The following is a 144179-nucleotide window of genomic DNA, read 5'->3' on the forward strand; positions in this document are numbered from 1 at the left end:
TGTTAAGAAAAAAATTCTTAAATAGATCACAGGCAGATAGATGGGGTGGTGGGTGGGGAGGGGTACCCCCAAATGAGTTTTGGGTAAATAATAAAATTTAAGGGAGAAATTGCCCAGCCCAGAGGCCAGAGAGATAGAATGGTTGATAAGAGCTTGCCTTGCATGTGTTCACTCCTGGCATCCCATTTGGTTCCCCAGTGAGTGATTCACAAGTGGAGTCAGGAATAACCCCTGAGTACTGCTGGGTGTGGTCCCAATGAAGTAGGCAGATAGACAGGCCCCTTGGCAATGAAACCTAGGTCAAGGAAATATCTGGGAAGGAAAGTTCTAAGGTTGACCCACCTTGTGGATACAGAAAACAAGACCTAATAAGACCTCCATGTGTAAAGAAAGAAATTTTCCCCACCACCCTCAACATTTACAAAACATTACAGAAAACAAGACCTTTTAAGACCTTTAGCAGCTGACCCTGAGGAGACTGGACCCCTTCCCATGAAGGAATTTCCTAGAACAGTGTTGGGCCTCTTCCTTAATCTGATTAACTTTAGTGATTCAGCCCAGAGAAGATGCAGCAGGAAGCAGGACCAAAGGTCAAAAGGAGCTTCAAAGGCCACACCCAATTCTACCCACCTAGCAAAATCCCTGACAAGGGACTATTACCTAGGTAGAAGCTCCATCACGTGGGGGGCAGGTCGGAGGAACCCTATAAAAGTCACCTTGAACAAAGGAAGCATGCACATATGCTGCGGAGCCCATTTGCGGCTTTGCACCCACGTGGGCCAGCACATGTCTCGCCCAAGCACGCATGATGCCCGATATCTCCTCTCTTGAGATGTGTACTTTCATGCTTTCATGTCTAATGTTGGGATGTATGTAGGGCCTCTCACTGCCCTTGGAGAAGCCCACATTCTCCCTTGAGTCTCTCTCTCTCTCTCTCTCTCTCTCTCTCTCTCTCTCTCTCTCCCCCCCCCCCCCCCACTTACACACACACACACCTTCAAAAATCCTCCAAATAAAACCTATTTTACTTCACTGCTTGTCTTTTTCTGAAATTCTTTTCTGTGAGGCAAGACAAGAACCCCGAAAACCCTGGGTAAGGCCTGGGACTGGCCTCTCCTTTTCTGCAAAGAACAAATCCTTGCTCCAGCCTGAGTCTGTGGCTCCCAGAGAAATCGGATGGTGGAGATCAACTCCAGTGCCTGGCAGACCAAACGGATTTCAGTTGTGGCCTAATGGCCACCTGGTGGGGCTAGTGGGGCTCAGGCCCGTGCCATACAGGGGCTCATCGCAGACTTTACCAGTCCTAGTCTTCCCTGCTGTCTCCGGTAGCAGAAGCAGTTGGGAGAAAGTGACGGTCTTTCCTCCCTGATTCATGTGACCTACCAGTGGGGTCCACCACAGACATCACCAAGTCAAAAAATAAAAACAACAGCAAAAGAAAAAGAAATTGCTCAGCTCTAAAGTAGCCCAATGGCATTAAAAACACATTCCATTGAGATGCAAATCCTGAACTCTTTGGAGATGGAAAAACTGAGGCACCAAGAAAAGGGTGGAAGTGTGGAACCCTGAAAAGGGGAGAAACTATAAGAGACTCTAAACAGCTTTGTAAAATTGGTAGAGGACCCTCAGGAATCCAAGGCTTTCTCTGTGACAACGCCCAGATTAATTTTTCTATGTACAGAGAACTCCAGGTCAAGACAATTTGGAGAAACTGTGCATAAGCTCGCAAAAGCTTCCCTTCCCCCCGCAGTCTCCACCCCCGCACTCCATCCCCCACCTCCCTGCCCCCCAGTCACCTTTGAAGAAGCCAGAGTTCTTTCTTGAACTCTCTTTCTCTCTTCTCACATTTTCTAAACGTTTTTCAACAAAAAAGATTTTGTTTCATTACTTCACCACCTCCTGAAATGTTTTTTTCTGTGAGGGAAGGGCAACTGACCTGGAATGCAGAGCAACTCCTGACTGAAGCCTGAGTCCATGACTCCCTGAGAACTCTGATGGAGGAGACCACTTCCCACAACATGCAGAACCAGTGGGCTGTAGGCACAGCTTGTTGGCTGCCTCACGGGTGGGATGTGATTGTCCACGCCCTGCAGGTGCTCAGAGCAGACTTTACCAGTCCTCACCCATGCCAGGTGTTTCCCAAGGTGGCCAAGACAGGTCAGTGGAGAGGAGGAAGCACTGTTTTCTCAAGGCTACCTTCTCCCCACTTTATTGAGTCAACCTGCAACCACACTATCAGCCCAAACTACAAAAGATCAAGTTGATTTTTAGAGTGCATTAAAATTTTAAAGATACTTTTCCAGATACATTAATATAATATACACAAGAAAATAAGAAATTTAAATTTATACAAAATATACAATGGGGAAATGGTACCTGTAACAGATAGTGTTAAAAGAATGAATAATCATATGCAGAATAATTCAACTGTAGGATTGGGATGTGGCTCAAGAGGTAGAGTCCTGTGTTCTTTGAATGTGCAAGGTGACTGGGATAAAAGGGAGACAGCACTATGGTGGGCATATTTACTCTTTTTTAAACAATGAAAAAAAATAAAGCAGAAATAATAGCATCATGAGGTTAAATCTGAGGGAAAACAGGAAAGAAAAAAATATTTGCAACTAACATACTAAAAAAATTTGAAATAGAATTTGAAACGGGTAAAATACTACCACGAATAAGAAACAGTCAATCTTATATAAAGTTTGTCAAAATATAAAGTGAGTCATTTAAGAATTGATATAAGAATCAATACAAATGCTAGAAAATTTATAATAAAATTAATCTCAGTGGTTATATATTCTCAAATGTTAAAATATTTCCTATCCATTGCATGAGACAAAATAATAAAATTTGATAAGATTATATGCTCCAAATGGTATTAAATGACTATTCTTCATCAAGAATGTCATAATTATATCATTTGGAGGGAGCAATTTGATATATTCCATTAGAATTAAAAATTTACTTGATTTACCAACTCAAGTTATTGATATATCTATCAGAAAAATATTTATATATGTCTAATAAGACACATGGATTTTTGTTTGCCCAAGAAAAGTTGTGGTTTATTATGTTTTTACCTAAGTTCTCATTTATACTTAATAAGAGAGATGATCAGGAGTGATGATAGTTTCAACAGTTAAGAAAAATGATATCAGAATGGAGAGAATGTTCAATAGGCTGAGTCTATTCTATGCATGCAGGACCTACACCTGCAGGCGATACATTATCTCCAGGAGTCACTCAGAGCACAGAGCCAAAAGTAGATCACCAGCAGTGTGAGTATGGCACAAAAATAGAGAAGCAAAAATTAAAATAAAGGATTGAGATACTATTAAGCTTTTTTTTTTTAAAAAAAAGAGATGTGTAATGATTCAAGCAGTATATTACCACATATTTTATTTTATTTCATTTCATTTTTTAAACTTTCTTCCCCTTTTCCTTTCCTTCCCCTCCTTTCCCATCACAAATTTTAAAAGCCTTTAATGCATTCTGCCTCCTGACTGTTAAAAAGATATATAGTGTCTAGAAATTGATCTAAAAGGATTTGTATTAAATGTATTTGATTAAAATAGTATAGGATGCACAAAGGGTAATACTGAATTGATGAGTTAGAGAATGACCTTAATATTAAAAATTTTTTGTTTGATTGGGGGCCACAACCTGTGGTGCAAAGGAGTTACTCCTGGTTCTGTGCTCAAGGATCTCTCCTGGGAAGGTTCAGGGGTTTATATGTGGTGCTGGGGAATCAAACCCAGGTTGGCCACATACAATCAAATGCTGTACTATATCTTCAGTCTTAACATTAAAACTCAGGTTTTGTCTTGGGGAAAAAACATTCTATCACTTGTACAGCTATCACACATTAGGTTCTATCTTCTCATGTTGGAGGATTTTCCTTTTTCATTCTTTTCCTTAATGGTTCAGTTGACTTTCCTGAGGCTTTCATTTACATATACTATTTAGCTTTAGCTGCCACTTCTGTTTTTTTACATCTCACAATGTCTTATTTCTAATTAGCAACCTGATAGTGTCATGGTGGTATCCCTCCTATAAACATCTGCTTTTCTACCTTGGTCAGAGAAACCACTTCACCATCTGGCTTCAGACAATCCTACTATTTAGCCCAGGTGTCTTAGCCTTTCAGAATATTGTGATTTTGTTTTCATATATGTCATTTGATTTTCACATTAAAAAAATACATTTTGCAAGTAGAATTTCTTTCTTTTGTATCATTATCACACACATATATGTATATATAAACTATATGCTATTTATTATGTATCCCTGTAAGTATATATTATTTACATGTATATATCATAGTCCAATTCAGACTTTGTTCTTCTCTTCCCTGTATCTCTATTTCCTTCAACCACTTTTCTTCAACAGGCCCTAGGATAGATTATCTACGTTTACTATCACATTATGGCATATTCTCTATTATAGTCACTGTCATTCTCAATTATTAATAATTATTTCTACCTTATCATCTGTGTTCTTTGAGAGATAGTTCTTTATTGATGGCTTTAATTCAGTTCCTTGCTTGTATTAAATCTCAAATAAGTATGCTTAATAAATCTTTTACAGTTCTATTTTGCCCTTATGCATCTCAATTACTCTAAATTTTCTCCCTGATTTGATTCCTTTTTTCAAAAATGCCCATTTCATTTTCTTTTTCAATACTATCACTTTTGTTTAAATCTTTCCATTTGCCCTCCACCCCCCTGCATACTTCACATATACTTCTCAAATATACCATTTATTTCTTCTGTGGAGTTCTTTTTCACAATATATTCTAGGATCACATTTCTCCTATTTCTGTGCATTTTGGTTAAAAGTATCCCCTAGATCTTTGAGTGTCTAAATTTGCAGCCAAGCAAATATAGTTTTCTGATGTATGACATACACTTCACTCTGCCTTCCTTCTCACTAAAAACAAGTGGAATAATGGATATATTTGATAGAAAGTAATAAAGAAAGATGTTTGAAACAGGTGCCTCTTGACAAAAAAAGACCAATCTGTGAGGATTTTGTGGGGGATATTTAAGCCACCACATGGAAATTTTGCTATTTGATGTGTCTCCTCTTCCCAGAATATTGAAAACTTTCTCATCATATCTAAATAGCATACAAGAAATTCATATATCTTGTGTTATTTGCATAAATTGCACACGAGAAATACTCATATTTGTAATTGATACCCATGTCCACTAATAACAGATATATCTGAATATACTTACACACATGCAATATAAACATTATCTACATTGATAAATAAAAACACAGAAGACACTTATAAAAGGGCTTATATTTGTGGCCAGAAATGTTTTTGGGATGGATACATGACAAATTAACAAATACTCAAGTAGATATAATAATGTACAGATGCTCATTTCTAAGACAAAAATACTTATGAATATCCATAGATATATGAGCATGTTCTCATGTAGAACATATTTGAAACAAAGGCACCTCTATGCATACAAAAGTTTTTTATCTTCTAGACATTTATCTCCACAAATTGTGAATGGCTAATGCTCTTAATCTATCTTTTGTCAGCTCCAGCTAGGGCTAGTACAGGCAAATTAAAAGATGCAGATATTTTTCCTAAATATACAGACACAAAGAAAAGGAATTTTTATCCCTTCCTATGAACACACATTCCTCAGATGTTCACAAACAACTGTGTTTAAAATACACCATACATACAGAGTAAATATGATGCAGATCATGAACACTAATTTTATAACTATCTCTCACGTGACTCAATTTGGCCATTCTTTTATCAAACATTCCTTTTTATTGAACTGGAATTTTGCTTTCTGAAGTTCTAAATATATGATTCAAAACTGTAGGTAGGGGCCTTATTACCAAAAGACTTGTATAAACATTAAATGATATTTTCTAGGAGAGAAAAAAGTGCTATTTATTAGTAAATTAGTTCTCTTCCATATGAAAGACAAATAAGTAAAATTACCAAAATATGGAACATAAAACATTTGGTTACAGGGAACTTCGCTGCTGGGGTAATGGAAGGGTGTGAGCAACTCTAGAGATAGAACAGACTATTAAGAACAAATATGCTCGTTTTACTTTTGCATGCAGACCTACCTACTTCTGGGTATTAGAATGCTTGCTACAATTTTCCCTAATACTTTTGCCGACAGACTTAGTCTTGGATATTAGAATTGTTGTCACAATACTCCTACTACTTCTCAGACCTGATGAGTATGGGTCAGATAGAGTCTATGACTACAGATAAGTGCTGCAGTATTAGCACAGTTTTATGAAGTGGCCAAATAAAAGGATTTGTGCTTAAGCTCCCTAGCCATTGGACCATAACCAACCAACCTGCATGGAAAGATATGATTAAGAGAAGACTTATCTCCATGAAGATGGTTGAGCTTTTAAATCCTGAAAGTCTCCCAGTTGCTTCTGCATTAACTTTGACTATATTATACTATATTTGGTGTTGAATACTAAGCAATTTGCATCCCATAGTCAGCTTTCCAACAACACCAAAACATTAAGAGATAAAGATATGATTGAAAAATTGTGCACATATGGCACATAAAATATAAGCATGATAAGATTGTATTTTATGTAAGGAAAAATAATGTAATAAAAAGGATTAGTTAAGTTATAATAATTACAATTTGTTAATAGACTCTGCTATTATTTTCAAATACAAGTTAGAAATACAAGGCAAAGATGCATTCTTTTCTCTATATTAGGGCTCATTTTCACACTAGTATTTACTGTGGACACCTATGACACTTAGCTTTGCCTTGATGAATCTGGTGAAAGGACCCCAATAAATTATCATGGAACAATAAAATAAAAAAAAAAACAAGCTCCTACAGAGGAAGTAAAAATATAACCTCTCGGGGGCTGGAGTGATAGCACAGCGGGTAGGGCGTTTGCCTTGCACGCGGCCGACCCGGGTTCGATTCCCAGCATCCCATATGGTCCCCTGAGCACCGCCAGGGGTAATTCCTGAGTGCAGAGCCAGGAGTGACCCTTGTGCATCGCCAGGTGTGACCCAAAAAGCAAAAAAAAAAAAAAAAAAAAATATAACCTCTCAGTTTTTAAGGTTCTGACTAACATCAAGTGGTTTGGGCCTTTGGTAAGCTTAGATATCACTAGCTTTAAGAATCTCCATATAATATTTGGTCAAAAAAATTCTAAGTGTATACCTACTTCTAAGTTATGATATTAAATATTTTTTACATTATCTCAAGTTTGTTATCATTTTAGCCAGTTTTAAATGCAGCATACTGATTCATAATCCATTAGCATTCTCACAAATTTCCATCTCAATAAGCAATTTTTATTAGAATTAAGTATGACAGTGTAAGCTATTTGAAGACAAAGGATAATTTCTAAATTTTTTATTGATTTGCATATGTATATATATATATTTCCTCCCTTATTGGACATTACTTACTTCCTTCTAAAAGGACAATGTGCTTCTCTGATAACTTCTTTTCTATCCCAATATTGTAGACGACCCCACTTTTAGAAAATTGATGAAACTTTCTGAAAATAATCAAATGCTTTACCAACTACCTCCTTCTGTCCTTCTATGGTCAAAAAAAAAAAAAAGCAACTGTTGGGTTAGGCCATAGTTCACAGGACTGAAGCACATATTTTGGATGCAGAAGACCTAGATTTGATTCCTGGGACCACATGGTCCTTGGACACTGTCAGTAGTGAACTCTGAGTACTGTGCAGGGTATAAATAGCCCCTAAATACTGACAGATTTGTCCCAAATCTAAAACAAGAAAACAAACAAGCAACTGTCACAACTATTTCTCTTTTTCTTGCTTCATCTCCCTGCTTACTAGCCTCACCACATTTATTTAACAGTCTTACCCCAAGTTTCATTGTTTTTCCCACAGTGGATTCTTCTTTCTTGCAGTTTACTCACCACACTTGGTCTTCCCAACGACCCACATATAGCTTGGTGATCTAGTAGACTGCTTCATCTGCATTCTTTATGTTACCCTTCCTGTGCCACATGTAGAGGGAGTGGGTGGGGTGGGGGATATAGGATAAGCAAGCACAGGTGTCCCAGTCTCTTGTTCCCAGAGCCCCATGGGAGTGTCAATGAGAATGCTCGTGGTTAGTTAAGAGTCTATTATTTTGCCCAGAGGAAGCACCCAAACGACCTTTGAACCACAGCAGGAATGAGGACTCTATCCTTAGAATCCAGTCCAGTTGCTATAGCACATGAATCAGTACCCATTGCATCACATAGCTGTCCTGGGCTCAAAGATCAGATAGGCCCCAAAGCCCAATCTTGTCCAGACCTGTCTCCTCATTGACCCTTAGAACAACATCCTCCCAATTTTTTTCAGATAATGAGCCCAAGAGAATGCCCCTGCTCAGTCCCCAGGGACATCTTGTTTTGTTGCTTGTCTTTGTTTTGACTAATTGTCATTAGCTCAGTGGAGTACCACATGGTGTTAATTGCTCTAAGGTCACAGGCTCCATTTCTGTAGAGATCACTTAGTCACTTTGCTTTACATTCTTTTACTAAGACTAAAACAACTCAAAGGTAGAGAAGATCTCTTATCCTTCTTTGGTTTAAAATCCATCCCTGCGCGCTCTCTCCTTCTCTCTCTCTCTCTCTCTCTCTCTCTCTCTCTCTCTCTCTTCCTATTTCACACATGCATGCCTGAGTACACACACACACATACACACACACACAAACACACTGCTGTGTATAAAATCAACTCTTTTTGAAGTACACATTAGATTTACTGGACCCCTATATTGTCATTCTCTCTCTCTCTCTCTCTCTCTCTCTCTTCCTATTTCACACATGCATGCCTGAGTACACACACACACACACACACACACACACACACAAACACACTGCTGTGTATAAAATCAACTCTTTTTGAAGTACACATTAGATTTACTGGACCCCTGTATTGTCATTCTCTCTCTCTCTCTCTCTCTCTCTCTCTCTCTCTCTCTCTCTCTCTCTCTCTCTCTCTCTCTCTTTCTCTCTCTCTCTCTCTCTGTCTCCTCTGTATCTCACATGTTCTCATTCTTTGTGCCATTCTTGTCCTTTACAGTTTTCCTATTTTCTAATGGATCAGGTATCATCATACATCCCTATGGCAGCTTGTGTTCTTTTTTTTTCCCATACCTTTGATGAATCAGCTCAAATTTTCACAAACAACCTGGGTACTCATTGTATGCCAGCCCACCAGTGTTTCCTCCCTCCCTGAGACCTTTCATAGATGCTTTTGTTTCTGTAATCCGTGCACCTGACCTGGGTAATTAGATCCCAGCTTGGTTTATCCTGGCTCATCCCTGTCACTTCTACTCATTTTCAGGAGAAGATATATTAATCCTTCATCCCCAGCATATGGTGAAACTTGTCCTGGACTCAGGTTATTACATCATTCTTCTCATTTCCTTTCACATAATTTCAAGAGGGGTGATTTGTTAGACCTGGACATTGCCCTCAAACTCATCAACCAAAGTTACCTGTGATGAATGTTGCTAAGGTCATTCATTGACTTCTCTTTTACCAAGTCTCAGAAGCATGAAAACTCTGTCTAGTTTCCATGTCAGTTTTCCTATTTGGTCCAAAGTAGCAATTCCTAGTCTTTTATTATCATGAGATTCAGAGAACCTTGATGTTCAGGATAGTTACTAATACTATTATAAATGAATCTAGTTTAATAGGCTGCAGGGAGGTACAGAATTAATCAACCCTGGATCCTCCATTGCTCAAGTCAACAATGTGTGTCTTTGATAATTTGCTGCAGGGACCAACAGTATGATACTGTGTTCTTCAGATTTAAACCATCTAGGTAAAATTATTTGGCTGCCACTTTCTTATAAGACTATGGAAAAACTACTTCACATCTAGGAGACTACTTTTCCTCATGTGGAAACTCTACAAGAAGTTTGGATGTGATATTAGTAAAATATCTAGAACAGTGCCTATTATTTACTCATCAGTCTTACACCTCTGTTTTCTCCCTCTTTGATGTCTAAAATGGTTTGCACATAACAATTAATTTTTGATCTATGTATATTATTCTAGGCTACAGAAGTAAGACTGTACTACTTATTACTTCTTTTATGGATCTTATATTCTAGTAGCATATATACCACCAGAGAGAAAGTGGCTTAATAGTATAGAAAGTTTGGTGTTTCTTTTCTATAGGTGATATATTACCTGACAGTTAAATGTTGAGAATAAAGGAGCTATGTGATCATAGGGAAGAAGTATGTCCAGGTCTATAACTCAGGCGGAGAAGCAAGACTAGGTTTAGCATTAGTGAGAAATGACAAGATGGCCCATACTTGGGGTTGAAAGAAGGAGAAAGGAAAGATAGAAGTGATCAGACACTTTCCCATCAGATCAGACGTGGCTAGGTTTTATTTTGAGTCCAGGAGAGACTCTATGATGTTTTAATGCAGAGAACTACTAGGGTATGATTTGAAATATTAAAAAGATTCTTTTTAGAATAAGGATAGATTTAAAAAAATGGAAGCATAAAGATCATTTAAGAGAAACTTCCAAAGCATTTGAAAGCAGAGAGAAAAATCACTCAGTATATGTGTATAAAACTATGTTTCTACATTTCTGTGTCAAACTAAATGCACTAAAAATAATTATAGTTATTCTATTCGGAAATAAATTACAAAATTATCTTTATATCCCCTAACCCATCACTGAATATTTTTCTGGGTTATATTAAGTTTCTGTAATGCTGCTTATTCTTTTGCTCTATTATTTGGAACTTCATTGACCTTGCCGTCTTCTTTTTTAAAAATGTGTTTGGTCATGTCACTTTCTCAAACAGAAATTTCTCATTGTTTTGTCTCTGCCTCTTGAATAAATTAAAAATATTTTGTTTGTTTCTTGTGGGGGCCATACTTGGTGGTACTTGGACTTACTCTTGGCTATGCACTTAGGGATCAATCCTGACAGGCTCAGAGGATAATATGGTGTACCAGGACTTGAACCTGTACAGTTGTGTGCAAAGTATTGCCTGTTGTACTATTTCTCAAACCCCTAAATTTCAAACTCTTAAGGCATTCAAAGTCCCTAATATCCCACGCCCCAAAAGTTTTACTCTTACAACTACCTTTCCATCATCTTAATAATCATCTACAGGGTCTACTTTATTATCTTTTGTTTGTTTTTGAGGCCATACCCAGAGATTCTCAAGGGTTACTCTGGGCTCTACATTCAGGAATTATTCCTGGGAGTGCTTGGGAGACCATAGGTGATGCTGAATACAGAACCCATGTTGGCGAGTGCCTAACTTGCTGCAGTGACTCTAAAAATATCTTGAACCTTTACACCCACAAGACTTCATGTTTCCTTCTCTCTTTGCCTTAAATATTCTCTTTAATAGCTCCTCAGTATAAGACCTGAATGATTCTATAGTATCCTATTCTAATTTAAATTTAACTTCTTAATTTTGTTTTCTCAGTCCTCCTTGCCCTACACTAGTCAATGATTCCCTTAATTTTAAAAGCCAGAATTTGGTCTGACTGTCCCACATAATCCATAGTAAATTTAGCCTTTTTGTTGCCACTGCTTAGATTTTATTTCATATATCTCATGGTGATTTTTTTGTTCTTATTTTAAAAAATTACAAAATTTACCATCTTAGCCATATTTAAGATTGTATTTTGTTAATGCTAAGTATATTCAAAATGTGTTGAGACAAAACTCCAAAGTCTTTCATCTTGCAAATCTGACACTCTGGACACAAGAAACAAAATTTTCTCTTTTTTCTCTCCTCAAAACCTTTGCTAAGCATCATTTCATTTCATATTTCCATGGCTCCAAATGCTTTAGATATATCTTAAAAGTGAAATACCTTGGTATTGAAAGCCATCACTAATATTTTTGATAGTTAATAGCAACTGCATTTTACTAAAGCTCATTTATTAGCAATGCAATAAATGATTCTCCTCACAATAAAAAAATCAGCAAATTGTTTCTTGTCTACTGTCCAGATAATGTTGAAATTAATATTTGAACATAAGTCACTAATTCAAGGAAAATTCATGGTCAGTCCAGAGATAATTCAAACATTGTTTCCTCATTAAAAGTTTTCATCCTTTTATGAACAGTAATTACTTTGATCAAAATGCTTTAATACAACATATGCATATTTAAAATAAAAATTTCAAAGAATAACTGGATAAAGGTATCATTTTTCAGCTAATATGTGAGAAACTCTAGAAAACAGAACTTACTTGAGGGACTGGAGAGTTAGTACAAAAGTTAAAGCACTTGCCTTGCATGTGGTCAACCCAGGTTTGATTCCCACCATGGTATGTGATTCCTGAAAGATCCAGGAGATAGCTCTTAGCAAGGCCAGGTGTGGCCTCCTTTCTTTCCTAAATAACAACAACAACAAAAAAACAACTACATTTCAATAGGACTTGCTTTACACAAATGAAATGAGTAGATTCTGAATATCTTGTTTAAACAAACTAAATTTCCACAAATAAACATACAATATAGATTCAAAAGGCATAAAGCTATACAATATACATAGTGGAGTAAATATTAAAGAAAATAGAAAGTCATAGAAAATATTTTTATTTTGAATTGCTTAATACAATGGAAGACTAGAGGTACTTAGGACTAAAAGTTTATCCACATTATCATGATGTTTACTACTAATTTTATATTATAAAATGTAAACCTGATATGTAATTCAGCACAAAATTCACTGATAGACATTAATGCATTCCTAAATTTTTCATACATTTTAATTACAATTATGCAAATCAGAACAACAAGTATAATTGAGTGAACAATACATAGAGAATATAAAACAACAATATTTACTTTTTCAGAAAGCATATTCCTTTGACTACAGATTATGCCATTTTCTGAAACAATATATAGCTCAGTAATAAGATTTTGGCAGGGTCATTATATATTTTCAGTTGAGAAGGCAGGAGAAATGTTAATATCATGCATTTTAAAGTGTCCCAGATCTGTATTACAAAGCAGTTAATAAGGAAGAATGTTTTAGGAAGAGAGAACACTTTCATAAATTCTAAAAATTATCTTGATATTATGAAAACAAGTTAAAGAGTGATATAGTACACTATATTGACTTAGAAATTATTGCAAATGCATTTTTAGGTTTCCATTATTGTTATTTTTCATGAGACCTTTATGGAAATTAAATTTGTGTGGAAATGAAGTATTTAATTAAATGTAACCAGGCATTAGTTTAATTCAAATCTGATATCTACCAATAGTATTACAGCAATACTTTCTAAATAATTTGACAAGAAATAAGGGAAACCTTATTTCTTACTCACTGCTAAGATAATGGAACAGGATAAGACAAGAATAGGCAAAGCCATTTTTTGATAAAGGAATACAAAACTGGAAAATATAAAAAAATACACATAAGATAAATGTCTGGGATTATACACTAGTATTAGATTTAGAAAGAAAGCAACATTCGGGTGGAGAGATAGTACAGTAGGTAAGGTGCTTACCTTTATGTTGCCAATCTGGGTTCAAACCCTGGAATCCATATGGTACCTTGAGCTCACCATGATTGATCCTTGAGCTCAGAGTCATGAGTATCCCAGTTGTGCTCCCCATGGCAAAACAAACAAACAAACAAATAAATAAATAAATAAATAAATAAATAAATAAATGCAATTAGAAATAGTCAAGAGGTCAAATTTCAGGACTTACTATACACTGGAGCGATAGCACAGAGGGTAGGGTGCTTGCCTTGCACGCAGCCGACCTAGGTTCTATTCCTCCGCCCCTCTCGGAGAGCCTGTCAAGCTACTGAGAGTATCTTGCCTGCACAGTAGAGCCTGGCAAGCTACCAGTGGCATATTCAATATGCCCAAAACAGTAACAACAAGTCTCACAATGGAGGTGTTACTACTGCCCGCTTGAGCAAATTGATGAACAATGGGGCAACAGTGATACAGGGTGAACAGTGATACTATCACTGTCACTGTCATCCCTTTGCTCATCGATTTGTTCGAGCAGGCACCAGTAATGATTCTCATTGTGAGATTTATTGTTACTGTTTTTGGCATATCCAATATGCCTTGAGTAGCTTGCCAGGCTCTGCCATGTGGGCAGGATACTCTCGATAGCTTGCCGGGCTCTCTGAGAGGGGCAGAGGAATCGAACATGGATTGGCCGCATGAAAGGTCAATGCCTTACAGCTGTGCTACCGCTTCAGCCCAGTGATACTATACACTGGATGAATTATACTTTGCTATTGCTTGCGACTAGGTGAATTGTCTTGCCAATTGAGATATAAAAGTTAAAGAAACATCAAGTTTCATTACCTGGGAAGCAAATAGTTGCTTTTTATTAAATAGTCACTGTCACTATTGTCCTGTTGTTCATCAATTTGCTCAAGCAGGCACCGGTAACGTCTCCATTGTGAGACTTGTTTGTTACAGTTCTTTTGCATGTTGAATACGCCACGGGTAGCTTACCAGGCACTCTGGGTGGGTGAGATACTCTTGGTAGCTTGCCGGGCTCTCTGAGAGGGGTGAAGGAATTGAACCCAGGTTGGCCGCATTCAAGGCAAATGCCCTACTGCTGTGCTATGGCTCCAGCCCTTTAATAAATAGATTTGCTGATTTTGGTAAATGCATATGATATGGAAATGATGACCATTATCCCAAGGACACATGTAACTCTGAAAATCAACAGAAGAATTGTAGGATAACATAGTTCTAGGTAGTTTAGGTTTATTGGGTTACTCCCATTACAGTGCTCCTATTCCTCTTTGTTTATTTGTAGCTTCTTTCTTGGTGTTCTGTTGACTTGTAAACAATGTTTTTCTCTTGTCCTTGAGTCCTTTGCATAGTTTATTCAGAGCAAGTCCTTTTTGTATGGTCACAGGAAGACTTAACAAATGTTATGCTTTTGTAACCTGGGAGTCATTTGACTCTACATGACATTTTCCTCCAGGGCATCTGTTCTCTTGCCTAAGCCTCAGCTGCCCTTACTTCCTAGCACCCCCAAAGCACGGTCCCAACGTGGGACAAGAAGGACCCAGGGCAAGTGGTGAGTTGTGTGCTACCCTGGCATCGAGATGGGCCTGGCCAAAGTGCCTAATGCTTAACTATAAGTTAAGAGCTTGATCATGGACAAATGCTGTCATGATCCAAACAGTGATAACTAGATTTGGACCCTGCTAGGGTGAGGAATGATTAATCTGGCCTGAGTGCTGTGGTCTGAGCCTGTGGCAAGATGTTGCCAGGAAAGCTGCCTTGCAAGCCTCAGTGTATCCCTTGCTATGTCCATACAAAAATAACTAGTATTAAGATGTTAATAAGTTCCTGGACTAAGGAAAAGAAAAAAAAAAACCTTAAGAGTGAGGAAGGGCTTTGGAGTGCCCTGCCCTCAGGAAGGGCTTTCTTATGTTGATTTTGCTACCTGGCTGGGTGTAACCTAGGGGCAAGGGCGAGAGAGGAGGAGACAGAGAAGCCAGAAAAAGCAGGAGTAGATCCAGAGAGAGGCCGGAGCTGGGAGTGCAGGAGATGAGAAAGATTGAAGATTGAATAAACGGTAACTAATCAGCAACCAGCTTGGTCCTCGTTCTTCCTTAGCCTGTCTTTGACCACCGGCCATCCCGATCCAGTCCACACACTGCGGTTCCAGAGCACCGAACGCGGGTGGTGAGACAGAGCCGCCCGGAGAGCCCGCGAGTGCACTCGCCCCTCAGCGAGCTTTAGTTTATTACAAAGAATAAATGTAAGAGATACAAATTTGGAAGGAATATGCTTATTTGTAAATTATGTATAACTGCATGATCTAAAAGAGACAGCTGAGTATTGCAGAACATTCATTGTCTCTTGATTGATTTGTGCATTGTTTAAAGTCTTCCTAAGAGACCTCATGTTTTTCTTATTTATTTATTTATTTATTTATTTTTTTATTTATTGCTTTTTGGGTCACACCCAGCGATGCTCAGGGGTCACTCCTGGCTCTGCACTCAGGAATTACCCCTGGCAGTGCTCAGGGGGCCATATGGCATGCTGGGAATCGAACCCGGGTTGGCCGCATGCAAGGCAAACGCCCTATCCGCTGTGCTATCATTCCAGCCCCCAAGACCTCATGTTTTTCTTTATGCACAGGGCAGTTACATTTATTAGGGTGTTATTGAAGACTGAAAAAAAACATGATATATCAGGAAAAAGTAATTAATTGGGGAAACATTATTAATGGGAAACTTATGTAATCACTTTTCCTTCATACGTTTTTTGCTTGCTAACTTTGTTACATTTTAGAGAAAACTAAAAACAGCAATTACTTCTTTGGGATATGAAAAGAATGAGGTGAATAAGACTGCTCTTAGATTGTGATTCAGAACACCATAGTCTAGAGTTCCCCAGCAATTCATTACACACACACACACACACACACACACACACACACACACACACACACACACACACACACACACACACACGCCCTTGGCACATATTTTCCTAATGGTCTCCTCAAAATATTATCTCATGTCTTCAACTTGAGAATCTAGGGAGTGATATTACAGTTCTTGAGAGACCTCCTCATTCTTGGAATCCTTGGGGGAGAGCATAAGCTTTTACTCTGTAAAAATCCCTGGGGTATGGTATGAGAAGGAGTTTGGGATATGTTCAGGAAATAAAAACCTTATCTAGCAGTGGCAATGATTTTACCAAACGAATGTCAGACTTCTTAAGAAAGGCAGAGTGGATAAAAAAACTGATAATAGCATGTAAACAATCATTTTGGATTTTACTTACAGGAAGTCAAAAGAAAAAAAAGCATGTGTGTATCTGAGCTTCTTATATCCCTTTTTAATGTCAGGATGATTTTTTTTCTGAAGTACTTATTGAGAAAATGTTAAAATACAGAAAATTCAGTTACAACTTGAGAGGTTAGAGGCATTATTTGTCTATTATTTAAGTTACTATTTTAGAAGTATGTAAGCCTTCCCAAGATTTATTAAAGTAGTGTGTACAAGAAAAGTTTTTTAAAAATTCTTTTACCTCTAAACACTTTGTTCAGGTTCACAACACATTGCTGGATTGATCTTAGGTTCTGAGTATCATGAAATTTCAGGGGTTTACTTTAATACCTATCTGTGTTGTCCTCTTAGCACCCACCTCTAGACTTCTAGCACCATCATCCTATCTAAAAGGCACTTAAACTGCATTCCAATTGGTCCTTCCCATTTCCCTCTAGTTACCCTCATAGTTTTCACATGTCTAAGAGTATTGAAATTTAATGGAGATTTTTTTCTTCTTTTTGTCAATTTGATTTTGTTGTTCATATTTCACATATGAGTAGAACCATCCAGTAACTGTCTTACACTTGCTTATTTATTTCAACATAGAAAAATAACCTCAAATCATCATTTATTAATGTTTAACTATTTATTAATCTTCATCCAAGCACCATGATTTATAAAGTTATTCATACTCAGGTTTTAGGCATACATGTTTCAGCACTGGAGCAATAGCACAGTGGGTAGGGCTTTCTTGCATGCGGCTGATCCAGGTTTGATTCCTCTGCCCTCTCAGAGAGCCAAGCTCCCCGTGGCATCTCGCCTGCACAGCAGACCTGGCAAGCTCCCCATGGCATCTTCGATATGCCAAAAACAGTAACAACAAGTCTCACAATGGAGACGTTACTGGTGCCTGCTCGAGCAAATCAATGAGTAATGGGGTGACAGTGACAGTGACAGTGATGTTTCAGCACCAATTTCACCACCAGGTACTCTTCCCTCCACTAGGGTTCCTTACCTACCCACCATCTGCAAACTGCTACTTTAAAAAAAAAAAAACCTGCTACCTTGACAGGCACTTTTTGGGTTGTTATTGTTTGGTTTGGGGCCCACACCCAGCAATGCTTAGGGTTTACTCTTGGCTCTGCTCTGGGGGATTACTTCTGGCAGGTTCTCAGGGTCATATGGGATCCCAGGGATCAAACCTGGTAGTCTGTGTGCAAGACAAGTGCATTTCCCCCTGTACTATCGCTTGGCCCAAATAAGTACATTTTTAAATTTGATTGCTGAAGTTAATTTTTTTTTTCCTTTCAGAGCTGACAGGTTGCCTATGAGGGCTTTAAAACTTCATTTGCACTGTTCTCAATTTCTTTCAGTCTTTTTTCATCATTCTCTAGATTCTTAAGGACTTTTCTAACAGTGTACTAACTTCCTCTTATTTTTTACCCTCTGTCTTGCCAAGTGCCACTGTCCCATGATGCAGATGTCTGTTGCAGGGACCCAAACTGTGTTTCCTAAGAATAAGAATGGTTTGTGTTTTATATTTTTACCTACAAGTCTTGCCTTTCCTTAAGTTTTGCCAGGCAATTTTAGCCCCTTTCAATTTCTGAAAATGCTTCTTAATCGGCATTATATATATGATTCCATTTCCCTAGGCTGTTTGTTCTGCTCTAAAATTTGTGGAAGCTCTGCCTTCTTATCAGCTCCATCTTCAGTTCCTCACCCTACAAGACAGGTTCAGATGAAGGAGAAAATAGAAGTAGGAAGTGTAACAGTAGACATAAAATCTGAAGAGATTTAAAAGCAAGAGATTATTAAGTGTTCTATTCACTTGAGTAAAGCAAACTAAAGTAGCAGGTTGAGGCAAAAATATTTTATTTGTTCATGTGAAGATATCTTTAATAATATCATTGCTTTCCTTTGGCAATGGAGACAACGGAGATAACATTGAGAATACAGAAACTAGAAAAGGAATTGCACAGTGAGGATGTGGAATATGTGTAGAAAGAATATGCCAGTAAAGAAATAAGATTCTAAGAAGCATTTGACTCAAATGTCATTGAATTATATTTTTGGTCTAGCAACATCATAATCTCACTAGTGAATCAGATAATATTGGCATTCAAAGGGAACTTTAAACTAATTGTCTCTGTTATCACAGTATTTGAACATTTAATATATTTCATCCTTTATTTAGATTGATAGTTTTAAAAAGTTTGACTGAAAGTGTATAAGAAAACTGAATATAACAGTACATATTATATTTGTATTTTATATTTTATTCAATAATAATTATATACAGACACCACTCGATTATTTAATATGTATGATAGCACATTGAGAAAAATGAACAACTTGAAGGATGAGTTATGATTAATATAATAAAAGTCATATCATTTTCTCCTTGTAGATAGATTATATAATCATTAATGACAAGCATAATCAGTGACATGTTTGTAATTAATATTTTCAAAATATTTTCAAAACAACAATTTTCAAACAATTTTTTTTTGGGGGTCACACCCGGCGATGCACAGGGGTTACTCCTGGCTCTTCACTCAGGAATTACCCCTGGTGGTGCTCAGCGGACCATATGGAATGCTGGGATTAGAACCCGGGTCGGCTGCGTGCAAGGCAAACGCCCTACCCACTGTGCTATCGCTCCAGCCCCAATTTTCAAACGATTTTTTCTTACTTTATGGGGAGTCATGGGATACACTAGCTGTACTGAGGGCACAGTGGCCACTGAGGCTCTTCACTCAGGGGTCACTCCTGGCAGAGCTATTTCATAAGCTATTTCAGAGATCAAATCCAAGTTAGCCATCAGCAAGACAAGAACCTTACCCAGTGTGATATCTCTCCAACACTCAATTTCTGTTGAAAATACAATCTTCGTATCAATTGTAAACACTAGGTTAATTTAGTTTTCCCTGCGCCAATTGGACATCTGAAGGTTTCAACAGTGTTGCTAACTTCCTTAATACTCATCAATGTTTTTCTTCGAATCACTGGTTCTTTATTTCTCTCTGGATTCTGCTTGCAAGTCTACAAAACCCCGAGATACTGGTCAAGTCTCGGTTCATAAACTTTAAATGCAACATATCAAAATTTGAAACTGTTCTGTAATTTATAAGCTTTTAAAAAGTTATGTAAGTGTTCTAATTTCTTTTCCCTCACATGTAAAATGTTTCTAACTATTCTCAAACTTTATTAGGAAAATTTATTTAGATTCCATATATATATATCTCCATATATTGGCAACTATTATTAGGAGCATCCATAAAAATTTAAATTACACAAAAATTTTTATTTGACTTGCAATTATATATATCTTCTAATGTACATATCTATATATCTACCTATTATTTTTCTTTTTCTAAAGAGCTATATATATTATAAAATTGAATAGAAAGTTAATGTATCTTCAGGGTCAATCATCTTGACTGATATTTGATTATTGTTAAATGCATATGTTTATTGAGTGAATAAATATTCCTCAAACAAATTTGTTGTGTGATCATTAAGAAAATGCTTAAAGCAGATATTAACATCAATATGAAATTATAATGCAGTGGACAGACTCATCACACTCTAGGTACTTCTTTTGTTGATAAATGTTTTCACTTGTTCTCATAAAAATTTTAGTTCTCCTACTACCAAATAATCAAGTAATGTTTACTGCATCCTTTAGTATTCAGAACAATGGACTTCAGTCATACTCGATACAAAGAGTAATGAAGAATATTTCTTAGTATGCTAAGCATGTGGCAGAAAAATTAAGAACCTGCAAAGTTATTTCTCTTAAAAGAAAGTTAAGCATAAAAACTTCACAATTTATTTATGGATACTTTTGCTCAATAAAGACCACAATAAAGAGACAAATGTGATTAAATCTGTCATAATTTGCATTGCTCTATTTTATGAAAAAATATCTGAAATACTCAGGCTTTCAATAGTGCTATAGGGCATTTTGAAGGAATCTGGGTATAATTATCATTTAGTTGAAAAAGAAGATATAACTCAGTATGTGAATAAGAATTTACAATAATTATATGAATAAGGAGGGAATAATTGTCATCACTGGTGCCCACATATAATTTTTTTTTTTTTTTTGCTTTTTGGGTCACACTGAGCAATGCACAGGGGTTACTCCTGGCTCATGCACTCAGGAATTACTCCTGGCGGTGCTTGGGGGACCATGTGGGATGCTGGGAATCGAACTCGGGTCGGCCGCATGTAAGGCAAATGCCCTATCCACTGTGTAATCGCTCCAGCGCCACATATAATTTCAGATATTAACTCAACTGCATTTTGTATGACAAAACATATATCAAAATGCACGCATTAGAAAATGGAGTAAGTCTAGAACAAGACTATATATATAGTTAATCTTTACCCTTGCTGTACTTACATTTTATCAGCTGTATATAATTTGACTTCTTTGTAACTGCTAAATGTGTAAAGGTAACACACATTTGGTTCCATTTCCCTAGGCTCCATTTTTTCTCCTCTGGAAGACATAGATAATCCGCCTGCGGATTTGCTTGGTTTTCACACTATAGACAATGGGGTTCAGTACAGGGGGAAGTAGCAGATAGACATTGCCCATTAGCGTATGTACCACTGGTGGTAAATGCTCTCCAAATCTATGGACCATGGTAATACCAATGAGGGGAACATAGAAGAGAAGAACAGCACAGATGTGAGAGAGACATGTATTGAGAGCTTTGAGCCTTTCATCCCTGGAGGCAATTCCCAGCACTGTGTTCAGGATGAGAACATAAGAAAAAAGAATCATGAGGGCGTCCAGTCCCAAGGTGAGGATGACTGCGATGAGACCATAGAGGCTGTTGACTCGGGTACTGGCACAAGCTAGTCGCATGGCATCTTGGTGGAGACAGTATGAATGAGACAAAACATTGGATCGGCAGAAGGGCAGCCTCTTTATAAGAAAAGGCACGGGGAAGACCACAGAGAATGCCCGAGTGAGGATAACTATTCCAATCTTGCCAATGACACCATGGGTGAGGATAGAAGCATAGCGCAGAGGGTCTCTGATGGCCACAAATCTGTCGAAGGCCATAGCCACTAAGACTCCTGATTCCAGTATTCCAAACCCATGAATGAAAAACATCTGTGTGATGCATGCATCAAAGGAAATCTCAGGGATATTGAACCAGAAGATGCTCAGCATGGAGGGCAGAGTGGACATTGAGAGACTAATATCAGTCAGAGCCAAGATAGAGAGAAAATAGTACATGGGCTCATGGAGGCTCTGATCTATCTTGATGACAGCTAGGATAGTGCCATTCCCCAAGAGAGTTAGAGTGTAGAGAAGTCCCAGGGGAAAAGCCATCCATGGGTTTTTCTCTGGCATTCCTATGATTCCTGTCAAAATGAAACTATGGTGGTTGACATGCGATGCATTAGAATTCATTTTGTTCCCACCTTCTGATGAGCTTGGTCTCTTCAGTTTAATTCACACCTTCTAAATTGAAAACACATATTTAAATGATACAATGTATATATATATATATATGTGTGTGTATATATATATATATACATACACATATACACACATACAGTATATATGTATGTGTGTGTGTGTGTGTGTGTGTGTGTGATTGCAGATGGGAGAATCACGACAAAACAGAATCTAAGATAATTTTTTAAGAAATTGTAACTACACCTAGAATTACTCAGTCCTTAGTCTGATTTTGTGCTCAGGCAGCACTTTTTGTTGGTCTTGGGGGACTATATTGGGTACTGGGTATAGAGAGTGGGGAGAGTGGGTAGGTAATATGCAAGGCAAATGTTCTATCTACTATACTGGGTCTATAGTTTCATGGATTTGATTTCTTTATCAGAAAGATTGGAATAAGACACATTACTTAGTGTTTGAAGTGAAGTTTGTGTCTTTTTATTTATTTTTCATTTTTTAAAAACATAATTTTTTATATTTTTCAATGAATCATCATGAGATACAGTTACAGACTTAACAAACTTTCATGATTATTTTTCAGTCATACAATGATCGAGTACCCATCCCTCCACTAGTGCTCATTCTATACCACCAGCATTCCCAGTATCTCTCCCACCCCTCCCTTCAATCCCTTCCCCCGCCCCTGCCTCTGTAGCAGGCACATTCCATTTGACTCTCTCTCTCTCTCTCTCTCTCTCTCTCTCTCTCTCTCTCTCTCTCTCTCTCTCCTTGTGGGTGTTATAGCTTGCAATGCATGTAGTAAGTGGCTATCATGTTTGGTCTATAGTGTACTTTCAGCACGCATCTACCATCCCGGGTGAGCCCTCCAAACATCATTCACTTATGGTCCCTTCTCTCTCCTAGTTGTCTTTTCCCCCAGCATGTGAGGCCAGCTTCCAAGCCATGGTGCTATCCTCCTGGCCCTTATCTCTATTGTCCTTGGGTGTTAGTCTACCATTCTGTTACATTATTTTCTACAAATGAGTGCAGTCATTCTATGTCTGTCCCCCTCTCTGTGACTCATTTCACTTAGCATGATACTCTCCATGATTATCCACTTATATGCAAACTTCATGATTTCATCTTTTCTAATAGCTGCATAGTATTCCATTATGTAGATGTACCAAAGTTTCTTTAATCAGTCATCTGCTCTCGGGAACTAAGTCTTTTTCCAGATTCTGGCTATTGTAAATAGTACTGCAATAAACATATAAGTGCCGATGTCTTTTCTACTGTATTTTTGAGTCTTTTTTTATATCTCTCAAAATATTTAGAACAAACAAGTGGTATCTAGTGTCTCAATAAAATAGTGCATTTTGTAAACAATAATAAAAAACCTGTAAAACTCATAATATCATTACTATATACACACTAATACAAACCATATCTGACATAAAACCACATCCTCTCAAAATGTGTGTGAACATATTCATGTTATATTTGAGTATATTAATATACACATATTTGTATATATTTCCAAATACCTACAATTTATATGACTTTATAATCACCTACATGTCTTATACGTAGATAACACTGCTCAAATTGTTTTCCAGTCATTTCCACATATATGTGTATATATATATATTCATTTTTCTCCTATAATTTCATTTGAAAATACAACAAGCAAAAAACTAAAGTTCACTGTTCAGAAACAACCTCAAATGACAATAGCTTCTCACAGGATTTTTATTTTGAAAAATGTTTGGTCAGTCATAAATTAAGGATATTTTAATTTTGTTTTTGGGTCACACTTGGAAGAGTTTAGGGCTGATTCCTGGCTACTTGCTCGGAGACCATATGTGGTATCTCGGGATCAAACTCTGATGTGGAAAGCAAACACCCTATCCTCTGCACTATCTCTCTGTCCCTGAATTATTCTTACAGCTTCATCTTTTATCATGCCATATTTTTTTTGCAATTTTCACCTTGTCTCCAAAACACACAAAATAATAAATCCCTTTCTGTTTTTATATAGCCAGTACATACTATTATCAAATTTCTTTCAGACTTTCTAACTGAGATCTCTCCACTCACTAGTTTACTCTTACAATAATATAGTCAGAATAAACTTGAAAAATATGACATATTATCTATCCAACAAGCAAAAGTCCTTTAAGAAATTATTTTAGAGCAAAATATCAATTTCTTATTTAGCTTTACTCTTGATCTCTCTAGCACTATTCACATCATTTACTCCACTATTTAATAACTACAATTCAGCCACATTTACAGTTTTGAGTGTCTGTTCCTCTTAAAATATATCTTGATGTAGGGATTTTCACATATGTTCTTCCCTCTTTCTGATGCCTTTCAACAAAGATCTTTGCCACTTTAAAATTAGACTTGCTCTTCAATGTTCTCCCTTGAATATATAACTTACTTGTTTATCTCAAAGTCTCTGCTCAGTCCAATGTGGAGAAGCCACCTTGTCTCCTGAACACATGCTTTCTCTCTTTCTCTCCCCTCACATCTAAGTAGTCTTCAATAAATACTAATTTGCTTCACCAAAAATAAAGTCTGTAATGCTTCTGAAGTAAAACTACACATGTCCACAATATTTAACACTCATTGTTACGCTGTTTTCACATCCTGTTTCTTAGTATTGCTAAAGAAATATCTCATAAGTGTTTATTTAATGTATATTTTCCCTACTAGAAGATAAACTTTAGAGAAAACATATGATTATCCTATCATCTGACATATTAGCTTTCTCATCTGCGCCAGATGAAAAAATTAAGACAAACACAGTCATAAGTGTGGATAATTGAAAGACATTATTCTTTTCATAAGTCTTGAGTCTTGTACACTTTCAAACGTCTCCCTGATGTAACGTATTGGTTGAAATTTGATAAGTAAGAGAACAATACTTTTCTCAGAGAACACAGAAATAAATTTAAATCAGTAATGCTGGAGAGATAATCCTGGTGTCTTTGTTCTCATCTAGGAATTGGTGTGAAATTAGGATTTTTAAAAAAACCTCAAGAATTGTTTTTTCCCCCAGAGTCCAAGCAAGAAAACTTGGAGGCAGGAAGTATGGCCAAATGCACAAGACCAGGTCCACTTCTCTGACCATTCTTTCTACTGTCCCTGCACTGATACCAGGGTTTTTCTGTTTAAGACACAACAAAAGAACAAGAAGTTTTCTGTAGATTTTGATGCATCAAATAGGGAAGAATTCTTGAAAGAAGTTTAGTCTACTAAATCAGAATACTCAGATATAAGATTTGATTTAACCTTCTTGCTGCACTTTGAAGAAGCAGATTTTTTTTAAACTTTACATGGTCATGCAGAGCCCTTCATCTCATAGATTAAATATTTCTTCTCAGCAATTCTTTTATTTTTTTAATTTAGGCACCATGGTTTACAAGGTTATTCATAGTTGAGTTTAATTCTGATGACTTCCATTTGGGAATAATCAGTTCATTTTTTCATGTTAGATTTTTTTTTACTAAACACACACACAAAACTATATTCTCAGATTGAATTACAAGGATGTGTTGAGGCACTTCATAGAACTTTATCTTTCTCTCAATGCATGTGACTCTCCTTGTTGTTATCTGGATATGTTGTGTTTATTTCATATTCTTTTTTCTGCCATTCTCTCTCCATTCTTCTTAAAATTTTAGTCCCCTTTCTCTAGCTCCCAATTAAATCCTCATTTACTCTTTCCTGTAATCTTCATTTTATTCCCCTATAGATGTTAGGCCCTTCTCCATAGAGTGTGCCCTTTTTTCCCTTATTTTTCTTTTTCTCTTTTACCTGCTTACCTCCTGTCCAGTTTTATTATCTTTTTTTATTAAATAGAATTTTTTAAATTCAGTTCCCTTGTCTCTTATTTTTTTTTGTTACCTCATGAATCTTTTCTTATTTTTCCTTAGTAATTTCACCCCCTGCAGTTCCAGAGCACTTAATGAAATTATGTATATGTTAAGCAAAAAAAATCCTACACAGAACTTTATGGAAGACATGTAAAAAAAAATGGTTAACATTCATCAGTTACCTTCATCCACTTCTGTGCTTCAGTTTAGAATTGCTTTGTCTTCTATTCTTGAGAATAACAAGCAGAGCATTTATGAATACTTTTCCAAATCCCAGGTGGTGTCTGGAGTCCTTATGTTTCCACAAATATTTCATAACTCCTCTGGAATATTCCCTTCACTCTGTGTGTGTGTGTGTGTGTGTGTGTGTGTGTGTGTGTGTGTGTGTGTGTGCGTGCGTGTATATCAGTTAGAAAGGACTACTAGCAAAAACTTTTGTCGTTTTAGTTTATAATTGTCTTTTCAATAACTTTAAATCAAGCTATTTCAGCCTGGATTTACAGCTAAGCTGTACAGAACCATATGTTGTTGATATGTGATGCATTAGAATTCATGGTTTTTACCATTGAATGGAATTGGTTCCTCCCTCTTAGTTCACAGTTCCTACATTGAAAATATTTATTTGAGTAAATATTTACTAAATATTTAGTAAATATTTGAGTAAATATTTAAAAAATATTTACTTAGATGAGACAATAAATGTTTTTACAACTATATAAGTGTGACCACCAATGGGAGAATTATGTCAAAACATAATTTAATAGGTTTTGTATTTTTTACTTCCTAGATAATCACCTGAGATAACTGCCCTTCTCTTGGTTTTAATTTGCTTATTTAGAAATGGAAATAAGACACAGCAGTTAATATATGGAGAGTGAAATTTTATCTCTTCTTCTTTAATGTATCTGACAATTTATAAAATGAGAAACAGTAACCCTCAGTGTCTCAAAAAGCATATTACATTTTGTAAATAAAAAACAAACCTTATCAAACTCATTAATACATCCATATAGACACATACAAACTATTTATGCCACAAACTCACATTTTTATAAATGTGTGAATATGAATATATGTATGTATATATTGATATATTCAAATACAGATATTCCTATATATTTTTATAAATCCTTACATATTGATTTTACTTTATTTGTGATGTTCTCCTTGCGGAGAGCCTGACAAGTTACCGAGAGTATCCCACCCACAAGGCAGAGCCTGGCAAGCTACTCGTGGCATACTCGATATGCCTAAAACAGTAATAATAACGTTCTTCTTCATTCCCCTGACCCTAAAAGAGCCCCCAATACACCATCAGGGTACACTAGCACGTGACAAGGACAAATGGAGATGTTACTGGCACCCGCTCAAGCAAATCTGTGAACAATGTGATGACAGTGTGATGTTCTACATGCCCACATTCGTGGATAACACTACTTACATGTTTATTTTCATTTTAATTTACTTTAAATAATCTATACATTTTGTATAACTTAATTTTATAGTGGCAAAACCCAAAAACTAAAAGCCACTGACCCAGAAACAACCCCTTATAGGAGAAGAGCTATACACAGGATATTTATTTTGAAAGTTTCCTAGTACACCAGAAGCTAGGAAATATTTTTGTTTGCTTTTGCACAACTCGAGGTGCAGAGGCTTTACTCTTGGATCTGTGCTCAGTTACAACTTCTGGAGGTGTTGAGCAACCACATACAGTGTCTTGAAACTGATGGGGCTGACTGTGCACACGGCAAATACCCTCCTCTCTATTACTACCTCCAGCTCCAAAATTATTCTTACAACATCTTTAATCAAGCCACTTAAAAAAAATCTTTTTGAGTCACATCTGCCAATGCATAGGGGTTACTCCTGGCTTTGCACTCAGGAATTACTCCTGGTGGTGCTCAGTGGACCATATGGGATGCTGGGAATAGAAACTCGGTCAGCGGTGTGTAAGGCAAACACCCTACCCACTGTGCTATTGCCCGAGCCCTAAATAAAGCCACTTTTACAAATGTACAATTTGTCTCCAAAACACATGGAATAATTACACCTTTTATTTATTTATTACTTTGTATCCAGCTATGTAATCCTTTTTAGAACTAGTTTTTCCTTTCTTCTTCTTGAGATTTGCAAGTAGAACATTTATGAAGACTTCTCCAAAGGCCCGCTAGTGCCTGTACCCCTTTTGGCCCTACGACTATTTTACAACTTCTCTGGATAATCCCTGTGACGTCTGTGTTTGAAGGGGGGGAGGAGGGAGAATTTTATAGCATCGCCTGATTTTATTGGGAAATTTGAACCTACCTTTCATCTATAATTTTTTTTTCTTCTGCTATAATTATCTGAAGTTTTTCATCATTTTGATTTGTTTTATGTCTCTGTTCAGTTTGAATAAAGAAGAAACTGCTTCCTTCCCAACATAGTCTCTGGATAGATTGTACACATTATTTGTGTAAAAACACCAAATAAGTTTAGTATTCCAGCCACATTGGTCCAACTCTTTCAACTCCAAAGTTGCTCTCAGTTTCAATAATGAAAATGATTGTGATTTACCCTGAACTGGGTTTGGAGGTACTAATATTATAGATGGAGAAGATTGCATGAAATTTCTGTCAGAAGAAAACAGGACAAAATTCTTTTCTGTAATGATGTTCTTGAAATAAAATAAGCAAAAAAGAAAAAAGTAAATGAAAAATTTTAAAAGTGCACTAAAAATAAATAATTTAGGCTTTTTATGCTATGATATCTAAAAATACACAGTTTAAATGTTTTGAGGCTTTCTAAGATAGCCAAGACATAGACAGCCCAAAATGTTCTACTACAGATGGATGTTAGGGTATATATGCATAATGGAAAAGTATGCAGCTCCAAGAAAAAAGCAAAATCATGAATCCATATCATGGTATGATATGGATTAAGCTAGAGGATATGATGCTGAGTAGTCAGATGTCAGTATGAAGTCAGAAGGAAAGACAGATACAAAATAATCTAAGATATGAAAGATTATATAGGGGACTAAAGATATACAGCAAGGGAACAACAGAGGGTCAAAGGCAATACATGAGAGAACTGATCCACAAAATTGAATTTGTATATGGGGCAATGAAAGAGAAAAGCATTGGGGGCCTTAGCGGATGAAGGTGAGTACACTGGTGATGGGTGTAGTGTTGGAATTATGCACGTGGGAAACTATTACTAACAATGATTTAAAGCGCAGCACTTTAATTAATAAAAGAAGTTTACAATGAAGTTTCACAAGATCTGAAAAAAGTTTAAATTCTGAGATTTTCAAAGAGGAAGGAAATCCTGAACCATAACAATCGTCATTGGATATAGCCACTGTCACTGTCACTGTATCACTGTATTACTGTCATTCTGTTGGTCATCTATTTGCTCGAGCCGGCACCAGTAACGTCTCCATTGTGAGACTTGTTACTGTTTTTGGCACATTGAATATGCCATGGGTAGCTTGCCAGGTTCTGCCATGCAGGTGGGATACTCTCGGTAGCTCGCCAGACTCTCCAAGAGGACGGAGGAATCGAACCTGTGTCAGCTGTGTGCAAGGCAAACACCCTACCTGCTGTGCTAACGCTCCATCTGATCAAATAAAAGGTTTCATATATGTTGATTTTAGCAGATGAATAATAATTCAGAGACATATTCTAAATGTGTTAAAAAAAGTTTCATAAATTAAAAATATGATTATAGTGACTTAGCAAATGGGGAAACTCATTAAGAAATATAAATTATGATAAATAACCCAAATTACAATAAACAAAAGTTAAAAATATCACTGCCACTGCCACTGTCATCCCATTGCTCATCAATTTGTTCAAGTGGGCACCGGGAATGTCTCCATTGTGAAACTTATTGTCACTGTGTTTGGCATATTCAATACATCACGGGTAGCTTGCCAGGCTCTGCTGTGAGGGTGCAATACTCTCAGTAGCTTGTCAGGCTCTCTGAGAAGGGCAGAGGAATCGTACACGGTTAGCCCCATGGAAGGCAAATGACCTACCACTATGCTGTCGATCCAGAGAAATAAATCACTATTTAGACTTATAGCACATTTAAGATAAAAGAAAAATGAATCTGTGAACTTGAAGAAGGATAAATAATATTATGTCAAATTCAAATATTAGAGAAATATAAATAGTAGAGAGGAAATATGTAGTCTCAAGTGTGTGAAACATCCACATAGTAGTATATGTGTAATCATATTTCCAGCAGTAAAGCATAAATTAACAAAAATTTAATGTTATATGATGTTAAGTGTATGATGTTAAAAACAAAAAAATAGAAAGTACATACTGATTTTGTAAAAGAAATAATGTTGGAAAGAATCCTCGAGAGGATCACTCAACAGGTTAAAACTCATGTTTTCCAGGCACCATAAGATTGACCCCTGAGCCTGGAAAAGCACCTGAAAACCACTAAGTATGAACTCAAATCCCCAACAATAAAAAACTCTCATTAGAGTGAGGGTGGTGGGGGGGTAGGGTGGGGGTGGGGGCTGGGGATTAGCACCATTAGATTTGTGTTGGTGTATTTCTCTTGCACATAAAGCTCCATTCAAATAGGACTGAAATCAGTTTGCATTTGGGTGGGTGTAATCCTAGGTCTGCATTAAAGAAAGCCAAGTCCTCAGAGATCCAAGGAAGCCCAATGTTCTCAGAAGCCTGATTTGACATAGCTTTTGAACCTAAGGGAACTCTAGAAGACTGATGTTTACATCTCTGGAGATTCATAACAGAGAGCATTCTGGGCTGGAGAGTTGCTGGTTTAAATCTCTGCCTGTGCCTCTAGTTGAAGCATCAGATGGGACTCACTTCTCCTAGATTCGGCTTCAGGTAAGTTGGGGAATACCCCTGAATTGGTATGGTGCTTTCTCTGTAGATTTGTCACAGAATAGAAGGAATAATAGTATGGGCAATTCATAGAAAAAAAATCAATTGGTAAAGATTACGTGAAGGAAGTCAGGTGTGTTGAATTCATTTTTATTTGCTCTAGAATTTGAATATGATGGGAGAAGTTGCCCTTCTGACAAAAAATTAATCCTCTGCTACAGGATTAAATATAACTTTAAAACACAGTGATTAGAACAACTGAATTTAAGTTTAAACTTTTCTGATTCTTGTGTTACTTTTACATACAATGGTAACAATCAAAGATCTTTTTCTATCTTAAGGTGATAAAGAAAATATTTTCCCTTGATTTTTTTCTAAATTCTTTTTCTTGTTGGCTGGGGATGGGGGGTGGATAGTGACACTTAGCGATGCTCAGGGTTACTCCCGGCTCTGTACTCAGGAATCGCTGAGTCTATAGTCTATTTTCGGCATGCAGCTTTCAACTGAGTGGATCCTCCCAACATTCTCTACTAGGTGTTCCTTTCTCTATCTCAGCTGCCTTTTCCCCCAGCATGTGAGGCCAGTTTCCAATCTGTGGGGCAGACCTCTTGGTTCTTATCTCTACTACTCTTGGGTGTTGGTCTCCCGTTCTGCTACAATAGCCAAAATCAGGAAAAAACCGGAGTGACCAAAAGCAAATGACTGGTTAAAGAAACTTTGGTACATCTACACAAATGGAATACTATGCAGCTGTTAGAAAAGATGAAGTCATGAAATTTGCATGTAAGTGGATCAACATGGAAAGTATCATGCTGAGTGAAATGAGTCAGAAAGAAAGAGACAGACGTAGAAAGATCGCATTCATCTGTGAAATACAAAGTTGTCTTCCATTTTCAAGAGCCATTTAATAAGTAATTTTGAGAATACACTACTAAAGATAACTAGGAAACTAATCTTCAGTATAAACTCAAAAATTTCCAGACTTCTACTCAATTAAGTGATACCAAAATTTATGTGATGTTTAGAATAATTAGATAGATACTTCGTTCATTTCTACCTGAAGAAATATCTCTATGACAACAAAAAGGAATAAGGTAAGAGTTTTAAAATGATTAAACAATATTTTTTCTCCTCCATTCCATACTATGTAAGTTAAAAAAAAAACTGACTTCCAGGATATCTAACTCACAACAGTTCAAGATCAGAAGCAGACTATATGTACATATATACATTAGTACATTTCTATTTATGAATGGTACTATATCATGTTTATGCTTGCTGACATTGCCATTAAGATTTATTACTGCTTTCAGTGTTTATTACTCATGCATATGTGCAATGTCATAACCTTCCTATAACTCCTTCATGGTTTTTATTGTTTTTTTGGATCCATATCTCCCATTTTTATGCCTGAATCTGTATTCAACGATCATTATTGGCCAGCTTGGGAAATTATATATGACATCAGGCATAGAACCTGGGTTGATAGTGTGAAAAGCAAACACCTTACCCACCATACTATTACTCCATATCACTCTTTCATGTTTTAAAATACTTTATAGTTGCATTATATTGGTAGAGGATTATATTTCTTTCTCTCCAAGATGTTTCAGAGTATAACACTCATATCATATATATATATATATGATATAACAATAATTGGTAATAGCATTATTGCCATATAGTTGCCACATGTGATAGGACTATCCATTTCTGTATCAGAAGTAGACATGAGTTTTTAAAGCTAACTTTTTTTTATTAGTTTATTTTTAATTAGAGAGTCATCGTGAGGGTACAGTTACAGATCCATACATCTTTGTGCTCATGTTTCCCCCATACAAAGTTCGATAACCCATCCCTTCACCAGTGCCCATTCTCCACCACCAGTAAACCCAACATCCCTCCCCCCCTCCCCAGTCCCGTCTCCCCCCACCCCACCCTGCCACTATGGCAGGGTATTCCCTTTTATTCTCTCTCTCTGATTAGGTGTTGTGGTTTGCAATAAAGGTGTTCAGTGGCCATTGTGTTCAGTCTCTAGTCTGTATTTGGCCCACATCACCCTTCCCCCACATGACCTCCAACCACATTTTACTTGGTGGTCCCTTCCCTGAGTTACCCAGAATGAGAGACCAGCCTCCAAGCCATGGAGACAACCTCCTGGTACTTATTTCTACTATTCTTGGGTGTTAGTCATATAGTCTATTATTCTATATTCCACAGATGAGTGCAATCTTTCTATGTCTGTCTCTCTCTTTCTGACTCATTTCACTTAGCATGATACTTTCCATGTTGATCCACTTATATGCAAACGTCATGACCTCATTTTTTTCTAACAGCTGCATAGTATTCCATTGTATAGATGTACCAGAGTTTCTTCAACCAGTCATCTGTTCTAGTGCACTCAGGTTTTTTCCAGATTCTGGCTATTGTAAACAGTGCTGCGGTGAACATATCAGTGCATATGTCACTTCGACTATACTTTTTGGCGTTTCTGGGATATATTCCCAGCAGTGGTATTGCTGGGTCAAATGGGAGCTCAACCTCTAGTTTTTTGAGAATCGTCCACACTGTTTTCCAAAAGGGCTGAACTAGCCGGCATTCCCACCAGCAGTGTAGAAGGGTCCCTTTCTCCCCACATCCTCTCCAACAGCGGTTTCTTTTGTTCTTTTGGATGTGTGCTAGTCTCTGTGGTGTGAGGTGGTATCTCATGGTTGTTTTGATCTGCATCTCTCTGACGATTAGTGATGTAGAGCATTTTTTCATGTGCCTTTTGGCCATTCGTATCTCTTCCTTGGGAAAGTTTCTGTTCATTTCTTCGCCCCATTTTTTGATGGGGTTGGATGTTTTCTTCTTATAGAGTTCAACCAGTGCTTTATATACCATTGATATTAACCTCTTATCTGATGGGTATTGTGTAAATATCCTTTCCCATTCTGTAGATAGTCTTTGTATTCTGGTCACTGTATCTTTTGCGGTGCAGAAGCTTTTTAGTGTAATGTAGTCCCATTTGTTGATCTCTGTTTTTACTAGATTGTTTAGTTCCGTGTCATCTTTGAAGATACCTTTATCTTCAATATGGTAGAGGGTTTTGCCGACCTTGTCTTCAATGTACCTTATGGTTTGTGGTCTGATGTTGAGGTCTTTAATCCATTTTGATCTGACTTTTGTGCATGGTGTCAGGTCCAGTTCTAAGCCCAGTTTTTTGCATGTGGTTGTCCAGTTGTGCCAGCACCATTGTGCCCCAGAAAATCAAATATCTTGGAATCAGCTTAACTAAAGGAGTTAAGGACCTATACAAAGAAAACTATAAAACTCTACTCCATGAAATAAAAGAGGACATGAGGAAATGGAAACATATCCCCTGCTCATGGATAGGGAGAATAAACATTGTCAAAATGGCAATACTCCCAAAAGCATTATACAGATTTAACGCGATCCCTATAGGGATACCCATGGCATTCTTCAAAGAAGCGGAGCAAGCAATCCTGAAATTTATATGGAACAATAAACGCCCACGGATAGCTAAAACAATTCTTGGGAAAAAGATGATGGGAGGCATCACCGTCCCTAACCTTAAACTCTACTACAAAGCGGTAACAATTAAAACAGCATGGTACTGGAACAAAGGCAGAGCTGCAGACCAATGGAACAGGGTGGAATATCCCCACACACACCCTCAAATATATGATCATCTAATCTTTGATAAAGGAGCAAGAGATGTGAAGTGTAGCAAGGAAAGCCTCTTTAACATATGGTGTTAAAGTGAACTTTAAGCGAAGCACCCTGGACCTATCACTAGTGAAGGATGTGCATCCTAAAAAAATAACATTTGAATCATTCCCTCTGTGATTGTCATCTCAATATTTATTACCACTGGTTTTAATAGAAATGTTCTAACTTAATTTTTTTTCTGTTTTTATCTAGTTAAACCTGCATTCCATTCTGTCACTAATATGTGAGAAGCTCTAGAAAACAGAACTTACTTGAGGGACTGGAGAGTTAGCACAAAAGTTAAAGCACTTGCCTTTCATGTGGTCAACTGTATAAAAATAAAAAGAAAAGGCAAGGGCGAGCGAGGCAGGTGAAGGAAGGAAGAAGGCCAAACTGGTTGCTCGATTGGTTTATTTCATGTCATCTCCATTCTCCTCTGATTCTCCTCCTGCTTCTTTCTCCCCCTTCCTACTTCATTCTCTCTCTCTCTCTGCCTCTCTCCCGGCTCTCGGTCTCTCTCTCAATCTGTGGATCTGGCCCCCGTGGATCTGGCGCCCATGGATCTGGCTCCGGTGGATCTGGCGCCGTGGATCTGGCCCCCAACCCACTCTTACAGCCTAGTTAAATCTCCCCAGCATGAGGGGGTTGGTCATACACATGGGTGTGGTCAGCAATAGGGTAAGGTTCTTTTCCCTCAGGGGATGCTTCTCCTAGGACTAAATTCTCTTACAGCAGGAGGATCCACCCAAGGGCAGAGTCCCATGAATGTGTTTCTCTTCTCCTCAGCCAGCAAACATATAAGAATTCATAATATTAATTATTTTGTATGGACACAATAAGAGATGCATTAAAGCTTATAGAATTGCTCTCCTGGGGCCATCTCAATCTCAGACTACAGTGCTCAGGCCAGATCAGTCTTTCCTATCCCTGGCAGGGTCCCAGTCTCATAATTACTATTGGATCATGACAGCATTTGTCTATGATCAAGCTCTTAACTTATAGTTAAGAATTAGGCACTTTGGCCAGGCCCATCTCGATGCCAGGGTAGCACATAACTCACCGCTTGCCCTGGATCCTTCCCGTCCCACGTCGGGGACCCTACTTTGGGGTGCTAGGAACTGAGGGCAACTGAGGCTTAAGTGGAGAAAGCAGATGCCCAGGAGGGAATATCGAGGCCAATTAAGTCTTAAGTTATAAAAACATAATATTGTCTTCTTGTGTCTATACAAAAAAGACATAGCTTTAAAGTAAATTATTCAAAAGGCATAAAGAGGAGAGAAAGGCAATGTTATAATATTCAGTGTCCTAGGAAGTTCTGACCTTACCAATTAACAGAGTTTGATTAAGGGAAGAGCAGATAAACTGGTAGAATTGGTTACAGATAAACAAAGGAATGGGAGTGACTTGGAGCACTTTGATGGGTGTGACTGATAAACCTAAGCTCCTAGTGGCAAGGGGGAAAGGACAAACCAATGATATCCAACAGTCAACCCAGGTTTGATTCCCACCATGGTATGTGATTCCTGAAAGATCCAGGAGATACCTCTTAGCAAGGCCAGGTGTGGCCTCCTTTCTTTCCTAAATAAAAACAAAAACAACAAAACTACATTTCAATAGGACTTGCTTTACACAAATAAAATGAGTAGATTCTGAATATCTTGTTTAAACAAACTAAATTTCCACAAATAAACATACAATATAGTTTCGAAAGGCATAAAGCTATAGAATATACATAGTGAGGTAAATATTAAAGAAAATAGAAAGTCATAGAAAATATTTTTATTTTGAATTGCTTAATACAATGGAAGACTAGAGGTACTTAGGACTAAAAGTTTATCCACATTATCATGATGTTTACTACTAATTTTATATTATAAAATGTAAACCTGATATGTAATTCAGCACAAAATTCACTGATAGACATTAATGCATTCCTAAATTTTTCATACATTTTAATTACAATTATGCAAATCAGAACAAGTATAATTGATTGAACAATACGTAGAGAATATAAAATAACAATATTTACTTTTTCAGAAGGCATACTCCTTTTGACTACAGATTATGCCATTTTCTGAAACAATATATAGCTTAGTAATAAGATTTTGGCAGGGTCATTATATATTTTCCGTTGAGAAGGCAGGAGAAATGTTAATATCATGCATTTTAAAGTGTCCCAGATCTGTATTACAAAGCAGTTAATAAGAAAGAATGTTTTAGGAAGAGAGAACACTTTCATAAATTCTAAAAATTATCTTGATATTATGAAAACAAGTTAAAGAGTGATAAAGTACACTATGTTGACTTAGAAATTATTGCAAATGCATTTTTAGGTTTCCATTATTGTTATTTTTCATGAGACCTTTATGGAAATTAAATTTGTGTGGAAATGAAGTATTTAATTAAATGTAACCAGGCATTAGTTTAATTCAAATCTGATATTTACCAATAGTATTACAGCAATACTTTCTAAATAATTTGACAAGAAATAAGAGAAACCTTGTTTCTTACTCACTGCTAAGATAATGGAACAGGATAAAACAAGAATAGGCAAAGCCATTTTTTGATAAAGGAATACAAAACTGGAAAATATAAAAAAAAATACACATAAGACAAATGTCTGGGATTATACACTAGTATTAGATTTAGAAAGAAAGTAACATTTGGGTGGAGAGATAGTACAGTAGGTAGGGTGCTTACCTTTATGTTGCCAATCTGGGTTCAAACCCTGGAAACCCATATGGTACCTTGAGCTCACCATGATTGATCCTTGAGCTCAGAGTCATGAGTATCCCAGTTGCGCTCCCCATGGCAAAATAAATAAATAAATGCAATTAGAAATAGTCAAGAGGTCAAATTTCAGGACTTACTATACACTGGAGCGATAGCACAGAGGGTAGGGTGCTTGCCTTGCACGCAGCCGACCTGGGTTCTATTCCTCTGCCCCTCTCGGAGAGACTGTCAAGCTACTGAGAGTATCTTGCCTGCACAGTAGAGCCTGGCAAGCTACCAGTGGCATATTCAATATGCCAAAAACAGTAACAACAAGTCTCACAATGGAGGTGTTACCGGTGCCCGCTCGAGCAAATTGATGACCAATGGGGCAACAGTGATACCGTGTGAACAGTGATACTATCACTGTCACTGCCATCCCTTTGCTCATCGATTTGTTCGAGGAGGCACCAGTAATGTTTCTCATTGTGAGATTTATTGTTACTGTTTTTGGCATATCCAATACGCCACGGGTAGCTTGCCAGGCTCTACGGTGTGGGCGGGATACTCGCGGTAGCTTGCCGGGCTCTCTGAGAGGGGCGGAGGAATCGAACACGGATTGGCTGCATGAAAGGCGAATGTCTTATAACTGTGCTACTGCTCCAGCCCCGTGATACTATACTCTGGATGAATTATACTTTCTTATTGCTTGCGATTAGGTGAATTGTCTTGCCAATTGAGATATAAAAGTTAACGAAATATCAAGTTTCAGTACCTGGGAAGCAAATAGTTGCTTTTTATTAAATAGTCACTGTCACTGTTGTCCTGTTGTTCATCAATTTGCTCGAGTGGGCACCAGTAACGTCTCCACTGTGAGACTTGTTTGTTACGTTTTTTTTGGCATGTGGAATATGCCACGGGTTGCTTACCAGGCTCGCTGGGTGGGTGAGATTCTCTTGGTAGCTTGCCGGGCTCTCCGAGAGGGGTGGAGGAATCAAACCCAGGTTGGCAGCGTTCAAGGCAAATGCCCTACCCCTGTGCTATTGCTCCAGCCCTTTAATAAATAGATTTGCTGGTTTTGGTAAGTGCATATGATATGGAAATGATGACCATTATCCCAAGGACACACATGTAACTCTGAGAATCAACAGAAGAATAAATGTAAGAGATACAAATTTGGAAGGAATATGCTTATTTGTAAGTTATGTATTATACATGATGTACACTTGGTCTTCTAGTGTGCAGGTAGACTGAAAAAAAAACAGGTAGTCAAGTAGGAAATGGAGTCAAAGACAATAAGAATGGTGCAGAATTGAACTTCAGAAGGGGCAATTCACAAACCTTTAGAAGGAAAGGATAAGTGTGGACATATTTCAAGAAGTAACTGAAAGGAGGGGATTTGGATAAGATGCTATCAAACTATCATAATTTTAAGAGTATTGTGGAGAGGTTTTTCTTTAGAACTTGATGGGAGAAAGATTTAGTAAAGTAGGTTTGGATATGTGAACGTGTGAAAAAAAATTTAAAAGAATGGTATTAATACCTAAACACAAAATTTTAAACAATTAACTAAAGGCAGATTTGTTAAATTTGAAAGACCATAAATCTGTTCTATTTTATAAATAATATTTTTATTTAATGATGTAAGATTAAAAATGGGATATATAATTTGTTTAATCTTGCATTTTTACTAGTAGATTGGAAGATTTTAAAAAAAAGAACATATGTCTGATGTAAAGGATCAATTTGTTAAATAAATTTTAAAAAGTTAGCCAAGAAATTAAAATAAGATATTAGTTATCCAATTGTTCAAAATTCTTATTTGTTAAAATAGAAGAAAAATGAGCATGACTAAGTTGCTGGATGGCACATTTATTATGAGTTAGGGGATAAAGAAATTAAGATATTGTAATAGCAATTTTTCATCTCAATTATTTCAAACAATATTAAATGATAATGTGTTTATGTAGGGATATTTTTGGTAAGGAATCCTGATTTGAGAAGCCATGTATTGGAAGCGTAATATGTATTAATATTAAATTACTCTAATTCTTGAGAGTCTCTTGCCTGCACGCCTGGCTATCTTCCCCGGGGCCCCTCTGAGGGGATGGGCTCCAGCTTCCCTCCCACCCTGAGCAGAGCTCCAGGCGGCCAAAGACCACCAGAACCTAGCTACAGCCATCCTGGAAGCCCCTCTCCACTGTTCGGACAGGCCTCATGCGTGAAGGTACCAGCAGAGGAACCCAGGTGTGTGTAATCCCATCAATGGCCAACATCCAGAGAGAGACTTAAAAGCAAGCTCTCAGAAAATATCTTTAGCCTACTTCTCCCTCTGGGAGAAACTGGCAATCTTCTGAGAGTTTCCTGCCCACATGGGACAGCCTTGCAAGCTTCCCATGGTGTATTCATATGCTAAATCCAATAACAAGCTGAATCTCATTCCCCTGACCCTGAAGAGCCCCCAGTGCAACATTGTTAGGACGGCCAAGTTGAGATAGACTTTTAAGATCTCAGGGAAAGGACGAAATGAGATGTTACTGAGTCCACCCGAGAAATTGGTGATTAACGGGATTTTGTGATTTGTGATTCGTGACTCTAATACTGCATGGCAGAGTCTGTTAAGCTCCCTGTGGCATATTCGATATGCCAAAACCAATAACAATAACAGGTCTTATGCCCCTGACCTTGAAAGAGCTTCCAATTGTTGGGAAAGACAAGTAAGGAGAGGATGCTAAAGTCTCAGGGCTGGGACGAATAAAGATGTTACTGGTGCCCACTCAAGTAAATCGATGAACAACGGGATGACAGTGATACAGTGATACTCTAGGCCTATGAAATTGGTGAGGAAGAGAGCTTACTATGTGAGTCTCATTCAATGTGAGTGTTTTTTCCTTAGTTAGGGGGATATTAAGTATATTACTTAAATATACTATTTTTATTTTTATATTATTTTGAACTAAAAGCAACTAAGACCCAATAGACTTAGGATATATTTGTTGTTGTTAGGTTTTTAGTTTGTTTGTCTTGAGCACCTCCTAAAATAATTTATATTAGAAGACTAATAACACAGATATTGATTTTGTATCCAAAAAGCTTTATGTGCTTGTCATCGCAAACATTTGTTCACCAAACATTGCTCTAATTTCTTCTCTGCATGTTTCTTCCCTTTGAAGTCACACAACCGGGGACCAGAGAGAGAGTACAGTGGGTAGGGCTTTTATCTTGTATGCTGACGACCAGGGTTTGCTCCCTGGCATTCCATATGGTCTCCTGAGCATGCCAGGAGTAATTCCTGACTACAGAACCAGGAACAAACACTTAGCACTGTCAGATGTTGCCCTCCCCACCCCCAAGTAAACAAACCAAAGATAACTAAAAAGAAAGTCCTTGATCCATAACCCTCTTCTTTCTAACTCAGAATGATATGTAAAATGGTAAATGGTGTTAAATACACTGACACATTTTTTTTTGGGGGGGGAGGTCCCATAAATGCAAAATGTAATAAATTTTTCAGCATGTTAATTCTTTTTTTTTTTTGCTTGACTTATGTTTTTTGTTTTTACAGAAGTGGTAGTGTTGTCTCCCCACTCCTCACTTGCTTACTTTTCCCTCTCTTGGTATCCTGGGCTCTATTGTCAGAGTCCATCACTTGTTTACATTTGCCATGTAAATGTAAATTCTCTTTCTTTGTTTCTTTATATACTACATACTAAGGCAAAGCTCCTGCCCTAACACCTATATTATGTCCTTGACTCCTTTTAGCCCATTCTGAATAAGGTGTTGTATGTGATACATGATACAAGAAGTGTCCAATTTTATTCTTTTGTTTGTGTCTAACCAATTTTCCCAGCACCACTTGTTGACTTGTTGAAGAAGCTTTTTTCCTTTCTCCACTGAATGCTTCTAGCTCCTTTGTCATAAGTTTACCATTTATACAAATGACTTTATTTCTAGACTCATAAAATTCCATTTCATTGGTCTGACTGTTTGTATTAAAGTGTCACACTGTTTTGGTTGTTATTGTTGTATATAATAGTTAAGATCATTTAAAATGATCAGATTTCCTTGGCTCTTTGAAGAGTTTTACAGTTCCATGCAAAATTCTTTGTTCTATGGCATTAAAGAATATCATTGTAATATTGATAAAAATGGAATGGAATCTGTATAATACTTTGGGTAGAATGGTCATTTTAACAATGCTAAAAGAAGAACATGGACTATTTTTCCATTTCTTTCTGTCATCTTCTCATCTTCTATTTATTTTATTTTATTTTATTTTTATTTGATTTTATTCTATTTCTATCTTTTTCAAACCTGGCCATGCTCAGGAGTTACTCCTGGCTTTGCACTCAGGAATTACTCCTTGCAGTGCTGGGGGACCATATGGGACATTGGGGATCGAACCTGGATTGACTGCGTGCAAAGCAAATGCACTACTCACTCTATATTTTTTAATAGTGACTCTACATATACATTTTTTTATATCCTTTGTTAAGTTGCTTGTTTTCAATATACTTCTAGGAGACAAACTTTTGCTGAAAATTATAAAGTAATACTTTTATTTCTTTGTCTTCTGGTTCATTGCGTAGGAATGAAAGAGTTTTTGGAGCTCATTTTGTAGTATATTACTTCATTGAATTGGTTTATTGTTATAAAACTTGTTGGTGGAGTCTTAGGATTTTCTATGAATATCATCATTTGATCAAAAAATAGTGAGTTTAACTTCTTTTCTCTCATTTGAATAACTTTCTCCCTTTTTTCTTTCTTTTTTCTCCCTTCCTTCCTTCCTTCCTTCCTTCCTTCCTTCCTTCCTTCCTTCCTTCCTTCCTTCCTTCCTTCCTTCCTTCCTTCCTTCCTTCCTTCCTTCCTTCCTTCCATTACTAGGTGAGTTTAAGAATCTAGAAAAGAAAAAGTGAAAGTTTTCCTCCCCTACATGGTGATAGCAATCTTTGAGCTCAGGGAGTTAGGAGCACATTGGCACAATGAGGGGACCTTGCTCTGTCATTCCATTTGAAGTATCTTCAATTGTTAATTTGAATTATACCAAAAATCACATCAAGAATATAGGAAAATTCTCAGTGTCATTCATTTTTCATCAAAACAATGTTTATGATGATACTCAACCTAGAATTTAGTCATAAAGATTAATGGGTATAGTAGTGGTGAATATAAATTGATAATTACATAGCTGCTATGTCTCAGAATTAATATATGGCAACATATGCAGTGCTAGATATTGAATCAGGGTTGGTTGCATGCACAGCAAGTGCCTTAACCCCTGTACTATAACTTTAGAGCAATTTTTACTATAATTAATGTTTCTGTTGCTATTATTTTGAGGAAAGAAGGGATAACTGCATGATCTAAAAGAGACAGCTGAGTATTGTAGAACATTCATTGTCTCTTGATGGATTTGTGCATTGTTTAAAGTCTTCCTGAGAGACCTCATGTTTTTCTTTATGCACAGGGCAGTTACATTTATTAGGGTGTTATTGAAAACTGAAAAAACAGATGATATATCAGGAAAAAGCAATTAATTGGGGAAACATTATTAATGGGAAACTTATGTAATCACTTTTCCTTCATACGTTTTTTGCTTGCTAACTTTGTTACATTTTAGAGAAAACTAAAAACAGCAATTACTTCTTTGGGATATGGAAAGAATGAGGTGAATAAGACTGCTCTTAGAGATTGTGACTCAGAACACGATAGTCTAGAGTTCCCCAGCAATTCATTACACACACACACACACACACACACACACACACACACACACACACACACACACACACACACACCCTTGGCACATATTTTCCTAATGATCTCCTCAATAATATTATCTCATGTCTTAAACTTGAGAATCTAGGGAGTGATATTACAGTTCTTGAGAGACCTCCTCATTCTTGGAATCCTTGGGGGAGAGCATAAGCTTTTACTCTGTAAAAATCCCTGGGGTATGGTATGAGAAGGAGTTTGGGATATGTTCAGGAAATAAAAACCTTATCTAGGCAGTGGCAATGATTTTACCAAACGAATGTCAGACTTCTTAAGAAACTTCGTAATTTTCAGAAGCTTGTTTTCAGCAACCAGGTAAGTGTTAGAAAAAACTGAGGTGATAAAGTTGAATTCTCAAAAGAACATTTTAAGGTTACATCAAACAAAATTTAACTGCTTCCTAATCAATTTTTTCTTGTCCTTTATCACCATGCTGGCTAGATATCTAATCTTTCTTAGCAAGTGCATTTCCTTAGAAAGTATGGAATTTCCAAGTTCCTGGATATAATGTATATAAAAGATAAATTTTATCTCTGCAATTTGCTTGAGTTCTTCTATATTAGATACATACTGACCTTTTATAATTCCTTTCATTTAGAATAAATAGTTAGGGGATTTTTTCCATTGAAGTAGAATTTGTAGTTTGCTCATAATTTGAACAATGGTGACAATAAGTATGTATATCAGTAAGGTTTTTCTTTCTGTTTAAAATTTTTTCTGACTGCCTCAAATCCTGGTCTAGGGGAGTGCATATTAAGGTCAGTCTAAATCTTATGCGAAAATGGCTTTTCAGACCAGTTCTAATCTTTTGCTAAAATGCCTAAAAACCTGAAAATGTCCCCAGTACTGATGAATATTAAATGTTTCTCATTTATGTATTTCTTATGTCTATATGTAAAATGCCTCACATAGGAGAGACATTTTACAAGTTTATTTTATCATTTTTCTGGTTCTTCACTCTAGGATCTACAAAGAGACCTGGTAGCTAATGGTAGACAGGACAGACAGAGAACACTTTGATAGCCTGCATTTCCATAAATGTGGTCTTATGTACTAAAAAGAGGCAGTACTAGGTGAAACTATCAAGAGAAGAATAGGACTTAACCTATAGTCTTTAGTGAACTGATTCCCTAACTGTTTTACAGATTCTGAGGAGTTGATATAAAGAAAAAAAAAATCTAAGGACCCTATTCTCTAGAAAGTATCTTGACCAAGAGATTAACTTTTCCTTTGGTTTTCTTAAAAATTCAAACTCCCATTGCACTTTCTATAATAATTACAACTGTACAGTATTCTCCTTTTTAATAGTCTGGCTAACAACTCATTGTTTGACTCAGAATATGTTATTTCCGTTATCCAAGTTCTTTATTTCTTAATTTTTATTAGTAAATGTCAAATAGGGCTGGAGCTATAGCACAGCGGTAGGGTATTTGCCTTGCACACAGCTGACCCCGGTTTGGTTCCTCCACCCCTCTCAGAGAGCCCGGCAAGCTACCGGGAGTATCTCGCCTGCACAGCAGAGCCTGGCAAGCTACACCCATGGCGTATTTGATATGTCCAAAAACACTAACAACAAGTCTCAAGATGGAGACAATACTGGTGCCTGCTCGAGCAAATCCATGAGCAACGGGGTGACAATGACAGTGACAGTGAGATGTCAAATAATTGCCTCACCCTATAGTACTCAGGGCTTACTCCTGGCTCTGCTCAGGGGTAACTCCTGAGTAAAAGAATTTTAAGTTCTAAGCAAGGGGTAGCAAATTTTATCTTATATCTGAAAGAAAAGATGTGATTCTCAGCTAGAAAGGGCATGCTTGCTGAGAAACCTATAGCTGGATTATAAGCCTCCAAAATACAATAATAAGAGTGATAATAACTTTCCTAATTAAGGATAGGGGGAAAGCATTAAAGGTAGGACAGAAACTACTCCTTAGTCACCAAGACCCTATTCTCATCTCAAAAAATTATACATGCCAGAGATGGGAATCCTAAAGCAACCAACACAGAATATTGGAATTGTTTGATGTGAGCAACTTCAGGAAGTTGTAGTTTTTTTTTAAAAATAATATATGTTGTCTTGTAATCAATTTGATTCTAGTAAATCAATGAAAAGAGCTGATTATTGTTTTAACAATGAGAACTAAAGACAGAGTGCTTCTACTTCTGGCTGGAAATCATGTTTAAAGTCTAAAGACACTGTTGAGGGTTTTTTAGAATAAAAGTAGTAAGTCTTATTCTACAACTTTATCATCTGTACTAACGTCTTTAAGCTGTTAGTCAAATGTATGTGTCATTATGAATGTAATATGTTGTTATAAAGGATCACTATGCCTAACCATACTTTGACCTGGGCTGAAGAAATGGCACCTATATTTTTTGTTTGTCTGTCTATGGTTCTCACCTGGTGCTTCTTGCCTTCTCCTAGCACAGTGGCTGGAGGTCACTCTCAGTGGTCTACTCAGTGGACCATGTATTGTTAGGGATCAAATCTGGACCTCTCACTTACAAAGCATGCATTCCAACTTTCTGAGCTATCTCCAACAACAGTTATTTCAAATTGTGGCAATATATACATAATAGAAAAAAGTCCCTTTTTTCAGCCAGATGCAAGTGTGCAATTTAGGAACTTTAATAACTCTTCTGATTCTGCAAGGAAAAGGCTGCAACATACCTACGAAGCTTTCATTACTTTTGTACTTAGCTTCTGATATAACAGTTTAGAGTGTATTTCTTAAAAATGGAAATAGAAGATAGGAGAGTCAGAAGGTGTTTTATATAATGTGTTGATGCTAAGATGTGTGCTTTAACCTAAGAAGATTTACTTGAAATTTGGGCAGAGAATCTTTTACCTGTGGGCCAGTAGAAATTTCATCCATTTAAGACGGCTTGGATTAATAATTTCAGAATGGATTAATAATTTTGGAATGCAGATCTGTCTGACACAGTCCTTGCCACAAGTAAAAGTGAAGTGGCTAAGTTCCATGGGGATGTGAATTTCTAATACTTTGTTAATCTCTGTCACTGTAATTTTAGGAAATCATCTCAGAGGATCTCACACATTTCCTTCTATGATTGGCTTGATGGCAGAAAATAACCACACCCTATTTCAACACCTTTACTTTGTGCTAACTGGAATTCCAGGCCTTGAACAACAGTATTACTGGATGGCACTTCCACTGGGTGCTATATATTTCATTGCCCTCTTTGGTAACGGTATCATCATCTCCACCATCAAGTCAGAATCGTCCCTGCATATCCCTATGTACTACTTTCTCTGCATGCTGGCATTGGCCGACATGGGACTTGCCCTTTGTACTTTGCCCTCTATGCTGGGCATATTCTGGTTTAACTACAAGTTTATTGCTTTTGATGCTTGTCTTGTTCAAATGTACTTCATCCACACCTTCTCAGCTATTGAATCTGGAGTGCTAGTGGCCATGGCTTTTGATAGAGTTGTGGCTATCTGGAACCCTCTAAGGTATGGCACCATCCTAACCAATGGGGTGGTCTGCAGAATAGGGGTGATTATCTTGACAAGGGCTGTCTGTGTGGTCTTCCCTGTGCCTTTCCTCATCAAGCGCCTTCCTTTCTACCGCTCCAATAGCCTCTCCCACTCCTTTTGCCTCCACCAAGATGTCATGCGCCTGGCCTGTGCCAGCACCCGTGTCAACAGTCTTTATGGGCTCATTGCTGTTATCTTTACCAAAGGTTCTGACTCCCTCTCCATCCTCCTCTCCTATGCTTTTATTCTTCGAACAGTGATGGCCATTGCTTCAGGAGAGGGCAGGCTGAAGGCCCTCAACACCTGTGTGTCACACATTTGCGCCGTGCTCATCTTCTATGTACCACTCATTGGAGTGTCTGTCATTCATCGTTTTGGCAAACACCTTTCACCATTGTCTCACGCCCTCATGGCCAATGCCTACCTTCTTGTGCCCCCTGTGTTAAACCCCATAGTTTATACTGTGAAGACCAAGGAGATAAGAAGGAAGATCATCCAGATATTTGTTCGAACCAAGGTAACTGTAGAGGGTTAGGGATGGTCAGTTTGAGAAAGAAATAGTATATTATGCAAAAACTAAGAATGGCTATGATACATAAAGGGTTATAATTTATTTTTTTATTTTTTTGTTTTTCAAATTGGGCAAAGAGAGAGACTTCTCTACTCTCAGAGAATATTTGCTTTTTCCTGTGCCAAACTGTCATTTGCCTACTAGAGAAAGTGGGGCATCACACAAGAACTATTAGGTAGACTGTTCTGTACTACTGTGATATGAGTTTTTATGGAACAACTTAAGACACAGATTATTTTTAATTCCACTTTAAAACACTCTGTGGTACAGAACTAGGCCCTGAGAGTGTATGTCTTTTAAATTAAAGCGATTGAACTAATTTAACATTGTGGCTCATTTGGACTGCCCTCCTTATCATAATAGGAAATAAATTTAAACATACTAATTCAATAATAAGACAACCTCCTAGGGCAGAACACAATTGGAATAAAATATCAATCAGAAAAATTTTAGGATCAAATTTTAAGATTTAGAGTAGAAATGCATATAATTGACAGGGACAAACTATGTTGTCAGGCCCAAAAGTGAAAAATAAAAAATTTAAAAAAAAAAGAAAAAAAATAATTAAGAAGTAAAGTAACTTGAGATCAAAAGGTCAGGGTAACTTTCATCTCTTATGTGTGCAACACTGGACTTTGTGGTGTGTGTGTGTGTGTGTGTGTGTGTGTGTGTGTAGTGGGGGGTGTGTTTGGGGGGGGTGCGTCAGGGTAGATTCCAAAGGTGCTCCTGAGGCCCTGGGTCCTTTTGTTGGCTCTAGGCCTGCCCAGGCAATGGTTCAGTTCTAAGACCTGAGGATGTGGTGCTACTCAGGCCCTTCAGTGCTGGTGATCAACGGGGCCATTCTAGAGGCAGCCCTCCCGGGCCACAGCTGGCTGTTCTTGGGGACCTTCAGGGTTACACCTGAAGATGCTTTGAGGACCTTATGGTGCTGGAGATTGAATCAGGTCTGCTGTCAACAAGGTGTGTGACACACTGTAGACCCTGTATTATCTCTCAGCTCCTCCCGTTATCTTTTCTTAATTGTAATTTCTTTTATTTGAAAATATAAATAACATCATTTGGTTTTATTGTTGCTCTTAATGAACACCAAGTGATGTTGACTCTAAGCATGCAAATATATTTTTAAACAGCAAAGTGTTTAAAATGTTCTCAAATAAGCATTAGAGAATACCGAATATGAGAGAATAAGATTACTTGCATTGATGGATTGTTAAATAAGTAAACAATAGTATCTTTTACATGTTATCTTACTTGATCATGGGAAATCATGGGAGATTGTTGTTGAACAACAACTCTGTCATGACGAGTTAATGGGTTAGGCAGAGTGGAAAAAAAACTGGTAATAACATGTAAACAATCATTTTGGATTTTACTTACAGGAAGTCAAAAGAAAAAAAGCATGTGTGTATCTGAGTTTCTTATATCCCTTTATAATGTCAGGATGATTTTTTTTTCTGAAGTACTTATTGAGAAAATGTTAAAATACAGAAAATTCAGTTACAACTTGAGAGGTTAGAGGCATTATTTGTCTATTATTTAAGTTACTATTTTAGAAGTATATAAGCCTTCCCAAGATTTATTAAAGTAGTGTGTACAAGAAAATAAGTTTTTTTAAAAATTCTTTTACCTCTAAATACTTTGTTCAGGTTCACAACACATTGCTGGCTTGATCTTAGGGTCTGAGTATCATGAAATTTCAGGGGTTTACTTTAATACCTATCTGTGTTGTCCTCTTAGCACCCACCTCTAGACTTCTAGCACCATCATCCTATCTAAAAGGCACTTAAACTGCATTCCAATTGGTCCTTCCCATTTCCCTCTAGTTACCCTCATAGTTTTCACATGTCTAAGAGTCTTGAAATTTAATGGAGATTTTTTTCTTCTTTTTGTCAATTTGATTTTGTTGTTCATATTTCACATATGAGTAGAACCATCCAGTAACTGTCTTACACTTGCTTACTTATTTCAACATAGAAAAATAACCTCAAATCATCATTTACTAATGTTTAACTATTTTATTAATCTTCATCCAAGCACCATGATTTATAAAGTTATTCATACTCAGGTTTTAGGCATACATGTGTCAGCACTGGAGCAATAGCACAGTGGGGAGGGCTTTCTTGCACGCGGCTGATGCAGGTTTGATTCCTCTGCCCTCTCGGAGAGCCCGGCAAGCTCCCCGTGGCATCTCGCCTGCACAGCAGAGCCTGGCAAGCTCCCCATGGCATCTTCGATATGACAAAAACAGTAACAACAAGTCTCACAATGGAGACATTACTGGTGCCTGCTCAAGCAAATCAATGAGTAATGGGGTGACAGTGACAGTGACAGTGATGTTTCAGCACCAATTTCACCACCAGGTACTCTTCCCTCCACTGGGGTTCCTTACCTACCCACCATCTGCAAACTGCTACTTAAAAAAAAAAAACCCTGCTACCTTAACAGGCACTTTTTTGGTTGTTATTGTTTGGTTTGGGGGCCACACCCAGCAATGCTTAGGGTTTATTCTTGGCTCTGCTCTGGGGGATTACTTCTGGCAGGTTCTCAGGGTCATATGGGATCCCAGGGATCAAACCCTGGTAGTCTGTGTGCAAGACAAGTGCATTTCCCCCTGTACTATCGCTTGGCCCAAATAAGTACATTTTTAAATTTGGTTGCTAAAGTTATTTTTTTTTTCCTTTCAGAGCTGACAGGTTGCCTATCAGGGCTTTAAAACTTCATTTGCACTGTTCTCAATTTCTTTCAGTCTTTTTTCATCATTCTCTAGATTCTTAAGGACTTTTCTAACAGTGTACTAACTTCCTCTTATTTTTTACCCTCTGTCTTGCCAAGTGCCACTGTCCCATGATGCAGATGTCTGTTGCAGGGACCCAAACTGTGTTTCCTAAGAATAAGAATAATTTGTGTTTTATATTTTTACCTACAAATCTTGCCTTTCCTTAAGTTTTGCCAGGCAATTTTAGCCCCTTTTAATTTCTGAAAATGCTTCTTAATCGGCATTATATATATGATTCCATTTCCCTAGGCTCTGTTTGTTCTGCTCTAAAATTTGTGGAAGCTCTGCCTTCTTATCAGCTCCATCTTCAGTTCCTCACCCTACAAGACAGGTTCAGATGAAGGAGAAAATAGAAACAGGCAGTGTAACAGTAGACATAAAATCTGAAGAGATTTAAAAGCAAGAGATTATTAAGTGTTCTATTCACTTGAGTAAAGCAAACTAAAGTAGCAGGTTGAGGCAAAAATATTTTATTTGTTCATGTGAAGATATCTTTAATAATATCATTGCTTTCCTTTGGCAATGGACTCAACGGAGACAACATTGAGAATACAGAAACTAGAAAAGGAATTGCACAGTGAGGATGTGGAATATGTGTAGAAAGAATATGCCAGTAAAGAAATAAGATTCTAAGAAGCATTTGACTCAAATGTCATTGAATTATATTTTTGGTCTAGCAACATCATAATCTCTCTAGTGAATCAGATAATGTTGGCCTTCAAAGGGAACTTTAAACTAATTGTCTCTGTTATCACAGTATTTGAACATTTAATATATTTCATCCTTTATTTAGATTGATAGTTTTAAAAAGTTTGACTGAAAGTGTATAAGAAACCTGAATATAACACTACATATTATATTTGTAATTTATATTTTATTCAATAATAATTATATACAGACACCACTCGATTATTTAATATGTATGATAGCACATTGAGAAAAATGAACAACTTGAAGGATGAGTTATGATTAATATAATAAAAGTCATATCATTTTCTCCTTGTAGATAGATTATATAATCATTAATGACAAGCGTAATCAGTGACATGTTTGTAATTAATATTTTCAAAATATTTTCAAAACAACAATTTTCAAACAATTTTTTTTTGTTTTTTTTTTTTGGGTCACACCCGGCGATGCACAGGGGTTACTCCTGGCTCTTCACTCAGGAATTACCCCTGGCGGTGCTCAGGGGACCATATAGAATGCTGGGATTAGAACCCGGGTCGGCCGCGTGCAAGGCAAACGCCCTACCCGCTGTGCTATCGCTCCAGCCCCAATTTTCAAACAATTGTTTCTTACTTTATGGGGAGTCATGGGATACACTAGCTGTACTGAGGGCACAGTGGCCACTGAGGCTCTTCACTCCGGGGTCACTCCTGGCAGAGCTATTTCATAAGCTATTTCAGAGGTCGAATCCAAGTTAGCCATCAGCAAGACAAGAACCTTACCCAGTGTGATATCATCTCTCCAACACTCAATTTCTATTGAAAATACAATCTTCGTATCAATTGTAAACACTAGGTTAATTTAGTTTCCCCTGCGCCAATTGGACATCTGAAGGTTTCAACAGTGTTGCTAACTTCCTTAATACTCATCAATGTTTTTCTTCGAATCACTGGTTCTTTATTTCTCTCTGGAATCTGCTTGCAAGTCTACAAAACCCTGAGATACTGGTCAAGTCTTGGTTCATAAACTTTAAATGCAGCATATCAAAATTTGAAATTGTTCTGTAATTCATAAGCTTTTAAAAAGTTATGTAAGTGTTCTAATTTCTTTTCCCTCACATTTAAAATGTTTCTAACTATTCTCAAACTTTATTAGGATAATTTATTTAGATTACATATATATATATATATCTCCATATATAGGCAACTACTATTAAGAGTATACATAAAAATTTAAATTACACAAGAATTTTTATTTGACTTGCAATTATATATATTTCTTAACATACAGCTCCGAATGTATATATCTACATATCTACCTATTATTTTTCTTTTTCTAAAGAGCTATATATATTATAAAATTGAATAGAAAGTTGATGTATCTTCAGGGTCGATCATCTTACTGATATTTGAATATTGTTAAATGCACATGTTTATTGAGTGAATAAATATTCCTCTAACAAATTTGTTGTGTGATCATTAAGAAAATGCTTAAAGCAGATATTAACATCAATATGAAATTATAATGCCGTGGAGAGACTCATCCACACTCTAGGTACTTTTGTTGATGAATGTTTTCACTTGTTCTCATACAAATCCTAGTTCTACTACTAACAAATAATCAAGTAATGTTTACTGCATCCTTTAGTATTCAGAACAATGGGCTTCAGTCATACTGGATACAAAGAGTAATGAAGAATATTTCTTGGTATGCCAAGCATGTTGTAGAAAAATTAAGAACCTGCAAAGTTTTTTCTCTTAAAAGAAAGTTAAGCATAAAAACTTCACAATTTATTTATGGATACTTTTGCTCAATAAAGACCAGAATAAAGAGACAAATGTAATTAAATCTGTAACAATTCACTTTGCTCTATTTTGTGAAAAAATATCTGAAATACTCAGGCTTTCAATAGTGCTATAGGGCATTTTGAAGCAATCTGGGTATAATTATCATTTAGTTGATAAAGAAGATATAATTCAGTATGTGAATAAGAATTTACAATAATTATATGAATAAGGAGGGAATAATAATTTGTCATCGCTGCTGCCCACATATAATTTTTTTTTCTTTTTGGGTCACATCGAGCAATGCACAGGGGTTACTCCTGGCTCATGCACTCAGGAATTAGTCCTGGTGGTGCTTGGGGGACCATGTGGGATGCTGGGAATCGAACTCGGGTTGGCCGCTTGTAAGGCAAATGCCCTATCCACTGTGTAATCGCTCCAGCCCCACATATAATTTCAGATATTAACTCAACTGCATTTTGTATGACAAAACATATATCAAAATGCATGCATTAGAAAATGGAGTAAGAACAAGACTATATATATTTAATCTTTACCCTTGCTATACTTACATTTTATCAGCTGTATATAATTTGACTTCTTTGTAACTGCCAAATGTGTAAAGGTAACACACATTTGGTTCCATTTCCCTAGGCTCCATTTTTTCTCCTCTGGAAGACATAGATAATCCGCCTGCGGATTTGCTTGGTTTTCACACTATAGACAATGGGGTTTAGTACAGGGGGAAGTAGCAGATAGACATTGGCCATTAGCGTGTGTACTGCTGGTGGTAAATGCTTTCCAAATCTATGGACCATGGTAACACCAATGAGAGGAACATAGAAGAGAAGAACAGCACAGATGTGAGAGAGACATGTATTGAGAGCTTTGAGCCTTTCATCCCTGGAGGCAATTCCCAGCACTGTGTTCAGGATGAGAACATAAGAAAAAAGAATGATGAGGGCGTCCAGTCCCAAGGTGAGGATGACTATGATGAGACCATAGAGGCTGTTGACGCGGGTACTGGCACAAGCTAGTCGCATGGCATCTTGGTGGAGACAGTATGAATGAGACAAAACATTGGATCGGCAGAAGGGCAGCCTCTTTATAAGAAAAGGCACGGGGAAGACCACAGAGAATGCCCGAGTGAGAACAACTATTCCAATCTTGCCAATGACACCATGGGTGAGGATAGAAGCATAGCGCAGAGGGTCTCTGATGGCCACAAATCTGTCGAAGGCCATAGCCACTAAGACTCCTGATTCCACCACTCCAAACCCATGAATGAAAAACATCTGTGTGATGCATGCATCAAAGGAAATCTCAGGGATATTGAACCAGAAGATGCTCAGCATGGAGGGCAGAGTGGACATTGAGAGACTAATATCAGTCAGAGCCAAGATAGAGAGAAAATAGTACATGGGCTCATGGAGGCTCTGATCTACCTTGATAACAGCTAGGATAGTGCCATTCCCCAAGAGAGTTAGAGTGTAGAGAAGTCCCAGGGGAAAGGCCATCCATGGGTTTTTCTCTGGCATTCCTGGGATTCCTGTCAAAATGAAGCTATGGTGGTTGACATGCGATGCATTAGAATTCATTTTGTTCCCACCTTCTGATGAGCTTGGTCTCTTCAGTTTAGTTCACAGCTTCTAAATTGAAAACAATACTTAAATGATACAATATATATATATATGTGTGTGTGTGTGTGTGTGTGTGTGTGTGTGTGTATACATATACACACATATAGTACATGTGTGTGTGTGTGCCTGTGTGATTGCAGATGGGAGAATCACGACAAAACAGAATATAAGAGAATTTTTTAAAACATTGTAACTATACCCAGAATTACTCAGGGCTTAGTCTGGTTTTGTGCTCAGGCAGCACTTTTGGTAGGTCTTGGGGGACTGTATTGGGTACTGGGCATAGAGAGTGGAGAGAGTAATATGCGAGGCAAATGTTCTACCTACTATACTGGGTCTATAGTTTCATGGATTTTATATTTTTATCAGAAATATTGGAATAAGACACATTACTTAGTGTTTGAAGTGAAGTTTGTGTCTTTTTATTTAGTTTTCATTTTTTTAAAAACATAATTTTTTATAGTTTTAGATGAATCATCATGAAATATAGTTACAGACTTAACAAGCTTTTGTGATTATGTTTCAGTCATGCAATGATGTGTCCCTCCACCAATGCTCATTCTATACTGCCAACGTTCCAAGTATCTCTCCCACCCTCCCCTCAATTCCCTTTTACTCTCTCTCTCTCTCTCTCTCTCTCTCTCTCTCTCTCTCTCTCTCTCTCTATCTCCTTTTGGGTATTATGGTTTGCAATGCATGTAGTAAGTGGCTATCATGTTTGGTCTATAGTCTGCTTTCAGCATGAATCTACCATCCCGGGTGGGCCCTCCAAGCATCATTCACTTAGTGCTCCCTTCTCTATCCTAGCTGTCTTTTCCCCCAGAATATGAGGCCAGTTTCCAAGCCATGGTGCTATCTTCCTGGCCCTTATCTCTATTATCCTTGGGTGTTAGTCTCCCATTCTGTTACTTTATTTTCTACAAATGAATGCAGTCATTCTATGTCTGTCCCTCTCTCTGTGACTCATTTCACTTAGCATGATACTCTCCATGTTGATCCACTTATATGCAAATTTCATGATTTCATCTTTTCTAATAGCTGCATAGTATTCCATTGTGTAGATCTACCAAAGTTTCTTTAATCAGTCATCTGCTCTCGGGAACTCAGGCTTTTTCCAGATTCTGGCTATTGTAAATAGTACTGCAATAAACATATAAGTGCCGATGTCATTTCTAGTGTATTTTTTTTTTTTTTTTTGCTTTTTGGGTCACACCCAGCGATGCTCAGGGGTTACTCCTGGCTTTGCGCTCAGGAATTACTCCTGGCGGTGCTTGGGGGACCATATGGGATGCCGGGGATCGAACCCGGGTCGGCCGCGTGCAAGGCAAACGCCCTACCCGCTGTGCTATCGCTCCGGCCCCATTTCTAGTGTATTTTTGTGTCTTTTTTTATATCTCTCAATATATTTAGAACAAACAAGTGACATCTAGTATCTCAATAACATAGTGCATTTTGTAAACAATAATAAAAAACCTGTAAAACTCATCATTACTACATACACACTAATACAAACAATATCTGACATAAAACCACATCCTCTCAAAATGTGTGTGAATATATTCATGTTATATTTGAGTATATTAATATACACATATTTGTATATATTTCCAAATACCTACAATTTATATGACTTGATAATCACCTACATGTTTTATAAGTAGATAACACTGCTCAAATTGTTTTCCAGTTTCATTTCCACATATATGTGTATATATATATATATATATATATTCATTTCTCCCCTGTAATTTCATTTGAAAATACAACAAGCAAAAAGCTAAAGTTCACTGTTCAGAAACAATCTCATATGACAATAGCTTCTCACAGGATTTTTATTTTGAAAAATTTTTGGTCTGTCATAAATTAAGGATATTTTAATTTTGTTTTTGGGTCACACTTGGAAGAGTTTAGGGCTGATTCCTGGCTACTTGCTCGGAGACCATATGTGGTATCTCGGGATCAAACTCTGATGTGCAAGGCAAACACCCTATCCTCTGCACTATCTCTCTGTCCCTGAATTATTCTTACAGCTTCATCTTTTATTATGCCATATTTTTTTGAAATTTTCACCTTGTCTCCAAAACAAACAAAATAATAAATCCCTTTCTGTTTTTATATAGCCAGTACATATTATCTCAAATTTCTTTCAGGCTTTCTAACTGAGATCTCTCCACTCACTAGTTTACTCTTACAATAATATAGTCAGAATAAACTTGAAAAATATGACATATTATCTATCCAACAAGCAAAAGTCCTTTAAGAAATTATTTTAGAGCAAAATATCAATTTCTTATTTAGCTTTAGCTCTTGATATCTCTAGCACTATTCACATCATTTACTCCACTATTTAATAACTACAATTCAGCCACATTTACAGTTTTGAGTGTCTGTACCTCTTAAAATATATCTTGATGTAGGGATTTTCACATATGTTCTTCCCTCTTTCTGATGCCTTTCAACAAAGATCTTTGCCACTTTAAAATTAGACTTGCTCTTCAATGTTCTCCCTTGAATATATAACTTACTTGCTTATCTCAAAGTCTCTGCTCTGTCCAATTTGGAGAAGCGGAGAAGCCACCTTGTCTCCTGAACACATGCTTTCTCTCTTTCTCTCCCCTCACATCTAAGTAGTCTTCAATAAATACTAATTTGCTTCACCAAAAATAAAGTCTGTAATGCTTCTGAAGTAAAACTTCTACATATGTCCACAATATTTAACACTCATTGTTACGCTGTTTTCACATCCTGTTTCTTATATTGCTAAAGAAATATCTCATAAATGTTTATTTAATGTATATTTTCCCTACTAGAAGATAAACTTTAGAGAAAACATATGATTATCCTATCATCTGACACACTAGCTTTCTCATCTGAGCCAGATGAAAAAATTAAGGCAAATACAGTCATAAGTAGCATGATTGAAAAACATTCTTCTTTTCATAAGTCTTGAGTCTTGTACACTTTCAAACGTCTCCCTGATGTAACATATTGGTTGAAATTTGATAAGCAAGAGAACAATACTTTTCTCAGAGAACACAGAAATAAATTTAAATCAGTAATTCTAGAGAGATAATCCTGGTATCTTTGTTCTTATCTAGGAATTGGTGAGAAATTAGGATTTAAAAAAAAAACCTCAAGAATTGTTTTTTCCCCCACAGTCCAAGCAAGGAAACATGGAGGCAGGAAGTATGACCAAATGCACAAGACCAGGTCCACTTCTCTGACCATTCTTTCTACTGTCCCTGCACTGATACCAGGGATTTTCTGTTTAAGACACAACAAAAGAACAAGAAGTTTTCTGTAGATTTTGATGCATCAAATAGGGAGGAATTCTTGAAAGAAGTTTAGTCTACTAAATCAGAAAACTCAGATCTAAGATTTGATTTTACCTTCTTGCTGCACTTTGAAGAAGCAGATTTTTTTAAAACTTTACATGGTCATGCAGAGCCCTTCATCTCATAGATTAAATATTTCATCTCAGCAATTCTCCTATTTTTTTAATTTAGGCACCATGGTTTACAAGGTTATTCATAGTTGAGTTTAATTCTGATGACTTCCATTTGGGAATAATCAGTTCATTTTTTCATGTTAGATATATTTTTTACTAAACACACACACAAAACTATATTCTCAGATTGAGTTACAAGGATGTGTTGAGGCACTTCATAGAATTTTATCTTTCAATGAATGTGACTCTCGTTATCTGGATATGTTGTGTTTATTTCATATTCTTTTTTCTGCCATTCTCTCTCCATTCTTCTTAAAATTTTAGTCCCCTTTCTCTAGCTCCCAATTAAATCCTCATTTACTCTTTCCTGTAATCTTCATTTTATTCCCCTACAGATGTTAGGCCCTTCTCCATAGAGTATGCCCTTTTTTTCCTTATTTTTCTTTTCCTCTTTTCCCTGCTTACCTCCTGTCCAGTTTTATTATCTTTTTTATTAAATAGAATTTTTTAAATTCAGTTCCCTTGTCTCTTATTTTCTTTTTGTTACCTCATGAAACTTTTCTTATTTTTCCTTAGTAATTTCACCCCCTGCAGTTCCAGAGCACTTAATGAAATTATGTATATGTTAAGCAAAAAAAATCCTACACAGAACTTTATGGAAGACATGTAAAAAAAAATGGCTAACATTCACCAGTTACCTGCATCCACTTCTGTGCTTCAGTTTAGAATTGCTTTGTCTTCTAGTCTTGAGAATAACAAGCAGAGCATTTATGAATACTTTTCCAAATCCCAGGTGGTGTCTGGAGTCCTTATGTTTCCACAAATATTTCATAACTCCTGTGGAATATTCCCTTCACTCAGTGTGTGTGTGTGTGTGTATCAGTTAGAAAGGACTACTAGCAAAAACTTTTGTCGTTTTAGTTTATAATTGTCTATTCAATCAATAACTTTAAGTCAAGCTATTTCAGCCTGGATTTCTGTAAATCCTGTACAGAACCATATGCTGTTGATATGTGATGCATTAGAATTCATGGTTTTTACCATTGAATGGAATTGGTTCCTCCCTCTTAGTTCACAGTTCCTACATTGAAAATATTTACTTAGATGAGACAATAAATATTTTTACAACTATATAAGTGGGACCACCAATGGGAGAATTATGTCAAAACATAATTTAATAGGTTTTGTATTTTTTACTTCCTAGACAATCACCTTAGATAACTGCCCTTCTCTTGGTTTTAATTTGCTTATTTAGAAATGGAAATAAGACACAGCAGTTAATATATGGAGAGTGAAATTTGTATCTCTTCTTCTTTAATGTATCTAAAAATTTATAAAATGAGAAACAGTAACCCTCAGTGTCTCAAAAAGCATATTATATTTTGTAAACAAAAACCAAACCGTATCAAACTCATTAATACATACACACATACAAACTATTCATGCCACAAACTCATATTTTTATAAATGTGTGAATATGAATATATGTATGTATATATTGATATATTCAAATACAGAAATTCCTGTGTATTTTTATAAACCCTTACATATTGATTTTACTTTATTTGTGATGTTCTTGCAGAGAGCCTGACAAGTTACTGAGAGTATCCCACCCACAAGGCAGAGCCTGGCAATCTACTCGTGGCATACTCGATATGCCTAAAACAGTAATAATAACGTTCTTCTTCAGTCCCCTGACCCTAAAAGAGCCCCCAATACACCATCAGGGTACACTAGCACGTGATGGGGATGAATAGAGACATTCCTGGCACCTGCTCAAGCAAATCTATGAACAATGTGATGACAGTGTGATGTTCTACATGCCCACATTCGTGGATAAAACTACTTACATGTTTATTTCCATTTTAATTTACTTTAAAAAATCTATACATTTTGTATAATTTAATTTTAAAGTGGCAAAAAACAAAAACTAAAAGTCACTGACCCAGGAACAACTCCTTATATGAGAGGAGCTATACACAGGATTTTTATTTTGAAAGTTTCCTAGTACACCAGAAGCTAGGAAACTTTTTTGTTTGCTTTTGCACATCTCTAGATGCAGAAGCCTTACTCTTGGTTGTGTGCTCAGTTACGACTCCTGAAGGTGTTAAGCAACCACATACAGTGCTTTGAAACTGATGGGGCTGTGTTCCAGGCAAATACCCTCCTCTCTATTACTACCTCCAGCTCCAAAATTATTCTTACAACATCTTTAATCAAGCCACTTTTAAAAAAATCTTTTTGAGTCACATCTGCCAATTAATAGGGGTTACTCCTGGCTTTGCACTCAGGAATTACTCCTGGTGGTGCTCGGGGGACCATATGGAATGCTGGGAATCGAACCCGGTTTGCCGTGTGCAAGGCAAATGCCCTGCCCGTTGTGCTATCGCCCCAGCCCCAAATCAAGCCACTTTTACAAATGTACAATTTGCCTCCAAAACATATGAAATAATTACACCTTTTATTCATTTATTACCTATACCCAGCTATGTAATCCTGTTTAGAACTAGTTTTTCCTTTCTTCTTCCTGAGATTTGCAAGTAGAGCATTTATGAAGACTTTTCCCAAAGCCTGCAGGTACCTGTACCCCTTTTGGCCCTACGTCTAATTTACAACTTCTCTGGATAGTCCCTGTTATGTGTGTGTGTGTGTGTGCATGGGGCGGGGGTTATAGCATCACCTGATTCTATTAGGAAATTTGAACCTTTCATCTGTACTTTTTTTGTTTCTTCTGCTATAATTTTCTGAAGTTTTTCATCATTTTGATTTGTTTTATGTCTCTGTTGAGTTTGAATAAAGAAGAAACTGCTTCCTTCCTAACACAGTCTCTGGATAGATTGTACACATTAATTGTGTTAAAACACCAAATAAGTTTAGTATTCCAACCGCATTGGTCCATCTCTTAAAACTCCAAAGTCGCGCTCAGTTTCAATCATGAAAATGATTGTGATTTACCCCGAACTGGGTTTGGAGGTACTAATATTTTACATGGAGGAGATTGCATTTTGTCAGAAGAAAACAGGACAAAATTCTTTTCTATAATTATGTTCTTGAAATAAAATAAGCAAAAAAGAAAAAAGTTAATGAAAAAATTTAAAAATGCACTAAAAATATTTAAATAATTTAGGCTTTTTATGCTATGACATCTAAAATATACAGTTTAATTGTTCTGAGGCTTTCTATGATAGCCAAGATATGGAAACAGCCTAAAATGTTCTACTACATATGGATGTTAGGGTATATATATATTATATATATAATGGAAAAGTATGCAGCTCCAAGAAAAAAGCAAAATCATGAATCCATATCATGCCACGATATGGATTAAACTAGAGGATATGATGCTGAGTAGTCAGATGTCAGTATGAAGTCAGAAGGAAAGACAGATACAAAATAATCTAAGATATGAAAGATTATATAGGGGAGTAGAGATATACAGCAAGGCAACAACAGAGGGTCAAAGGCAACACATGAGAGAACTGATCCACAAAATTGAATTTGTATATGGGGCAATGAAAGAGAAAAGCATTGGGGGCCTTAGGATGAAGGTGAGTACACTGGTGATGGGTGTAGTGTTGGAATTATGCACGTGGGAAACTATTACTAACAATGTTTTAAAGCGCAGCACTTTAATTAATAAAAGAAGTTTACAATGAAGTTTCACAAGATCTGAAAAAAGTTTAAATTCTGAAATTTTCAAAGAGGAAGGAAATCCTGAACCATAACAATCGTCATTGGATATAGCCACTGTCACTGTCACTGTCACTGTCACTGTATCACTGTATTACTGTCATCCTGTTGGTCATCTATTTGCTCGAGCGGGCACCAGTAACGTCTCCATTGTGAGACTTGTTGTTACTGTTTTTGGCACATTGAATATGCCATGGGTAGCTTGCCAGGTTCTGCCATGCGGGCAAGATACTCTCGGTAGCTCGCCAGACTCTCCAAGAGGACGGAGGAATCGAACTTGGGTCAGCTGTGTGCAAAGCAAATGCCCTACCCACTGTGCTATCACTCCATCTGATAAAATAAAAGGTTTTATATATGTTGATTTTAGCAGATGAATAATAATTCAGAGACATATTCTAAATGTGTTAAAAAAAGGTTCATAAATTAAAAATATGATTATAGTGACTTAGCAAATGGGGAAACTCATTAAGAAATATAAATTATGATAACCCAAATTACAATAAACAAAAGTTAAAAAAATCACTGCCACTGTCACTGTCATCCCGTTGCTCATCGATTTGTTTGAGCAGGCACCAGTAACGTCTCCATTGTGAAACTTATTGTCACTGTGTTTGGCATAACCAATACACCATGGGTAGCTTGCCAGGCTCTGCTGTGAGGGTGCAATACTCTTGGTAGCTCGTCAGGCTTTCCGAGAAGGGCGGAGGAATCAAACAGGGGTCAGCCCTGTGAAAGGCAAATACCCTACCACTGTGCTATCGATCCAGAGAAATAAATCACTATTTAGACTCATAGCACATTTAAGATAAAAGAAAAATGAATCTGTGAACTTGAAGAAGGATAAATAATATTATGTCAAATTCAAATATTAGAGAAATACAAATAGTAGAGAGGAAATATGTAGTCTCAAGTGTGTGAAACATCCACATAGTAGTATATGTGTAATCATATTTCCAGCAGTAAAGCATAAATTAACAAAAATTTAATGTTATATGATGTTAAGTGTATGATGTTAAAAACAAAAAAATAGAAAGTACATACTGATTTTGTAAAAGAAATAATGTTGGAAAGAATCCTCGAGAGGATCACTCAACAGGTTAAAACTCTTGCTTTCCAGGCACCATAGGATTGACCCCTGAGCCTGGAAAAGCACCTGAAAACCACTAAGTATGAACTCAAATCCCCAACAATAAAAAATTCTCATTAGAGTGAGGGTGGTGGGGGGGTAGGGTGGGGGTGGGGGCTGGGGATTAGCACCATTAGATTTGTGTTGGTGTATTTCTCTTGCACATAAAGCTCCATTCAAATAGGACTGAAATCAGTTTGCATTTGGGTGGGTGTAATCATAGGTCTGCATTAAAGAAAGCCAAGTCCTCAGAGATCCAAGGAAGCCCAATGTTCTCAGAAGCCTGATTTGACATAGCTTTTGAACCTAAGGGAACTCTAGAAGACTGATGTTTACGTCTCTGGAGATTCATAACAGAGAGCATTCTGGGCTGGAGAGTTGCTGGTTTAAATCTCTGCCTGTGCCTCTAGTTGAAGCATCAGATGGGACTCACTTCTCCTAGATTCGGCTTCAGGTAAGTTGGGGAATACCCCTGAATTGGTATGGTGCTTTCTCTGTAGATTTGTCACAGAGTAGAAGGAATAATAGTATGGGCAATTCATGGAAAAAAAAATCAATTGGTAAAGATTACGTGAAGGAAGTCAGGTGTGTTGAATTCATTTTTATTTGCTCTAGAATTTGAATATGATGGTAGAAGTTGTCCTTCTGACTAAAAATTAATTCTCTGCTACAGGATTAAATATAACTTTAAAACACAGTGATTAGAACACCTGAATTTAAATTTAAACTTTTCTGATTCTTGTGTTACTTTTACATACAATGGTAATAACAAAAGATCTTTTTCTATCTTAAGGTGATAAAGAAAATATTTTCCCTTGATTTTTTTCTAAATTCTTTTTCTTGTTGGCTGGGGATGGGGGGTGGATAGTGACACCTAGCGATGCTCAGGGTTACCTCGGGCTCTGTACTCAGGAATCACTCCTCACAGTGTTCAGGGGACTAAATGGGATGCAGGAATCCAGGTCAGTTGCATACAAAGCAAGTGCCCTGACAACTATGCTATTTCTCTGACCCCAGCTTTACTGAAATTATTTGCTATCCACACTCTTTGTCCCTGGTTGCTTAATTTTGCTGTTATAAGTAATAAGAGATAGTGAATCTTTATCATGATATTACCTCTCTGGTTTTCTGAAGCTGCAATTTTTTCATGCTTTAAGATCCATATGATTGTCCATGACCTGCTTGGATAATCAAGACAGTTTGTCTTCATTTCAATATTCCAGCTGCAAAGATGCTTTTGCAATAAAAGCCAACATATTCACAGACTTCAGGATTCACATGTGACATTCTTGGAAACCTGCTTATGATGGTGGCTGTTTCTAAAGTTTCTAGTGTGCTAAGAAATTTCTACCTCATCTACTAAAAAATCAGATTTCAACACTCATTCACTCCTAGAAACAGTTTTAATTTTTTTAAGTTTATAAACCCTGTTACCTAGTGACAAAGGTTTTTTAAAAAAATTATATTCATACATATATTCCTTCTCATGTCCTTTTTCAGATGACTAGTGATCATAGCCACAATGGTTCAGTACACCCAGGTTTGTCTTTGCTTCCCCATTCTAAAACATATCTCTCTTATATTTTCTTATTTTTTTTTAATTTTTATTAGTGAATCACCATGAATCACAGTTACAAACTTATGAACTTTCATGTTTGCATTTATTTTACATCCCTCCACCAGTGCCCATTCTCCTTCACCAGTGTTCCCAGTATCCCTCCCATCCCCCCCACCCTAACCCCCACAACCCCACCCTGCCTCTGTGGCAGGGCATTTCCTTTTGTTCTCTCTCTTGTTAGATGTTGTAGTTTGCAATAGAGGCATTGAGTGGCCATCATATTCGGTCTATAGTCTATTTTCGGCATGCAGCTTTCAACCCGAGTGGGTCCTCCCAACATTCTCTACTAGGTGTTCCTTTCTCTATCTCAGCTGCCTTTTCCCCCAGCATGTGAGGCCAGTTTCCAAACTGTGGGGCAGACCTCCTGGTTCTTATCTCTACTACTCTTGGGTGTTGGTCTCCCATTCTGCTACAATAGCCAAAATCAGGAAAAAAACAGAGTGCCCAAAAACAGATGACTGGTTAAAGAAACTTTGGTACATCTACACAATGGAATACTATGAAAAGATGAAGTCATGAAATTTGCATATAAGTGGATCAACATGGAAAGTATCATGCTGAGTGAAATGAATCAGAAAGAAAGAGACAGACATAGAAAGATTGCACTCATCTGTGAAATACAAAGTTGTCTTCTATTTTCAAGAGCATTTAATAAGTATTTTTGAGAATACACCACTAAAGATAACTAGGAAACTAATCTTCAGTATAAACTCAAAAATTTCCAGACTTCTACTCAATTAAGTGATACCAAGATTTATGTGATGTTTAGAATAATTAAATAGATACTTGGTTCATTTCTATCTGAAGAAATAATCTCTATGACAACAAAAAGGAATAAGGTAAGAGTTTTAAAATGATTAAACAATACCTTCTCCATTCCATACTATGTAAGTTGCAAAAACTGACTTCCAGGCTATCTAACTCACAACAGTTCAAGATCACAAGCAGACTATATGTACATATATACATTAGCACATTTCTATTTATGAATGGTACTATATCATGTTTATGCTTGCTGACATTGCCATTAAGATTTATTACTGCTTTCAGTGTTTATTACTCATGCATACGTGCAATGTCATAACCTTCCTATAACTCCTTCATGGTTTTTATTGTTTTTTTGGGTCCATATCTCCCATTTTTATGCCTGAATCTGTATTCAAGGATCATTATTGGCCAGCTTGGGAAATTATATATGACATCAGGCATAGAACCTGGGTTGATAGTGTGAAAAGCAAACACCTTACCCACCATACTATTACTCCATATCACTCTTTCATGTTTTAAAATACTTTATAGTTGCATTATATTGGTAGAGGATTATATTTCTTTTTCTCCAAGATGTTTCAGAGTAGAACACTCATATCATACATATGATATAACAATAATTGGTAATAGCATTATTGCCATATAGTTGCCTCATGTGATAGGACTCTCCATTTCTGTATCAGAAGTAGACATGAGTTTTCAAAGTTATCTTTAAGCGAAGTACCCTGGACCTGTCAGTAGTGAAGGATGTGCATCCTATAAAAATAACATTTGAATCATTCCCTCTGTGATTGTCATCTCAATATTTATTACCACTGGTTTTAATAGAAATGTTTTAACTTAATATTTTTTTTTCTGTTTTTAGCTAGTTAAACCTGCATTCCATTATGTCACCAGTCAACCAGACATCTCATAATCACCAGACCTTCACCCTGACTGGGCTACCAGGAATGCCAGAAAAAGACTTCTTAATGGCCTTGCCCCTCTTTCTTCTTTATGGAACCACGTTACTGGGTAATCTCACTATCCTGTTCATCATCAAAATTGAGCAAAGTCTTCATGAGCCCATGTATTATTTTCTAGCCATGCTAGCTGCCACTGACCTCAGCCTTTCACTGTCTTCCATGCCTAGCATGATCAGTGTTCACTGGTTCAACTGGCGCTCAATAACTTTTGATGCTTGCATCACTCAGATGTTCTTCATACACACCTTTGGGGGAGTTGAATCGGGTGTTCTGGTGGCTATGGCCTTTGATCGTTTCGTAGCCATCCGCTTCCCTTTGCGCTATGCTACTATTCTCACACATGGTGTTATCGGTAAGATTGGAGCAGCTGTCCTGCTTCGGAGTGTGAGCGCTGTGCTCCCTGTGCCTTTCCTCATCAAAAGACTGCCTTTCTGCCGCTCCAACGTCCTCTCCCATGCGTACTGCCTCCATCAGGATGCGATGAGGCTTGCCTGTGCTGACACCCGCATCAACAGCATATATGGCCTGTTGGCTGTTATCTTCATCATTGTATTAGATGCCTTAATCCTTTTGATGTCTTAAGTCCTAATCCTCCGAGCTGTATTGGGGATTGCTTCCCGGGAAGAGAGACTCAAAGCTCTCAACACCTGCCTCTCTCATATCTGTGCAGTGTTGTTCTTTTATGTACCTCTCATAGGCATGACTCTGATCCACCGCTTTGGGAAACATTTATCTCCAGTTGTGCACTCACTTATGGCCAATGTCTACTTGCTGTTGCCTCCTGTTCTTAATCCAATTGTGTATAGTGTTAGGACTAAGCAGATTCGAAAGAGAATTGTTCGAATGTTCTGTCGGGGTAAGATTGGTTCTTAGTAATGTCTACTACTTCTATGAAAATGAAATCAAGTCATGAAGCGTATCAAATATTGTACTGTCTTATAGAAATTTTTGAAATGTTCCATATTTCTCTTGCTTGAAATGTTCCATATTTCTCTTGCTTAATAATAGGTATATGAATATTGTCCACTTGAAACTTTGATAGTGTGACCAAGGGACTGAATTTTTAAAAATTACTCAATTTTTCAGTCTTGAAATTTAAATACAAGTAGTCACATGTATCTCCTAGTTGTTGCTCAATGCATTAAAGAATATTGTTTGTAGCACTAAACACAACAAATCTGAAAGATAGGCTGGAAATATAGCACAGTGTGTGAGGTGCTTGCCTTGCATGTGGCCAATCTAAATTCAATCCCTGACATCCCATTGATACCCTGCCCCTTATGTAAGTGATCCCTGAGTATAGAGCCAGGAGTAAGCCCTGAGAACCACTGAATGTGACCCTCCAAATCAAAACCAAACAAACAACAACAACAAAACCAAAAAAAAAAAACCACACACCCTACTACAAACAAAATACTACAAACCAAATGAAAGTTGTTCTGTAAATAATATGAAATTACCTCTCATAACTTGATAAAATTATAAACTTTAAAGCCAGGGAAATAACTCAAAGGGCTGGAATTCTTGTTTTGTATCTGGGATGCCTGAATTTGATCCCTGGAAGTATGGTCCTACTGCCAGGAGTCACCTTCGAGCACCAAGTAAGGAGTAGCCCTTGGACTCCACCAGGTAAGGCCCCCAAATTCATATACAATAAAATTTACTCTTAAGAGTACAGATTTTTATATCTTTTGGCAAATCTTTCTGCCATATAATCACCACTAACATTACAGAGAAGTGACATCATTCCACCAAATTTACTCCTATTACTTTGCAATCAATTCCTGTTTTTACCTAACTCTGCTAAGCTCTAATTTGATTTTAACCCTAATTCTTATTTCTTTAAGAGTGTCATTTACTAACAATTTATTTCTGCTTTATAATTGAGTAGTGTTCCATTGCATGCATTATTTTTAAAGTCACAAGACAAATGAAAAAGCCCAATTTTTTTTTCATTATTCTCACTTTGATATTTAATACTAAATTGATGTCATTCATTTCATTTTGGTATTTTAGGTATTAATATGTATTTTCAATAATTTCATTTAAAAGGGTGAAATAAAGAATATAAAGAATTATAGACATAGCATACAGAATGTAAGAAAGTGTGATAGATTCCATGATATGGAAAAATAAAGATTGTTCTTTAGATTTCAGTATAAACTTTTGTGAGAATAGGGATTCTTTTCATTTCATATTACTCTCTTAGAAGTACTTATATAGTTCAGGGTACAGCGTGGATACATATTATGTGCGTTTTGGAATTAGTAAATGTCTGAAAACTATAATTTATAAAGAGTGATCCCATGCTGCAATCTATTATATTTGATATTAATAATTTTTATTTGAATTTTTTAATAACTTTGCTGATGAAACCTAAAGGAAAAAAATGGAAGCATGTCAATTTAAAACATTATTTTCAGTGTAAAATTTATAGTTACTTTATCTCTTCTATATTCAAAATATAGTCAGTTTTGCCAAGTGTTTTTAATAAACATGTGATTAGTAGTATGTGTATAGTGAAAAGGAAAAAACAGATTATTAGACATCACCAGGATTATTAATGTGCTGACTACTGTAGTGAGATAAACTCTAGTCAAAATAAAATGTGAATCAGATATGGGTTTGCAATTGCAAATGAAAGCACCTATACTAATGATATCCATGTATTAAAACATTACCTACACATGAATGAAAAAAATTACCATAGAAGGAATAAAATTCATCGGTTAAGATCAAGAACAATTTTTTTCTGGATTGATAGATGGTACAGTAGTTAGGATGTTTGACTTTCATGTAGCTGACAAAGGCTTAATTTATAGTACTCTCTATATGGTTCCCTGAGCACTGTCAGGAATGCTCAGTGAGCACAGATCCAGAGCAAACACTGAGCTCTGTGGGGTGTGGTCCAAATCACCTTCCAATTGAAAAATAAATTCAAATTTAGATACCATGATTTAAAATTTATCTGACAATAGAGGTTTATGTACATAGTATCCATAGCTCCAATTCATCTACCATCGTTTTCATACCTTCACCAATGATCCCAAGTTTCCTCTCATCCACCAACCTGTATCTTTGACAGACACATTTTAAAATTTAATTATTTTAGTTTCATTGCTGCATTTATAGTAGTGTAGGATCTAGAGGTTTAGAAATATACAGGTGCCTCACTTCGATACCACATATGAACTCAAGACCTCTGACAATGTCCTTCTGTTATTTCTAGTCCACCTCTTCTTTCCATCCATCCATTTCTTCCTTTCTTGGCGTCTTTGTTTCTGTAACCTAGAGCCAATGTTTTGCTTACCTTTGTTACTTTCTGCTGCCTAAACATGTTCTTCTACATACCAGGTTAATGAGAACATTATAATTTGCCCTTGTCCTTCTGGCTTACTGCATTTTACATGAAATTCTACAGCTCAATCCAAGTTGCAGTGAGCTATTGCAACTTCCACAAGAATTCTTTCCTTGTGGATGGTTTTTAATATAAAAAAAAAAAAGAAAAAGACATGGAATCGAAGACTAGCTCTGGAACTTGCTAACTTTTATCTTAATTTTTAAATTTTACTTTTGTGGTCTACCAAGCATTGTTCAGGAGACCCTAGGTCCACTCCCACAACACTTGTCTTGGTTATGCCAGCAGAATGGGTCATTGTTCAGCCCAGTGATGCAGTACTGCTTGGGCCCATTCGTGCTGGGTATCATGCAGTGCCACGGATAAACCTTGGGTCCTCAAACATGCCAGCTATGAGGTACAGCCTATTGAAGTATATCCCTGGCCCTTAACTTGATAATTTCTTAATGATTGACATTATTCAGGGCTGGAGTGATAGCACAGTGGGTAAGGCGATTGCCTTGCACGCGGCTGACCCCAGTTTGATTCTTCTGTCCCTCTCAGAGAGCTCAGCAAGCTACCAAGAGTATCCTGCCCGCACGGCAAAGCTTGGCAAGCTCCCTGTGGTGTATTCGATATGCCAAAAACAGTAACAACAAGTCTCACAGTGGAGACGTTACTGGTGTCCGCTCAAGCAAATTGATGAACAATGGGATGCCAGTGATATATTGGTAACATTATTCAAAACCTCTCTGACTAGAAGTAAGGGTAGTGGTGAAGGATTTTTGTCACTTTGGTGGTGGTAAATGGAATGTAATAATTTCGTACTTCAAAGCAGTAACATTAATACTGCTCTAAATCATGTTACCTCAGAATCTTAATAATAATTAAAAACTCCTCTGTGTGAAATAATTAACAATAATATCTATCCCTTAAGTCTGATAATGAACAAATAAGATTGTGTTTTAAGGACATAGTGTGAGTTATGGTATGAATCATAAATGGATCAAATATTAGTTTAATTATGAATACAAGGGGAGGTAAGCTGCAGATATGACTCAGTTAATAGAATGGCTTTTTAGGGGAGGTTTTAAGGGTAAGAGGAGGGGCATGGTAATAGAGGACAATGATACCTGTTAGAGAGAATAGAGATTCATACAAAGAGTGATGACTGCACTTTCCTGACCCCGCTCTTAATATCATGGAAACTTCCTGGCTGTGAACCTGTAGCCCAAGGCAGGGTGAAAATTGATAGTTGTAGTAATCTGACAAAGGCAGGTAGTTTTTGAAGACACCCATTACTGTCAGACCCCAGGGCCAGGACTTGTTAATAGTCCTTGATATATGAGGTTTGCCTGGAGCTGAAAGCAAGACTTGAAGCTGTGCCTGGTAATGATATGTCTATATGGGTTCCATTATTCTTGTTACAACCAATATCCTCACAAATCCAAATAACTCTGCTGCATGGTGACACTTCTAAGGTGCTTATAAAGCCTTCACCTTTGGGCACTGACTTGTTCTTGCTGTGATGGGATTCAAAAGAAGTTGATGGTGTTTTCTGCTGATGTGAACAGGTAAGAAGAGTGCAAGTGAAAAGGGAGGGATGGGGAAAGGATTAAAATCTGGGTGATGGCAGGAAAGAAGAAACCAAAGAAAAACAATGAATTGACTGGGGCTACAAGAAGCTGGAATAACAAATGAAAAGGGGTAACAGAGTCAGGAAGAAATTGAGATAAGGAGACAGAGAAAAATAGGAAAAGATAGGAAGAAAGAGAAACATAGAGAGTTTTTCTGTGGCGATAACTTGTTTTTAATCAGTCAACGTTACCAATTAAAATTTTATTTATAGTTGTGGAGGTCACACCTAGCTTGTTCAAGGTGGGGGAGGGTCTATGTAGAACTGGAATGAACTCCCCACCTCACCCCCATCTGTCACATGCAAAGATTACAACTTGAATCACATTCCTGTCTAACTAAACTTTTCTATTTTTCCAACTCTCAATTTAGTAAGTAGCTTTGAAAGAAAAATGGCCAAGTCCAAACTTTTGAGCATTTCACATAGCAGGCAGATAAAGTTGATGACAGGGGTATACATACATTATTAATACCAGCCTCTGCTTTGTTATTTACAAGCCAATAAAAGACTCAAGCATTTGGTTGCTCTTATATTTAGAAGAGGTAATTTCAGGTTAAATTTCAGGTGGCCTGGAGCTCTCAGGCAGGTTTCTGATTGTAGTAAGAATAGATGTCTGTGTTAAGAAGTAACAATTGAGATTGAGAGTTAGGAAATAGAAATTGAGAGTTAGGAAATGAAGAGGATGGCTCCATACAACTAGTCATCCCCAAAATCAGGGATATTCACTTAATCAGCAAAGTATTGAGCTGAGTGGATCTTCTCAGTCTTTTATCTAGCCCTCTGCTTCCCCTCTTGTCCCCTCACATCATCCAGTTTTATCTTTTTGTCCTTTATGAGACACATTAAAAGTACAGAGTATTACTAGGATCTTGTTTATAAGCATCTTCTTTTGTTTTCTTTCTTTCTTTTCTTTTTTTTTTTTTTTTTTTTTGCTTTTTGGGTCACACCTGGCGATGCACAGGGGTTACTCCTGGCTCTGCACTCAGGAATTACCCCTGGCCGTGCTCAGGGGACCATATGGGATGCTGGGATTTGAACCCGGGTCGGCCGCGTGCAAGGCAAACGCCCTACCCGCTGTGCTATCTCTCCAGCCCCTGTTTTCCTTTTTGATTATTTATTTATCTTGAGATTCCTTTTTCCACACACTAGAATGGAATATAGACATACATAAACACATAAAATATAAGCATGTGATATCTATAGCATATTTTCAAACAAACATGAACTGTGAAACTGCAAGTATTATTTTTAAAAGCATGAAGACATTATTCTCTCATTTACTTATTTCTCCTTTAAATCACACACACACAAACACACACACACATACATATATAAATAGACAGAGAGAGGGAATACAAGCAATGATGTGTTTTAGCTGAAGGAAATAAAACTGCCCTCTGTCAAACATCTCACGTAAGTCTGAATTATCTGATAGTTTGGGTCTTAGGAAAAATATAATAGAATTTAGAGTTACTACATATGCTTTAACATTTGAATTTGTACAAAAATATGTTAATGTTGTATTTTTATTTAATTAAACCAACCTTTTCTTTAAAATAGAAAATAAATATCTTTAACCAAGTCTTTTATTATATAAAGTTATGCTAGATGACTAGAGCAATAAGCAACACACATAGAAATAATTTTTATTTTGTTTAACTTTCATTTTTCCCAAACAATGGGTGGACTAATATGTTCCTCAGGTTTCTTGGTATCTAGGAAAAAGATTCTATTCTGATATTTCATTCAATACTTATTTTAATCTGTATTTCTCTTGTTTTTACCCATCTATCAATCAATTCCTATCCACTCAGAAAACCATGAAAATTTGTTTGTTTTTATTATATCTGTATCTATATCTGTATCTGTGCTTACCTCCTGAGAAAATAAAATGAATGCATATATCTGTGAGAGAGCCATTGTTCTAGAGGAAAAATGAAACATGACTAAGTAAGAGAATTTCAATGGTAAAAAAACAAGGTACTACTGGAAGAGTCAACAGACAGACGACTTTGTGTTATAGAAAGATTCCCAGGTGGTTATTACAGATAAGGAGATTCATTCTTAATATATGTGTTTACAAGATGAAGAGGGGAAATGAAACAATTTTCAACCAACTTCTATTAGCCTGCCTGACTAAAAAGGCTTTTTTTGTCTCTCTGTATAGGAATAGCCTTTCCATAATATTTGCCATGTTCCTTCACAATATTTAATTCTACTAGTTTGAGAATAAAGGTAATATTTTTTAACTCCTTTCTGTCCCTCTGTTCATCTGCATAGTAATTAGAATTAAAATAGATCTTTATGATGTAACTGGTAGTTTTAATTCAGAGTGTTTGTCAAATACATCTCATTAATTTTCCTGATTCATAGAGTTTTTCCCCAACCAAATCATGGAATTACAGATAACAATAATAATAACAATAAATATTAGAGCACAAAAATAAATTAATATTTTCTTTTTATTTTGGGCTGAAATAGATTATTTTTTTTTAAATCACTCTTCAGAAGAATGGAAGAGGGGGAGAAAATAGCTAGTAATATTTCATATCTCTTCTCACATAGCAACCGTCAGTGTCTGGTACTAGAAAACCTCTTGTACTTATGCTGACACTGAGTAGAAAACCACATAATGAGAGATAAGTAATTATATGACTATTTATATCAATGTAGTAAGTGGGCTAGGTATGTTCATTCTTGTTAGCCCTTATCAAATGTTCAATCAAACAACCTGATTAAACATTTGACAATTATGTAAACAATAACACCAGTAGTAACAAGAAAATTATGACCTCCCCTCCCATCCTTGAACAAGTCCTGGATAGAATTACAATGGTCATCTTAAATCTAGATTCTTTCTCCACTTTGATGCCATTCTGTGGAATTTAGTTATTCAGTGAACTACTTAGTATTCTAATGTGTGATGTCACCTCAGTTTGACTGTTTCTTTTTGACTCCCTTTTGGTTATTAGTCCCTATCCTATTCTTTTCTTCTCTTAGAATACAATTTTACAAAGCCATTTGTCACATGACTTTCATGAATTGTAAGTTGGTGTTATGTCTAGGCTTATCAATTATACCCAGATTAGGATGTCTAAAATTATATGTCCCCAAATTTGATATTTCACAGAACTTAATAGGTTTTCATGGTGATTGGATTGGTCATCTGCATATGGCAAATGGTTTTTATGTTTCCCATAATTTTAGCTTTGAAGAATGTATCTTTCCATGTAGGCAATGAGCAAAATTAAAGCCACATGATGAGAATAAAGAGGAGTAAAAATAACGACTCCAAGATAAAAGATGAAGAAAAAGTGAACAAGTCTCAGTTCATTAAGTTGAATTAGAAACATTAGAAAATTATACAGAGGAGAAATCGAACACAAAATGAATCCAAGTTCCATGAAAATGAAAAGTAAGAAAACGAAGGATTTTAGGAACTATTTTATTATCAAAAAGGGAATAAAAAAATGTCCTGGTATCAAAAAGAAGGACTCTTCTAATGGAGTTTAGTAGGAGATGGTAGTGACCATTCAAGTAGAACATCCTGGTGTGTGTGTGTTTTTCTATATAATTTTTCAGAAAGACAGTTGCATCTGGACTAGTCTGATAGTCTGAGTTGAGTTGTGGGATGGAAATGATCCTGGAGAGAGAGAGAGAGTTTGTAATTGGGAAAGTAGAAGTTAAATAAGCTAAGGTTCTGAAAGAAAATTCAAAATTCTAAAATTTCAAAAAAATTCAAAATTACTAGGTAACCCCAAATAATGGTGGATTTTTGAATACAGAGAAATTAGTGTGATTTTAGAAAACTTTTAAATAGTTAAGGTTTTAAAATAAGGCTGTCACTGTCACTGTCACTGTCATCCCATTGCTCATCAAATTGTTTGAGCGGGCACTAGTAACGTCTCCATTGTGAGAATTGTTGTTTCTGGTTTTGGCATATCGAATATGCCATGGGTAGCTTGTCAGGCTCTGCCGTGCAGGCAGGATACTCTCGGTAGGTTGCCAGATTCTCCAAGATGGGTGAAGGAATCGAACCCAGGTCGGCTGTGTGCAAAGCAAGCGTCCTAAATATGATAAATACAATCATTGTTGTCTCTTTTTCTTAGTGTGTCTTCAACTCACCATGGTCATTTCCAATAACACTACCTCTTCCTCTAACTTCTTCCTCACTGCACTCCCTGGAATGGAAACTGCCACTGTCTGGATCTCCATCCCCATCTGCTGTCTCTATTCCATTGCCCTCCTGGGAAACAGCTTGATCTTGTATATCATCATTATTGAGAGGCGTCTCCACAAGCCCATGTACTATTTCATTTCTATGCTGTCAGCTGTTGATTTGTGTCTGACCATCTCAACTCTCCCCACTGTGCTTGGCGTTCTTTGGTTTCACGTCTTGGAGATCAGCTTAAAAGCTTGTCTCATTCAAATGTTCTTTGTCCATGCCTTCTCCTTCCTGGAGTCCTCAGTGCTGGTAGCCATGGCCTTTGACCGCTTCATGGCTATCTGTAACCCACTACAATATGCCACCATCCTCACAGACGTGATCATCATGGTGATTGGACTAGTCATCTGCATACGGCAAGTGGTTTTTATGTTTCCCATGATTCTAGCTTTAAAGAATGTATCTTTCCATGGAGGCAAAGAGCTTTCCCACCCATTTTGCTACCATCCAGATATGATCAAATACACACACTCTAATCCCTGGATCAGCAGTTTTTTTGGCATGTTCCTTCAGCTGTATCTCACTGGCACTGACTTACTGTTCATTCTTTTCTCCTATGCCCTGATTCTCCGTACTGTCCTGAGCATTGTAGCCCCCAAAAAGCAGCAAAAAGCTCTCAGTACCTGTGTCTGTCACATCAGTGCTGTCACCATTTTTTATGTGCCAATGATCAGCCTGTCTCTGACACATCGTCTCCTCAACTCAACCCCAAGGGTGATCTGTAGCATTTTGGGCAATACTTACTTGCTCTTACCACCGGTACTGAACCCTGTCATTTACAGTCTGAAGACCAAGACAATTCGTCGAGCTATGTTGCAATTCTTCCGATCAAAAAGAGTGCATGGATCCAGCATGTGAACGTCCATATCAAAGTGACTTGAAGGAGAGAAATTGCCAGTGCATAAACTGTGCTTAATGGGAAAGATATATGGGTCTACGTTACTTATGCTGCTGAGGCTGTTTCTAGTGAATTATAGGAGAAGAAAACAATTCCTCCTTAAGCCTATCAAAAATTTTAAACTGTATATTATTTTGTATTATTAAAATCTTGAATTACTAAAAATTCAAAACCAAATAATCTGTGTGTATCTTAAAAAATTTCAAATATATGGTCTCATGAGCACATTTTATTAGTCATTTTGTGCACAAAAAGATTATTTTATTCCAGTGAACAGCGTAGCTATCTGCTTAAAAATGATGATTTAGAGTGTATATACAAATCACAATCATTTTATACTTGCATTTAACTGGACAAATGTATTTATTTCTGTGTTAATATTTTCCAGGAGCCAATGAAAATATTTTATCTTGAGCTTATAAATCAAAATTGTATGTGTATAAAATGATACTCTCATAAAGATGTTTAAGTTAAAACTGGGAAATGTTTATACACTAATTTCAGTTCCAAGTGTGACCTCTAGAAAGTTCCATCTTCTTACATATATACTCTTTGATCCTCTAGACTAAATATTCTTTCTCTTAGCAAAGTGAAACTTCCCTAGTTTCAAACATTATTTTTATATCTCTACAGAGTTCAGTGTATAAAGCTACGTATTTCCTTTCATTAGTTTTCCCATGACTTACATGTTTCCTGATTTCACGTGTTTACTCGACTTCAGCACAGCTTTTTCTCAATGTACCCGAATCCCCTTGAATCCAGTCTCATTGCTAGTATAAACTTTTAAATTGGATTTTCTGGGACCCTCTGCGCCTAAAGACTTTGATTCCAGAGATCTAACACATTTGGGCATCCAGCGCAGCATCTAATAGCAATGCACTGGAACTGTGAACTGGGCTACAACTCTGTGCTGCCCGGGGGGTGGATTTTTTTCCTCCCCAACCTGTCTTCCTGCACAGAAAATGGCGGGTTGGCGGCACCCACGTGGCATCTTCTAAGACTCCAAACCCAGAGGTATTCGGTTTTTACTCTTGGGGCTCCCAGGGACTCATGGGAAGGGGGCGTGACCAGCACGCCCTCGGCCCAGATAAATCCAGAGCCGCTGAGCGTGAAGCGGGCCCTCTGCGCCTAAAGACTTTGATTCCAGAGACTTCTTACAGCAATGCACTGGGACTGTGAGCTGGGCTATGCAATTTCTGGCAGAATTTTCCCTGGACTTTATACAGAAATCCAAAACCGCGTGGACTTAACAGTCATAATTGTCAGCAATGTGAAATGGTTCCTTTTGAACAGGTCTGACTTGGGGGGGGAACTCCAAATAATAACAGTAAGTTTTTGTTGAAATATTGAAGGTTATTAATGTAGCAGCCACCTCTCTGGACTGTGAACTAAGCAAAAGCCCCATACCGGCCGTTGCGGCGTGGCATACACCATACTATGAGGCGTGGGAAGGGGGATGAGGGGGGAAAAAATGGAAAAGAAAAAAGGGAAAAAAAGAGTTATGTACTTGTAGCAGTGGGGCTCCATATCTCATTTCCAGCAATGGAAAACTAATTATCAAATGCTTCCTTGGTAGTAGGTCTGTCTCTCTTGGGTGGAAACTCCAACAACTATAGTGAGTTTTGTGTTGAATTATGGAATGTAATCAAGGTAAAGAGAAAATGAAGTGAAATTCATTAGTCATACAGTAGAGGGTAAGGGGTGGGGGCGGGGGGTATACTGGGGTTTTTGGTGGTGGAATATGGGCACTGGTGAAGGGATGGGTGTTTGAATATTGTACAACTTAGACATAAACCTGAGAACTTTGTAACTTTCCACATGGTGATTTAATAAAAAGTTATTAAAAAATAAATTGGATTTTCTTACTTCTTTAATTAACAGTATTTGCTTTTTGAAGAAGTAACCTCAGGGCATGATGTTGTGAAAACTTTCCTGACTTTTCTTTTCTTTTAATTTACTAGAGCAAATTAAAACAAACAAATAAAACTTTATTTCTACAAAAGATAACTCATGACTAAGCACAGTAAACTCAAAATATACTGTTTGTTTTTTTAAAATTATTTAGTCATTGTGGTTACAATGCTACTCATGATTTGATTTCAGACATATGATGTTTTAACACGAATCCCATCACCAGTGTCTACTTCCCTTATCAATGCACCCTTACCCCAATTTCTCTCTGTCCACCAGCCTGTCTTTATGAGAGATAATTAGTTTTCTTTAAATAACTTTTGGTACTATGCTTTACAGTACTGTTACTAATAGGGTTTCATACATAGCACTTTGCCACCTTTCAGCACCGGCTCCTCATTCCACCTCCAGGTTGAACACTTATTCCACCATTGTTGGCTCAGAGATACTCTTATTCAAGCCACTTGCTTCCTTTCCCAACAAGCTTGTGTCCTTGGCAGAGAGCAAAGAGCTTTTCTCAGCTCTGGTTTGTTCGCCTCAGATTTCTATTTATCTAGCAACTGCATGATAATAATAACTGCAAACTCAAACCCTAATTTTTTCTCTCCTAATAAAGAGCTATATTCACTAATCATTTATAGTTAAAATCACTTGCATGGCTTCTTCTGTATATAGCATTTTCAAATGCCTTTGATATTTTTCTGGTGTTTCTTAAACAGGTGTTCAGCAAAACACAGAATTTTCAGTGGATTAAAACCTATGTATGTTCATCCAGAAAGCACTATAAATGAAATAAGTGCAGATTTTCTGGTTATAAGACCAGAATTATAGCCAGAAACCCTCTTGTGTTTATGTAGCTGAGGTAGGGGTGTCATTATACCTCATTATAATGTAATTAAGTATTTTGAATTTTAATTTTACACTTTCCTGCTGCTGCTGAGTAAATCTAGTTGGGTTTTTCACTTCAACAGGATTAAACACAACTGTAATGCAAAAGTACAGAAGACCCCAAATTCATTTAACGTACTTAGAGATTTTTCTGATCATATCTCACACACACACATATTACATAATATATACTTGGAGTTTTGTGAGTATATTGAAAAATACAGAAAATATTAATCAGTTACAATCCCATTGACTAGAAGCTGTATGTGCACAAGTATATGTTAAAAATTACGATGTTATTATATATTGAAATTCACTGCTTATTTGCTTGATATTATTTGCTATTCTCTATCAAACAATGTTTATGCTAAACTTGACTTTTTCTAGAAATTGGCAATTTCCATTCTTTTATTTTTGTTCTCTTATACTTGGAGCTATATGCTTCATATTTTATTTGGTGGTGCAGCTATTTACTTATATTTTTCATCATCAGACTGTAAACTTCTAGACATATAAAATGACTACATGTAAATCACCTCAGAGAAGATTTTATCTTTGGCACTCTGTAATCCCCCCTTCTTGCGTTTACATGAAAATGTGCAGAAACATATCCTCCTCCCTCCATTTAGATATTCAAAGTTCTCTTTGGCAGCATAGGTCTGTCTTATTCATTAATGCCTCTAAGCTAAAAAGACAAATTCTATGTTGACAATTAGTATTTTAAAAATAAATTTTTATCTGGAGTCATGTGAGGTTCAATGTTGTTTCTTCAAATTAGAAAGAAATTTTACATCTATTATCATTTCTTCCCTAACTTCCACATGCCTCTTCTACCCTGGTCAGTTCAGAAAAACATTTCTTGAAACTCTTTTTCCCCAAACTAAAAAAAGATATAGTTCATAGTTTTATCTTGTAGTGAGACTTTCCAAGTTTAGTGTCTTAAAAAGCATAGTTTTACTTGAAAACCTGCAAATTAGACTCCGTGCTAAGTAATATTGCATGTCTCATAGAGTGCCTGTTGGAATGGCTGGGAACTTAAAGACTGAAATAATTTGAAGAATTATTCCCTCATTGTTTACTAAACTTCGAGTTAAAGCTATTTGCTAAACTTACTGAATAAAACACCTGTATCTGGCATCTTCATATGGTCTGGACTTTCTATTCTTAGTTAAGTTTCTGGGTCCAAAAAGAAATAATTGAGTGAAACTTATTGACAAAATATAGGAATAGGAACAGAAAAGAAGGAGATAGAAAGGGGATGCCAATGAAAGTTATATCACCTTTTATGTCTTAGCTTTGGAAATCCTATAGGATCACTTCTACAACATCCAATTCATTAACGCAATACAAAGTTCTTCCAAGTTACAAGTGAAGAAGAAAGACTGCAATTCTTAGAGAAATGACAAATTTGTGAAAGAGAATATAAAATTAAAATTATTTCTAAGGGGGTTGGAGCGATAGCACAGCAGGTAAGGCGTTTGCCTTGCACGTGGTTGACCTGGGTTTGATTCCCAGCATCCCATATGATTCCCCAATCACTGCCAGGAGTAATTCCTGAGTGCATGAGCCAGGAGAAATCCCTATGCAATGCTGGGTGTGACCCAAAAAAGCAATATATATATATGTATATAATATATGTATATATATTTCTAGAGTAATTTTTACAAAGTACAATCTGTCACATCATACTGTATTGTATTCATTACCTCTCCCAACATAGAATAAGAATCCTATGAAATATATGTTCCCTGTGTTAGTGGAAATAGTGCCTCCAAAATCATCTCTAGCTAGCAGCAAAAGGCACGAGTAATTCGATCTCTGATCTGTTTAGTCTTCACACTATAGACAATGGGGTTCATCAGGGGAGGGACTAGAAGATACACAAAGCCCATGATAACCTGGACTACATGAGGGGCCTGTTTCCCAAAGCGGTGGATGACAGACAAGCCAATCATGGGGGTGTAGAAGAGGAGAACAGCACTGATGTGAGAAACACAGGTGTTAAGAGCTTTGATTCTCTCAGTCCTAGAAGCAATGGACATCACAGTACGCAGGATCAGAGCATAGGAGAAGAGAATGAGCACCGAGTCTACACCCACAGTGGAGACAATGACAAACATGCCATAGATGCTGTTGGCTTTGATGTCTGCACAGGCCAATTTCATCACTTCCTGGTGAAGACAATAAGAATGTGAAAGGACTGGGGAGTGACAATAGGGGAACCTTTTGAGCATAAAAGGCAATGGGAAAATTAGAGCCACACTGCGCCCGAGAGAGGCTAGGCCAATCCTACCAATGACAGTATTGTTGAGAATGGAAGCATAGTGCAAGGGCCGACAAATAGCCACAAAGCGGTCAAAGGACATAGAAAGGAGCACAGAAGACTCTAGGAAAGACAAGCAATGAATGAAAAATAGCTGAGTAAAGCAGGCATCATGTCCAATATCTCGTGCACCAATCCAAAAAATACCCAACACAGTAGGGAGGGTGCAAAGAGAAAGACCCAGATCTGTCAGAGCCAGCATTGACAGGAAGAGGTACATAGGTTCATGGAGTGAGGGCTCTGTTTTAATGATAAAAAGAATCGTGCAGTTTCCCAGGATGGAGATCAGATACATCAGGAACAATGGGATGGAGATCCAGATGTGTAGGTGCTCCAGTCCAGGTATGCCACTCAACAGGAAGGTAGAGGAAAAGCCGCTGCTGTTTTTAAAGGATTGCAGTGTCATTGTGGTAAAAGAAATGGAAGTTTGGGGATATTATTGCCTCAAAAATCTCTGAAATTAGCTGGAGAAATCTATAGACTGGACCTGGAAAGAAATTTAAAAAAAAAAAAATGAGACTCAAATACACCTAGAACTTTGAAGTTCCTAAGGAAATCGTTGCTTCTGGTTGCAGTTCCTCGATTTTTTTTTTTTTTTACACAGTGCATTTTAATCTATTTTATCCGTGTATTTTTGTCTCATTGTTTTGATGAGAAAATAAAGCTTTGTAATTGTGAAGGCACTTGCTAAGGCTATAAAACTGCTAGAAATTAAGATGGTGAGTTGGATATATTATGTGATTCCTTCATAGTTTCATGCGGCTTTGACCTATCTGGAAAGTATAAATCAGGCTTCCTTTCCCTATAAGAATTTTATTAGGCTTGAAATTTTTGGAAAATATGTAGGGGAATTAAATTCATGGGAAGTACAATTGTTTCCTTCCTGTTGCATTGTGTTTCAAAAGTATATCTATTCTACCACTGTAAATCATAACTTTTACTGGGATCCTTTATTTTATATCAACAAATATTCTCAGTTTTTTTTTTAATTGTCCTCCTTGTCCTTCTGGTCAAGATGTGAGAGCATCTTCACATTCTTATTGGCTATACTTACCTTTGCTGACTCAATTTCCCAGCTTTAGGTGTTAGGAGAGAGAGAAGCAACATGACCATGGTCACACACCAGTCATAAATCAGAGTCGACAGGCCAAAAGGCAATGGCACTAGGAATGTTCATTTGTCTGTATACAAAGAAGTGAAAACTCAGGAGTGGAAAATTACTAGGGAGTGGTCATAGGCTAAGAGATGTTGTCTAACTGCCAGAGTAATAATCTTTCATTCCTAACTAATAATTCTACTAATACGTAAGCTCAAAAGAAACAGACTTTACTTTGTTCAGCTCTGTAATAATGGTAGGCTTTGGATGTGATCTGGTATACAGGAAAAGCTTAGTCACATTTTCATGTGTAACTGATATATTTTTGTTAGTTAGCTACTTTTATTTGATACATATTTTATTTTCTTAAAATATTCTATGAATAGCATTCTATTAAGAGTATTTTGCTAAACCACATTCACTAGAAAAATACTCAAAGTTTCTTATTATTCAAAACTATAATTAAATATCACTTTATACCAGAATGATACGTCGTATAAAGATTGGGAGTAGTAGTGATACTAAGTATGTGGAAAACAAAACAACAAACCCTGATATACTGTTGGTAGAAGTGTAAATTGGTGCAGTTCCTCAGCATTTATCCAAAGGATATTAAAACATTAATTTAAATACATTTGCATTTATGTTTATAAAATATTGTTTATAATATAATAGCACACATAAAGAATAGAAGACAGTCTGTCCATTAACAGATGACTGGATAAAAAAGCTTAAGTAGACTAATAGTTTACAACTTAAAAAAGAATGAAATTGTGTGCCATTTGGGAAAAAAACTATTAAGATGATGAGGCTACGTGAAATACTAAGGAATGAAAAACAATTACCAGATGAGTCAACTTATATGTGAAATAAATAAAACAAGCAAAATGGCAAAAAACTTTTAGATTGAATGAAACCTATAGAAGGGGAGTGAATGGGTAAAAAGGTAAAATGTCTTTCTGGTTGGTGAGATGATACTAGAACTTTGATGGTGGGTCTGATGGATAAATACATACAGAGACATTAAACTATGCTCCATAAATTCTACAATACTTTAAATATTTGCTTCAAAATTGTTATATAAAATATAAAAGAAGAGATAAAGGAAGTAAGTCATAGACTGTCTGACTTGCTGGTGTTCAAACTTGCTGTTCAGACAGCAAGTTTGAACACCAGCAAGTAGATGTTCCTTTGATCTGTCCCCACTCATACTTTCTATATACCAAAAATTCATTTTGTCTATAACCATGGAACCTTAATTGAACACAAAACACAGATATGTGTTATAAGTTTCTGCTTCTGAGAACAAAGGAAACTGTAATAAAAATATAAATAAAAAACTCAAAAAATGAGTTATTAGAGAAAATTAACATTTCTAAAGTATATCAATAGGTGATAAATGGACACAACTGATCGTTAACTGTCAACTGACAAAAATTAGCATAAAATCAAATTCTTAATAAGCTTTTTAAAAAGTGCTGACTCTTGGGGCTGGAGTGATAGCACAGTGGGTAGGGCATTTGCCTTGCACTCAGCCCACCCGGGTTCAATTCCCAGCATCCCATATGGTCCCCTGAGCACTGCCAGGGGTAATTCCTGAGTGCAGAGCCAGGAGTGACCCCTGTGCATCTCCAGGTGTGACCCAAAAAGCAAAAAAAAAAAAAGTGCTGACTCTTTAGCCAAATAAATAAACTTTCTAGAGAGATATATCAAAGCATATACAATGACATTTTCTTTCTTGGACAGTGAAAATAATAGTGTCACTAACTCACTTGCAGATCAGGTCAGATTGACTTTTGTGCTGTGTTCCTCAACTTCTTCTTTGGCCATAAGAAGTGGTCATCAAATTTCCATCAAAGTGAATTCAGAAAAGCTTGATAACCTTCAAACTACATAGTGATTAACAACATAACGAATATAAACAGAAAAGCATAAATGTAGTATTTCATTGAGACAATAAAGTAAGATGGTAAAGGGAGAACTTAATGAATGAACAGTTACTTTTTGTCAGGAATATGCCAGAAATATTGCAAAAGTAAAAGCATTGGGAAAGCCTTGCAATGGAGTATTCTTATATCATTTGTAAATGAGGAAACTGAAGCTTCGAGAATTTGATAACAAGCCTAGAGGCAGTCAAATAGCAGCAGTACTGGAAAGTAAACTTAAATCTTCTAGAGCTCAAAGGAATGTTTAGAAAATTTGGAAAGTTTCTAGTTAACAAATTAGGATTTTTTTTTAAAAAAATTGAAACAGTCTGAAATGGGCAGAGATCAAATAACAAAAGATAGAGTTTTTGATTCCTGCTTTTTCTTTTGCTATCAAAACTCTCCTTGAAATTATTTCTGTTTCACATTTAAAAGAAATTTGGAAGATGAATCAGAGAGAGGAAACTATAAGGACAAATAAAAAGGGGACGCCTGTGAGGAAAAACTAGAGGGTGAACATAGATTAAAGAAAATCCAGGATAGTGAAGCCAAGAGTTATCTGCTTGGAAATGATCAATTCTAGCATGTTTATCAAAAGAAAAGCAAAAAACTTTTAAAAATAATTTTTCTAACTGCTTTTTATTCAAAACTCTTTAGACCATCCTTTACCAGGATGGGTGATGATTATATTGTTCCTGACCAACACAAAAAGCAGTTGTATAGGGTAGGGTGGGAAGGTTGTAGATTTAACAAATAGCTTTTCTATCCCCCATTGGCCTGGTTGAAGACACTTTCTAGAGGGAATTAAGCAAATTCATTAACTGCTTCTAATTACTCACAGTTTGCTGTGACTTAGAGAAGTATCATTTTGCATCACAGACAATACTCCCTCCTTTAGCCCCCCCCAGAATCACAGTGTATGTTTCTCATCTTAACTTTTCTTTCTTTTGTAGGAAGCTTTTCTGTAGTTGTTCTATATGGGGCTGGTACCAGGTAATGCTCAGATCTTTCTCCTCTCTATGCTCAGGAATCATTCTGAGTGGGACTTGGGAGACCATAGGCATCAAGCCCAGGCTGGTCACTTGCAAAGCAAGCACTCTACCAGATACATGTCACTCTGGCCCCTTACCTGCAGTTCTTGTAGACCTAGGGCCAATTCTGTGATTCTTTGGCCTGGCTGTGTGAAGCTGGCAGCTCAGCGCTCAGGCCTGATGATGCATCCTGCTCCAGCCTTGGTTCTGGGGACCATGAGCAGTACACTCAGCAGTGCTGGGGTTTAAACTCAAGGTCTTGTACCTGCAAGGCTCATGCTCTAGTCCTTTGAACAAACTCCCAAGCCTCATACACCTTTGATTTGTTTGTTTCTTGAAAATAACTCCTGATTCTGTGAAGGCTGTGTCTGTGGTTTAGATAGGACACTCCTGGGTCTGGAGATAAAGTATAGTGGGGAGGGAATTTGCCTTGCAGGCAACAGATCTGAGTTAGATCCCTGGCAATGCTTACGATTCCACAGCTCTACCAGGAATAATCCCTGAGTGCAGAGCAGGAAGTAAGTCCTGAGCACTGCAGGATGTGGTTCAAAAAAATAAATGAAAGAAAGGAAAGAAAGAAAGAAAGAAAGAAAGAAAGAAAGAAAGAAAGAAAGAAAGAAAGAAAGAAAGAAAGAAAGAAAGAAAGAAAGAAAGAAAGAAAGAAAGAAAGGAAGGAAGAAAGAAAGAAAGAAAGAAAGAAAGAAAGAAAGAAAGAGAGAAAGAAAGAAAGAAAGAAAAAGAAAGAAAAGATACTGCACTCAGAGTAATTGTAATCATTCATTTCCTGCAGCCTAATTTGCTTACCTACTTCACATATTTCCCTAATCTCAACAACATTTTTGTTATGCATTAGGCAACTCTCTGGGTTGGAAACCAGGAAGCAAACAGGTGTTATAAAGCTGTTGTCTCCTTTCTGAGCTGGCAGTAAAATCATACTTGGAATCCCAGGAAATCAGCAGGACCCATATCAGTAGGCACCATTTCTTACCAAAACTTTCTTTAGCCTTTCTTGTTTTTTAAAGTCCCTTCTCTCCTCCAAAGCTCAAACTGAGTCATCTGGGCGTCCAATCGCCTCCACAACCCAGCATCAAACACCTTCCAATTATACTGACTCCTCAGATACTGAGGTTAGGTCCAGAGGCTCCAGAATTTAAAACTGCAAATTTACAATTTACAAATGAAAGAATGAAAGCCTAGAGGCTTGGTGGAATGTGTAGAAACCTGCGGGTGGATGCTTAATCCCATGATTTTTATGCAACTGCCTGATGTCCCCTTGGAGACACATTGGAGAATTTTTAATACATTACCAACCAGAACTATCTCCCTGGACCTCATTATCTTGGAGCCTGGAGTGAAGGGAGAGAAAAGTGATCTTGTTAGATGTGCCTATGGGAAGCCCACAGGATGAGATCGATGTACTTGTAGCTATTGCTGAAGTACAGTGAAAGCTCTGAAAACCTCACAATTTCAGAACATCAGAGTATGTGCTATTATTAGTGTTTTATGTATGATGTCACTGTCATCCCATTACTCATCGATTTGCTTGAGTGGGCACCAGTAATGTCTCCATTTTGAGACTTGCTGTTACTATTTTTGGCATATCGAATATGCCATGGGTAGCTTGCCAGGCTCTGCTGTGTGGGTGAAATACTCTCAGTAGTAGCTTGCCAGACTCTCCGAGAGGGGCGGAGGAATCGAACCCGGGTCGGCCGTGTACAAGGCAAATGCCCTAGCCATTGTGCTATCACTCCAGTCCTGGTTTGTATAATCACATATAGTATCAAAACATGACTTTTTTTTTTTAATTGAATCACCATGTGGAAAATTACAATACTTTCAGGCTTAAGTCTCAGTTATACAATGCTGAAACAACCATCCCTTCACCAGTGCCCATATCCCACCACCAAAAAAAAACCCCAGTATACCTTCCATCCCCCCACCCACCCCTACCTGTGTAACTGATAAATTTCACTTCGCTTTCTTTTACTTTGGTTACATTCAATATTTCAACAAAAAACTCACTACTATTGTTAGGAGTTTCCCCTCTAGAGTCAGACCTGCTGTGAAGAGATATAAAGTGCTCTCAGGAAGGTGGGTGGCACCGGCCCCACTCTCCGCCAAGATGTGATCCCCGGGGGGCCTCATGTGCGGCCTCACCACAGCTGCACGAGCATGATTCCAGAGGCCAGCTAATCTACTTTTGGTACTGGCAGCTCCTTGCAGAATGTCTCCAGACTGAGAACTAAGCCGAGGCCCCATGCCTACCCAGGAGGGGAAAGGTTTCTCTCTCTCTGTCTCTCTGTCTCTGTCTCTGTCTGTCTCTGTCTCTGTCTCTCTCTCTCTCTCTCTCTCTCTCTCTCTCGCCTTTTCTTTGCCAGGGGGAAGGGCGTGATGACCGCCATATTATGAGGACCACAGATCAGAGGTATGAACCTGCAGCAATGGGACATGAGGGTGCTCTCGGGAAGGTGGGCGGCACCAGCCCCACTCTCCGCCAAGATGTGATCCCGGGGGCTGCATGTGTGTAGTCTCACTGCAGCTGCACGAGCATGATTCCAGAAGCCAGCAAAATATGACATTTTAACTTAGTGATTTTTAACAGCAAGTGGAGAAGAAAGAAGTCAGGCAAGTTCACAAGGAAATACAGTGACAGAGCTGCCCCTTATTCCAGCTACCCCAAGTGACTCTCCTTATATAGTCTTTATTCCCATCTATACTGAAGGCTTCATCTTTTCTTCGTCATTTGGGTGATTCAAAACTCATCACTTTGTAGACATAAAGGAATTTCTTGGAGAAACAATTCTGTATTCAGCCCTTATAGGCAACATGAAACTTGGCAAAGTGTGATAAACCCTAAAATGTAGTTTTATATATTAATGTAGGAATATGAAAAGTGAACCATTTACTTTTAGACTCTGAAAATGGATGCAGAAGGAACTTTACAGGGATGATTGAAAGAAAGACCAATTCAGTGTTACATTACTCAATCAATTTACATCCTGTAAGGACTCTTTGGATTTTATATAAAGATTTCTTTATGTATGTGTGTTAATATAATTTTATCATATTTGTTTTAAAAGTTCCAGGATTTATAAAACATTCATAAGAAGTTATTTCAATTATTTGGTCTGCCTCACTCCTTAGAGTTTGGTGGGCTTCGTCTTGAGACTACATTCTATCTAAAGTTGAAAACATTGTAAATATGATTGAATGTTATAAAGCAGTGTATTATTTTTCTAAATAATGTCCCCAGATAATAAAAATTATGTCAATGATTGTTAAAGTGCAGGTTCCTGGGTCTCATTCTAGTAGGGCAGGTTCAGAATTTGTCTTTGACGGTCAGAATGGTTTAGAAATTTCTTCTTCTTTTCTTTTTTTTAGGCATACCCAATTGTTCTCAGTTCTTACTCCTGGCACCATGCTCATGGATCACTCCTGGTGGAACTGGGTAATTAAATGTGTCAGGATTACCAGACCTGGGTCAGCCACATACAAGGCAAGTGCTGTACCCACATTACTACCTTGATGTTCCCAACAATTTAGAAATTTTCTTAATCTTTGTCTAAGTAATTTATATTCAACTCTGACCGCAGAATTTATCATTACTTCTACAATGAAAAATACATCTTCACTTTTAGCCTGGACTTAATTCTAAAGCTCTGATACATCTTGCATTTTTTTCTCATAATGCCATAACAAATTAAGGTATACTGAGTGACTGTAACAACTAACATTTATTTTCTCATATTTCCGGAGACAAGCAAAGTTCAACACTGTTCAAGAGGTTTGGTTTCTTATGACTCTGCTCTCTTGGCCTGCAAATAAATACCTTTGATCTTCTATGTCCTCTCCTGACTTTTCCTCTGAGTGTATATGCTTTATGAATCCACCACTACTTTTATGTTTGTTTGATTTTGCTTTTGAGGCCACATTCAGTGATGCTCAAACTTTCCTCTTAGCTCTATGCTCAGAGATCATTCCTGCCACAGTTTGGAAGACTATATATGGTGCTGGCAATTGAATCTGGCTCAACCACATGCATGGCAATCATCGTACCAGCTGTGCTATCACTCCAGCTTCCAGTTAAAGTATTTTTAATGAATATGTGACAGAATAACTTTTATAATGCCATTTATTATTTATATGTGCCATATCAAGAGATCTGGGAAAGATTAGGGAAACTCAAAGGTAACTAACTACTGACTGATGAAAACCTGTAATACAGTTCAGTGTGCCCTGTAGTATTCAAACCTGGTGATGCTAAGAGCCACCAAGATTATACCTACTGTTGCTCAGGAGAGCCATGTAGTGCCAGGGATGAAGTAAAGGGTTTCACATACACCACACATGTGTTTCACTACTTGAAGTCATGGTCCACACTTGGTGAAAAGCTATTTATACCAATTATTTATGTTTTCTATTCAAGTGATATATCAAGTATACTATAAAAGCATATAAATAATGCATATACTAATTATATGCATTATCTAAAATGAAAACAAAAACAATATGCATTGTCTTTCTTGACTGCACTCATTTGTGGAGTATAAAACAACATAACATGAGGCTGATACTCAAGGGCAGTACATATAAGGGTCAGGAAGATTCTCCTTAGCTGGAAGCCTTCCTCATGAGCAGAGGGGTTGGGGAGAGGGAGCTGGAATAGAGAAGTATCACTAAGAAAATGATGGCTGGAGGAATTGGGATTGGGATGGGAGATATGTGTTGAAAGTAGACAATGGACCAAACATAATAACCTCTCAGTATCTATCGCAAATCATAATGCCCAAAACTAGAAAGAGAGTATGGGGAATATTGTTTGCCATGGAGGCAGGGGGAGGGTGGTAAAGAGGGGTATAGGGGGACATTGGTGGTGGGGAATGTGCACTGGTGGAGGGATGGGTGTTTGATCATTGTGTGATTGTAATGAAAACATGAAAGCTTGTAACTATCTCACGGTGATTCAATAAAATTTTTTAAAAAATTATTGCAGATGGATAGATTAATTATTTTACGATTTTTCTTAATTTTAAAGTGCTATAAATGCACTTTTTTCTATAAATGCAATAGAAAAGGCAATGTTTCTGTAACCCAGATAGATGAGTCAGTGCCTCAATCCACAATAAAGGAATCATTTTAGGAGGACTCAGGAAAAGACCAAGGGTTAGGCTCCCAGAGAAAACAATGCACTCTGAAAGCAGTGCACAATGAGATATCTCTCAGTGGGAAAGAAATGACTTCACAGTGGCCATTGTGAAGGAACTCAAAATTTCAAAAGGGAGAAACCCATGAGTAAAAAGTAACCATGAAAAACCATGAATGAAGAATGAGTGAGGAAAGTATTTGTAACATCAAAGTGATTTAATCTTAAGGTAGCAAGAACATTAGGTAGGTTGGTGAAGATCAAAACCAACTCACAGGAATCCACATGGCAACAATTTTGACATGGATTCATAGAAGTGACAGTTGTGCCTAGCAATGTATAATTCCCTTGAGGTATCCAGAAAAGAAAGTCAATGGTAATGAAAAAACCAAGCACAGGATTTAGATAAGCTAAAATGTCCGATAGAAAGAAGGTTGTGGATTATATGCTATTCATAGAAGATCCCATGTTTTAGACTCTGGAGAGAAACTTTAGAATCATACACACACGTGCTTATTTTTCTTCAATTATCTGCAAGTTGCTTACCCATAACTTACTTTATATTGAAGTAAAGTGATAGAACAATGAGACCACAAAAACTGAAGAGAGACATTTCTTCTCTCCAAAAAAATTCTCCTAGAAAGAATAAGACCCTTATAATTATATTTTAATTGGTTCATTTACATATAGATACATTCAATCCATATATATTAGACTTTTTATGCAATTTTATCTTTCCTTCTCTGTCCCCTCCTTAACTCTCTATGTATGTGTTTTCTAATATGACTGAACACAGATATGAGTTAAACATATAAAACATAGTAAATGTGTAAGCCTTTCTCTCACCTTCTCATCCCAAGATGATTCAAAGTAAGAACCAAGATCTTGATTAATTACTTAGATGGTGAATGTTATCCCAAACTTTAATTACTGTTGTTGAAGAATAATGTTATTTTGTTTGGGTTTTATTTCATACCTTCCCTAAAGCCCAGTATCAAAAACATTCACTTCAATGATTTCATAAACTCAAACTTCTTAACAATGCGTTGTCGAATTTGTTTGGTCTTGATGCTATAGACTATAGGATTCATGAGAGGTGGTACCAACAGATATACATAAGACATGAGAAGGTGTACAATACGGGGAAGATGTTCTCCAAAGCGATGTACCAGAGATAATCCAATCATGGGGATATAGAACAGGAGCACAGCACAGATGTGGGAAACACAGGTATTGAGGGCCCGAAGTCTCTCCTGTCGGGAAGCAATGCTCAGAACAGTGCGGAGGATAAGGGCATAGGAGAGGAAAATGAGCAATGAGTCCACACCCACAGTGCAGGCTACAACAAAGAGCCCATAGATATGATTGACAATGATGCTAGAGCAGGCCAGCTTCATGATCTCGAGATGCAGACAATAAGCATGAGCCAGCACATGGGTGCGGCAATAGTGGAAGCGCTTAAGAAGGAATGGCAGGGGGAAGATGAGAAATGCACTTCTAAGCACGGAGGCCAGGCCCATCTTGATGATGCGTGCATTTGTCAAGACGGTGGAATAACGCAGCGGGTTGCAGATGGCAACATAGCGGTCGATAGACATGGATAATAGAACCGAAGACTCCACAAGAGACAAAGTATGGATGAAGAAGAGCTGCATGAAACAGGCAGGTATGCTTATCTCTCGGAAATCAAACCAGAAGATACCCAGCACAGTGGGCAGTGTAGAAAGGCAAAGACCCAAGTCCGTGAGAGCCAGCATGGCCAAGAAATAGTACATAGGTTCATGGAGGGTAGCATCAGTACGGATGACGTGGAGGATGGTAACATTTCCTACAATAACTGTCAAGTAGATAGAGCAGAAGGGAATAGAGATCAAGCCGTGGTAATCTTCCAAACCTTGGAAGCCTGTCAAGAAGAAAGTGGCTTTGTCGAGACTGCTGTTGTAAAAGATTGTCATGGCTTTATAATCTTAGATTCAACAATCTGCAATAAAGAACACAATTCTTAGAGTGGCAATTCTGAGCTCTCACTCACCTGAGTGTCCTGGAACCTATGATTTCGAATGGTCCAGAAAAAAATGGGAAAGAATTGCAGAATCTGATTTATTAGAAGCATATAGGAGGGACTCTTATGTGATATAATTTTAAAGCCAAGAAGTAGATTATGGTTTATCCATTTGGTGGCATATCGCCGATATTGAGTTCTCAATGGCTTAATGATATCATCCCAAAAGGAAACTTTTAAATGGGTTTTCTCTGAAAAGAAAAACATTCCAATTCAATAACTAAAATATTTAGTCTATAAGAAATCAATACTTAAACACTTTGTCTTGTACAGCCCTTATCTACACTTGTAGAAGGTATACTACATGTGTTTTCTATGTATTTGTCAATTTCCTGGTGTTTTGCATACTTTTGAAATATCTAATCTACAGGCAGATACAGAGGAAATAGTGTATAAACGTCAAGTTCTTTCAGAATGATACTTTTATTGAGTCTACATAAAGCCAAGGAGGGTGATGACAGAGAAACAAATCTGAAGTTTGGAGTAATTAATATCTAAGAAAATAGTTTTCAGTGACTTCAGGAATCAAATCCTAGGAAACTGTTATCTAGGGCTTGGTTCCAAAAGGTAGAAGGAGAGTTCTAAAGGTAAAATATGGGGCTAAATATGGAAACGTTGAAAAAGGGCACATCAAATATCATAAGCAAATAACAAAGAAAAACTTGAAATGGCTAAGGGTAGCTTTAAAATTTAGCTATTATTAGAAAATAAATCCTAAGACTCTAAGACTAAATTTTGCCTCTATGTCTACTAAGATCAATGGCACTAATATAGGCCCATCCTTGTAATATCTAAAATGGATACTTTTTTACTTATGTCTTTAAAATTGTTATGTATTTTCATTTATTTTAATCCATAGTAGGGATTTTGTGTATAATACTCTAGTACAGTGTGACTACTATGGTGTCAATTGCATGTGTTAAAAGGTAAAACACCTTACATCTATTAATAAATGTCCATTATCTTCCTAAGTGCCTTATTTATATTTATATTATTCAATCCTTACAATTCAACAAAATAGGCTATACTTAATGAAAAAAATTAAAGCATTGACAAAGAGAGGTGGTAACCTGGGTCAGGTAAGAGGACAAATAAGATTAATAATAGCATTTAGGCCATGACAGTATATAGCAGAGCATATATTATTTTTTATAGCATTTTTATAACCACCAGTACATTGGGGAGTCAGACAAATTTTATAAAGTATACATATATATATACATATATGTATATAGCTTTTCAGGTCACAGCCAGTGAAGCACAGGGGTTATTCCTGGCTCTGAACTCAGGAATTACTCCTGGTGGTGCTGGGGGACCATATGGGATGCTGGGAATCGAACCCTGGGTCAGCCGCATGCAAGGCAAGCACCCTACCCACTGTGCTATCACTCCAGCCCCTAAAAAATATTTCTATTTCTTTTTTATGATAAAATATGATGGAGTTTTTTGCCCTAATATAGAAGAAACTTTAAAAGGGTTATTTCAAGTGAAAATTAAAGGATATGAAGCATCAACATGGAATTACGTAAAATTATACTTGTATACTGCTCTATTTCCCTTCTTTATGTAATTGTGGATTTTTTTTTCTACTGTGGCATGCTCATGTATAGCTATTCCTATAATGTGCATAACATAGATGGATAGCAATTAATTTGGAGGAAAAAGTTGGAAAGACTGTATCTAGAGTTCTGTTTGAGATACACTAAAAGTGAACTTAAAAAAATTACTACGAATGTTGTTTCAAGGATATTGTGTCTAATTATCTTTGATTTAATTGAGGATTTGAGTGTATAACATTATAGCTAGATAAAGAAAATGAGAGAAACAGAACATAAATAACAAAATATAATATAACCCATGTAAAGTTATCATTATTGACTCAAAAATCTCAGAGTTAGGGTATGGGTTTAAAGCAGGCATTGTACTTATAGTGGCAAGGTCACATGCATTTTTTAGAAAATATTTCAATGTATTAGAAAAAGATATGATCTTAAATATACACTATAAGAATAAGTAAAATCAGTGGGGTTTTTTGGTAATTTTCCTCCAAGATAAATCTTAAATATCTGCATATTTTAAGGAAGACAGAAGAGAATTTGATGGTATTTTTCAGCTTTTTTCCTCATTATGGTAGAAGAATATTAATAGCTTTTTTCCTCATTATGGTAGAAGAATATTAATAGTCTGAAGAATGAAGAAAGAAGAAAAGTACATTCTGAAATTTCATTCTCTCTTTAATTTATTTTCTTAAAGTGAAAAAATGCATGATTAGTATGATAATAAGATTTTCTTATTATATGAATTCAAATGAGAAATATTAATAACTGTAAAGAGGGTCAGCTAGGAAAGAAGAAAAATTCAGGTGACAAGTTAAGAAAAAATGACCTGAGAAATATCATTACATTGGTATCAGCTGTGAAAAATAAGGACAACAATTCAATATTTCTCTGAAATTGAGAAAAATAATTAAGAAAGGTCATGAAATTTTGGAAGAAGTTTTTCCATCAATTAAGTGGAGATATCTGTTCAACTCTAATTTTGTTGTTGTTCTTGTGAGCCACACTCAGTAGTGTTCAGTGCTTACTCCTGGCTCTGCACTCAGGGATTATTCCTAAAAGTGTTCAGGGGACCATAGGCAGTGCTAGAGATAGGACCCAGGTCAGGCGCATGCAAAGTGAAGACTGGCCACTGAACTATGGTTATGGTCCAAGCCAGCCAACTTGCAGGAAGCTGGTTTCCATTCACCTCATTCTGATCTATTTCAGAGAGATTTTAAAAATAAAATAACAATTTAGTAATCTTCCATCCTGCTCCTTTATGTTCACATAGGAAAAGATCATTCTATTAGATAATTTATATCTATGCCATATCCCTTTTTTATTACACCCTTACAAATAAATTTCTTATATTTTGGGTATGGGTAAGAGGGTAAATGTGACAGGTATGAGGAAGAAAATCACTATAAAAAACTGCTGCTAGATAAATGGAATTAATGTATTGACAGAGACTTGTAATTCTGGCACAAATTAGGAACTTGGAAGAGTTTGCTGAATGAGTGAATGGGATGTTTTTTAGCATAGATGCTGTATATTTTCTTTCTAGATATGCTCAAATTGTGATATTATATCTAAAACATTTTAGCTGGACTCTTTAGACTGCATACCATCAATCCCATCTTCAGCTCCAATTTATTAGGATAATGGGCTATAACCAGGGTTTACAGCAATAATAAAAAAAATAAACAAGTGATTTCAGTGATGCTGTGACTACCTATAAGTCATGTCCCTTATATATTTGTATGCAGATATGGTGACAATTATCATCATTTATGTTGATCACTGCCTGAAAAGTTATTCTAAGAACACTTGTGACCAAAAATTAAGTTTTATTGTTGCAAAACACTATCAAGTCCATTTTACTATTTAATAGTCATGATTTTAAGGTTATGGAAGTAGACATTGAAATTTTAAGTTAAAAAATGAAGTAACTAATACAGAAACAATTAGAAGACAATATTTGACTGAATGGCTGACACGACTATTACAGCATTACACACATTTGCAGAGTTATAACTATAATGAAGTTCTCTTATTCCTAAATCTGTTTTCTCCTTAAAAGTTCTTTGTTTTAATGTGGAACTTTAGCAAGCATCTAAGAGTGAGAAATGAGTACTTGAACTAATTATATCTGTGTTCCTTGCAGTTTTTGAGATTCTTCTTATAATACATACCTGGGTACCAGAAGCTAGAGAGAAAAGCGCTTGGACAGCATACTTCCTGTGAGAACTCAGAATGGAGGCTAGCTCAGCCCCAAGAATATTTTCTGACTGAAATACTGGGTCTTTTTGAAGATCCCAGTAGCCTATCCCTTACGGGCCTCCACTGGGACTGAACAGTCCCTGAAGAGCTCTGAAAGCCATTAGTTGAGAACAGAGTCCACAAGAGGCTGTGAAAGTTTGGAAGCTCAGTCCCTGAGCACTGAGGAAAAAAAAAAACAAAAAAGGAGCAAGTATCAAGGGGAAAATCAAGTATGTATTATGTTGCAATATTGATGTCTAGTTATAGACCTTATTTTCTAAAAATAGAAAAATAAGAACATTATTGCAGGAAAGACTTTTGATTCAGAGAGCATATAAATTGGTCCTAGACTTACCTCTTATATTTTACACCTATGTAACTATGTAACCTAAGACAAATTACTTCATTTATCGTAGATATTATCTTGTTATATTTAAGAAAAGGGACCCCCCCTTTGATTTTACACAGATACTGGTAAAATTGAGGGGTTTGTTTTGGTTTGGAGGTCACACCAGACTGTACTCAAGGTTTAGTCCTGGCTCTGTGCCCTGGGATCTCTCTTAGTGGGGCTCAGGGAACCATAGGGGTGGATGGAACCCAGGGTTGGCTACAGGCAAAGCAAACATCCAACCTGTCATACTTCTTTTTAGACCCCAATTAAGCATTCTTGTATGTTTTAAAGTCAATTCTGAAGTTTAAGGAGAAAGGCGATCTTTAGCTTTAATGTTTAAGTATCTTAACTTATTGGTCATTCTTTTGTTTTCTTCCCAGTGCACAAGCAGCTTGGGTGATTTGTTAACTTATGTGCCAAAGCCAGCATTATTTATATCATAAATTCTTCCAAAACTGATTTAAACAAATGGAAATAACATTAAAAGATTATCTGTTACTTTAAGGGTTTTATTAGTAAATACAATTATTAAAGTTATTAGTCAATAGCTATAATTCTACTGAGAACATTAGGCCTAATGTACATTTAGTACTGCAGGTTTCCCAACCCATTTTCAATGTCACATTTTTTCTTTGGTAGTGTTTAACATAATTACATCAAAATTCGATGGATGAAGTTGTAGGTATTTACACCATGCTTAATATTACTTCTGTGGTTTCATCTAATGTCCTGTAAAATGCTTATGAAGTTAATACACTTTCTACTGAACCATTTTCAATTATGAAAAATGAGCAGTGGCATCCTATATTTTATTTTTGACTATTTCCAATGTAATTATAGCTATTAGGTCCATCTCTGACTAAGCACACTGTATAGAAGCAGACAAAGGATCTGTGGATAGTTCAAAGGGCTGGATCAAATGCTATATATTTGGGAGTCGCAGCCATGAATGGTCGCCTGAGTATCTTGGGATGTGTCTCCTAGTACTACTAGGTGTAGCCAAGAACAAGAGCAAAAGATAAACAACATATAAATAAAACTAAATTTTTGCACATTCAGTGGAGGTGGAATGTACATTCCACAATGATATCGACTATAGATTTTTAAAAATCAATAATTTGTGTCCTTTTGCCAAAGTCTCTGGAATCAATAAAATTTCCAAGATGCTAGTAGATTGAGGTCGACAGGAAATAGAGTAAATGAATGACAAAATTGTGTAGGGAACGCAAACTAATGGATGTTTATAGATTATGATTTATTATATAATAATTATGTTAATATAACTTATCACATTCATTTATTTCATTGTGTTATCACTGTATTTTTAGCTAATCCATTGGCAACAAAATACCTCAAAAAATGAAAATTTTTACTTTTGATTTAAATACACCAATTATGTATTTTTAGAAATTTGGTCATCACTATGGTGCCAGATGGAGGTAATAAATTTTTTTTTTTTTTTTTTTTTGCTTTTTTTTTGGGTCACACCTGGCGATGCACAGGGGTTACTCCTGGCTCTGCACTCAGGAATTACTCCTGGTGGTGCTCAGGGGACCATATGGGATGCTGGGATTTGAACCCGGGTCAGCCGCATGCAAGGCAAACGCCCTACCCGCTGTGCTATCCTCCAGCCCCGAGGTAATAAATTTTGTTACAGCCAGAGCCAAAAAAAAAAAAAAAGGCCTCTACTTTAAATATTGCCTGAAGGTGGTAAATCATCATAAACATACAAAAGGTAGATTTCATATGGCACATTGATTTCTCATTTAGGCTAAATGTTTATTCAAATTTGTTTCATTCTTGGGGCTGAAACAATAGTACAGTGAGTAGGGAGTTTGCCTTGTATGCAGTCAACCCAGGTTTTTTTTTTTTTCTTTTTGGGTCACACCCAGTGATGCTCAGGGGTTACTCCTGGCTTTGCACTCAGGAATTGCTCCTGGCAGTGCTTGGGGGACCATATGGGATGCCGGGGATCGAACCCAGGTCGGCTGCGTGCAAGGCAAATGCCCTACCCGCTGTGCTATCGCTCCGGCCCCCTCAACCCAGGTTTGATCCCTGGTATCCCATATGGTTCTGTAAGCTTGCCAGGAAAGATCCTTGAATGGAGAGCCAAGAGTAAGATCTGAGTAATACTGGGTGGTGCTTCTGCCCACAGCAAAAAAAAAAAAGAAAAATAAAAAGTATTTTATTCTCTTCTGTGAGGTGTCTAGTTAATATATATATGTGTGTATATATATATATATATATATATAGGCCCTGTTAAGATATATTAAATTATATTAATTTAAAATAGCTCTTCAGGAGTTCCAGAATGAAAATCTTGTTATTTTAAAAAAGTTATTATTTTTATTGATCTTCCATATTTATTGACAGGTAACTGGTCTATAACACATATGTGTTTAGTGTATAAAATATGTTGATTGAATATATTTTGATTATATATTGCTGGAGCGATAGCACAGTGGGTAGGGCTTCTTCCTTGCACATACTTGGTCGACCTGGTTTTGATTTCTCCGTCCCTCTCAGAGAGCCCAGCAAGTTACGGAAAGTATCTTGCCTGAACGGCAGAGCCTGCCTGGCAAGCTACCTATGGCGTATTCGATATGCCAAAAACAGTAACAACAAGTCTCACAATGGAGACATTATTGGTGCCTGCTCGAGCAAATCGATGAGCAACAGGATGACAGTGATATAGTGACAGTGATATTGCACAAATATTATTATCACTGTAGTTTTTAGCTAACATCTCTATCATGTCACATAATCATACATTCCTTGAACTGACAATATTTATGCTTTTTCTTAAGAAATTTTAATATAATATATAATTGCTAGTTATAATCGCGAAACTGTGCATTATATATTAGAGTTTTTACAATGTGTTGACATATTTGAATGCATTATTAAAACATATTTTTATGAAATTTGACTAATTATTTCATTTTCTCTACTACTCAGGACTTGGTAGCTTCTATAATAGCGTTTGTATGTAAGATTTCAGGTTTCTTTTTTCATGTTTTAATTTTAAGTGATATATTGTAGTTTTTGTGTTTCTCTTTGACTTATTTCACTTAACATCATGACCATCTATGTTGTCAAAAATGGCAGGATGTCCTTTTTCAGGGCTGATGATGAATACATTACACTGCTATACACATTTTCTTTATTAATTCATCTTTTCCAGTCTTTAGTAATTTTACTTCTTTGTTATTGTGAATGATGCTGCAGTATGGGACAGAAGGTAATAGATGCTTCCATTATTGATTACAATTATTATATTTTAAGAATTAGAAAAATTAACACATGTTTAGACATTAGAAATAATTGATGAATTTGAAGGTAATTAATATCATTTAGAAATTAAAAAGATAAATGCAAATTTGCTAAAGAGAAACTGTTGTACTTCAGTTATTGACAAATGCCAGTATTACCCAATAATAAAAATTCTAAAAACATAACTAATTTTAAACTTGTACTGTGTGGAGAAAACATAAGAGATGTTTTTAAAAGATTTTCTTTCCCTTGTCTAGCAACCGAGTGAACTGGAGTTATTTTGAATCGTAAACAGCTCCTTAGACACGTGGTTACATTGACTTGAATTTAGGAGTTGGAGTACAATACATATTGGAAAAAAATTTATAGAGTACTTGCCAGAGCTAAACATACACAGATGAGAAATTTGCATGTTTTTTCTTTTACAAATGCCTCTAATATTAAAAATGGAGATATTGTCAATAGTTTCATTTTTGAAATGCCCTTGATAATAATGTCATCAACTCACACAACTCCAAAATAATAGCATTTGTTTGAATTTGCATGTAAATATGCTGTTAATACATAGATTTTTAAAATAATGATAGTGTATAAATATTTCTGGCATTCAGGAGTTAGACAAACTAACTTCTGATTGTCATAAACTTTGAGGATAAACCTGTTTTTGTTTGTTTTGGAGCAACACCAAGAAGTTCTCAGGTTTCAATCCTGATAATACTTGGGGGACCGTCTGTGATACCAGGAATCAAACCCCGGTGACCCATGTGTAAAGCAAGTAACTTACCCACTGTACTATCTCTCTGACCTGAGAAAAAACATTTTAGCCTTTTATTTTATATACTTTTATTAGCTAGGAAAGTGAAGTAAAATATGAAATTTGTGGCAGCAGGTAGGGAGTACAGCTGTTTAGGGCACATACTTAGCATATGCTTGATGTTGGCTCAATTCCTGGCATTGCATGGTCCCCTGTGTGGTTCCCTAAGCACTGTCTTGTGTGAACTTGGAGGCTTCAGGGGACTTCGGGGTGATTCAGATAATCCCTGTATCCATGAAGCCTGAGTAGTATTGCATCCTTAGGCCCTTGCATTTAACTGCCAGTTCAGTTGGTGAAGAACCACCAGCAGAATCCTTGGGTTTTGTGAGTACTTCTTGGAGCACTCACCAAGAGAATGGGTGCTCAGAGAGAAAGAACATAGATCTGGTCTCCTTTTATTGGTAATACACCTGATTTAGAAAGCAGATTGAAGATTAACACGAACTATATCTATAATTGTGAATGATAAGAAATATAACGTGGAACACAGAAATACCAAAATAAAAACAATTTTAAAGAATGCCTAAATTGAAACTGATGGTTGAATTAAAGTAAAATGAGATTAAGGGGGCTGGAGTGATAGCACAGCAGTTAGGGCACTTGCATTGCACGAGGACGACCTGAGTTCGATTCCCAGCATCTTATATGGTCCCCCGAGCATCTCCAGGAATAATTCCTGAGTGCAGAGCCAGGAGTAAGCCATGTTCATTGCAGGGTGTGACCCCCCCCAAAAAAAAAGAATAGATGGACTAGAAGTAACATTGGAACATTGTATAACTAAAACTCAATCATGAATCACTCTTACTTTTTAATTCAAGGTGATTACTTTTTAAAAATATGTTAAAGAAATATATGGACATTTGGGCTGGAGCGATAGCACAGCCTGTAGGGCATTTGCCTTGCATGCAGATGACCTGGGTTCGATTCCTCCCCCCATCTTGGAGAGCCTGGCAAGTTACCAAGAGTATCTCGCCCGAATAGCAGAGTCTGGCAAGCTTTCCGTGGCATATTCAATATGCTAAAAATAGTAACAAGTCTCACAATGGAGATGTTACTGGTGCCTGCTCGAGCAAATTGATGAGCAAAAGGATGACAGTGATGACAGAGATACAGTGATGTGGACATTTATAATCTCCATTCTTCTAACACTGAATTAAGAAGGAACTGAAACCTAAAAAAATAAAGTTTAGCATCAAGGAAATATAAATGCCATATAACCCAGAAATTCCACTTCAATATAGGGTTTTCTTATTCAGAAAACATAAAAACAAACTAATTTGAGAGGATAATTGCATTTCTGTTCATTACACCATTTTTTACAACTATCATCTGGAAAAGTTTAACTATCCAATAAAAGGTGAATAAAGAAGTTGTGGTATAGAGAGATTGAAAGATACTACTCAGACATAAAAAGGCGACTTGCCTATTTTTTTCCAGAACAACCTATATGGATGTGGAGAATTTTGTATTATGGAAAGTAGGTCAGAACAAGAAACATAGGTACTAGATAATCTTACTCATATTTGATATATACAATGATTTATATTGCATATGAGTAATAATAAAATAGAATCAGAGTTTCAGGAGGCAAATTTCAATGAGAGCAGCCACAGCTTTGAAATACTCGTCTTTACTAAAACAGAATTTATAAGGTTGTTGTTAGCTAAAAATAGATTTAAAACAAAGGCTTCGTATAATTTCAACGATAAGAGTTTCAGTATAGCTAAGGTTGTATTGTTAGAGTGACAAAGGAAAAAGCTTTGACTTTTGTTGATATAACTATTACAGCATTCCATTGCTGTGGTACTTCTCTCAGAGGGAGTCTAGCATTCTCTGGACTGGTGCTGATGTCACTTACAGTCTAATCAGTTTCAATCCTGTGTTCACAAGCGAGACTGGCCTTCAATCTTTAGAGTACCTTAGGGACTAATGACAATAACTCTTTTGAATTGCATCGTGATTTTATTACTTATCAAGAATTCATTGTAACCCTCACCCCAAAATTTATTTTTCTACTTCAATATGCACAAGAAATTATATACATAAAATAACATGAAATAGCAAACCCACAGTAATAAAATCAACTAAAATTATGGATTAGGTACAGAAATTTTTATTTTAACAAAAAAGTTTACATAATAAATTTTTATATGTATCTAGCATTAAAAGCCAGAGTCACTGAAGACACTAAGTGAAATTTAAGTTTTCAAAATCCTTGTTTTTGGAGGAAAACATCTACAAGTTTGAGAATAAAATCTAGTGGAAGAAGCAGTTATATGAAGATATAGTTATCATTTATTGGAAAGTTTCTCTGAGATTCTCTATATGACATTAATCACAAAAGATAGAAAAATCATTATTTTAAAAGAAGCAATTAGTGCTTAAATGGTGTTTTCCTGTGAGAACTAATTCTTTCTATTTATAGAGGTTAATAACGTCCAAGATACAGTCTCTTTAGGGGACACTTTCTAGAGGGAATTTTTCTTCACTCTTTATAAATGCTGTTGAAATGAAATATCCCTAGTTGTTTCAGCCAATAGAAGATGGGTAGCACTAATTCCTGCGTATTAGAATAAATCATTATTGCCACCACAGCAGTAAAATTCTAGTGACTTCACAGCACCGCCAATCCCTCAACCCGTTTTTCTTCTGGGATGTAGATCAAAGGATTAACCCGATTTGTGGTAAGTTTCTTAATATTCCCAGCTATCACTAGCTTTACACCAGATCCAGATGAAAGTTATATATAATCTCTCTGATTATAATCTCAAAATGATTGGAAGGGATGTCATCACCTGCACAATCTGTAAAGAACAACATTATTGTAAATATCTGGTTGAAATCTAGAATGTCCTGTCAGGTGATAGCCTTCAATCGAGTGTTAAGCTAGAATCACTAGGTGAGTACAGAGGTAATCAAAACCAGAACTCTGAGACCTTTATTCTGGGCATGTTTTCTGAGCACTGGGTCACTGCCTGCTCTGTGTAAGTATACGCATTGTTTCAAGATGCAGATAAACAAGAGCACTTAATTTGAAGTGGACATCAGTGAGAAGACAATAGTCACAAGTAAGAGTATCAGCTCATAATTTTGACTGAATCCAACATATTTCTCAATAGGTTTAAGCTTAAGCCTCACATTCTTCTTCACTTGATTGAAAACAAGGTAACTTAATGAGAATAACCAAAAAAGATACATGTAAGTTTGGAGACTTTCAGCAATGAGCTGGTGGTAGAAGTGTTTCCTAAGAGGTGAGGACAGATAAAGGACTGATAAAGCTCCTGTTAGGTGTTACCAGTAAAGGGTTTCCACTCCACAAAGGAAGCCATCAGGTGCACCTGAGCTTCTTAGAGCTTCACAGTGGGTGCTGGTCCTTATATTTGAATTTCCAGGAGCTGTACTACCATGGCTCAGATGATTATACTTTTTGTTGGAGAAGAAGTCAAAGAAGTCAGTTCCAAGTTATACATGGATTGTACTGCTGGTTGTCTTTCTCCCAGAAAAATATTTCTTTCCCTAACGCAGTATTTCTGAGGAAGACAGACATACCGCTATGATAATGCAAAGAGACAGAGAGAGAGAGAGAGAGAGAGAGATAGACAGACAGACAGACAGACAGACAGACAGAGACAGAGACAGAGAGACAGAGACAGAGAAGGAGGAAGAGATAGAGGGGGAGAAGGATGGAGGGAGAGAGATAGGGAGAGAGAAAGAGACCCCAGAGTAGAGAAAATGTATGCCCTCAGGTTGAGTGGAGTCCAGAGTTGCTTGTTAGTTCTTGGTTACATAATTGTCTTGGCCTCCCACACCCCACCTCCCCCAAGCTCCCTCATCTTGAACTGATGGTTATTTTTAAGGCATTGTCATGGAGAATGGATATCCAAATGGGAGGTTTCTTTACCTGTTGCAGTCCATTAAGGTTCCATTTCTAACTGTGAGACATTTCCAAAGATCCCTGACAATTTCCTATGTAAAAAAAGATGGCATCTTTTTTGGAAAATGTATTTTCATTGCAAACATTTTTGATTTATGAAATTTTGTCCCCAAACATTTATTTTATTTTATTTGGGGGCGGGTCTCTAGGTGCACTTCAGGATGTGCTCAGATATTACTCCTGGCTCTGTACTTATAGATCACTTCTGGTGGAGCTTGGGGGAACTATGGAACATCAGGGATTAAATCGTGTCAGGCACATACAGGGCAAGCTCCTTCCCCCCTACTCACTGTACTATTACTCCAGCCTCTCCAAACACATTTTTATTTTTGGATGTTTTATGGCTTTTTGTCTTCAGTCATTAATCAGTTTTATGACAACTTGAAATTAGTAAATAAGGGATTATCTCCTTGGTGCCTACTTCATAGATTTTGTATAAATCACAATTAATTTCAATATGGGCTCTCCAAAATGAGGGCATAGTTTTCATTTAAAGCATATCACTATATATGTGTATATATATACATATATATATATAATTTGCTTACAAAAGTCACTTGAAAATAGAGGGAGGAAATATAACCAGTGAATTTATTTCCCAACTTTGAAGCCATATGTGTCTGTCTTCCACCTGCTTCTTAGCCATTCCCTGTATTTCAAACTGATGACCTTAGTAATTGGACTGTGATCAGAATTAAAGAAAATAGAAAAAGATAAATCCTACTTTACTAGCATTGTTGTAAGATAACTTCAGGTTTTCCACGTATTTGTAGCTCCTTAAGGATGATCTTTCCTTGAAGGTATTGTTGCAATCTTCACAGACTTCCTTATTGCTGTACTAGGTGTGTGAGCATGTGTGTGTGTGTGCATGTGTGAAATTTTGCCTCTCCTTTTATTATTCATTCTTCTTCCCACTGCTCATGCCCTCAGTTCTTCTGTCTGATACTTTAAAATAAATTTTGCATGTCTATTATATATTAAACATTGGTACATAATTCATGTTCCATATACATTAAAATATATTGCAACCATATGATATACCCTCAAAGTTTCCTAATAGCAGCTGAACTACCTTACTATATTCTGTAGTTATAGTGAGGACATTGCTTGCATCTAGGTGCTACTTATATGAAAATAATAAAATGCCATTTCATAGTGCAGTTTGATATATTAAAGCAACATAAAGATAAGTATTTTAGGTGCTTTGACTTTATATATAACAAACTATTTATATACCATACAATTCCTTTTAAAGTGTACTGTTCAGTGCAGAGCCAGGAGTAACCCCTGTGACCTAATAAGAAAAAAAAAAAAGAATGCATGCTGCATGCTGTTCAGTGTTGTTTCAGTGTTTTTCTAAGGTTGTAAAACAATAATTACTGCTCTTATCTTTGTTTTAAACAGAATATGTTTTTAGTGGCTTTATCAAAATAAAATGAAACTTTATGTACTTATAATCACTCCTCATTTATCTCCTATTCAGTTAAAATTATAGATCTACTTACTGTGTTAATGGGGTTACTCTTTCTAAACATCTTAGGAGTCAGACATTGGTATTGTTTTATGATTGTGTTTTATGATTCATTTCTATTAATTTTCATAATAGTTTTGTTGTAGGTATTTCAAGTCAGGAGAAGAGAAATTGTAGCTGGAGAGAGAACACAGGAGTCTGCTGCTTTGCTTTCTACCCACTTCAGTCACTTAGGGAAGCATTGTGATGGGTTTGGGCTGGTCGCATGTGTTTTGAACACCTGCCAGGCACAGTGCTTGTGTCTCAGCAGCTCTTCACAGTAGTAAACTCTCCTGATTTCTGTTGGGTCTTTACAGCAGGGAATTGCTCCCTGCATGAGGGTATGTGTGAAGTCTTAGAAGATATTTGTAGTGACCAATTTTTCTTTGCTGAAAATTGAAAATTCATCTTAGTTTCCTTTTTTTCCTCCAGCATAACTCCACTTTGCAGGAAAGAATTTCAGTAACTCGAAAAATAATAAAGTAAGGTATGCTTCTTTTGGAAATATAGAAGAGAGAAAGTATTTCATTCTCCAGAGAGTATGTGGGTTTCTCTGGAGTGGAGACCGCTAAGCACACATCTAAAGTTAAGCTGAGGGAGAATGCCCAAGTCGGAAAGTGTGCATCATGAAGCAAAAGAAAGTACACACTTCAAGCAGCAATGCAGCAAACCTAGATTTAGGGGAAAATTTGTCCAACTTTTCCTCTGTTAAGGTAGTCTGAGTACTGATTCCTTAAATTGTCTCCCCACCAGTTTGTTGTTTGTTGTTAGTGCTCCAAAGTGGGAAAGCTGGTCTTTGGTAGCCTTAGTGTGGCTTTGTTTCGTCTTTGAAACTTCTTCTCCCAGCGAGTCCATAGGATCTGGATTTCTGAGCTTTATTTTATTTTGTTTTATTTTATTATTATTACTAATACTTTTATTATCATTATTATTTGCTTTTGAGGTCACACCTGGTGATGCACAAGGGTTACTCCTGGCTCTGCACTCAGGAATGACTCCTGGCGGTGCTCAGGGGACCATATGAGACTTTGGGAATCGAACCCGGGTCCCACGAGTACAAGGCAAATGCCCTACCTGCTGTGCTATCGCTCCTGTTCCCGGATGTCTGAATTTTAAAGGTGTTCTACTTTCCTCACGTTCTCTTGTATTCCGAAGGCCTTCATATCATTGAACTATCTGTTCCTCAGAGATACAATGTCTGCTCTAACTTACTTCACTAGTGGCCTCCTAGCTTTCCACATGCAATATTTTCACACTTCCTTCAAATTGTTGCATAGATCTGATGTCCTGTTTATCTGGTTACCAAATTATATAGCCCATTCTGTAAAAAGGAAACTTTTATCTATCAATTTATTGAAAATTGGGCTGAAGGTTATGTTTTTTCCAAAAAAAAACTATTGTTCTTAGAAAATACCCAGGATAAAATTTCTGGGTCATGTGGTAACCATGTTAGAGCTAATTAAAAATACCAAGATGTTTTCTAAAGCTGAAAAACATTTGAAAATAATTTCATTTGAGCCACTGAGATTTACAATACTGTAATAAGAATAGGTTTAATGCATACAATGTTCCAACATCTCACTCTCCAGGGGATTACATGCTTCCTTCTACCACTCTTTCAATCTCTCAGCCTCCGTCCTCCCTCCCACTGCCCTACTCCTCCCTTTCTCTGCCCTTACTAAGGTCAGTTCTGTAGATAAGTCCTTACATTCTGTGGCTTTTGATCATTTGTTATTCCCTTACTATGATTCCTTATATCCATAATATTAGCAGGGTTACTCTTTATCTGTTACTCTCCCTAAGTCTTCACTCAGTCTGTGATTCTCTGCAGATCCATCTTTATAGCAAGTTGCATGACTTTGTCTTTTCTTATAGCTGAATGGTATCCCATTATATCTATTTCCAGTTTATTTTTTCATTTTTTTTTCACTTTGGGTTACACCCGTGATGCTCAGGAGTTATACCTAGCTCTACACTCAGGAAATACTCCTGACACTGTTCAGGGGGACATATGAGATACTGGGAATTGAACCTGGGTCTGCCATATGCAAGACGAATGTCCTGCCAGCTGTACGATATCTCTGGTCCCTCCAGTGTTCATTTATATAGACATCTGTTCTTGGAAATATTTTCTAGAGTTTTATTGTGAAAAATAATATAATGAACATAGTAGCAAAAATGTCTTTTAATAATAGTTTTTGTAGTCATAGGGTAAATGTCAAGAAGTGGGATTGCTAAATTATAAGGAAATTTAATTCTTAGTCTTTTAGAGTTGTCCGGAATATTTTTCAAAGTGTCAACCAGTATACTTTCCCACCAGCAATGACTGGAATTTCCATTTTCCCCATATCCACATTAATGCTGATTGTTTTTTGCTTTTTTCCTTTGTTTTGGTTTATTTTTTGTTGGAGGCCAGCAGTGCTAAGGAATTATTAATGGTTCTGTACTTAAGAAGCACTCTGCTGGTGTTCAGGACTACATATGGTGCATGTTCTCCACTTCCTTCCTCCCTCCCTCCCTTCCTCCCTCCCTCTCCTTCTTCCTCCTTCCTTCCTTCCTTCCTTCTTCCTTCCTTCTTCCTTCCTTCCTTCTCCTTCCTCTCTTCCTTCCTTCCCTCCCTCCTCCCTCCCTCCCTCCCTCCCTCCCTCCCTCCTCTCCCTCCCCTCCCTCCCTCCTCCCCTCCCCTCTCCCTCCCTCCTCCTCCTCTCTCTCTCTCTCTCTCTCTCTCTTCTCTCTTCTTTCTTTCTTTCTTTCTTTCTTTCTTTCTTTCTTTCTTTCTTTCTTTCTTTCTTTCTTTCTTTCTTTCTTTCTTTCTTTCTTTCTTTCTTTCTTTCTTTCTTTCTCTCTTTCTTTCTGTTTTTTATGTCACACCAGACTGTTTTCCGGGCTTTCTTCTGACTCTTTGTTCTGGGGTTCATCCTGGGATTCAATCAAGTGGCCATATGGGTGCAGAACATCAATCCTGGGTTGGGGACATGCATGTCAAGAGTCATATCCCCTATACTATCTCTCTGGCATTGATTTTTTTCTTTTTAAATAACTTAGTGCTGCATGGTGCTATCTTATTGTTTTTATTTTCATTTTTCTAATGATAACTGAAAAATATTTTTTGTATACACATTCACCATCTTTACATCTGCTTTGAGAAAGTATCTCTTTTCTCATATTTTATGAGATTATTTAGTTGTTATTAAGTATGAGAAGTGTTTTTATGTATCTTGGATATTATAAAATAGATAAATAGTGGATAAATATTTTCACCAAGTTTAAGGGGTGTCTTTTTACTCTGGATATCATTTCTTTTGTGATGCTACAACTTCTTAATTTGATATTGTCTCAATTGTACAGATGATGAATTTAGGGTAGATATCATGAAGGGTTATGCCTATGTTTTCCTCAGTATAATTTATGGATTCATGTTTTATAACAAGATATTTGATTCATTTTATGTGACGTGTATGCATGGTATGAGAAAACGGTCTGAATTCACTGTTTACATGTGACTGGCTAGTTTTTACAACACCTTTTGTCAAAGAGGTTTCCCTTCATCCAATTTGTAATTTCCTATTATGTTTTTATAGTGAAATATGCAAAAAAGTCACAAGGATCTTGGATTTCTGTTTATCCTTGTGAATAATTCATATGATTGTATTTTTAATTTTAGCACCTCTATATGTTTGAGGGTATGTCTAATTTTGGCTTTGATTTGCATTTTTCTAATGAATATTTTTAAGACTCTTACCATTTCCATTTTAGAGTTTTAAAATGAGAAAAAAGATGCACAGTTTCCTAACTCACTTTAAAAGAGAATAGGTGTAGGAAATCAGGCCATCCTGGGCCCAAGAAGAATAATGGTAAAAGAATGTACTATTAGGTCGAGGCAGTTTCAAGGAGCAAAAAGCTAATTAAAGTTAATTAAAGAAATAACATGCCAGCAAAACTGACATTGTGTGTGTGTTTGTGTGTGTGTGTTTGTAATGTTTGTAGATGGGGAGGACACGAGAAAAAAGTGAAAGGGGAAATCAGAAAAAAATGAGAGAGTTGAGAGAGGCTTTATTATTATCATTTTGGGAGTGTCTTTTATTGTCAATTTTTCAATTGTATTAAATTTTCACCTAAATTGCCAGGTAGTTTAGATGGAAATTTCTGCTATCTGTGAGATCAGAACACATGTAAATAATCCTAGAACCTTAATAAGAGGTATATAAAATATTCTGAGCCAATTCCATGAATGGAGTGAAACACATCAAATAGACAGAGTCAATCTCAAGAAGAGTGCCTGGGCCAGTTTTAGGAACTGAGTGGCAGAACTGAGTAAGAGGGAGACAAGAATTTTACTCTGGGCACAGCTCCCCGTGTTAACAGGAACTGTTCTTGGCATGTCAAAAATTTTACTAGATTTGATAATTAAGCTACACATCTCTTCATGGATCTTAAATTTCCTAAACGATTTGCAAATATACTATCATTATATTTTCTTAATGGTGTTTTAATCACAATGTTGTAATTGTAATAAAGTTCTATTTGTATATGTTTTTCCTACTGCTGTGGGTGTTTATAGTTAAAATAATGTACTTTCTAAATCCAGATCAAAATTTATAAAAAATTGCCATGCATTTTTCCTTTTAATACCTTTAGTTTTTCACTTTGAACCTCTGTCTATGATGTATTTTGGATAAATTTTAGTGGGCTGGAGCGATAGCACAGCGTTGGGCTTTTGCCTTTCACTTGGCCAACCGAGTTCGATTCCTCCGCCCCTGTCGGAGAGCCCGGCAAGCTACCGAGAGTATGGAGCCCCCATGGCAGAGCCTGGCAAGCTACCTGGGTGTATTGGATATGCCAAAAACAGTAACAAAAAGTCTCTCAATGAGAGATGTTACTGGTGCCCGCTCAAACAAATCGATGAGCAACGGGATAAAATATAAGTTTCTGCCTTCATATATTTCCACATGTATATATCACTGTCCCAACCCAATTTTAGAAAAAGAGTTTTAGCTAAAAGTCACTATTCTTCAGTAACTACAAATAAAATTATAGCATGCAATACACTCTTTGATTCTATATTTACATAAATAGTATGTTTTAACTGCTGTCCAGGAATATTTGGTGCCAAATGAAAAATTAAAAGGATACTAACACTGGGGAGGGGAGAAAATACACATAACTGTTATTATAAATAGTGCTTTTTAAATTTCTGTATGAGAAATATGAAAATATGTTCTAGATTTTGTTTTAAATTTTGTCTTAAATATTTTTAGATTTTCCCCTATTTTTTCTAGTCTTTAGGAGTAAAACAGCTGAAAAACAATTATAGGAAGGAGAATCTAAAAGTATTTTTCTTTTCATGCTATAGTTTATAGAAAACCATTAAAATTTTTCTACTTCTTTTGGAGACGTGTGTATTTTCATGTTTCTATTGATGCCCTACTATATATCATCCATTTCTGTATGTACTCCTTTAAAGGAGTATATCATGTATTGCTTTAATCCTAAGAATATTTGTAGATGTTCTGCAATGCCAGTACTCACACTAACCAGATACCATGCAGACTTTCAAGTCAATCTATTATATCATTGCAGGAAGATTCTTCTGACAACCACATCCTTATTCTCTTATATTCTTAGAATGTCAGTCTTCAACACTTCTGAAGTAGAAATCGCAACTTTCTTCCTCACTGGGATTCCAGGAATGGAACATGCTTACCTTTGGATCTCCATCATAATTTGCTTTGTATACCTCATTTCCATTCTGGGGAACTGCACCATCCTTTACTTCATAAAAACAGAGACCTCTCTGCATGAGCCTATGTATTACTTCCTCTCCATGCTGGCCTTTTCTGACCTGGGGCTGTGCATCTCCTCCCTTCCAACCATGCTGAGAATCTTCTTGTTCAATGCCACTTCCATTTCCCCTGATGCCTGCTTTGCACAAGAGTTTTTTATCCATGAATTCACAGCAATGGAGTCATCAGTTCTTGTTATCATGTCTATGGATCGCTATATAGCCATTGGCAACCCTCTTAGATACACCTCCATTCTGACCACTGGCAGAATCATTAAAATTGGACTTGCATTTGCAGCATTGTGTATTTTGCTTGTCCTTCCATTCCCTTTTATTCTAAAGAGACTAAAATTCTGTAAGAAAAGCCTTCTATCCCATTCCTACTGCCTCCACCAGGATGTCATGAAGTTGGCCTGTTCTGACAACAGAATTAATTTCATCTATGGAATGTTTGTAGCTATTTTGTCTTTATTTTTCTTATTGTTTATTTTCGTGTCATACATTCTGATCCTGAAAATTGTTCTAGGTATTGCCTCACACAAGGGTCGCCTCAAGGTTTTCAACACATGTGTCTCTCACATCTGTGCTGTACTGACATTCTATGTGCCTATAATCACCTTGGCTGCACTTCATCGCTTTGGTAAAAATGTTTCTCTAGTTGTTAGGATCATAATAGCTGATCTCTTTCTCCTGCTTCCTCCTCTAATGAATCCCATTGTGTACTCTGTGAAGAGTCAACAGATTAGAAATCGGATTCTGGCAAAATTACGTCAGAAACAGGATTAATCATAAATTTTTTCTGCAATCAATACCCAGATTTCTTTTTTTTATTAGCAATTTTAAGAATATGAACATTGTGATGAAAGAATTGAGAGTGAAGACATACACTGCAAAATCAAGCAGTCATCAAATTTTAAATTAATTGTTTAATTAAACAGCAATTATTTTCTTTATATGCTCAGAACTTATGTGCGTATTTATCAATTTTCTACAACTCTTTTCCTCCTTTTTTCTCATTTTTATTTCTACATGCACAGAGCTATATATGTATATTGGTATAATTTTCTAAGTAGGATAAAAGAAATTTTCAAAGTATTCTAAACCCAAACAGAAAATAGCAAAAATAAGATGCTCATTTAGAAAAATGAGGTGAAGTTAGAAGAAGAAAGGGGAAGCAAAGACTGAAGTGTACTGAAAAGTTACACATACATTATTAATTCATATATACTTAAGATATCTACAAGACCTCTATGTGTATGTAATCAGTAATCAACAATTTGTAGAAATGACTAATCTTCCTTCCCTATCCTTGAGTATTATAAAATATGTTGAATATGGCAAGGTTCAATACAAAAACAATGGTTTTATACTAATTAAAATTATATGAAAAGCTTAAAGATTGTTAAACTCTACTTAACCTTTCAGCTATTTATTTTCCATTAATGCATTAATTTCTTCTTTAAATCAGTATCAATTTATCTTTGCCTGGTTTTGTAGAGTACTTTCTATTTGTTGCAGATATAATTTTAAGAAACAGTATTATGATTTTTTAAAATTCATATTCTATATCAACATGACTTAGCAAGAGTTTTATTTTTGTTCTTGCCAGTGTCCCCAAATGTGCTGGTTATGTACTATTTTTAATGTATTTTTGTTAAAATGTTATAATTTTAGTTAAATTTTAAATTACTAAAGGTAAGTGTGACCACAAAACAGAAGAATCAACTAAAATGTATCAGATGAGTCACCAATTTATTGTACAATTTAATTGTTTCACCAGAAAGAAAAATTAAAGCCAATGAACGTATAATTTGAAAATTGTCGAAAAATAGTATGAGTTTGTGTATATTAAAAATAATCATAATCTGAAAAAAGTTCTTTGAATTTTAAAGTGTTCTTATTTAGAACTAATATTTTGAGCAAGAAGGAGTAGGACAACTGATGAGTGATGTCACTCAGATGTAGAGAATAAAGAGAAGCAAAGGGAAGGAGCAGAAGTAACCAAAAAAATAAACTTGTAGAGCTGTAATTAGCAGAATGAAAGGAAGAAGTTGGATCCAATAGGGAAGAGTCTAGTAGACAGGGTGGATATATTGGGGTTTTGGTCTGTGGTATATTATAACATTAACTTTGATAAGATATGAAATTGTACTCTTAAAACATAAATAATTTTATAAAATAATGTTATCTCAATTTTAAAAATTTAATTTATCCACAAATAATACCACTAATGCACACTTAGTCTGAAAAGAAAAGGTCTATTTTACTAAAATATACATTTTATTGGTAATCACCCCAAACTAAATAATGATTTCTGAAATACAAAACATTATTTAAATTATTAATTTTTTTAAGAAAAATCAATTTCTAGAGGATTAAACTGTTTGCACATTTTAGAGGTACAATATTACGATGCCACACTCCCTGACAAAGTGTCAGTAATCCTCCAGCACAATAAATCCATAAATTCATCAAAACCGTCACTAATTGATTCCAAGAGCTAACCTCAGTTTTGTCAGTGTCTAGATTTGATTTCTCTGGACATTGTTCTCCTCTTACACTGTTTCACTGTATCACTGTATCACTGTCATCCTGTTGTTCATCGATTTGCTTGAGCGGGCCCAGTAATGTCTCCAGTGACAGTGACAGTGATGTATTAGTATGAAGAAACACCTTAAAGAAAGTGGATTTTTGCCTCACCTATAAATTTAGATGGGACACTTGGCATCTTTGCATTGACTCTGCTCAGTGCAGAGAAGTAATTATTAGAGAGGTGAAACTTTTGCTAGTGACCACTCTGAGACATGAATTTGCTCTTACTACATTGGGTCTTTACAGATTTTACATCATATCAATGAACCTGAGAATAGCTTTCAAAGTAAATTCTCTAATAAAACAGAGATCAAAATCCCAAGACCTTTTCACTTCAGTCCAGTTGATTCTTCCTTCTTGGATCTGCCTGATTCCTTTCACCTAGGTAACCAGAGCTCTATAGTCTGAGTTCTTGGGTTTGCTTCTTTGGGTTCTTCAGTTCTTTTGCTTTGCATCTCTATGTTCTTTACATATGAATGACTTCATCCAAAGGTTGTCTTTCTCCTTCTGGCTGACAATATTACTTTTACTAGGAATAGTTTTAAATCTAGACAGAGAGCTTTTTTTTTAAAAAAAAGATTCTGATTATTTAAAATCAATAATCTGGCAAGCTTCCAGTGGCGTATTCGCTACGCCAAAATCAGTAACAACAAGTCTCACAATGGAGATGTTACTGGTTCCCACTTGAGCGATTCGATGAGCAATGAGATGACAGTGACAGTGACAATGAGAGATTATTTATAATATATATGAAATTATTCTATTCTTTTTTTTTAAATTTATTTTATTGAATCACCAAGTGGAAAGTTACAAAGTTCTCAGGCTTATATCTCAGTTATACAATGCTCAAACACCCATCCCGTCACCAGTGCCCATATTCCACCACCAATAAAAAACAAAACAAAACAAAAACAAAAACAAAAAAACCAGTATACATCCCACCCATCACCCCCCAACCCCCCCCCATGCGTGAGTGATAATTTCACTTCCTTTTCTCTTTACCTTGATTACATTCCAAATTTCAACACACAACTCACTATTGTTGTTGGAGTTTCAAAACCGACTCACTATTTTTGTTGGAATTTATCCCCCAAGAATACAGCTCTATTAACAAGGAAATATTTGATAATAAGTTTTCCACTGATGAGAATGAAGAGATAATATGTCATGCGGCCGCGGTAGCGGCCGTGCGGCCTACAATTTCTGTATTATAGTAATTAAGTCCGCGGAGATTTAAGTTGGAAAATGAATCATTTCCCTTCCTGGAACAGCATGTAGCAAAAGCTTAGTTCACAGTAGTCTCCATACATGGTTGCAAGCACTTCCTGGAACCCCAAATCCTAAAGCTGTCTCTGGTTCCTGCTCGTTCCACATCCACCGGCTAGGCAGAGGCATGGGCACTCGGGTCGAACCTCAGCCGGAGCAGAGCACCGGGCCCGGCTGGGCGAAATTATTCTATTCTTAATAATTTTAATCATATATATACATTCCAAAAAACTTTATTAAAACTTTACTTTTTGGATTAAGTAATCAATCATACAATAAATCTAGGGTTTCTTAGATGTAACTTAGTCGGTTCTTTTGTTTTGTGGTCATACATAGTTTTAGTAACTTAAAAATAAACTGCAATAAAAAATATGTTTCAGGTACTTATTAGGGGAGGACTGGAGCGATAGCACAGCAGGTAGGGCGTTTAACTTGCATGTGGCCTACCTGGATTCGATTCCTCTGTCCGTCTCGGAGAACCTGGCAAGCTACCCAGAGTCTCCCACCCGCATGGCAGAGCCTGGCAAGCTACCCGTGGCATATTTGATATGCCAAAAAAACAGTAACAAGTCTCACAATGGAGACGCTACTGGTGCCTGCTCAAGAAAATTAATGAAAAACAGGATGACAGTGCTATAGTGCTACTTTTTAGGGGGACTGGAAAAAACAAAAGTTAATATCTTCTTGTTCAGTCATGTGCACATTGACATAGAATATAAATTATAAGAACAGTATAATGTTGTTGCTGGATATTTTACCAGTAACAAATAGAAAGTACTCTATAAAATCAGTCAAAAAAACAGCTAACCAGTGCTACATTAAAGAAGGAATTGAAGGTGCAACTACAAATACCTGAAAGTTTAAGTAGAGTTTATCTTTAATTTTTCTTTTAAATTTAATTATTAAAATAATTTGTATCATCATTTGCAATAGATAAAAAAGTATAATAATCCAAATTTGTATCTTTGATGACTGTATAGAGAATCTGTGTGAAATAGACATAATGGAATACTATTTGGCTACAAGAAAAGAAGAAATTTTGCAATTTTCTAAGAGAATGAAGCTGTAGACTATCAGAGGCTAAGTTAAGCTTAAGAGAGAGAAACAGATAAAGAATGTTATATTTCATATGTTGGGTATTAGGAAACATATTAAAGTAATAACAAATGACTAAAAGAAGCAGAATATAAGAACTGGTCTACAATCCCGACCTTACTAGGGGTAGGCAAGGGGGGAGTTGGTCAGCTAATGAAAGCTGGGGAACTGAGAGAGTGGTGGAAGGCCACAGGGGTTCTGCTTGAGAGTGTGGTGTTGAAACATGTTTGCTTTAAACATTATTATCACAGTACTGTAAATCATGGTACTTCAAAATTATTGTGAAGATATTTATCAGCTTTAAAAAACACATTGATAATCATCATCATCATCATCATCATCATCCTGTTGATCATCAAATTTCTGGAGCGATCTCAGTATCATCTCCATTTGTCCTTGCCTGAGATTTTTGAAGTCTCTCTATACTCGTCCTTCCCAATGACGCTGCATTGGAGGCTCTTTCAGGGTCAGGAGAATAAGACCCAGCTTGTTACTGGTTTTGGCATATTAATACACCCTGGGGGCCTTGCGAGGCTCTCCCATGTGGGCAGGAAACTCCCGGTAGTTTGCCAGTTTCTCCTAGGGGAGAAGTAGGCTACAAGGTACTGCCTGGCCACAAAGTGGTCACGCACTTCTGGGAGCTTGCTTTTAAGTCTCTAGATGCTGGCCATGGATGAGATTACATAGTGCTGGGGGCAGTCCCTGGGTGTGACTGCCTAGCCACTGAGAAATGGGAAATCTGGGCGGAGGAGGCCCAGACCCGATCTGAGCAGGCTTGGAGTTCTCAGCCCTGGGTCCCACACAGCTGGGTTCCTCTGCTGGTACCTTCATGCGCGAGGCAACATGAAGGTTGATAATTATAATTGCTTATAATTGCTTTAAGCATAGAGTTGCAGTATGAACCAGAAATTCTATTGTTATTTATCTAAGAACAATAGTAATTGAGGTTTGGGGAAAAATTCTTTAGACTAATTTTCTATCCATTGATTAATAGTTAAAAGTTGCATATACATATACTGGCCTATAATTTGGTAACAAAAAGAGAAGAGTACTTATATATTCTACAACTTGAGTGAAGTTAGAAAATGCTGCACATGGAGGAGTAGGAGGCCACTAGTCAAGGAAATAGGAATAGACATTGTGTCCCCAAGAAACAAGTAGCTCAAAGGCATGGAAGATCTTTGGAATACAAGACCCATAAGAGGAAAGTAGAACACCTTTAATACTCAGAATTCCAGGCCCTATGAACTCTCTGGGAGGAGAAGCTCCAAAGGTAGAGTAAAGCCATACTAGAAATATCAAAGAAGACCATTGCTTATTCCAAGCTTTCACCTTTTGAGTAAATCCTAACAGCAAACTGGTGTGAAGGCAGTTTGAGGAAACGGCATTTAAACTAACTTCACAAAAGAAAAGTTGGACAAAATTTCTCCAAATCTGCAGCTCAGCTTAGTTTCCTTTATGTCACACATTCTCCATCTTGGGAATTCCTCTTTAACTTTACTTGGGTTGTTTATTAGCCATCATTCTGGAGAAATCCACATACTCTCTTGAGTATAAACCTTCTTTTCAGTCTTTTCATATTTCCCAAACAAGTTTACCTTACCTTATTCTTCTCTGTGAAGTTGGAGACACACTGCAGGAGAAAGAAACCTGGGTAACAGCTAGGGTAGATTTCCCTTTTTCTCCAATGACAAATTACTCACTCCAACGTGTATTCTAAGGCCTCCCAAGAAATCTAGGATGCAGAGCATTTCCCATACTGTAAAGATAAATGGATGCCAGGAAGTTTCAGAGCACAGCTGGTATGACAGAAGATCTGTGCCAAGCAGGTCTTCAATACATATTCTCTCAGCCCTAACCCACTCAGGCACTTCTCCAGTGACCAACTAGGGTAAAGAGGAAAGCAGTAATGTCTGTTTTTCTCTGGGCTACAAGCTATCTTATTCCCACTTCATACGAGTCACCTGCAACAAAACAATGACAATTTAAAGGAATTGGTCACAAAACACAGTATGTCCAATATATAAAATGTCCAGAAAAGTTAACTCTGTAGACACAGTAATTAGATCTATGATTTTAACTGATTAAGAGATGAATGAGAATCACCAGTACCTAAATAGTTTTATTTTATTTTCAGATAAAGCCACTGAACTACTAAAAGATAAGAACAGTAGTAGTTGTTTTACAACTTTAGAAAAACACTGGAACAACACTGAACAGTATATTTTAAAAGGAATTGTATGAGTGCCAGAGTGATAGAACAACAAGTAGGCCATCTGCCTTGCATGTGACTGATATGGGTTTGCTCCCCGCATCCCCTTGTTTCCCCAGCACCACCAGGAGTAATTCCTGAGTGCAGAGTCAGGAGTAACTCTTGAGTATCAGTGGGTGTGACCTCCCCAAAACAATAAATAAATAAAATAAAAAGAATTGTATCATGTTTGAATAATGTTATTATATATAAAGTCAAAACATAATAAAATAGTTATCTTTATGTTATTTTATGTAGAAAACTGCCTTGTGGAATTGGCATTTCATCATTTCACTAAAAAGCATCTAGACTGAACCTATGGTCTCACAATAAGGTGCATAGTAAGGCAGCTCAGCTGCTATTTGAAAGTTTTGAGGATATGTAAGACAGCTGGCAAGATATTTTAATGTATAAGGAACACAAATTCTGTACCAATTTGGAATAGAATGTAGAAATGCCAAACTGAGATCATTTTAAACATATCAGAAAGAAAATGTGAGGACATGTGCAATGGGGAAAAATGAATAAAACAGGAGAAACAGAATTGCCCCCTCACCCCCCCCCCCACTCCCTCAACCCCCACACCTACAAGCATGCAATGAAGAGCCCCAGTGAGAAGTCTGAAGATTGCAACAATGCCTTGAAGGAAAAAATTCTCCTTAAGAGCTACAAATATGTGGAAAAATGGAGGTTATCTTACAACTCTAGTCAAGTAGGACTTCTCCGTTTCTACTGTCTTTTCTTCTTCTTCTTCTTCTTTTTTTTTTTGCTTTTTGGTCACACCCAGCAATGCACAGGGGTCACTCCTGGCTCATGCAATCAAGAATCACCCCTGGTGGTGCTCAGGGGACCATATGGGATGCTGGGAATCGAACCCAGGTCGGCTGCGTGCATGGCAAACGCCCTACCCGCTGTGCTATCACTCCAGCCCCATACTGTCTTTTTTTCTGACTGACCAGTTGAGTCACTAAGGTCATCAACTTGAGATGAAGGGAATAGTAAAGAAGCAGGCTTAGGAACACACACACAAAATTTCCCCTTCAAAATTGAGGAAATCACTGAATATTTTTCCTCCCTCTATTTTCAAGGGATTTTTGTAAGCAAGTTTGTTATACACTGATATGCATTAAATGAAAAGATGTGCCCTCATTTTGGAGGGCCCATATTCAAATAAATTGCGATTTATACAAAGCCTAAGAAGTACACATCAACAGAGATAATTCCTTAATCTTTCACTAATTTCAAGTTGTCATAAAACCAATAATTGATTGAAGACAAAAACTATAAAACATCCACAAAAAAAGAGATGTTTGGCAGGGCTGAAGCAATAGTACAGTAGTTAAGGAGCTTGCCTTGCACATGGCTGACCCAGATATATCCCTGACACTCTATAGGGTCTTCCAAGGTCACCAGAAGGGATCCATGAGTTCATAGCCAGGAATAAGCCCTAAGCACATCCAAATGTGTGTTTCCTGCTTTATAGCCAAAATAAACTAAACTAAACTAAACTAAAATAAATGTGTGGATTAAAATAATTATAACTTAAAAAATGTTTACAGAGAAAAGACATTTTTCCCCAATTATATCATCTTTTGACAATGATACATAGGAGAATATCAGGGATCTTCTGATATGTTTCACAGTTAGGAACAGTACACTAATTGGGCTGCAATCAGTAAAGAAACTTCCCATGTGGAAATCCATTCTCCATGACAACTCCCGAAAAATGGCCCTCAGCACAAGATGAAAGAGCTTAGGGGGCAAGAGGTGGGGTGGCATGGAACTATGTAATCAAGAACCCAAACAAGCAACTCTGGACTCCACTCAAATTAAGGGCATACATTTCTTCTACTTTGGGATTTCTCTCTCTCTCTCTCTTTTTCCCTCTCTCACTCTCTGTATTCTCTTCTCTCTTTGCATTCTCATAGAATGAGCACATTCTTTTAACAAAACTGCTTTACTTCACTATCTGTCTTCCCCAGAAATACTTTTCCAGGGATAAATATACTTTTCTGGGGAGAAAGACAGCCAGCTGTACAATCCAGGTATTACTTGAGACTGACCACTTTTCCATCAAAAAAACATAATCTCACCTGAGCCTTAGTAGTACAGCTCCCTGAAAATTCAAAGATAAGGACCAGTGCCCACTGTGAAGCATAGTGGTCTCAGGTGCAGTTGATGGCTTCCTTTGGGGAGTGGCACCCCTTGACTGGTGACATCTGACAGGAGCTTTATCAGTCCTTTATCTGTTCTTACCTCTTAGGAAACTTTCCACCTACAGCTCATTGCAGAAAGTCTCTGAACTTTAATATATATTTTTTTGTTTATTCATTAAGTTAATTTGTTGTCAATCAAATGAAGAAGAATGTGAGGCTAAAATTTAAATCTATTTAGAAATATTTTGGATTTAGTCAAAATTATGAACAGCGGCTAGGGCATTTGCGGCAACCTTGCATGCGGCAGACCACCAGGTTTAATTCCTCTGTCCCTCTCAGAGAGCCTGGCAAGCTACCAAGAGTATCCTGTTCGAATGGCAGAGCCTGGCAAGCTACCCATGGCATATTGGATATGCCAAAAACAGCAACAACAAGTCTCACAATGGAGGCGTTACTGGTGCCCACTTGAGCAAATCAATGAACAATGGGAGGACAGTGCTATAGTGCTACTCCTATTTGTCACTATTGTCTTCTCACTGAAGCCCTTCCAAACTGGGAGGTCTTATTTATCTGCACCTTGAAACAATGTATATACTTACATGGAGGGGGCAGTGAGTCAGTCAGTACTTAGGAAACATGCCCAGGACAAGCTCTCAGAGTAACTGGGTTTGATTACTTTCTCTACTCAGCTAGGAATCCTGGTTTAAGAATTTGACAGGACTTGCTGAATTTCAACAGGGTATTTCCAGTAATGATGTTCTTTGTAGATTGTCCAGGACCCTCCAAATCATTTTGAGATTATTATCAGGGAGATTATATATTACATTCTTTCTGGAGCTGGTGTAAATCTAGTGATCGCTGTGAATATTAAGAAACTTACCGCAAAGTGGGTTAATCCTTTGCTCCACGTCGCAGGGAAAAAAGGGGGTTGGGGTATTGGAGTCACCAGAATTTTACTGCCATGATGGCACAATGATTTATTTCAATATGCAAAATTAGTGCTATGCACTTGATAGTCTATTGGCTGAAACAATGTGGGCTATTCCAATTCAACAGCTTGTGCAGAGTGAGGAAAAATTCCCTGTAGAAAAAGTCTCCTAAAGGAGACTGTATTTTGGAAGTTATTAACCTCTATAAGTGGAAAGAATTAGTTCTCACAGGAAAACACCATTTAAGCACTAATTGCTTCTTCTTCTTTTTTTTTTTTTTTTTTTTGCTTTTTGGGTCACACCCGGCAATGCACAGGGGTTGCTCCTGGCTCTGCACTCAGGAATTACCCCTGGCGGTGCTCAGGGGGCCGCGTGCAAGGCAAACCCCCTACCGGCTGTGCTATTGCTCCAGCCCCATAATTGCTTCTTTTAAAATAACGATCTTTACTCTTTCATGATGAATGTCATGTAGCGAATCTCAGAGAAACTTTTCAATAAATGACAACTATATCTTCATATAACTGTTTCTTCCACTAGATTTTATTCTCAAACTTGTAAATGTTTTCTTCAAAAGCTGAGGATTTTGAAATATTAAATTTAACCTATTGTTTTGAGTGATGCTGGCTTTTAATGCTAGATGCACATTAAAAATTTACTAGAGATTATTTTTTGTTAATTAAAAATTCTCGTACCTATTTAATAATTTTAGTTGATTTTATTGCTATGGACTTGCTATTTCATGTTATTTTACGTGTATGAAATCTGATGGTTATTGAAGTAGGCAGATATCTGGGTATCTGACAATGAGTTCTTGGGAAATAATAAATCCAGATATGATTCAAAAAAGTTAGTCTATTATTAGCCCTAAAGTATCCATAAAGAATGAAAGCCAGACCCACTTTATGAATACACTAGTGACGCTTATTATACTGCAACTGACATCTACCTCGGTTCAGAGAATGCTAGACTCCCTCTAAAGAGGTGAAACACCACAGCAATGGAAGACTGTAGTAGGAAACTCAAGGCGTATCAACAAAAGTCATAGCTTTTTCCCTTGAAGACACCCTAAGAACAGAATATAAGCTATGTTGAAAGCTCTAATTTTTCAAATATATTACATCTCTGATTTTAAATGATTTTTAACTTATAACAATCTTGTAAATTTTGTTTTAGTAGAGACGAATAAAATATTTCAAAGACGTGGCTGATTTCCTTGAATTCTGAGTTCAGAAACTCTGTTTCATTGTTTTCACAAACTTTATCCTAAAGAGCATCTGATCAGAACAAAGTTGTTATATAACCAGTGCTTTTTCCATGTAAGTCAAATCAGAGAGCATTGCTCATTTAATCTTGTGGGATCAGTTACTTTTGGGGAACTTAAATTACCTTATAGATTTGGTATTGACAAAGTCTGCTCAGGTTAACTATTTATTTCCTGATTTATAAAGTTTGACCCTTAGAGATGATAAATGATGTCCCATTGACAGGCAATAAGATATTGAAATGTTTGGAGACATCTTATAAGAAATCTTATAAGTAATTTCATTAAAGTGTAGACAAACCCCAGAGAGCTATATAGTGAAGAAAAACCCCGTGGAGTGGTGGGGGATGGGGTGGGGTTGTGGGAAGGATACTGGGAACATTGGTGGTGGGGACTGGGCGTTGATGGAGGGATGGGTACTCGATCATTGCATGACCGAGATGTAAGCACGAAAGTTTGTAAGTCTGTAACTGTATAGTGAAGAAAATATCTTGGGTGTAGCTCCCTATCTGAGATACAACTGACTATAACAGCTTTTAAATATCTAACCTGAGCTTTTCTATGGAAACCATAACACTACATAGTTAAACAATTAAATCTAATTGGCACCATTTATTAGCCTGTTTATAATACAGCCAGAATTGAATGAGGATCACTTTATTTTATGACGAGTAATATTGACTTTTGGACATAAGATAGTAATGTCCACTATATCAAACTTCAGTCTAGTGTGAGAAAAAAAACCTGAAAGATTTAATGTCTTCGTTCTGGGATCTGTCACAAAGCAAATTGTCAATACAATTTCAATACAGTTCAGAATTTTCTGTAAGAATAATCAGTCAAGAAAAAGAAATTAAGGGGCCGGAGCGATAGCACAGCGGGTAGGGCGTTTGCCTTGCACGCGGCCGACCCGGGTTCGATCCCCGGCATCCCATATGGTCCCCCAAGCACCGCCAGGAGTAATTCCTGAGTGCAAAGCCAGGAGTAACCCCTGAGCATCGCTGGGTGTGACCCAAAAAGCAAAAAAAAAAAAAAAAAAAAGAAAAAAAAAAGAAATTAAATGTATATGAATTGGAAAAGAGGAAATTTAACAATTAATTATTGCAAAATACATGATAATATACATGAAAAATCCTAGAAAAATAAACCAATAAAACCATGTAGCAGACTACATATTCAAGACACTGATTTTGTTTTTTTTTTTGGCTTTTTGGGTCACACCTGGTGATGCACAGGGGTTACTCCTGGCTCATGAACTCAGGAATTACTCCTGGCGATGTTCAAGGGACCATATGGGATTCCGGGAATCGAACCTGGGTCAGCTAGGAAAATGCCCTACCCCTACCCGCTGTGCTATTGCTCCAACCCCATGACACTGATAGTTAAGAGACAGAATAAAGGTTCAGACATTTGCCTTGCATGTGCCAACCCAAGCACAATTCCTAAAAGCTCATATTTCTCTAAGCACCGCTAAGAGTGATCCCTGAGCATAGTGTCAGGGGTCAGCTCTGAGCATTGCTGGGAATGTCACCAAAATAATGACAGAAACAAAAACTCAAAAACCTGCTGCTTTTTTATATGCAAATAATAAAATAAGAAGAAATAAACATACAAGCTTATTTTAAAATAGTATGCAAAACATGATACCTAGAAATCAATATAACTGATCATATAACTAATATATAAAAGACATACATCAGATTTATTTTGACACTGAAAATAAAATATGACAACACTAGAAATGGAAAAAGGTCTCCAGATGATGGAAGAAATAAAATAATCCCCAAGTAACAAATGCGAATGAATATACAAACTGTCAGAACATTTGGGCAAAGCAAAATAAATAATAAGAGCGAAGTTTAATTTAATACAAAATTATTCCAGAAAATAAGAAAAGGTACAAATTTTAAAGAACTAGAAAAAGAAAAATGAGCCCCCAAGTCAGTGGAAAAAGGGATTAAAAATATTGGGTTAATAAAGTTCCAAAAGAGAGAGAGAGAGAAAGAGAGAGAGTGAGAAAGAGAGAGAAAGAGAGAGAGAGAGAAGGAAGGGAGGGAGGGAGGGAGGGAGGGAGGGAGAGAGGGAGGGAGGAAGAGAGAGTGGTGGTGGAAATGTACATCGGTGAAGGGGCAGGAGTTGGAACATTATATGACTGAAATCCAATCATGAACAACTTTGTAAATGTGTATATCACTGTGATTCCATTAAAAAATAAAAATAAATACTGGGTTAAAGAAATAATGTAGAGATCAAGGTTCGTGTCTTGCTCACTGCTGACCTTATTTCAATCCCTCATGCTGCATATGCTCCCCTCTGTACCAGAAGTGACTCCAGATCACAGAGCCAAGAAAAACTGTTTAACACTATCTTGTGTGGTTCAAACAACAAACCAAAATAATCCAGCATAAATAAGTGAAATAGAAATCCAAAGAGACAATAAATTCAAAAGATCAAGAAAGCTAGAACAAAGTGTTTTTAGACAATAAATGATATTAACAAACCCTTAGTTAGACTCATGGAGAAAAAACAGAAAATACCCTAATAAGTAGGATATGAAATTAAAGGAAAGATATTACAACAAGCAGAACAGAAATATAAAAGTTTATAGACTACTATGTTCAACTTCATGTCACTTAATAGGAAAGCTAGAAGAAATAGATGACCAGCTGACATTCCCATAAGCAGGTAATGAGGGTCTTCTTTTCCCTGAATCGAAGCCAGCACTGATTATTGATGCACTTTTTGATGAATTCCATTACTAGTGTATAGTTATATGCCATTGTTGCTTTGAATTGTATTTCTCTAATAATTAGTAATATAAAGCATTTTGTATGCTTTTGAGACATTTGTTTTCCTTTTCTGAGGAAAATTCTACTAATTTCTTCTCCCCACTTTTTGATTGTGTTGGATTTTTTTCTTGTAGCAGTCTACCAGTACTTTATATATATTTGATATTTTCCCTTTATCAAATGAGTGATAGGCAAATAATTGCCCCACTCTGTGGGGTGTCTGTGTACTCTGCCCATAGTTTACTTCGATATGCCAAAGTTTCCAGATTTAATGTTATCATATTTGTATAATTTTGCTTCTATTTACCTGTTCAGCAGTATTTCATCCTTAAAGATGCCTCTGGCTTCAATGTTATGGAGAGTTCTGCCTATTTTCCTTTATGTGCCTATGAATCCAAGTCCAATATTAAGATATTTAGCTCATTTTGATTTGATTTTTTGTGTGATATTGGAGAGAGGTATGAGTTTATTATTTTAGAATGTGGCCAAGTAGTTTTCCAAACGCCACTTATTGAAAAGGCTTTGTTTGTTCTACTTATGGCTTTTTCTCATTTATTAAAAATTAATGATCATATTAATCACATTCCTGAAGGTCTATTTATGAATTTTTCAATTCTATCCCACTGATCTCAGGCCTGCCTGTCATAGCATGCTATTTTAATTAATATTGCTTGGTTGTACAGTTTGAAATTTGAAAAAGTGATGCCCCTGGTTTTGTTTTACTTAAGGATTCCTTTGACTGTGGAGTACAGAGTGTTATTTATTGTTCCATGTGAATTTCAGGAAGACAATATGACCATTCTTTAAAAAATAAAGAATTGAGCATCCATATGACTCAGCAATTTTACTCCTGGGAACATATCCTAAAGGCCCAAGAACACAATGTAGAAAAGACTTTGTACTTCTATGTTTATTACAACACTATTCAGAACAGCCAAAGTTTGGAATTACCCAAGTGACCAAGAACAGATAACTGGATAAAGAGGTGATGGTACAGATACACAATAGAATACTACTTGGCAGTAAGAAAATATGAAATCATGCCATTTGCTGACACATGGATGTATCTGGAAAGTATCATGCTGAGTGAAATGAGTCAGAGGGATAGGGATAGATATAGAATGATCTCACTCATATGCAGGATATAAATACACTAGGGAAATACAATAGAAATGAAGAGCAGAATAATGGGCATATCCTTAATAGAAATCTTGTCCATGCAAGGATGGTGGGATCGTAAGGGAGGAGACCACTACCACAATGATAGAGTGAAATGGTTACACTGGATGATGATTGGGTGCTGAAAAGAGGTAAAGCGATATGCAGGATACACTATCAGCAATAACACTGGAAACCACAGTGCCTAAAAGTAAAAAAGAAAAAGTAAAGAGTGTCTGCCTTAGAGGCAGTTTGGAGGACAGGAGGGAAACTAGAGAAACTAATGGAGAGAAGTGGGACCTATGAACTATTGAAGGGATTAGTGTTGGAACATTGTATACCTACACCTCATTCATGAATCACTCTAACTTTGAAATTCAAGGTGATTAAATTTTAAAAATATTTTAAAGAAACATGTGGACATTTGTGCTGGAGCAATAGTGCAGCGGGTAGGGCATTCGCCTTGCATGCAGCGGACCCAGGTTCAATTCCTCTGCCCCTCTCGAAGAGCCTGGCAAGCTACCGAGAGTATCTTGCTGCATGGCAGAGCCTGGCATATTCGATATTCCAAAAACAATAACAACAAGTCTCACAATGGAGATGTTACTGGAGCCTGCTTGAGCAAATCGATAAGCAATGGCATGACAGTGATGACAGTGATACATTGATGTGGAAATTTAGAATCCCCAGTCTCCTAACACTAAATTAAGAAGCAACTGAAGACCCCCCCCCCAAAAAAAAAAGGTTTAGCATCAAGGAAGTATACATGCCATATAACCCAGAAATTCTACTTCAATATAAGTTTTTCTTATTCAGAACACTTAAACTAATTTGAGAGGATAATTGCATATCTGTTCATTACAACAGTTTTTACAACCATCATCTGGAAAACTTGAAATGTCCAAGAAAAGGTGAATAAAGAAGATGTGGTATAGAGAGATTGAAAGGATAAAAAGGCAACTTGCCTATTTTTTTCCCATATAAACTATATGGATACAAATACAAAGAATGTTATGTTAGGGAAAGGAGGGCATAATAAGAAATATAGGTACTAGATAATCTTACTCATATGTGGTATATATGTATAATGATTTATGTTGTATATTAGTAATAATAAAACAGAATCAGAGTTTCAGCAGTCAAAATTCAATGAGATCAGACACAGCTTTGAAATACTTCACTTGTCTTTACTAAATCAAAATTTATAAGGTTGTTATTAGCTAAAAATAGTTTTGAAACAAAGGCTTAGTAAAATTTCAATGATAAGAGTTTCAGTATAGCTAAGTTTGTGTTGTAAGATTGACAAAGGAAAAAGCTTTGACTTTTGTTGATAGACGTTCATGTTCCTAATACATTCCATTCCATGCTGTGGTACATCTTTCAGAGGGAGTCTCGCATTCTCTTGGACTGATACTGATGTCACTTACATTCTAATCAGCCTCAATCCTGTGTTCACAAGCGAGGCTGGCCTTCAATCTTTAGGGTCCTTTTAGGGCTAATGGCAGTAACTCCTTTGAATAATATGTTGATTTTATTATTTCCCAAGAACTCATTGCAAACCTCACCCCCAAATTTATTTTTCTACTTCAATATCCACAAGGAATTATGTACATAAAATAATATGAAATGGCAAAACCACAATAATAAAATCAACTAAAATTATGGATTAGGTAAAGAAATTTTATTTTAAAATTTTTATTTTATTTTAACAATGTCTATAGTAAATTCTTATGTGCATCTATCATTAAAAGCCAGCATCACTGAAGACACTAAGTAAAATTTAAGTTTTCAAAATCTTCAGCTTTGGGAGGAAAACATCTACAAGTTTGAGAATAAAGTCTAGTGGAAGAAGCAGTTATATGAAGATATAGTTATCATTTGTTGAAAAGTTTCTCCGAGATTCTCTACATGATATTAATCACAAAAGAGAGAAAAATCATTATTTTAAAAGAAGCAAGTAGTGCTTAAATGGTGTTTTCCTCTGAGAACTAATTTTCTCCATTTATAGAGGTTAATAACTTCCAAGATACAGTCTCTTTTAGGGGACGTTTTCTCCAGGGAATTTTTCTCCACTCTCTAGAAAAGCTGTTGAAATGGAATATCCATAGTTGTTTCAGCCAATAGGAGATGGGTAGCACTAATTCCTAAATATTAGAATAAATCATTGTTGCCATCACAGCAGGAAAATTCTGGTGACTGCACAGCACTGCCAATCCCCCAACCCATTTTTCTTCTGGGATGAAGATCAAAGGATTAACCCGCTTTGTGGTAAGTTTCTTAACATTCACAGGTATCACTAGCTTTACACCAGATCCAGATGAAAGTTATATATAATCTCTTATTATAATCTCAAAATGATTGGGAGGGATGTCATCACCTGGACAATCTATAAAGAACAACATTACTGGAAATATCTGGTTGAAATCCAGCATGTTTTATCAAATGATGTCCTTCAATCAAGTTTTAAGCTAGAATCACTAGGTGAGTACAGAGGTAATCAAAACCAGATACTCTGAGAGTTTGTTCTGGGCATGTTTTCTGAGCACTGGGTCACTGCCTGCTCTGTGTAAGTATACGCATTGTTTCAAGATGCAGATAAACAAGAGCACTTAATTTGAAGTGGACATCAGTGAGAAGACAATAGTCACAAGTAAGAGTATCAGCTCATAATTTTGACTGAATCCAACATATTTCTCAATAGGTTTAAGCTTAAGCCTCACATTCTTCTTCACTTGATTGACAACAAGGTAACTTAATGAGAATAACCAAAAAAGATATATGTAAGTTTGGAGACTTTCAGCAATGAGCTGGTGGTAGAAGTGTTTCCTAAGAGGTGAGGACAGATAAAGGACTGATAAAGCTCCTGTTAGGTGTTACCAGTAAAGGGTTGCCACTGCACAAAGGAAGCCATCAGGTGCACCTGAGCTTCTTAGAGCTTCACAGTGGGTGCTGGTCCTTATATTTGAATTTCCAGGAGCTGTACTACCATGGCTCAGGTGAGATTATACTTTTTGTTGAAAAAGAAGTCAGTCCCAAGTTATAGATGGATTGTACTGCTGGTTTTCTTTCTCCCCAGAAAAGTATGTCTTTCCCTAACACAGTATTTCTGAGGAAGACAGACAGACCGCTATGAGAATGCAGAGAGAGAGAGAGAGAGAGAGAGAGAGAGAGAGACCCCAAAGTAGAGAAAGAGAAAATGTATGCCCTCAGGTTGAGTGGAGTCCAGCGTTGCTTGTTAGCTCTTGGTTACATAATTGTCTTGACCCTCCCCACCCCCCACCTCCCCCAAGCTCCCTCATCTTTTTAAGGCATTGTCATAAAGACTGGATATCTAAATGGAGGTTTCTTTACTTGTTGCAGTTCATTAGGGTACCATTCCTAATTGTGAGACATATCCAAAGATCTTGACAATTTTCTAAAAAAAGATGGTATCTTTTTGGAAAATATCTTTCCACTGCAAACAATTTTGATTTATGAAATTTTGTCCCCAAACATTTATTTTATTTTATCAGGGGGGACTGGAGGTGCATATCAGGATGTGCTCAGGTCTTACTCCTGGCTCTGTATTATAGATCGCTTCTGGTGGAGCTTGGGAGAACTATGGAACATCAGGGATTAAATCGTGTCAGGCACATACAGGGCAAGCTCCATCCCCCCTCCTCTCTGTACTATTACTCCAGCCTGTCCAAACACATTTTTATTTTTGGATGTTTTATGGCTTTTTGTCTTCAATTATTAATCAGTTTTATGACAACATGAAATTAAGGAGTTATCTCCCTTGGTGCCTACTTCATAGACTTTGTATAAATCACAATTGATTTCAAAATGGGCTCTCCAAAATAGTTTTCATTTAAAGAATATATATAGATATCTACATATCTATATATATGTAAAATTTGCTTACAAAAAAAAGTCACTTGAAAATAGAGGGAGGAAATATAACCAGTGAATTTCTCAAATTTGAAGCGTTAAGTGTCTGTCTTCCACCTGCTTCTTAGCCATTCTCTGTATTTCAAGTTAATGACCTTAGTAATTAGACTGTGATCAGAATTAAAGACAATAGAAAGAGATAAATTCTACTTGATTAGCATTGTTGTAAGATAACCTCAGGTTTTCCACGTATTTGTAGCTCCATAAGGATGATCTTTCTTTCAAGGTATTGTTGCAATCTTCATAGATTTCCTCATTGTTATACTAGGTGTGTGAGCATTGTGAGCAAGTTTGTGTGTGTGTGTGTGAAATTTTGCCTCTCTTTTTTTTATTTATTCTCTTTCCCATGGCTCATGCCCTCAGTTTTTCTGTCTGATACTTTAAAATAATAACCTAGTTTTGCTTGTCTATGTTATATTAAACATTGGTACATAATTCATGTTCCATATACATTAGAATATATTGCAACAAGCTTATATACCTTCAAAGTTTCCTAATAGTAGCTGAACTACCTTACTATGTTCTGCAGTTATAGTGAGGACATTGCTTGTGTCTAGGTGTTTTTTATTAAAAAAATAATTAAATGCCCTTGCATAGTGCAGTTTGATATATAAAAGCAACATAAAGAGAAGTATTTTAGGTGCTTTGACTTTATATATAACAGATTTTTAAAATACCATACAATTCTTATTAAAGTGTACTGTTCATTGTTGTTTTAGTGTTTTTCTAAAGTTGTAAAACAACAATTACTGCTCTTTGTTTAAAACAGAATATGTTTTTAGTGGCTTTATCAAAATAAAATGAAACTTTATGTACTTATAATCACTCGTCATTCATCTCCTATTCAGTTAAAATTATAGATCTACTTTCTGTCTTTTTGGGGTTACATTTTCTAAGCATCTTAGGTGTCAGCCATATTGTGTTTTATGATTCATTTCTATTAATTTTCATAATAGTTTTGTTGCAGGTATTTCAAGTCAGGAGAAGAGAAATTTTAGCCTGGAGAGAGAAGACAGGAGTCTGCTGCTATGCTTTCTATCCACCTCAGTCACTTAGGGAAGCATCATGATGGGTAGGACGGGTGGAATGTGTTTTGAACACCTGCCGGGCCCAGTGCTTGTGTCTCAGCAGCTCTTCCCGGAAGTGAACTCTCCTGATTTCTGTTGGGTCTTTACAGCAGGGAATTGCTCCCTGCACTAGCGTACTTGAGAAGTCTTAGAAGATATGCTCTCATGGCCTATTTTTCTTTGCTGAAAATTGAAAATTCATCCTAGTTTCTATCCAGGTTCCTGTTTCCTCCAGTGTATCTCTACTTTGCAGGAACAAATTTCAGTAACTCGAAAGAGAATTAAGTAAGGTATGGTTCTTTTGGAAATATAAGAATAGAGAAAGTGTTTCATTCTCCAGAGAGTATGTGGGTTTCTCTGGAGTGGAGACCGCTAAGGACACATCTTAAGTAAAGCTGAGGGAGAATCCCCAAGTCAAAAAATGTGCATTATAAAGTAAAAGAAAGTACACACTTCAAGCAGCAATGCAGCAAACCCAGATTTTGCGGAAAATTTGTTCAACTTTTCCTCTGTTAAGATAGTCTGAGTACTGATTTCTTAAACTTCTCCCCACCAGTTTGTTATTAGTGCTCCTGGTGGGGAATCTGGTCTTTGGTAGCCTTAGTGTGGCTTTGTTTTCTCTTTGAAACTTCTCCCCGCAAGTCCATAAGGTCTGGATTTCTGAGCTTTATTTTATTTTGTTTTATTTTACTATTATTACTATTATTATTATTATTGGGCTGGAAAGATAGCACAGCAGTTGGGAGTTCGCCTTTCACACGGCCGACCCGAGTTGATTCCTCTGCTCCTCTCGGAGAGCCTGGCAAGCTACTGAGAGTATTGAGCCCATGTGGCAGAGCCTGGCAAGCTACCCGTGCGTATTGGATATGCCAAAAACAGTAACAATAAGTCTCTCAATGAGAGATGTTACGGGTGCCTGCTTGAACAAAAAAATGAGCAATGGGATGACTGTGATACAGTGATTATTATTATTTGCTTTTTGGGTCACACCTGATGATGCACAAGGGTTACTCCTGGCTCTGCACTCAGGAATGACTCCTGGTCGTTCCTGGGGGACCATATGGGACATTGGGAATAGAACCCGGGTCCAACAAGTACAAGGCAAATGCCCAACCCACTCTGCTATTGCTCCAGCTCTGGATTTCTGAGTTTTATTTGTTTATTTATTTTTTTAAATATTTATTTTTTAATTAGTGAGTCACGGTGAGGGTACAGTTACAGATTTATACATTTTCGTGCTCATGTTTCCCTCATACAAAGTTCAAGAACCCATCCCTTCACCAGTGCCCATTCTTCACCACAAATAAACCCAGCATCCCTCCCACCCCCCCAATCCCATCTCCCCCCACCCCACCCTGCCACTGTGGCAGGGTATCCTACAACATTTTTTTTTTTTGCTTTTTGGGTCACACCCAGCGATGCTCAGGGGTTACTCCTGGCTTTGCACTCAGGAATTGCTCCTGGCAGTGCTTGGGGGACCATATGGGATGTCGGGGATCGAACCCAGGTCTGCCGCGTGCAAGGCAAACGCCCTACCCGCTGTGCTATCGCTCCGGCCCCCAGGATTTCTGAGTTTTAAAGGTGTTCTACTTTCCTCACACTGCTCTTGTATTCCAGAGGCCTTCATATCATTGAACTATCTGTTCCTCAGAGATACAATGTCTGCTCTAAGTTCACTAGTGGCCTCCTAGCATTCCACGCACAATATGTTCAAACTTCCTTCAAATTGTTGAATAGATCAGATATCCTCTTTATCTGGTTACCAAATTACATAGACCATTGTGTGAATATGAAACTTTTATCTATCAATTTATGGAAAATTGGACTGAAGGTTATGTTTTTTCTCAAAAAAATCTATTTTCTTGGATAATACCCAGGAATAAAATTTCTGGGTCATGTGGTAACTATGTTAAAGCTATTTAAAAATACCAAGATGTTTTCTAAAGCTAATAAACATTTGAAAATATTTTTATTTGCGCCACTGAGATTTATAGTACTGTAATGAGAATAGGTTTAATGCATACAATGTTCCAGCACCTCACTCTTTAGGGGATTACATGCTTCCTTCTACCACTCTTTCAATCCCTCAGCCTCCATCCTCCCTCCCCCTGCCCTACTCCTCCCTTTCTCTGCCCTTACTAAGGTCAGTTCTGTAGATAAGTCCTTACATTCTGTGGCTTTTGATCATTTGTTATTCCCTTACTATGATTCCTTATATCCATAATATTAGCAGGGTTACTCTTTATCTGTTACTCTCCTTAAGTCTTCATTCAGTCTGTGATTCTCTGCAGATCCATCTTTATAGCAAGTTGCATGATTTTGTCTTCTCTTATAGCTGAATAGTATTCCATTAAATCTAGTTTCAATTTATTTTTTCAATTTTTTTTTCCATTTTGGGTTACATCCTCATGCTCAGGAATTATACCTGGCTCTGCACTAAGGAAATACTCCTGACACTGTTCAGGGGAACATATGAGATACTGGTGATTGAACTTGGGTCTGCCACATGCAAGACAAATGTGCTATCAGCTGTACTATATCTCTGGCCCCTCTACAGTTTGTTTACATAGTCATCCGTCTTGGAAATATTTTCCAGAGTTTTATTGTAAATAACAATGTAATGAACATAGGGGCAAAAATGTCTTTTAAGAATAGTTTTGGAACTCGGTAGGGTAAATGTCAAGAAGTGGAAGTGCTAAATTTTATGGAAACTTAATTCTTAGTCTTTTGATAGGTGTCCAGAGTATTTTTCAAAGTAAACTTTCCAACCAGCAATGACTGGAGGTTCCATTTTCCCCATATCTACATTAATGCTGTTTGTTTTTTTGCTTTTTCCTTTGTTTTGGTTTGTGTTTTGTTGCAGGCCAGCAGTGCTAAGGAATTATTAGTGGATCTGTGCTTAAGGAGCACTCTGCTGGTGTTCAGGACTACATACGGTGCATGTTCTCTTCCTTCCTTCCTTCCTTCCTTCCTTCCTTCCTTCCTTCCTTCCTTCCTTCCTTCCTTCCTTCCTTCCTTCCTTCCTTCCTTCCTTCCTTCCTTCCTTCCTTCCTTCCTTCCTTCCTTTCTTCTCTCTTTCTTTTCTTTCTTTACTTTGTATGTCACACCAGAATGTTTTCTGGGCTTTCTTCTGACTCTTTGTTCTGGGGTCTCTCCTGGTTTTGATTAAGGGGCCATATGGGTGCAGAACATCAATCCTGGGTCAGGGACATGCACGTCAAGAATCATATCCCCTATACTATCTCTCTGGCATTGATTTTGTTCTTTTTAAATGTGTCTCAGTCTTACTGCTGCATGGTGCTATCTTATTGTTTTTATTTTCGTTATCCTAATGAAAAATATTTTTTCCTATACACATTCACCACCTTTATATTTTCTTTGAGAAAGTATCTCTTCATCTCTTTTATCATATTTTATGCAATTATTTAGTTGTTGATAAGTATGAAAAGTTTTTATGCATCTTGGATATTATAAAATAGAAAAATAGTGGATAAATATTTTCACCAAGTTTAAGGGGTGTTTTTTCACTCTGGATATCATTTCATTTGTGATGCTGCAACCTCTTAATTTGATATTGTCCCAATAGTACGGATGATGAATTTAGGGTAGATATCACAAAGGGTTCTGCCTATGTTTTTCCTCAGTATAATTTATGGATTCATGTTTGGTAACAAGATTTTTGATTAATTTTGATGTGACTTGTATGCATGGTATGAGAAAAGGGTTTGAATTCTTTGTTTTCATGTGAAGGGCTAGATTTTACAATACCTTTTGTCAAAGAGGTTTCCCTTCATCCAATTTATAATTTCCTATTATGTTTTTATAGTGAAATATGCAAAAAAATCACAAGGATCTTGGATTTCTATTTTGCCTTGTAAAAAAATTATATAATTGCATTTTTTATTTTAGTGCTTCTATACATGTGAGAGTATATCTAATTTTGGCTTTGATCTGTATTTTTCTAATGAATAAATTTAAGACTCTTACCATTTCCATTTTAGAATTGTGAAATGAGAAAAAAGATGCGCAGTTTCCTAACTCACTTTAAAAGAGAATAGGTGTAGGAAATCAGGTCCAAGAAGAATGATAGTAAAAGAATGGTAAAAGAATGTATTAAAAGATCAAGGCACTTTCAAGAAGAGAAAAACTTATTAAAGTCAATTAAAGAAATAACATGCCAGCAAAACTGACATTGTGTGTGTGTGTGTGTGTGTGTGTGTTTGTAATGTTTGTAGAGGTGGAGGATGAGAAAAAAGTGAAAGAGAAAATGAGAAAAAAGTGAGAGAGGGGTGAGAGAGGCTTTCCTATTATCATTTTGGGAGTGTCTTTTATTGTCAATTTGTCAATTGTATTAAATTTTCACCTAAATAGCCAGGTAATTTAGATGGGAAGTCCTGCTCTCCATACATTGCCCAGTTCTGAGAAATGTGGAATCAGACTGTATGTAAATAATTATAGAACTGTAATAAGAGGTATATAAAATATTCTGAGCCAATTTCACGAAGGGAGTGAAATACATAAAATAGACATAGTCAGTCTCAAGAAAAGTGCCTACACTAGTTTTAGGAACTGAGTGGCAGAACTGAATAACAGGGAGACAAGAATATTAGTCTGGACACAGCTCACCTTGTCAATGTGAGGTACTTGGCATATCAGAAAGTTTAGTAGATTTGAGAAATAAGCTAAGCATCTCTTCATGGATCTTAAATTTCCTAAATGATATGAAAATGTACAATCATTCCATTTTCTTTAAGATGTTTTAATGACAATGTTGTAGTTGTAATAAATTTCTATTTGTATATGTTTTTTCTACTGCTGTGGGTGTTGATAGCTAAAATAATGCAATTTCTTAATCCAGATCAAAGTTTATAAAAAATTGCCACCCATTTTTCCTTTTAATACCTTTTAACTTTGAACATCTGTCTATGATGTATTTTGAATAAATTTTTGTGTATCATGAAATATAATTTCTGCCTCCATAGATTTGCACATGAATATATCACTACCCCAAACCAATTTTAGAAGAAAAAGTTTTTAGCTAAAAGTCACTATTCTTCAGTAACTACAAATAAAAGTATAGCAGGCAATATCCTCTTTGATTCCATATCTACATAGTTAGTGTGTTTTAACTGCTGTCTGGAAAAATTTAATTCCAAATGTAAAATTAAAAGGCTGCTAATACTTAAGGGAATGGAGAAAATACCCATAAGTGTTATTATAAATAGTGCTTTTTAAATTTCTGTATTAGAAATGTGTAAATATGTTCTAGTTTTTGTTTATATTTTGTCAAAATATGTTTAGATTTTCTCCTATTTTTTCTAGTTTTAGGTATAGAACAGCTGAAAAACACTGTTAGAGAAAGTAGAATCTAAAAATATTTTTATTTTCATTCTAAACGTTGTAGAAAACCATTCAAATTTTTCTAGTTCTTTTGGAGACGTGTGTATTTTCATGTTTCTATTGATGCTCTACTACATATAATTCATTTCTGTATGTACTCCTTTAAGTTATATCATATATTGCTTCAATACTAAGATATTTGTAGATGTTTTGCAATACCAGTACTCACACTATCCAGATACCATGCAGACTTTCAAGTCAATCTATTATATCATTGCAGGAAGATTCTTCTGACAGCCACATCCTTACTCTCTTATATTCTTAGAATGTCAGTCTTCAACACTTCTGAAGTAGAAATCGCAACTTTCTTCCTCACTGGGATTCCAGGAATGGAACATGCTTACCTTTGGATCTCCATCACAATTTGCTTTGTATACCTCATTTCCATTCTAGGGAACTGCACCATCCTTTACTTCATAAAAACAGAGACCTCTCTGCATGAGCCTATGTATTACTTCCTCTCCATGCTGGCCTTTTCTGACCTGGGGCTGTGCATCTCCTCCCTTCCAACCATGCTGAGAATTTTCTTGTTCAATGCCACTTCCATTTCCCTTGATGCCTGTATTGCACAAGAGTTTTTTATCCATGAATTCACAGCAATGGAGTCATCAGTTCTTGTTATCATGTCTATGGATCGCTATATAGCCATTGGCAACCCTCTTAGATACACATCCATTTTGACCACTGGCAGAATCATTAAAATTGGACTTGCATTTGCAGCATTGTGTATTTCTCTTATCCTTCCATTCCCTTTTATTCTAAAGAGACTAAAATTCTGTAAGAAAAGCCTTCTATCCCATTCCTACTGCCTCCACCAGGATGTCATGAAGTTGGCCTGTTCTGACAACAGAATTAATTTCATCTATGGGATGTTTGTAGCTATTTTTTCTTTATTTTTTTTATTGTTTATTTTTGTATCATACATTCTTATCCTGAAAATTGTTCTAGGTATTGCCTCACACAAGGGTCGCCTCAAGGTTTTCAACACATGTGTCTCTCACATCTGTGCTGTACTGACATTCTATGTGCCTATAATCACCTTGACTTCCCTTCATCGCTTTGGTAAAAATGTTTCTCCAATTGTTAGGATCATAATAGCTGATCTCTTTCTCCTGCTTCCTCCTCTAATGAATCCCATTGTGTACTCTGTGAAGAGTCAACAGATCAGAAATCGGATTCTGGCAAAATTATGTCAGAAACAGAACTGATCATAAATTTCTTCTGCAATCAATACCCAGCTTTCTTTTTTTTATTAGCAATTTTAAGAATACGAACATAGTAATGAAAAAATAGAGTGAAGACATACACTGTAAAATTAAGCAGTCATCAAATTTCAAATTAATTGTTTAATTAATTTTCTTTATATTTTCTTTATTTTCTTTATATTCTCAGAACTTATGTATGTATTTATCGATTTCCTACAACTCTTTTCCTCCTTTTTTCTAATTTTTATTTCTACATGCAAACAGCTATGTATGTATATTGGTATAATTTTCTATGTAGGATAAAAGAGATTTTCAAAATATTTTAAAACCAAACAGAAAATAGCAAAAATAAGATGTTCATTTAGAACAACGGGGCAAAATTAGAAGAAAGGGTGAGCAAAGACTGAGTGTACTGAAAAGTTACACATACGTTATTAATTCACATATGCTTAAGATAACTACAAGACCCCTATGTGTATGTAATCAGTCATCAACAATTCATATAAATTACAAATCTTCCCTCCCTATCCTTGAGTATTACAAAATATGTTGAATATGCCAAAATTCACTAGATAAACAATGATTGTATATGAATTAAAATTATCTGAAATGCTTAAAGATAGTTAAGCTCTACTTAACCTTTCAACTATTTTCCGCTAATCCATTAATTTCTTCTTTTATTCAGTATCAATTTATCTTTGCCTGGTTTTGTAGAGTACTTTCTATTTGTTGCAGATATAATTTTAAGAAACAGTATTATGATTTTTTTAAAAAATTCATATCCTATATCAACATGACTTAACAAGAGTTTTACTTTTGTTCTTATCAGTGGCCCCAAGTGTGCCTGATCTGTACTATTTTTAATGTATTTTTGTTAAAATGTCATAATTTTAGTTAAATTTTAAATTACTAGATGTACGCATGACCACAAAACAGAAGAATCAACTAAACTGTATCAGATGAGTCATAGACTTATTGTACAATTTGATTGTTTCACCAGAAAGAAAAATGAAAGCCAATGAAAGTATAATTTGAAAATTGTTGAAAAATAGTATGAGTTTGTGTATATTAAAAATAATCATAATCTGAAAAAAGTTCTTTGAATTTTAAAGTGTTCTTATTTAGAACTAATATTTTGAGCAAGAAGGAGTAGGACAATTAATGGGTGATGTCACTCAGATGTAGAGAATAAAGAGAAGCAAAGGGAAGGAGCTGAAGTAATCAAAAAAATAAACTTGTAGAGCTGTAGTTAGCAGAATGAAAGGAAGAAGTTGGATCCAATAGGGAAGAGTCCAGTGGACAGGTGAAGATATTGAGGTTTTGGTCTGTGGTATATTATAACATTTACTCTGATAAGATATAAAATTGTACCCTTAAAATAGGAATAATTGTATAAAAGAATGTTATCTGAATTTTAAAAATTAAATTAATTTATCCACAAAAAACAAACACCTCTAATGCACACTTAGTCTGAAAAGAAAAGGTCTATTTTACTAAAATACACATTTCATTGGAAATCACCACAAACTAAATAACATTCTCTGAAATACAAAACATTATTTAAATTAGTAATTTTTTAAGAAAAATCAATTTCTTGATAATTAAACTGTTTGCATATTTTAGAGGTACAATATTACGATGCCACACTCCCTGACAAAGTGTATCCTCACCACAATAAATTCATAAATCCATCAAAACCATCACTAACTGATTTCAAGAGCTAACCTCAGTTTTGTCAGTCTAGATTTGATTTCTTTGGACTTTGTTCCCTTCTTTTACTCTTTCATTGTATCACCGTATCACTGTCATCTCGTTGATCGTCGATTTGCTCAAATGGGCCCAGTAACGTCTCCATTTGTCCTAGCCCTGAGATTTTAGCAGGCTCTCTTTACTTGTTCTTCCCATGGTGCCACATTAGAGGCTCTTTCAGGGTCAGGAGAATGAGACCCATCATTGTTACTGTATTTGGCATATGAATACACCACAGGGAGCTTGCCAGGCTTGAAACCAAAACATTATTTTTTGTGGGGTGGGAGGGATTCTCCGAGTACTGTCCATGTGCTACTGCCAGTGACACTCTGTCAACTAAGCTAGAAACTTCCTTGATCAGGACAGGCTCTACTGGAATTCTACCAGGACTATATATGGCAGTGCTTTGTGGACAATATACTGTCGGGATAAAACCTTAGTCCTTGAATGTGGAAGGCATGTGCCTTTGAACCCTGATCTATCTATAAGTCCTACTGAAAATTCTTAAGTAAGATGTTTTAAGGTTTATTGGTAAGATGTGAAATGTGCAGAAACCAGGGAAGTAATAGCATGATTAATGTCTGGAAAGAGGTAATTAGCACAGCTTACACTTCTCTGATGTTACTTTCCTTCACTGAGTAAGTCAATGCAAAAATGCTAACAGATGTATCCAGATTCATGGGCATGATTACAAAGCCACTTTCCTTAAAATTTTCCTCACACTAATGTTACATTATTCCTTTCTAATCATATTACTTTAATTCAATTGTAAATCTTAATTTTTATATGCTTAAAGTTGCTTCTATTTTGATTTTCTTTGTTCCCAGTTGGGGCTGGAGCCATAGCACAGCGGGCAGGGCATTTGCCTTGTATGCAGCAGACCTGGGTTCGATTCCTCAGCCCCTCTCAGAGAGACTGGCAAGCTTCCGAGAGTATTTCACCTGCATGGCAGAGCCTGGCAAGCTACCCCTGGCGTGTTCAATATGCCAAAAACAGTAGCAAGTAGTCTTACAATGGAGATGTTACAGGTGCTCTCTCGAGCAAATCAATGAGCAACAGGATGATAGTGACAGTGACAGTGATTCCAGTTATGCTTCTTATTATTCACAATTACATATATATTTCATGTTTCCTTTTTTCTTATTTTGCTATGAAAACCAAGCCCTCAGAGAATTGAGGAGAAGTGCATGTTTTCCTTTTGTATCCAGTCCTACCTCACTAATTTGTCAATGGATGCATATGACACCAATATTATTAGGGCTCAAAGATACCGTCTTGACAACCTTGAAGATATTGGAAAATGACCAAGATAAATGAGTAGTTTTTTGTCCATAAATATTGACATGTATATTCAAAATCTACATTCACAGATAAAGTAATCAATAAAATTCAAGTAGTATTATAAATTTATACAATATTATATTTTATCATTATAAGTAGTTTATATATATATCACTACAAATAGTTTGGTTTTGGGAACTGACAGTAGAAAACATGAAATTTTAAACTCAAAATTAAAATATATTGCTAGGATTGGGATGTGGTTCCAGTGCTAGAGCCCATCATGGCTGCATCTGTCAGTCCTGGGTTAACATCCCTGGCACTACCTGGCTCTAGAGCCTTGGTGAGTGACCCATTTGGATACTGAGCACAGTCTAACCATCACAATAATACCAAGATGACACAGCAAGATATAACAAATATAAATGATAAAATGTTCAGTATATTCTAATTGGTGAGCATAGTTTTAAACCTCCACAAATATTACCAACTTAAATTTAATAGTAAGTAAGAGAACATGAGGAGGTGTATTTGACAGAGGCTTATTCCAAAAATGCAAAGTTGACATATAAGAAGCAATTAATAAGGGGCCAAAGAGATGGTAGAGGTAGGACACTTGTCTTTTGTGTGGCCTACAGGTTCCATACCTGGGTTTCATACCAGGTTCCTACCTGGGTTCCATAGCCTGTACCACATATGGTCCCCCATAGTGATACCTGAGCACAGAGCCAGGAGTAAGTTCTGAGCACCTTTGGGTGTGGCACAAACAAAACAAACAAAAAAATCAATTAGTGTAATTAATCAAGGAAATTACAGGGTAATTATAATTGCACGGTAATTTTACAATGTAAAAAACTTCTACCGGGGGAAGATCCCCGGCAGCTCTCCCCATGGGCTGACCCCCCTGGCCCCCGGGTTCAGGGGGATCGGTCCCAGGCCACTCACCCAGCTGGAGCAGCCCAGGTCATGAGGTTAGACAGAGGAGGAAATGAGGGCCAAGCTGGTTGATCAATCAATTGTTGTTTATTCCATTCTCCTGTCTCTCTCACTGCTTCTCTCCTGGCTCTCAATCTCTCCCCGCTCTGGATCTCCCCCCAACCCACTCTTACAGCCTAGTTAAATCCCCCCAACATGAGGGGATTGGGGCTTACACATAGGTGTGGTCACAATCTACAGGGTTGAAGTTCTTTCCCTCAGGGGATGCTGCTTCTAGGACAGATCCTCTTTCAGCAGGATGACTCACCCAAGGGTGAATCCCATGAGTGTGTTTATCCTTTTCTTGTCCAGAAAACATATAAGCATTCATAATGTTAATCATTTTGTATGAACACAATAAGAGATGTATTAAGCTTATAGAATTGCTCTCCTGGGACCATCTCGATCTCAGACTACATGCTCAGGCCAGATTACTCTCTCCTATTCCTAGTAGGGTCCTAGTTTCGTTGTTACTTTTGGATCATGACAGCATTTGTCCATGATCAAGCTCTTAACTTATAGTTAAGAATTAGGCACTTTGGCCAGGCCCATCTTGATACCAGGGTAGCACATAACTCACTGCTCGCCCTGGGTCCATCCCGTCCCTCATCAGGACCCTGGTCTTGGGGTGCTAGGAACTGAGGGCAACTGAGGCTTAAGTTGAGAAAGCAGATGCCCGGGAGTAAATAATATTCGAAGCTAATTAAATCCCAAGTTACAAAAGCATAATATTGTCTTCTTGTGTCTATACAAAAGGGACATTGCTTTAAAGTAAACTATTCAAAAGACACAAGGAGAGGAGAAAGGCAATATTAACTTACAATATAAGTTCAGTATCCTAGAAAGATCTGACCTTACAAATTAGCAGTCCCTTTAGGGGAAAAAGCTGATTAACTGTTTGGGGAAGAGAGCATAGAGAAGTGGTTACAGATAAACAAAGAAAATGGGAGTGACTCGGGAGCACCTTGATGGAGTGTGACTAGGATAAACCTAAGCTCCTTGTGGCAAGGGGGGAAAGGACAAAGCAATGTCATCCTACAATACAAGTCATTAAAGCTATAAATATCAATTAGAATTAAGTGATTTTATGAAATTCACATCATTTTAATAGTGTTTATCAAAAATTAGAAAGTAACTATAAGCATATTCTATGAAAAAAATTGCTACAAATAATGCTAGTAGGTTTTTTTCTTAACACAAAATGTGAAGAATATCACCTATGAGATCTTCAAAAGTACATGAAAGTTTTTATCATTTACCCTAAAATGGCAAAAAGGTCATAGAGATAGTACAAGTTAAAGTAGGCAACTTCTATTCTATTCAAGGCACCCTATATGGCCCTATCGCACAGCCAAAGGTCACTTCTGAGCAGAGCTAGGAATAGCCCATGAGCACATTTGGATGTGACATCC

General features: G+C 36.7%; 8 protein-coding genes and 1 pseudogene across 8 annotated transcripts; 5 read left to right on the forward strand and 4 right to left on the reverse strand.

The window, feature by feature from the left end:
- Positions 1–21268: 21268 nt before the first annotated feature.
- On the reverse strand, positions 21269–22216 carry LOC101553819 (olfactory receptor 51H1-like). The gene has a single exon (XM_012934920.2). The coding sequence runs from the start codon at positions 22214–22216 to the stop codon at positions 21269–21271; it is 948 nt and encodes a 315-aa protein (XP_012790374.1).
- A 23994-nt stretch (positions 22217–46210) lies between these two features.
- Positions 46211–47167, forward strand: LOC101552665 (olfactory receptor 51H1-like). The gene has a single exon (XM_004618231.2). It carries the CDS (start codon positions 46211–46213, stop codon positions 47165–47167), a length of 957 nt encoding a protein of 318 aa, XP_004618288.2.
- Positions 47168–53082: 5915 nt separating this feature from the next.
- OLFR555_2 (olfactory receptor 51H1) lies at positions 53083–54030 on the reverse strand. Its single transcript, XM_004618310.3, has one exon. The coding sequence runs from the start codon at positions 54028–54030 to the stop codon at positions 53083–53085; it is 948 nt and encodes a 315-aa protein (XP_004618367.3).
- An 11579-nt stretch (positions 54031–65609) lies between these two features.
- On the forward strand, positions 65610–66560 carry LOC101554346 (olfactory receptor 51H1-like; annotated as a pseudogene).
- An 8202-nt stretch (positions 66561–74762) lies between these two features.
- Positions 74763–75743, forward strand: LOC101554610 (olfactory receptor 51T1). Its single transcript, XM_012934922.2, has one exon. It carries the CDS (start codon positions 74787–74789, stop codon positions 75741–75743), a length of 957 nt encoding a protein of 318 aa, XP_012790376.2. The 5' UTR covers positions 74763–74786.
- A 4626-nt stretch (positions 75744–80369) lies between these two features.
- On the reverse strand, positions 80370–81311 carry LOC101552932 (olfactory receptor 51G2). Its single transcript, XM_004618232.2, has one exon. The coding sequence runs from the start codon at positions 81309–81311 to the stop codon at positions 80370–80372; it is 942 nt and encodes a 313-aa protein (XP_004618289.2).
- Positions 81312–91104: 9793 nt separating this feature from the next.
- On the reverse strand, positions 91105–92055 carry LOC101553197 (olfactory receptor 51G1). The gene has a single exon (XM_004618233.2). It carries the CDS (start codon positions 92053–92055, stop codon positions 91105–91107), a length of 951 nt encoding a protein of 316 aa, XP_004618290.1.
- A 10353-nt stretch (positions 92056–102408) lies between these two features.
- On the forward strand, positions 102409–112449 carry LOC101554877 (olfactory receptor 51A7-like). Its single transcript, XM_004618312.3, has 2 exons — positions 102409–102422; positions 111507–112449. The coding sequence occupies exon 2, from the start codon at positions 111508–111510 to the stop codon at positions 112447–112449; it is 942 nt and encodes a 313-aa protein (XP_004618369.2). The 5' UTR covers positions 102409–102422; position 111507.
- Positions 112450–137823: 25374 nt separating this feature from the next.
- LOC101555149 (olfactory receptor 51A7-like) lies at positions 137824–138765 on the forward strand. The gene has a single exon (XM_012934939.2). It carries the CDS (start codon positions 137824–137826, stop codon positions 138763–138765), a length of 942 nt encoding a protein of 313 aa, XP_012790393.2.
- The last annotated feature ends 5414 nt before the right edge of the window (positions 138766–144179 follow it).

Source organism: Sorex araneus, chromosome 6 (assembly GCF_027595985.1).
Source record: "Sorex araneus isolate mSorAra2 chromosome 6, mSorAra2.pri, whole genome shotgun sequence".
Taxonomy (NCBI): Eukaryota; Metazoa; Chordata; class Mammalia; order Eulipotyphla; family Soricidae; genus Sorex; species Sorex araneus.

Bases quoted from the DNA above. Each gene is read 5' to 3' on its own strand.
- LOC101553819 (XM_012934920.2), bottom strand. From the start codon at position 22,216: ATGAATTCTAATGCATCGCATGTCAACCACCATAGTTTCATTTTGACA.
- LOC101552665 (XM_004618231.2), top strand. From the start codon at position 46,211: ATGGCAGAAAATAACCACACCCTATTTCAACACCTTTACTTTGTGCTA.
- OLFR555_2 (XM_004618310.3), bottom strand. From the start codon at position 54,030: ATGAATTCTAATGCATCGCATGTCAACCACCATAGCTTCATTTTGACA.
- LOC101554610 (XM_012934922.2), top strand. From the start codon at position 74,787: ATGGTCATTTCCAATAACACTACCTCTTCCTCTAACTTCTTCCTCACT.
- LOC101552932 (XM_004618232.2), bottom strand. From the start codon at position 81,311: ATGACACTGCAATCCTTTAAAAACAGCAGCGGCTTTTCCTCTACCTTC.
- LOC101553197 (XM_004618233.2), bottom strand. From the start codon at position 92,055: ATGACAATCTTTTACAACAGCAGTCTCGACAAAGCCACTTTCTTCTTG.
- LOC101554877 (XM_004618312.3), top strand. From the start codon at position 111,508: ATGTCAGTCTTCAACACTTCTGAAGTAGAAATCGCAACTTTCTTCCTC.
- LOC101555149 (XM_012934939.2), top strand. From the start codon at position 137,824: ATGTCAGTCTTCAACACTTCTGAAGTAGAAATCGCAACTTTCTTCCTC.